Source organism: Procambarus clarkii, chromosome 56 (assembly GCF_040958095.1).
Source record: "Procambarus clarkii isolate CNS0578487 chromosome 56, FALCON_Pclarkii_2.0, whole genome shotgun sequence".
Lineage (NCBI taxonomy): Eukaryota > Metazoa > Arthropoda > Malacostraca > Decapoda > Cambaridae > Procambarus > Procambarus clarkii.
The window spans coordinates 7,743,904-7,888,082 of record NC_091205.1 but is presented as its reverse complement, the minus strand read 5'-3'; positions in this window follow the sequence as shown (position 1 = coordinate 7,888,082).

Below are 144,179 nucleotides of genomic sequence, written 5' to 3'. Positions count from 1 at the left end.
CTGCGAATACGTGCATAGAGCCAGAATTTGGCTCTAAAATATGGCTCAGGCCTCGAAATTGGGATATTTGGGATATTTTTAAAACTGCAGGGAGGTTTGGGATAAATGTGACCAAACGCCGCTTTCAGCACTTGGCATATGTTGGGTATAAAAAAGTCGTAATATCAAACTGCGAATACGTGCATAGAGCCAGAATTTGGCTCTAAAATATGTCTCAGGCCTCGAAATTGGGATATTTGGGATATTTTTAAAACTGCAGGGAGGTTTGGGATAAATGTGACCAAACGCCGCTTTCAGTACTTGGCATATGTTGGGTATAAAAAAGTCACAATTTCAAACTGCGAATACGTGCAGAGAGCCAGAATTTGGCTCCAAAATATGGCTCAGGCCTCGAAATTGGGATATTTGGGATATTTCGAAAACTACAGAGGAGTTTGTGCAAAATGTGACTCACCCCAGCTTTCAGGACTTGGCATATGTTGGGTATAAAAAGTCGTAATTTCAAACTGCGAATACGTGCATAGAGCTAGAATTTGGCTCCAAAATATGGCTCAGGCCTCGAAATTGGGTGTTTGGGATATTTTGAAAACTGCAGGGGGGATTGGGACAAATGTGTCCAAACGCCGCTTTCAGTACTTGGCATATGTTGGGTATAAAAAGTCGTAATTTAAAATTGCGAATACGTGCAGAGAGCCTGAATTTGGTTCCAAAATATGGCTCAGGCCTCGATATTGGGATGTTTGGGATATTTTGAAAACTGCAGGGGGGATTGGGACAAATGTGACCAAATGCCGCTTTCAGTACTTGGCATATGTTGGGTATAAAAAGTCGTAATATCAAACTACGAATACGTGCAGAGAGCCAGAATTTGCCTCCAAAATATGGCTCAGGCCTCGATATTGGGATGTTTGGGATATTTTGAAATTTGCAGGGGAGTTTGTGCAAAGTGTGACCAAACGCCACTTTCAGTATTTCGCATATGTTGGGTAAAAAAAAGTCGTAATTTCAAACTGCGAATACGTGCAGAGAGCAAGAATTTGGCTCCAAAATATGGCTCAGGGCCTCGAAATTAGGATATTTGGGATATTTTTAAAACTGCAGGGGAGTTTGTGCAAAATGTGACTCACCGCCGCTTAAAGGACTTGGCATATGTTGGGTATAAAAAGTCGTAATATCAAACTGCGAATACGTGTATAGAGCCAGAATTTGGCTCCAAAATATGGCTAAGGCCTCGATATTGGGATGCTTGGGATATTTTGAAAACTGCAGGTTTGATTGGGACAAATGTGACCAAACGCAGCTTTAAGTACTTTGCATATGTTGGGTATAAAAAAGTCGCAATTTCAAACTGTGAATACGTGCAGAGAGCGAGAATTTGGCTCCAAGTAAGTAAGTAAGTAATTATCAAAAGAAGGCACCAAACCGGGAAGGCTATGTAGCACCATCAAATACGCAAAATAATCAGAGGGCGCTAAATATCACCAAGGATGCCAATACGAGAACAAAAACGCATAAGGCGAACGATATCAAAAGTATCCGAGTCACCAAGAATTCTATCGAGGGACAGGTGACCGCGAGGGGCGGTCGGAAAGCAAGACATTCGCTCGTCCTGGAAGTCAGGACATTCAAGAAGGACATGCACGACCGTAAGAGGGACAATGCAACTAGGACAATAAGGAGCAGGGCGGTGCTCCATCAAGTGACCATGGGTTAAGCGAGTATGGCCAATACGCAACCTCGCCAGAGCTGTTTCCCACCGCCGGTTACGGTGGAAGGAGGACTGCCACGAGGAAACACAACATTTAAGAGTACGTAGCTTGTTACCAGTAACAGACAACCAAGAAGCCTGCCAACGGGTAAGGACTGAGGAATGGATAACCGGGTAAAAGTCGGAATACGGAATGCCCTTACGAGAGATGGGACAAGAGCGAACAGCTTCCTTGGCGGCAGCATCCGCACGCTCATTTAAAGACACACCAATATGGCTGGGAACCCAACAAAACTCAACCGACTTAAATTTACTATGAACGAGAAACAGCCAATGCTGGATCTCGACAACCACTGGATGAACTGGATTAAAGGACCCGAGAGCCATGAGGGCACTACGAGAGTCAACAACAACTACAAAGGAAGACTGACAACGAGAAAGTAGGAGACGAAGAGCATAGAGAATAGCATAAAGTTTCGCTGTAAAGATGCTAGTCTCCGGAGGCAAGCGACACATATAAGTGCGATCAGGAAAAACAACAGAGTAGCCAACACCGTCCGCTGACTTAGACCCATCGGTGAAGACAGAAACGGAGCGGGAGTGAGAAGAAAAGTGCTCGAGGAAAAGGCGTTTTAGAACCGTAGGAGGGGTAAAAGCTTTAGTGATACGGGTCAAGGAAGTACAAAACCGCGGAAGAGGGACCCTCCACGGGGGCAAAGAAGGAACAACACGAGGAGAAACATCAGAAATACGAACGGAAAGAGAATCCTGCAGGCGAGATAACCGGACAGAAAGAGGGAGGTGGTGAAGAGGAACAGGAACCGCAGGAGGGGGAAAAGTTAAAGCACGACAGAGGCGAGAGGAAGGATGTTGCAAGGACCGCGCAAGATAGCGAAGACAGTAGCGATCACGGCGGTCCTGGAGAGACAGGAAGCCAGTGTCAACATACAAGCTAAGGACGGGAGTCGAACGAAAGGCACCAGAACTGAGGCGCAACCCAGTATGGTGCAAAGCATCAAGACGGCGAAGAGTAGAAGGAGAAGCAGACGAGTAAGCAGGGCAACCATAATCGAGCTTAGACAGGACGAGAGAAGAATGTAAAGCAAGGAGAGTGCGCCTATCTGCCCCCCAAGAAGTATGGGACAAGACCCGAAGGAGGGTAAGGGCCTTAGAGCACTCAACACGGAGGTAAGAGATATGGGGAGACCAAGACAAACGAGTGTCAAGGAATAACCCCAAAAGCTTCGCGGAATCTTTGTATTCAAGGGGATGACCATAAAGTGACAAAGAGGGACGAAGAACAACCCGTTTCCGCGTAAATGTCATGGCACAAGTCTTAGAAGTAGAGAACTTGAAGCCATGATCAGTGGCCCAAGACGACACGGCATCAATTGCAAGTTGAAGCCGGCGTTGAAGGAGAGGCGAATCATCACCCTGACAACAAAGGGTAAGATCATCGACATAGAGAGCGGAGAAGACACCAGAAGGAAGAGAGGAAAGAAGACCATTGAGGGCAACCAGAAAAAGAGTAGTGCTCAGAACACTACCCTGGGGCACACCTTCATATTGCTGAAAAGAGGGAGAGAGAGCGGTACCAAGGCGCACCCGAAAGGAACGACGAGAAAGGAAGCTGCGGAGAAAGAGAGGGAGATGACCACGAAGGCCAAAAGAATGAAGTTGAGATAGGATATGATAACGCCAAGTGGTGTCGTAAGCCTTTTCCAGGTCAAAAAGGACGGCAACAACGGAGGTCTTCGCAGCAAAAGCAGTACGAATATAGACCTCCAAGTTCACCAGGACATCTGTCGTGCTGCGGCACTTGCGGAAACCAAATTGAGAAGGGGAGAGGAGGTGATGGTGTTCCAGGAACCACATCAGACGAACGTTAACCATACGTTCAAAAAGTTTGCAGACACAACTTGTGAGAGCAATAGGGCGAAAGTCCTTAGGGGAAGTACCCAGAGACCCCGGTTTGCGAACAGGGAGGACAACGGCATCGAGCCAGTCCTCAGGGACTGACGACGACTCCCAGATCCGATTATACAGACTCAGTAAATACTGAGACGTGCTCGGAGGGAGATGGCGAAGCATCTCATAATGAATACCATCGGAGCCCGCCGCCGTAGAACCGCAGAGGGCCAGAGCAGAACGAAGTTCAGAGAGGGAGAAGGGATCATTATAGGGAAGCTGAAGATGAGTGCAGAAATCTAAAGGACGAGACTCAAGGATAGGTTTACGAAGAAGGAAAGATTGGGGAAGATGAAGACCAGAGCTAACAGAAGAAAAGTGGGAACCCAGTTCGGAAGCGACCTGCAACGGGTCCGCCACAAGAGTATCATGGAGGTGAAGGACCGGTGAAACATCGGGAACGAACTTACCCGCTATCTTGCGGATACGCTTCCAGATCTGGGCCAGAGGGGTTTCGGACGTAATTGTTGAGACATAAGATGCCCAACATTCACGTTTAGCCGTACGGATGGCCCTACGGGCCACCGCACTCGCTTTCCGAAAGAAAAGAAAAGAATCGGTCGTCTGCCTACGGCGGTGCCTCTTCCAGGCTGCACGCTTACAGCGGACAGCCCGAGCACAGTCCGCATTCCACCAGGGAACGCACTTCCGTGGACCCCGAGAGGAAGAGCGAGGAATAGAGCGGAGGGCAGCGTTGAAGACAGTGTCATGAAAAAGGAGGAGAGCGCGAGAGAGAGGCAGAAGGGAGAGGTCAGAGAGAGCAGCACTGAGGGTAAATAGGGTCCAGTCTGCCTTAGCAAACTGCCACCTAGGGAAAGAGAGGGAAGGGCGAAAAGAGAAAAAGGAAACAAGGATGGGGAAATGATCACTTCCATGGAGGTCATCAAGAACCTGCCACGTGAAATCCAAGTAAAGAGAAGAAGAGCAGAGAGAAAGATCAAGACAAGAAAGGGCGCGAGTCCGAGAGTCCAAATGAGTGGGCTCACCAGAATTCAGAAGAGACAGGGAAGAAGATAGGAGAAACGGCTCAAGGAGGCGACCCCGGGTATTCGTCAGAACGTCACCCCAAAGAGAATGACGACAATTGAAGTCACCCAGCAGGAGCACAGGCTCCGGCAAGGAGTCTAGGAGGTGTTTCAAATCAGGAAGAGAGAGCGGGACACTCGGGGGGAGATAAATGGAACAAACTGTGTACCATTTCCCCACAAAGATACGAGCAGCAGAACAATGGAGAGGCGAAGGAAAAAGTAAAGGAACAAAGGGAACATCTGCACGAATCAAGAGAGCAGAAGAATTAGAAGCCCCAGCAATGGCTGGGGGGGGGGAGAGAAAGGAATAGCCACGAAAACGACCAGGACGAGCACCAAGCATTGGCTCCTGGAGACAGACACAAAGGGGCGAAAACCGCGAAATCAGAAGTTGGAGTTCGAGGAAATTGGCGTAATAACCTCGAACGTTCCATTGAAGAATGGACAACGACGGGAAGAGAAAGGACAAAAACAGAGAACAAGGAAGAAACAAAGGCGAAAGAGCAACAGAGCACGTTAAAGAATATCAGGGTCGGGATCAGGGTCAGCAAAGTCAGGGTTAGGGGGCATGGGTAAACTGAGCAAAGACGGAGGGAAGGAAACGGGAGAACAGATCAGAGGTGGGCGGGCGGGGTCCGGAGGAGGAGGAGGAAGAGGAGGAGACAACGGAGAGGAGCAGTCAAGGACAGCAGAAGGAAGAGGGGGAGTAGGAAGAGGGGGAGTAGAAAGAGGGGAGCGCACCCCAGCAAGAGCAGCAACCGAAAGGGAAGCAGGGGCCAAAGAAACCTCCATAGCAGGAACAGGGGGCGCAACCACTGAAACGGGAGGGGAAGGAGCAACAGAGCCAGAAGTAGGAGCTAAGGAAGAAAGCGAAGCCTTCTTACCCGCCGGGGAAGAGGAAGGAGAGGAGCCAGGCTTACGCTTCTGACTTAAAGAGACAGGTGTCCCAGCAACTACGTACCGGGCAACGGATTCCAGTGTCTCAACAGGAGAAGCCGAACGAGAGCACACACGACGGCCGTTAGGAGAGCGATGGACATCCGCCTGCACCGACAGGCGGCGGGGAGAGCCGATAGATGGAGGAAGAGGATGGGAAGGAGGATCGGAGGGGGACGAGGAAGAAGACACAGGAGACATGACAGACCGGGTCGAAAGAAGGGGAACCCCAGACAGAGGACCAGGAGGGGGACCCCTCGGGAAAGAACTCAAAGGAACAGAGGAGGGGGCAGTGGGCGTATCAGGGTCCAAGGCCCGGAAACGGTTGAGAGTCTGAGGAAGGGGGGAAGGACGAGGAGAGGAAGAGCGCAACACGCGAGCATAAGAGATGTTAGCATAAGGCGGGAGCCGGCGAACCTGGCGCCTCGCCTCAGGAAAAGACAAACGCTCCCGGTGCTTCAGGTTAAGGACGGCCGCCTCAAGCTTGTAATGGACACAGGCACGGGAGAACGTAGGATGGGCCTCACCGCAGTTGAGGCAGCGAGCTTGGGAAGAAGTGCACTCCGACTTAGAGTGACCTTCACTCCCACACAAAGGACAGAGAGAGACAGTCCCAGAGCAGCGGAGGGCACCATGCCCAAACCTCCAGCACTTATTACAAAGTCGAGGAGAAGGAATATACTCCTGGACAGAGCACCTAGCACCAGCAAGAATGACAGAGGATGGAAGGGTCCTACCATCAAAGGTGATCTTCACAACGCGAAGGGGTTGACGGCGACGACCACGAGGGGGACGAGTAAACGAGTCAACCTGGAGGACAGAATGGCCTTGGGCATCAAGGATATGCCGAATATCATCGTGGCAATCCTGCAGATTCCGAACACCGGTTGCAACATGGGGTGGGAGGAGAATAGTGCCAACACTGGAATTCATCTGAACGTTCTTGGAGACCCGAACAGGGATCTCGCCAAGGCAAGATAAGGCAGCCAAGCGGGAAGCCGCATCCTGAGAAGGAGCAGCAACGACACGTGTACCGAGACGAGTGGGGTTGAAAGTAACACACGCATCCACGGAATCTACAAGATGCCGATGGAGGGAGAAATCGTCAGGAGGCGCAGAATCAAGAGGGAGGAGATCAAAATATTTGGCCCATGAAGCAGGACCAAACAAGGCCTGATACGCATCAGCACGGGAAGGAATCGAGCGAGCGCGGTTGGGGCGCGAACGGCGTTGAGAACCCCTAGAGAGAGAGGGGTTAAAAGGCGCAGTAGTCACAACGAAAGACTTAGCCACACCAGGGGACGAAGTGGTCACCACCGGGGGCTGGAGGCTCGACCCAACCTCAGAGGAGGGAGGGGAGCTGGGGGAAGAAGTCAGGACGGTCAAAGGAGGAGCAAGGTCGGGGCCCAACGCAGCGGGAGCTACAGAGCCTGGTCTTCCAATACAGGCCGACTCGGGGGCTTGGTCGCCCACCCCACGAGCCTGAGAGGGTACAACGGAAACATTCAACGACATAGAGACGAAAAGTGACAAATTCATCCACGAATGTGCCCCCATACCCACCATGGAGCCACAATTAGAGGCAGGACACCCAACTTGAAGCTATCGCTGATCATGCCGGGGCCCCCTAGGGGTGCGTCGTGAGTATACGCCCCACAAACGCCACCTTAAGAACCGTCAGTCCGTCGAGATCGGGTTCAGCGACGAAAGGGGGATTGACAATAAAAGGTTCCCCTCGCTCGAGACGTCGGGTACTACAGTTCTACGGGTGCAAGAGTATGCCTCCTCAAGCACCCGGGCGTCAAAATAGAAGAAGTCCAAAGAAAGAATCCAAAACAAGCAAAAGGCCGGCAGGAAACGACAAGCAGATAGGAGAAGAGGGGGGAGAAAAACGAAACATAAGGAAAAGGAAAAGCGATCCGGCACAATTGGAGAAGACAGCAGCTGGAGTGCAAGGCCAGAAAAGGACAGAGGACTGCCCAACGGAGCATCACACTCCGGCAGCCGTCCACCAAGCCCCCTCACGACGCCAACGGGCCGGAAGGGGAGGGGGATTTGGCTCCAAAATATTGCTCAGGCCTCGAAATTGGGATATTTGTGATATTTTGAAAACTGCAGGGTTGTTTGTTCAAAATGTGACTCACTGCCACTTTCAGGACTTGGCATTAGTTGGGTATAAAAAGTCGTAATTTCACACTGCGAATACGTGCAGAGAGCCTGAATTTGGCTCCAAAATATGGCTCAGGACTCGAAATTGGGATGTTTGGGATATTTTGAAAACTGCAAAGGGGATTGGGACAAATGTGACAAAACGCCGCTTTCAGTTCTTGGCATATGTTGGGTATAAAAAGTCATAATATTAACCTGCGAATACGTGGAGAGAGCCAGAATTTGGCTCCAAAATATGGCTCAGGCCTCGATATTTGATTGTTTGGGATATTTTGAAAACTGTAGGGGGGATTGGGACAAATGTGACCAAACGCCGCTTTCAGTACTTGGTATATGTTGGGTATAAAAAGTCATAATATCAAACTGCGAAAACGTGCAGAGAGCCAGAATTTGGCTCCAAAATATATCTCAGGGCCTCGAAATTGGGATATTTGGGATATTTTGTAAACTGCAGGGGAGTTTGTGCAAAATGTGACTCTCTGCCGCTTTCAGGACTTGGCATATGTTGGGTATAAAAAGTCGTAATTTAAAACTGCGAAAACGTGCAGAGAGCCAAAATTTGGCTCCAAAATATGGCTCAGGCCTCGATATTGGGATGTTTCGGATATTTTGAAAACTGCAGGGGAGTTTGTTCAAAATGTGACCCAACGCCGCTTTCAGTACTTGGCATATGTTGGGTATAAAAAGTCGTAATTTAAAACTGCGAAAACGTGCAGAGAGCCAGAATTTGGCTCCAAAATATGGCTCAGGGCCTCGAAATTGGAATATTTTGAAAACTGCAGGGGAATTTGTGCAAAATGTGACTCACTGCCGCTTTCAAGATTTGGCATATGTTGGGTATAAAAAGTCGTAATATCAAACTGTGAATACGTGCAGAGAGCCAAAATTTGGATTCAGAATATGGCTCAGGCCTCGATATTGGTATATTTGGAATATTTTGAAAACTGCAGGGGAGTTTGTGCAAAATGTGACTCACTGCTGCATTCAGTACTTGGCATATGTTGGGTATAATGAGTCATAATTTCAAATTGCGAATACGTGCAGAGAGCCAGAATTTGTGCTCCAAAATATGGCTCAGGCCTCGAAATTGGGATGTTTCGGATATTTTGTAAACTGTAGGGAGGTTTCGGACAAATATGACCAAACGCCGCTTTCAGTACTTGGCATATGTTGGGTATAAAAAGACGTAATTTCAAACTGCGAATACGTGCAAAAAGCCTGAATTTGGCTCCAAAATATGGCTCCGGCCTCGAAATTGGGATGTTTGGGATATTTTGAAAACTGCAGGGGAGTTTGAGCAAAATGTGACTCACTGCCGCTTTCAGTTCTTGGCATATGTTGGGTATAATAAGTCATAATTTCAAACTGCGAATACGTGCAGAGAGCCAGAATTTGTGCTCCAAAATATGGCTCAGGCCTCGATATTGGGATGTTTGGGATTTTTTGAAAACTGCAGGAGGGGATTGGGACAAATGTGAGTCACTGCCGCTTTCAGTTCTTGGCATATGTTGGGTATAAAAAGTCGTAATATCAAACTGTGAATACGTGCAGAGAGCCAAAATTTGGCTCCAAAATATGGCTCAGGCCTCGATATTGGGATGTTTCGGATATTTTGAAAACTGCAGGGGAGTTTGCGCAAAATGTGACCCAACGCTGCTTTCAGTACTTCGCATATGTTGGGTAAAAAAAAGTCGTAATTTTAAACTGCGAAAACGTGCAGAGAGCCAGAATTTAGCTCCAAAATATGGCTCAGGCCTCGAAATTGGGATGTTTAGGATATTTTGAAAACTGCAAGGGGGATTGGGACAAATGTGACCAAACGCCACTTTCAGTACATGGCATATGTTGGGTATTAAAAGTCGTAATATCAAACTGCGAATACGTGGAGAGAGCCAGAATTTGGCTCCAAAATATGGCTCAGGCCTCGATATTTTGATGTTTGGGATATTTTGAAAACTGCAGGGGAGTTTGTACAAAATGTGCCCAAACACTGCTTTCAGTACTTCGCATTCGTTGGGTATAAAAAAGTCGTAATTTCAAACTGCGAATAAGTGCAGAGAGCCAGGATTTGGCTCCATAATATGGCTCAGGCCTCGAAATTGGGATGTTTGGGATATTTTTAAAACTGCAGGAGGGATTGGGACAAATTTGACCAAACGCCGCTTTCAGTACTTGGCATATGTTGGCTATAAAAAGTCGTAATATCAAACTGCGAATACGTTCAGAGAGCCAGAATTTGGTTCCAAAATATGGCTCAGGCCTCGATATTGGGATGTTTGGGATATTTTGAAAATTGCAGGGGGGATTGGGACAAATGTGACCAAACGCCGCTTTCAGTACTTGGCATATGTTGCGTATAAAAAGTCGTAATATCAAACTGCGAATACGTGCAGAGAGCCAGAATTTGGCTCCAAAATATATCTCAGGGCCTCGAAATTGAGATATTTGGGATATTTTGTAAACTGCAGGGGAGTTTGTGCCAAATTTGACAAACTACCGCTTTCAGGACTTGGCATATGTTGGGTATAAAAAGTCATAATTTAAAACTGCGAATACGGGCAGAGAGCCAGAATTTTGCTTCAAAACATGGCTCAGGCCTTGAAATTGGGATGTTTGGGATATTTTGAAAACTGCAAGGGGGATTTGGACAAATGTGACAAAACGCCGCTCTCAGTACTTGGCATATGTTGGGTATAAAAAGTCGTAATATCAAACTGCGAATACGTGGAGAGAGCCAGAATTTGTCTCCAAAATATGGCTCAGGCCTTGATATTGGGATGTTTGGGATATTTTGAAAACTGCAGGGAGGTTTGGGACAAATGTGACCAAATGCCGTTTAAGTACTTCGCATATGTTGGGTATAAAAATGTCGTAATTTCAAACTGCGAATACGGGCAGAGAGCCAGAATTTGGCTTCAAAATATTGCTCAGGCCTCGAAATTGGGGTGTTTATGATATTTTGAAAACTGCAGGGGAGTTTGTGCAAAATGTGAACAAACGCCGCTTTCAGTATTTCGCATATGTTGGGTAAAAAAAAGTCGTAATTTCAAACTGCGAATACGTGAAGAGAGCCAGAATTTGGCTCCAAAATATGGCTCAGGGCCTCGAAATTGGAATTTTTTGAAAACTGCAGGGGAATTTGTGCAAAATGTGACTCACTGCCGCTTTCAAAACTTGGCATATGTTGGGTATAAAAAGTCGTAATTTCAATCTGCAAATACGTGCAGAAAGCCACAATTTTGATTCAAAATATGGCTCAGGCCTCGATATTGGGATATTTGGAATATTTTGAAAACTGCAGGGGAGTTTGTGCAAAACGTGACTCACTGCCGCTTTCAAAACTTGGCATATGTTGGGTAAAAAAAAGTCGTAATTTCAAGCTGCGAATACGTGGAGAGAGCCAGAATTTGGCTCCAAAATATGGCTCAGGCCTTGATATTGGGATGTTTCGGATATTTTGTAAAATGTAGGGAGGTTTCCGACAAATATGACCAAACGCCTCTTCAGTACTTGGCATATGTTGAGTATAAAAAGTCGTATTTCAAACTGCGAATACGTGCAGAGAGCCTGAGATTGGCTCTAAAATATGTCTCCGGCCTCGAAATTGGGTTGTTTGGGATATTTTGAAAACTGCAGGGGAGTTTGAGCAAAATGTGACTCACTGCCGCTTTCAGTACTTGGCATATGTTGGGTATAATAAGTCAGAATTTCAAACTGCGAATACGTGCAGAGAGCCAGAATTTGTGCTACAAAATATGGGTCAGGCCTCGATATTGGGATGTTTGGGATATTTTGAAAACTGAAGGGGGGGATTGGGACAAATGTGACCCAACGCCGCTTTCAGTACTTGGCATATGTTGGGTATAAAAAGTCGTAATATCAAACTGCGAATACGAGCAGAGAGCCAAAATTTGGCTCCAAAATATTGCTCTGGCCTCGATATTGGGATGTTTCGGATATTTTGAAAACTGCAGGGCAATTTGTGCAAAATGTGACCCAACGCCGCTTTCAGTACTTCGCATATGTTGGGTAAAAAAAACTTGTAATTTTAAACTGCGAATACGTGCAGAGAGCCAGAATTTGGCTCCAAAATATGGCTCAGGCCTCGAAATTGGGATGTTTGATATATTTTGAAAACTGCAAGGGGGATTGGGACCAATGTGACAAAACGCCGCTTTCAGTACTTGGCATATGTTGGGTATAAAAAGTCATAATATCAAACTGCGAATACGTGGAGAGAGCCAGAATTTGGCTCCAAAATATGGCTCAGGCCTCGATATTGGGATATTTGGGATATTTTGAAAACTGCAGGGGAGTTTGTACAAAATGTGACCAAACGCCGCTTTCAGTACTTCACATATGTTGGGTATAAAAAAGTCGTAATTTTAAACTGCGAATACGTGCAGAGAGCCAGAATTTGGCTCCAAAATATGGCTCAGGCCTCGATATTGGGATGTTTGGGATATTTTGAAAACTGCAGGGGGGATTGGGTTAAATGTGACCAAACGCCGCTTTCAGTACTTAGCATATGTTGGGTATAAAAAATTCGTTATTTCAAACTGCGAATACGTGCAGAGAGCCAGAATTTGGCTCCAAAATATATCTCAGGGCCTCGAAATTAGGATATTGGGGATATTTTGTAAACTGCAGGGGAGTTTGTGCAAGGTGTGAATCACTGCCGCTTTCAGGACTTGGCATATGTTGGGTATAAAAAGTCGTAATTTAAAACTGCGAAAACGTTCAGAGAGCCAGAATTTTTCTCCAAAATATTGCTCAGGTCTCGAAATTGGGAAGTTTGGGATATTTTGAAAACTGCAGGGGAGTTTGTGCAAAATGTGACTCACTGCCGCTTTCAGTACTTGGCTATAAAAAGTCGTAATTGGGTATAAAAAGTCGTAATATCAAACTGCGAATACATGCAATGAGCCAGAATTTGGCTCCAAAATATGGCTCAGGCCTTGTTATTGGGATGTTTGGGATATTTTGAAAACTGCAGGGAGGTTTGGGACAAATGTGACCAAACGCCGCTTTCAGTACTTGGCTATAAAAAGTCGTAATTGGGTATAAAAAGACGTAATTTCAAACTGCGAATACGTGCAGAAAGCCAGAATTTGGCTCCAAAATATGGCTCATTCCTCGAAATTGGGATATTTTGAGTATTTTGAAAACTGGAGGGGAGTTTGTGCAAAATGCCGCTTTCAGTACTCAGCATATGTTGGGTATAAAAAGTCGTAATTTCAAAATGCGAATACGTGCATAGAGCCAGAATTTGGCTCAGGCCTCGAAATTGGGATGTTTGGGATATTTTGAAAACTGCACGAGGGTTTAAGACAAATATGACCAAACTCCGCTCTCAGTACTTGGCATATGTTCCTTATAAAAAGTCGTAATTTCAAACTGCGAATACGTGCAGAAAGCCTGAATTTGGCTCCAAAATATGGCTCAGGCCTCGAAATTGGGATATTTGGGATATTTTGAAAACTGCAGGGAGGTTTGGGATAAATATGACCAAACGCCGCTTTCAGTACTTGGCATATGTTGGGTATAAAAAAAGTCGCAATTTCAATCTGCGAATACGTGCAGAGAACCAGAATTTGGCTCCAAAATATGGCTCAGGCCCTGAAATTGGGATATATTTGGGATATTTCGAAAACTGCAGGGGAGTTTGTGCAAAATGTGACTCACTGCCGCTTTCAGTACTTAGCATATGTTGGGTATAAAAAAGTCGTTATTTAAAACTGCGAATACGTGCAGAGAGCCAGAATTTGGCTCCAAAATATGGCTCAGGCCCCGAAAATGGGATATATTTGGGATATTTTGAAAACTGCAGGGGAGTTTGTGCAAAATGTGACCAAACGCCGCTTTCAGTTTTTCGCATATGTTGGGTAAAAAAAAAGTCGTAATTTCAAACTGCGAATACGTGCAGAGAGCAAGAATTTGGCTCCAAAATATGGCTCAGGGCCTCGAAATTGGGATATTTGGGATATTTTTAAAACTGCAGGGGAGTTTGTGCAAAATGTGACTCGCCGCCGCTTACAGGACTTGGCATATGTTGGGTATAGTATGTCGTAATATCAAACTGCGAATACGTGTAGAGAGCCAGAATTTGGCTCCAAGATATGGCTAGGGCCTCGATATTGGGATGTTTGGGATATTTTGAAAACTGCAGGGGGGATTGGGACAAATGTGACCAAACGCAGCTTTAAGTACTTTGCATATGTTGGGTATAAAAAATTCGCAATTTCAAACTGTGAATACCTGCAGAGAGCCAGAATTTGGCTCCAAAATATGGCTCAGGCCTCGAAATTGGGATATTTGTGATATTTTGAAAACTGCAGGGGAGTTTGTTCAAAACGTGACTCACTGCCACTTTCAGGACTTGGCATTAGTTGGGTATAAAAAGTCATAATTTCAAACTGCGAATACGTGCAGAGAGCCTGAATTTGGCTCCAAAATATGGCTCAGGCCTCGAAATTGGGATGTTTGGGATATTTTGAAAACTGCAAGGGGGATTGGGACAAATGTGACAAAACGCCGCTTTCAGTACTTGGCATATGTTGGGTATAAAAAGTCGTGATATTAACCTGCGAATACGTGGAGAGAGCCAGAATTTGGCTCCAAAATATGGCTCAGGCCTTGATATTTGATTGTTTGGGATATTTTGAAAACTGCAAGGGAGTTTGTACAAAATGTGACCAAACGAACCTTTCAGTACTTCGCATATGTTGGGTATAAAAAAGTCGCAATTTCAAACTGCGAATACGTGCAGAGAGCCAGAATTTGGCTCCAAAATATGGCTCATACCTGGAAATTGAGATATTTAGGATATTTCGAAAACTACAGGGGAATTTGTGCAAAATGTGACTCACCTCCGCTTTCAGGACTTGGCATATGTTAGGTATAAAAAGTCGCAATTTCAAACGGCGAATACGTGCATAGAGTTAGAATTTGGCTCCAAAATATGGCTCAGGCCTCGATATTGGGATGTTTGGGATATTTTGAAAACTGCAGGGGGGATTGGGACAAATGTGACCAAACGCCGCTTTCAGTACTTGGTATATGTTGGGTATAAAAAGTCGTAATTTCAAACTGCGAATACGTGCAGAGAGCCTGAATTTGGCTCCAAAATATGGCTCAGGCCTCGATATTGGGATGTTTGGGATATTTTGAAAACTGCAGGGGGGATTGGGACAAATGTGACCAAACGCCGCTTTCAGTACTTGGCATATGTTGGGTATAAAAAAAGTCGCAATTTCAATCTGCGAATACGTGCAGAGAGCCAGAATTTGGCTCCAAAATATGGCTCAGGCCCCGAAATTGGGATATATTTGGGATATTTCGAAAACTGCAGGGGAGTTTGTGCAAAATGTGACTCACTGCCGCTTTCAGTACTTGGCATATGTTGGGTATAAAAAAGTCGTTATTTAAAACTGCGAATACGTGCAGAGAGCCAGAATTTGGCTCCAAAATTTGGCTCAGGCCCCGAAATTGGGATATATTTGGGATATTTTGAAAACTGCAGGGGAGTTTGTGCAAAATGTGACCAAACGCCGCTTTCAGTTTTTCGCATATGTTGGGTAAAAAAAAAGTCGTAATTTCAAACTGCGAATACGTGCAGAGAGCAAGAATTTGGCTCCAAAATATGGCTCAGGGCCTCGAAATTGGGATATTTGGGATATTTTTAAAACTGCAGGGGAGTTTGTGCAAAATGTGACTCACCGGCGCTTACAGGACTTGGCATATGTTGGGTATAGTATGTCGTAATATCAAACTGCGAATACGTGTAGAGAGCCAGAATTTGGCTCCAAGATATGGCTAGGGCCTCGATATTGGGATGTTTGGGATATTTTGAAAACTGCAGGGGGGATTGGGACAAATGTGACCAAACGCAGCTTTCAGTACTTGGTATATGTTGGGTATAAAAATTCGTAATATCAAATTGCGAATACGTGCAGAGAGCAAGAATTTGGCTACAAAATATGGCTATGGCCTCGATATTGGGATGTTTGGGATATTTTGAAAACTGCAGGAGGGATTGGGACAAATGTGACCAAACACTGCTTTCAGTAATTAGCATGTTGGGTATAAAAACGTCGTTATTTCAAACAGGGAAAACGTGCAGAGAGCAAGAATTTGGCTCCAAAATATATCTCAGGGCCTCAAAATTGGGATATTTGGGATATTTTGTAAACTGTAGGGAGGTTTGGGACAAATTTGACCAAACGCCGCTTTCAGTACTTGGCATATGTTGGGTATAAAAAGTCGTAATATCAAACTGCGAATACGTGCAGAGAGCCAAAATTTGGCTCCAAAATATTGCTCAGGCCTCAATATTGGGATGTTTTGGATATTTTGAAAACTGCAGGGGAATTTGTGCAAAATGTGACCCAACGCCGCTTTCAGTACTTGGCATAGGTTGGGTATAATAAGTCATAATTTCAAACTGTGAATACGTGCAGAGAGCCAGAATTTGTGCTCCAAAATATGGCTCAGGCCTCGATATTGGGATGTTTGGGATATTTTGAAAAATGCAGGGGGGGGATTGGGACAAATGTGACCAAACACTGCTTTCAGTACTTGGCATATGTTGGGTATAAAAAGTCGTAATATCAAACTGCGAATACGTGCAGAGAGCCAAAATTTGGCTCCAAAATATTGCTCAGGCCTCGATATTGGGATGTTTTGGATATTTTGAAAACTGCACGGGAATTTGTGCAAAATGTGACCCAACGCCGCTTTCAGTAATTCGCATATGTTGTTTAAAAAGAAGTCGTAATTTTAAACTGCGAATACGTGCAGAGAGCCAGGATTTGGCTCCAAAATATTGCTCAGGCCGCGAAATTGGGATGTTGGGATATTTTGAAAACTGCAGGGGGGATTGGGACAAATGTAACTAAACGCCGCTTTCAGTACTTGGCATATGTTGGGTATAAAAAGTCGTGTTATCAATCTGCGAATACGTGCAGAGAGCCAAAATTTGGCTCCAAAATATGGCTCCGGGATCGATATTGGGATGTTTGTGATATTCTAAAAACTGAAGGGGAGTTTGTGCAAAATGTGACAAAACGCCGCTTTCAGTACTTCGCATATGTTGGGTATAAAAAGTCGTAATATCAAACTGCGAATACGTGCAGAGAGCCAGAATTTGGCTCCAAAATATATCTCAGGGCCTCGAAATTGAGATATTTGGGATATTTTGTAAACTGCAGGGGAGTTTGTGCCAAATTTGACAAACTACCGCTTTCAGGACTTGGCATATGTTGGGTATAAAAATTCATAATTTAAAACTGCGAATACGTGCAGAGAGCCAGAATTTTGCTCCAAAACATGGCTCAGGCCTTGAAATTGGGATGTTTTGGATATTTTGAAAACTGCAAGGGGGATTTGGACAAATGTGACAAAACGCCGCTCTCAGTACTTGGCATATGTTGGGTATAAAAAGTCGTAATATCAAACTGCGAATACGTGGAGAGAGCCAGAATTTGGCTCCAAAATATGGCTCAGGCCTTGATATTGGGATGTTTGGGATATTTTGAAAACTGCAGGTGAGTTTGTGCAAAATGTGACTCAATGCAGTTTTCAGTACTTGGCATATGTTGGGTATAAAAAGTCGAAATTTCAAACTGCGAATACATGCAGAGAGCCAGAATTTGGCTCCAAAATATGGCTCAGGCCTCGAAATTGGGATATTTGGGATATTTTGAAAACTGCAGGGAGGTTTGGGACAAATGTGACCAGACGCCGCTTTCAGTACTTGGCATATGTTGGGTATAAAAAGTCGTAATTTAAAACTGCGAATACGTGCAGAGAGCCAGAATTTGGCTCCAAAATATGTCTCATGGCCTCGAAGTTGGGATATTTGGGATATTTTGTAAACTGCAGGGGAGTTTGTGCAAAATGTGACTCACTGCCGCTTTCAGGACTTGGCAAATGTTGGGTATAAAAAGTCGTAATTTAAAACTGCGAAAACGTGCAGAGAGCCCGAATTTGGCTCCAAAATATGGCTCAGGTCTCGAAATTGGGAAGTTTGGGATATTTTGAAAACTGCAGGGGAGTTTGTGCAAAATGTGACTCACTGACGCTTTCAGTACTTGGCATATGTTGGGTAAAAAAAGTCGTAATATCAAACTGCGAATACGTGCAGAGAGCCAGAATTTGGCTCCAACATATGGCTCAGGCCTCGATATTGGGATGTTTGGGATATTTTGAAAACTGCAGGGAGGTTTGGGACAAATGTGACCAAATGCCGCTTTAAGTACTTCGCATATGTTGGGTATAAAAATGTCGTATTTTCAAACTGCGAATACGAGCAGGGAGCCAGAATTTGGCTCCAAAATATTGCTCAGGCCTCGAAATTGGGGTGTTTATGATATTTTGAAAACTGCAGGGGAGTTTGTGCAAAATGTGAACAAACGCCGCTTTCAGTATTTCGCATATGTTGGGTAAAAAAAAGTCGTAATTTCAAACTGCGAATACGTGAAGAGAGCCAAAATTTGGCTCCAAAATATGGCTCAGGGCCTCGAAATTGGAATATTTTGAAAACTGCAGGGGAATTTGTGCAAAATGTGACTCACTGCCGCTTTCAAGACTTGGCATATGTTGGGTATAAAAGGTCGTAATTTCAATATGCAAATACGTGCAGAAAGCCAGAATTTGGATTCCAAATATGGCTCAGGCCTCGATATTGGGATATTTAGAATATTTTGAAAACTGCAGGGGAGTTTGTGCAAAATGTGACTCACTGCCGCTTTCAGTACTTGGCATATGTTGGGTATAAAAAGTCGTAATATCAAACTGCGAATACGTGCATAAAGCCAGAATTTGGCTCCAAAATATGGCTCTGGCCTCGAAATTGGGATGTTTCGGATATTTTGTAAACTGTAGGGAGGTTTCGGACAAATATGACCAAACGCCGCTTTCAGTACATGGCATATGTTGGGTATAAAAAGACGTAATTTCGAACTGCGAATACGTGCAAAAAGCCTGAATTTGGCTCCAAAATATGGCTCCGGCCTCGAAATTGGGATGTTTGGGATATTTTGAAAACTGCAGGGGGGGATTGGGACAAATGTGATGAAACGCCGCTTTCAGTACTTGGCATATGTTGGGTATATATAGTATATATAGTCGTAATAGTATAGTATAATATAATAGTCTATAGTATAATATAATAGTCTATAATAGTATAATATAATAGTATAGTATAATATATAGTATAGTATAATAGTCGTAATAGTATAGGGTATATATAGTCGTAATATCAAACTGCGAATACGTGCAGAGAGCCAAAATTTGGCTCCAAAATATGGCTCAGGCCTCGATATTGGGATGTTTCGGATATTTTGAAAACTGCATGGGAGTTTGCGCAAAATGTGACCCAACGCTGCTTTCAGTACTTCGCATATGTTGGGTAAAAAAAGTCGTAATTTTAAACTGCGAATACGTGCAGAGAGCCAGAATTTAGCTCCAAAATATGGCTCAGGCCTCGAAATTGGGATGTTTGGGATATTTTGAAAACTGCAAGGGGGATTGGGACAAATGTGACCAAACGCCACTTTCAGTACTTGGCATATGTTGGATATAAAAAGTCGTAATATCAAACTGCGAATACGTGGAGAGAGCCAGAATTTGGCTCCAAAATATGGCTCAGGCCTCGATTTTGAGATGTTTGGGATTTTTTGAAAACTGCAGTGAGGTTTGGGACAAATGTGACCAAACGCCGCCTTCATACCTTCGCATATGTTGGGTACAAAAAAGTCGTAATTTCAAACTGCGAATACGTGCAGCGAGCAAGAATTTGGCTCCCAAATATGGCTCAGGCCTCGAAATTGGAATGTTTTTGATATTTTGAACCCTGCTGGGGGTTTGGGACAAATATGACCCAACGCCGCTTTCAGTACTTGGCATATGTTGGGTATAAAAATTCGTAATTTCAAACTGCGAATACGTGCAGAGAGCCAGAATTTGGCTCCAAAATATATCTCACGCCTCGAAATTGGGATATTTGAGATATTTTTTAAACTACAGGGGAGTTTGTTGAAAATGTGACTAACTGCCGCTTTCAGTACTTGGCATATGTTGGGTATAAAAAGTCGTAATTTCAAACTGCGAATACGTGCAGAGAGCCAGAATTTGGCTCCAAATTATGGCTCAGGCCTCGAAATTGGGTTGTTTGGGATATTTTGAAAACTGCGGGGGGGGGTTTGGGACATATATGATATAACGCCGCTTTCATTACTTTGCATATGTTTCGTATAAAAAGTCGTAATTTCGAACTGCAAATACGTGCAGAGAGCCAGAATTTGGCTCCAAAATATGGTTCAGGCCTCGAAATTGAGATATTTGTAATATTTTGAAAACTGCAGGGAGGTTTGGGACAAATGTATCCAAACGCCGTTTTCAGTACTTGGAATATGTTGGGTATAAAAAAGTCGCAATTTCAAAATGCAAATACGTGCAAAAAGCCAGAATTTGGCTCCAAAATATGGCTCAGGCCTCGAAATTGGGATATTTGGAATATTTCGAAAATTGCAGGGGAGTTTGTGTAAAATGTAACTCACTGCCGCTTTCAGGACTTGGCATATGTTGGGTATAAAAATCGTAATATCAAACTGCAAATATGTGCATAGACCCAGAATTTGGCTTCAAAATATGGCTCAAGCCTCGAAATTGGGATGTTTGGGACATTTTTGAAAACTGCAGGGTAGTTTGTGCAAAATGTGACTCATTGCCGCTTTCAGTACTTGCCATTTGTTGGGTATAATAAGTCGTAATATCAAACTGCGAATACGTGCCGGGTGCCAGAATTTGGCTTTAAAATATGGCTCAGGCCTCGATATTGGAATGTTTGGGATATCTTGAAAACTGCAGGGGGGATTGGGTCAAATGTGACCAAACGCTGCTTTCAGTACTTGGCATATGTTGGGTATAAAAAAGTCGCAATTTCAAACTGCCAATACGTGCAGAGAGCCTAAATTTAGCTCCCAAATATGGCTCAGGCACCGAAATTGGGATGTTTGGGATTTTTTGAAAACTGCAGAGGGGATTGGGAGAAATGTGACCAAACGACGCGTACGCACTTGGCATATGTTGGGTATAAAAAATTCGCAATTTCAGACTGCGAATACGTGCAGTGAACCAGAATTTGGCTCCAAAATATGGCTCAGGCCTCGAAATTGGGATGTTTTGGATATTTTTAAAACTGCCGTGGAGTTTGGGACAAATATGACCTAACGCCGCTTTCATTACTTTGCATATGTTCCGTATAAAAAGTCGTAATTTCAAACTGCGAATACGTGCAAAGAGCCAGAACTTGGCTCCAAAATATGGCTCAGGCCTCGAAATTGGGATGTTTGGGATAATTTGAAAACTGTGGTGGGGTTTGGGACAAATCCCAGCAAACAATTTTAGGTTGCCACAACATATCTGGAAAGTATTTGAAAGTATTGGAAACGTTTGTTTTATCGTATCAGATACGATATTGTGTGTGGACTTAAATAGGTTTCCAAAACTTATAACCAAGACATATGTATCTAACACTAATTTGAGATGTTGTGGCAACTTTACACTCCTAACATGAGACATTCATAATCCATTCATATACCAATATGAATCTTTTATGAAAGGTTTGAGCCAATAATCTGAACCCTTTTCACATCTTTGTGTTTAAAGTTAATTTTCTTGAAATTAAATTATATTTTATATTATATTATTATTTTCAATTTAAATATTAAAACCAATTTAAGGGTAAAAAAAATGTAATAATTTATATTTCTTTTATTATTTACTAACAATTATAATTATTTACTAACGGAGAGAGGGGAGGCTGTACGGCGGAGAGTGGCGGCTGTGGCGGACAGTGGCGGCGGTGGCGGATAGTGGCGGCGGGCGGACAGTGGCGGCGGCGGTGGCGGATAGTGGCGGCGGGCGGACAGTGGCGGCGGCGGGTGGACAGTGGCGGCGGTGGCGGATAGTGGCGGCGGGCGGACAGTGGCGGCGGGCGGACAGTGGCGGCGGGCGGACAGTGGCGGCTGTGGCGGATAGTGGCGGCGGGCGGACCGTGGCGGCTTTGGCGGCGGTGGTGGACAGTGGCGGCGGGCGGACAGTGGCGGCGGCGGGCGGACAGTGGCGGCGGCGGGCGGACAGTGGCGGCGGCGGGCGGACAGTGGCGGCGGCGGGCGGACAGTGGCGGCGGCGGGCGGACAGTGGCGGCGGCGGGCGGACAGTGGCGGCGGCGGGCGGACAGTGGTGGCGGCGGGCGGACAGTGGTGGCGGTGGCAGACAGTGGTGGCGGTGGCAGACAGTGGTGGCGGTGGCGGACAGTGGCAGCGGGCGGACAGTGGCGGCGGGCGGACAGTGGCGGCGGTGGCGGATAGTGGCGGCGGGCGGACAGTGGCGGCGGGCGGACAGTGGCGGCGGTGGCGGATGGCGGCGGTGGCGGACAGTGGCGGCGGGCGGACAGTGGCGGCGGTGGCGGATAGTGGCGGCGGGCGGACAGGGCGGCGGCGGGCGGACAGGGCGGCGGCGGGCGGACGGCGGCGGCGGGCGGACAGTGGCGTTGGGCGGACAGTGGCGGCGGGAGGACAGTGGCGGCGGTGGCGGATAGTGGCGGCGGGCGGACAGTGGCGGCGGGCGGACAGTGGCGGCGGGCGGACAGTGGCGGCGGGCGGACAGTGGCGGCTGTGGCGGATAGTGGCGGCTGTGGCGGATAGTGGCGGCGGGCGGACCGTGGCGGCTTTGGCGGCGGGCGGACAGTGGCGGCGGCGGGCGGACAGTGGCGGCGGCGGCGGGCGGACAGTGGCGGCGGCGGGCGGACAGTGGCGGCGGCGGGCGGACAGTGGCGGCGGCGGGCGGACAGTGGTGGCGGTGGCAGACAGTGGTGGCGGTGGCAGACAGTGGTGGCGGTGGCGGACAGTGGCGGCGGGCGGACAGTGGCGGCGGGCGGACAGTGGCGGCGGTGGCGGCGGGCGGACAGTGGCGGCGGGCGGACAGTGGCGGCTGTGGCGGATAGTGGCGGCGGGCGGACCGTGGCGGCTTTGGCGGCGGTGGTGGACAATGGCGGCGGGCGGACAGTGGCGGCGGCGGGCGGACAGTGGAGGCGGCGGGCGGACAGTGGAGGCGGCGGGCGGACAGTGGAGGCGGCGGGCGGACAGTGGAGGCGGCGGGCGGACAGTGGAGGCGGCGGGCGGACAGTGGTGGCGGCGGGTGGACAGTGGTGGCGGCGGGCGGACAGTGGTGGCGGCGGGCGGACAGTGGTGGCGGCGGGCGGACAGTGGTGGCGGCGGGCGGACAGTGGTGGCGGCGGGCGGACAGTGGTGGCGGCGGGCGGACAGTGGTGGCGGCGGGCGGACAGTGGTGGCGGCGGGCGGACAGTGGTGGCGGCGGGCGGACAGTGGTGGCGGCGGGCGGACAGTGGTGGCGGCGGGCGGACAGTGGTGGCGGCGGGCGGACAGTGGTGGCGGCGGGCGGACAGTGGTGGCGGTGGCGGACAGTGACGGCGGTGGCGGCGGTGGCGGACAGTGGCGGCGGTGGCGGACAGTAGCGGCGGTGGCGGCTGTGTCTGGCGGTGGTGGCGGGCGGTGGCGGGTGGCGGCGTCTGTGATGTGTGGTGGCGGCTGGCGGTGGTGGGTGGTGGCGGTGGTGGTGGGTGGTGGTGGCGGCTGGTGGTGGTGTGTGGTGGCGGCGGTGGTGGTGGTGGGTGGTGGTGGCGGCGGTGGTGGTGGGTGGTGGTGGCGGCGGCGGCGGCGGTGGTGGTGGGTGGTGGTGGCTGTGGTGGGTGGTGGCGGCGGCGGCTGTGGTGGGTGGTGGCGGCGGTGATGGGTGGTGGTGGCGGCGGCGGCGGTGGTGGGTGGTGGTGGCGGCGGCGGTGATGGGTGGTGGCGGCGGTGGTGGTGGGTGGTGGTGGCGGCGGCGGCTGGTGTTGGTGGGTGGTGGGTGGTGGGTGGTGGCGGCGGGTGGCGGTGGTGGGTGGCGGTGGCTGGTGGCGGGTGGCGGCTGGTGGTGGGTGGTGGCGGGTGGCGGCTGGTGGTGGGTGGCGGCTGGTGGTGGGTGGCGGGTGGCGGCGGGTGGCGGCTGGTGGTGGGTGGCGGGTGGCGGCTGGTGGTGCGTGGCGGGTGGCGGCTGGTGGTGGGTGGCGGCTGGTGGTGGGTGGTGGCGGCGGGTGGTAAGTGGCGGCGGGTGGTAAGTGGCGGTGGTGGGTGGCGGTGGCTGGTGGCGGGTGGCGGGTGGTGGCGGGTGGTGGCGGGTGGTGGCGGGTGGCGGGTGGTGGCGGGTGGCGGTGGTGGGTGGCGGTGGCTGGTGGCGGGTGGTGGCTGGTGGTGGGTGGTGGCGGGTGGCGGCTGGTGGTGGGTGGCGGCTGGTGGTGGGTGGCGGGTGGCGGCGGCTGGTGGTGGGTGGTGGCAGGTGGCGGCTGGTGGTGGGTGGTGGCGGCGGCGGGTGGTGGCGGCGGGTGGAGAGTGGCGGTGGTGGGTGGCGGTGGCTGGTGGCGGGTGGCGGTGGCTGGTGGCTGGTGGCGGGTGGCGGTGGCTGGTGGCGGGTGGCGGTGGCTGGTGGCGGGTGGCGGCTGGTGGCGGGTGGTGGCGGGTTTCGGCTGGTGGTGGGTGGTGGCGGGTGGCGGTGGTGGGTGGCGGTGGCTGGTGGTGGGTGGTGGCGGGTGGCGGTGGTGGGTGGCGGTGGCGGGTGGTGGTGGGTGGTGGCGGGTGGCGGTGGGTGGCGGGTGGCGGCGGGTGGCGGCTGGTGGTGGGTGGCTGGTGGCGGCTGGTGGTGGGTGGCGGGTGGCGGCGGCTGGTGGTGGGTGGTGGCAGGTGGCGGCTGGTGGTGGGTGGTGGCGGCGGGTGGTGAGTAGCGGTGGTGGGTGGCGGTGGCTGGTGGCGGGTGGCGGCTGGTGGCGGGTGGTGGCGGGTTTCGGCTGGTGGTGGGTGGTGGCGGGTGGCGGTGGTGGGTGGCGGTGGCTGGTGGCGGGTGGCGGCTGGTGGTGGCGGGTGGCGGCTGGTGGTGGGTGGCGGGTGGCGGCGGGTGGCGGCTGGTGGTGGGTGGCGGGTGGCGGCAGGTGGCGGCTGGTGGTGGGTGGTGGCGGCGGGTGGTGAGTGGCGGTGGCTGGTGGCGGGTGGCGGGTGGTGGCGGGTGGTGGCGGGTGGCGGCTGGTGGTGGGTGGTGGCGGTGGTGGGTGGCGGTGGCGGGTGGCGGCTGGTGGTGGGTGGCGGCTGGTGGTGGGTGGCGGGTGGCGGCGGGTGGCGGGTGGCGGGTGGCGGCTGGTGGTGGGTGGCGGGTGGCGGCTGGTGGTGGGTGGTGGGTGGCGGGTGGCGGCTGGTGGTGGGTGGTGGCAGGTGGCGGCTGGTGGTGGGTGGTGGCGGCGGGTGGTGAGTGGCGGTGGTGGGTGGCGGCGGGTGGTGAGTGGCGGTGGTGGGTGGCGGTGGCGGGTGGCGGCTGGTGGCGGCTGGTGGCGGGTTTCGGCTGGTGGTGGGTGGTGGCGGGTGGCGGTGGTGGGTGGCGGTGGCTGGTGGCGGGTGGCGGTGGCTGGTGGCGGGTGGCGGTGGCTGGTGGCGGCTGGTGGTGGGTGGTGGCGGGTGGCGGCTGGTGGGTGGTGGGCTCTTACTCTCTGTCACTCTTACTCTCTGTCACTCTTACTCTGTCACTCTTACTCTCTGTCACTCTTACTCTGTCACTCTTACTCTCTGTCACTCTTACTCTCTGTCACTCTTACTCTCTGTCACTCTTACTCTCTGTCACTCTTACTCTCTGTCACTCTTACTCTCTGTCACTCTTACTCTCTGTCACTCTTACTCTCTGTCACTCTTACTCTCTGTCACTCTTACTCTCTGTCACTCTTACTCTCTGTCACTCTTACTCTCTGTCACTCTTACTCACTCTCAGTCACCCTTACCCATTCATACTCACTCTCTCACTCTTACTCTCATACTCTTACTCTCAATTACTCTTACTCTCAATTACTCTTACTCCCAATCACTCCTACTCCCAATCACTCCTACTCCCAATCACTCCTACTCTCATTCTTACTCTTACTCTCACTCTTACTCTTACTCCCAATCACTCTTACTCCCAATCACTCTTACTCCCAATCACTCTTACTCTCAATCACTCTTACTCTCATTCTTACTTGTACTCACTCTTACTCTCAATCACTCTTATTCTCATTCTTACTCCTACTCTCACTCTAACTCCTACTCCCAATCACTCTTACTCCCAATCACTCTTACTCTCAATCACTCTTACTCCTAATCACTCTTACTCTCAATCACTCTTACTCTCAATCACTCTTACTCTCACTAACTCTCAATCACTCTTACTCTCACTCTAACTCTCAATCACTCTTACTCTCATACTCACCCTTACTCTCAATCACTTTACTCTCACTCTTACTCATTCTGTCACCCTTACTGTCACTCTTACTCTGTCACTCTTACTCACTCTCAGTCACTCTTACTTATACTCACTCTTACTCACACTTACACACTCTCTGGCACTCTCTCTCACCTTCAGTCACTCTTACTCACTCTTACCCACTCTCACTCACTCTTACTCACTCTAGTTAATAAGAACACGCTAATATAAGACAACAAAACGTTTTCAGATTCTTTCTCACCACTTTCCAGCAACTTTTATAATTTATATAAATTATCTTAGGGAATAATACATAAATTATATATTTAAACATGATATTAGTGTTTAGTGGAATGCATAAGGAGTCAAATTGTGTTAAAAAGAGCGATTTTTAGAAAATTTGGAAAACTACTTTTTTCTGTTCATATTATAACTAAATGGATTTTAAAGGTTTCACTCAGCCAATATATATCATTCACAATTTATTAATGAATTTTACAAAAAAACACCATAAATTTTATATTTAAACGTGTAAAAACTATTTGTTTTACATTTGGAAGAAAATAATTGTAGAAAAACAATTTATAATTAAACCTTTGTGTTTGGATTTTTTGAGTAAAAGTTTCTCAAAGGCTCTCCTGCACCATTCTCAATGCAAATCATTCCCACACCTATGGGAAGAGATAGGCGAACGTTGTGTAGATGATTTGTGTTTGCTGGGATATGACCTAACGCCGCATTCATTACTTTGCATATGTTCCGTATAAAAAGTCGTAATTTCAAACTGCGAATACGTGCAGAGAGCCAGAACTTGGCTCCAAAATATGGCTCAGGCCTCGATATTGGGATGTTTGGAATATTTTGAAAACTGCAGGGGAGTTTGTGCAAAATGTGACTAACTGCCGCTTTCAGGACTTGGCATATGTTGGGTATAAAAAAAGGCGTAATTTCAAACTGTGAATATAAACAGAGAGCCAGAATTTGGCTCCAAAATATGGCTCAGGTCTCGAAATTGGGATGTTTGGGATATTTTCAAAACTGCAGGAGAGTTTGTGCAATATGTGACTCACTGCCGCTTTCAGTACGTGGCATATGTTGGGTATAAAAAATCGTAATATCAAACTGTGAATACGTGCATAGACCCAGAATTCTGCTCCAAAATATGGCTCAGGCCTCGAAATTGGGATATTTGGGATATTTTGAAAACTGCAGGGAGGTTAGGGACAAATGTAACCAAACGCCGCTTTCAGTACTTGGCATATGTTGGGTATAAAAAATTCGGAATTTCGAAATGCGAATACGTGCAGAAAGCCAAAATTTGGCTCCAAAATATGGATCAGGAATCGAATTTGGGATATTTGGGATATTTTGAAAATTGCAGGGGGGTTTGGGACAAGTATGACCAAACGCCGCTTTCAGTACCTGGCATATGTTGGGTATAAAAAGTCATAATTTAAAACTGCGAATACGTGCAGAGAGCAAGAATTAGGCTCCAAAATATAGCTCAGGCCTCGAAATTGGGATATTTGGGATATTTTTTAAACTACAGGGGAGCTTGTTGAAAATGTGACTAACTGCCACTATCAGTACTTGGCATATGTTGGGTATAAAAAATTCGCATTTTATTTACTGCGAATACGTACAGAGAGCTAGAATTTGGCACTAAAATATGGCTCAGGCCTCGAAATTGGGATATTTGGGATATTTTGAAAACTGCAGGGGAGTTGATGCAAAATGTGACTCACTGCCGCTTTCAGGACTTGGCATATGTTGGGTATAAAAAATCGTAATATCAAACTGTGAATACGTGCATAGACCCAGAATTCTGCTCCAAAATATGGCTCAGGCCTCGAAATTGGGATATTTGGGATATTTTGAAAACTGCAGGGAGGTTTGGGACAAATGTAACCAAACGCCGCTTTCAGTACTTGACATATGTTGAGTATAAAAAAGTCGTAATTACAAACTGCGAATACGTGCAATGAGCCAAAATTTGGCTCCAAAATATTGCTCAGGCCTCGAAATTGGGATGTTTGGGATATTTTTTAAACTACCGGGGAGTTTGTTGAAAATGTGACTAACTGCCACTACCAGTACTTGACATATGTTGGGTATAAAAAGACGTAATTTCAAACTGTGAATACGTGCAGAGACCCAGAATTTGGCTCCAAAAAAAGGCTCAGGCCTCGAAATTGGGATATTTAGGATATTTCGAAAACTGCAGGGAGGTTTGGGACAAATGTGACCAAACGCCGCTTTCATTACTTTATATATGTTTCATATAAAATTCATAACTTCAAACTACGAATACGTGCAGAGTGCCAGAATTTGGCTCCAAAATATGGCTCAGGCCTCGATATTGGGATGTTTGGGATATTTTGAAATCTGCAGGGAGGTTTGGGACAAATGTGACCAAATGCCGCTTTCAGTACTTGGCATATGTTAGGTATAAAAAGTCGTAATTTCAAACGGCGAAAAGGTGCAGAGAGCCTAAATTTGGCTCCAAAATATGGCTTAGGACTCGAAATTGGGATGTTTGGGATATTTTGAAAACTGCAGGGGAGATTGGGACAAATGTGTCCAAACGCCGCTCTCAGTACTTGGCATATGTTTCGTATAAAAAGTCGTAATTTCAAACTGCGAATACGTGCAGAGAGCCAGAATTTGGCTCCAAAATATGGCTTAGGCCTCGATATTGAGATGTTTGGGATATTTTGAAAACTGCAGGGGAGTTGATGCAAAATGTGACTCACTGCCGCTTTCAGGACTTGGCATATGTTGGGTATAAAAAGTCTTAATATCAAAATGCGAATACGTGCATAGAGCCAGAATTTGGCTCCAAAATATGGTTCAGGCCTCGAAATTGGGATATTTGAGATATTTTGAAAACTGCAGGGAGGTTTGGGACAAATGTAACCAAACGCCGTTTTCAGTACTTGGAATATGTTTGGTATAAAAAAAGTCGTAATATCAAACTGCGAATACGTGCATAGACCCAGAATTTGGCTTCAAAATATGGCTCAAGCCTCGAAATTGGGATGTTTGGGACAATTTGAAAACTGCAGGGTAGTGTGTGCAAAATGTGACTCATTGCCGCTTTCAGTACTTGGCATTTGTTGGGTATAATAAGTCGTAATATCAAACTGCGAATACGTGCCGGGTGCCAGAATTTGGCTTTAAAATATGGCTCAGGCCTCGATATTGGAATGTTTGGGATATCTTGAAAACTGCATGGGGGATTGGGTCAAATGTGACCAAACGCTGCTTTCAGTACTTGGCATATGTTGGGTATAAAAAAGTCGCAATTTCAAACTGCGAATACGTGCAGAGAGCCTAAATTTAGCTCCCAAATATGGCTCAGGCACCGAAATTGGGATGTTTGGGATTTTTTGAAAACTGCAGAGGGGATTGGGAGAAATGTGACCAAACGACGCTTATGCACTTGGCATATGCTGGGTATAAAAAATTCGCAATTTCAGACTGCGAATACGTGCAGTGAACCAGAATTTGGCTCCAAAATATGGCTCAGGCCTCGAAATTGGGATGTTTTGGATATTTTTAAAACTGCGGTGGAGTTTGGGACAAATATGACCTAACGCCGCTTTCATTACTTTGCATATGTTCCGTATAAAAAGTCGTAATTTCAAACTGCGAATACGTGCAAAGAGCCAGAACTTGGCTCCAAAATATGGCTCAGGCCTCGAAATTGGGATGTTTGGGATAATTTGAAAACTGTGGTGGGGTTTGGGACAAATATGACCTAACGCCGCATTCATTACTTTGCATATGTTCCGTATAAAAAGTCGTAATTTCAAACTGCGAATACATGCAGAGAGCCAGAATTTGGCTCCAAAATATGGCTCAGGTCTCGAAATTGGGATGTTTGGGATATTTTCAAAACTGCAGGAGAGTTTGTGCAAAATGTGACTCACTGCCGCTTTCAGTACTTGGCATATGTTGGGTATAAAAAATCGTAATATCAAACTGTGAATACGTGCATAGACCCAGAATTCTGCTCCAAAATATGGCTCAGGCCTCGAATTTGGGATATTTGGGATATTTTCAAAACTGCAGGAGAGTTTGTGCAAAATGTGACTCGCTGCCGCTTTCAGTACTTGGCATATGTTGGGTATAAAAAATCGTAATATCAAACTGTGAATACGTGCATAGACCCAGAATTCTGCTCCAAAATATGGCTCAGGCCTCGAATTTGGGATATTTGGGATATTTTGAAAACTGCAGGGAGGTTTGGGACAAATGTAACCAAACGCCGCTTTCAGTACTTGGCATATGTTAGGTATAAAAGGTCGAATTTTCAAACGGCGAAAAGGTGCAGAGAGCCTAAATTTGGCTCCAAAATATGGCTTAGGACTCGAAATTGGGATGTTTGGGATATTTTGAAAACTGCAGGGGAGATTGGGACAAATGTGTCCAAACGCCGCTTTCAGTACTTGGCATATGTTTCGTATAAAAAGTCGTAATTTCAAATTGTGAATACGTGCAGAGAGCCAAAATATGGCTCAGGCCTCGATATTGAGATGTTTGGGATATTTTGAAAACTGCAGGGGAGTTGATGCAAAATGTGACTCACTGCCGCTTTCAGGACTTGGCATATGTTGGGTATAAAAAAGTCGTAATTACAAACTGCGAATACGTGCAGAGAGCCAGAATTTGGCTCCAAAATATTGCTCAGGCCTCGAAATTGGGATGTTTGGGATATTTTTTAAACTACAGGGGAGTTTTTTTGAAAATGTGAATAAATGCCGCTTTCAGTACTTGGCATATGTTGGGTATAAAAAGTCGTAATATAAAACTGCGAATACGTGCAGAGAGCCAGAATTTGGCTCCAAAATATGGCTCAGGCCTCGATATTGAGATGTTTGGGATATTTTGAAAACTGCAGTGAGGTTTGGAACAAATGTGACCAAAAGCCACATTCAGTACTTCGCATATGTTGGGTATAAAAAAGTCGTAATTTCAAACTGCGAATACGTGCAGCGAGCAAGAATTTGGCTCCCAAATATGGCTCAGGCCTCGAAATTGGAATGTTTGGGATATTTTGAACACTGCGAGGGGTTTGGGACAAATATGACCAAACGCCGCTTTCAGTACTTGGCATATGTTGGGTATAAAAATTCGTAATTTAAAACTGCGAATACGTGCAGAGAGCCAGAATTTGGCTCCAAAATATGGCTCAGGCCTCGAAATTGGGATATTTGGCATATTTCGAAAACTGCAGGGGAGTTTGTGTAAAATGTGACTAACTGCCGCTTTCAGTATTTTGCATATGTTGGGTATAAAAAGTCGTAATTGCAAACTGAGAATACATGTAGAGAGCCTGAATTTGGCTCCAAAATATGACTCAGGCCTCGAAATTGGGATGTTTTGGATATTTTTAAAACTACGGTGGAGTTTGGGACAAATATGACCTAACGCCGCTTTCATTACTTTGCATATGTTCCGTATAAAAAATCGTAATTTCAAAAAGCGAATACGTGCAAAGAGCCAGAATTTGGCTCCAAAGTATGGCTCAGGCCTCGATATTGAGATGTTTAGGATATTTTGAAAACTGCAGTGAGGTTTGGGACAAATGTGACCAAACGCCGCCTTCAGTACTTGGCATATGTTGGGTATAAAAATTCGTAATTTCAAACTGCGAATACGTGCAGAGAGCCAGAATTTGGCTCCAAAATATAGCTCAGGCCTCGAAATTGGGATATTTGGGATATTTTTTAAACTATAGGGGAGTTTGTTGAAAATGTGACTAACTGCCACTTTCAGTACTAGGCATATGTTGGGTATAAAAATTCGTAATTTCAAATTGTGAATACGTGCAGAGAGCCAGAATTTGGCTCCAAAATATGGCTCAGGCCTCGATATTGAGATGTTTGGGATATTTTGAAAACTGCAGGGGAGTTGATGCAAAATGTGACTCACTGCCGCTTTCAGGACTTGGCATATGTTGGGTATAAAAAAGTCGTAATTACAAACTGCGAATACGTGCAGAGAGCCAGAATTTGGCTCCAAAATATTGCTCAGGCCTCGAAATTGGGATGTTTGGGATATTTTTTAAACTACAGGGGAGTTTGTTGAAAATGTGACTAAATGCCGCTTTCAGTACTTGGCATATGTTGGGTATAAAAAGTCGTAATTTAAAACTGCGAATACGTGCAGAGAGCCAGAATTTGGCTCCAAAATATGGCTCAGGCCTCGGTATTGAGATGTTTGGGATATTTTAAAAACTGCAGTGAGGTTTGGAACAAATGTGACCAAAAGCCGCATTCAGTACTTCGCATATGTTGGGTATAAAAAAGTCGTAATTTCAAACTGCGAATACGTGCAGCGAGCAAGAATTTGGCTCCCAAATATGGCTCAGGCCTCGAAATTGGAATGTTTGGGATATTTTGAACACTGCGAGGGGTTTGGGACAAATATGACCAAACGCCGCTTTCAGTACTTGGCATATGTTGGGTATAAAAATTCGTAATTTAAAACTGCGAATACGTGCAGAGAGCCAGAATTTGGCTCCAAAATATGGCTCAGTCCTCGAAATTGGGATATTTGGGATATTTTGAAAACTGCAGGGAGGTTTGGGACAAATGTAACCAAACGCCGCTTTCAGTACTTGATATATGTTGGGTATAAAAAAGTCGTAATTACAAACTGCGAATACGTGCAATGAGCCAAAATTTGGCTCCAAAATATTGCTCAGGCCTCGAAATTGGGATGTTTGGGATATTTTTTAAACTACCGGGGAGTTTGTTGAAAATGTGACTAACTGCCACTATCAGTACTTGGCATATGTTGGGTATAAAAAGACGTAATTTCAAACTGTGAATACGTGCAGAGACCCAGAATTTGGCTCCAAAAAAAGGCTCAGGCCTCGAAATTGGGATATTTAGGATATTTCGAAAACTGCTGGGAGGTTTGGGACAAATGTGACCAAACGCCGCTTTCATTACTTTATATATGTTTCGTATAAAATTCGTAACTTCAAACTACGAATACGTGCAGAGTGCCAGAATTTGGCTCCAAAATATGGCTCAGGCCTCGATATTGGAATGTTTGGGATATTTTGAAAACTGCAGGGAGGTTTGGGACAAATGTGACCAAATGCCGCTTTCAGTACTTGGCATATGTTTCGTATAAAATTCGTAATTTCAAACTGCGAATACGTGCAGAGAGCCAGAATTTGGCTCCAAAATATGGCTTAGGACTCGAAATTGGGATGTTTGGGATATTTTGAAAACTGCAGGGGAGATTGGGACAAATGTGTCCAAACGCCGCTTTCAGTACTTGGCATATGTTTCGTATAAAATTCGTAATTTCAAACTGCGAATACGTGCAGAGAGCCAGAATTTGGCTCCAAAATATGGCTCAGGCCTCGATATTGAGATGTTTGGGATATTTTGAAAACTGCAGGGGAGTTGATGCAAAATGTGACTCACTGCCGCTTTCAGGACTTGGCATATGTTGGGTATAAAAAGTCTTAATATCAAAATGCGAAAACGTGCATAGAGCCAGAATTTGGCTCCAAAATATGGTTCAGGCCTCGAAATTGGGATATTTGGGATATTTTGAAAACTGCAGGGAGGTTTGGGACAAATGTAACCAAACGCCATTTTCAGTACTTGGAATATGTTGGGTATAAAAAAGTCGTAATATCAAACTGCGAATACGTGCATAGACCCAGAATTTGGCTTCAAAATATGGCTCAAGCCTCGAAATTGGGATGTTTGGGACAATTTGATAACTGCAGGGTAGTGTGTGCAAAATGTGACTCATTGCCGCTTTCAGTACTTGGCATATGTTGGGTATAAAAATTCGTAATTTCAAACTGCGAATACGTGCAGAGAGCCAGAATTTGGCTCCAAAATATAGCTCAGGCCTCGAAATTGGGATATTTGAGATATTTTTTAAACTATAGGGTAGTTTGTGCAAAATGTGACTCATTGCCGTTTTAAGTACTTGGCATTTGTTGGGTATAATAAGTCGTAATATCAAACTGCGAATACGTGCCGGGTGCCAGAATTTGGCTCTAAAATATGGCTCAGGCCTCGATATTGGAATGTTTGGGATATCTAGAAAACTGCAGAGGGGATTGGGTCAAATGTGACCAAATGCTGCTTTCAGTACTTGGCATATGTTGGGTATAAAAAAGTCGCAATTTCAAACTGCGAATACGTGCAGAGAGCCTAAATTTAGCTCCAAAATATGGCTCAGGCACCGAAATTGGGATGTTTGGGATTTTTTGAAAACTGCAAAGGGGATTGGGAGAAATGTGACCAAACGACGCTTACGCACTTGGCATATGTTGGGTATAAAAAATTCGCAATTTCAGACTGCGAATACGTGCAGTGACCCAGAATTTGGCTCCAAAATATGGCTCAGGCCTCGAAAATGGGATGATTTGGATATTTTTAAAGCTGCGGTGGAGTTTGGGACAAATATGACCTAACGCCGCTTTCATTACTTTGCATATGTTCCGTATAAAAAGTCGTAATTTCAAACTGCGAATACGTGCAAAGAGCCAGAACTTGGCTCCAAAATATGGCTCAGGCCTCGAAATTGGGATGTTTGGGATAATTTGAAAACTGTGGTGGGGTTTGGGACAAATATGACCTAACGCCGCATTCATTACTTTGCATATGTTCCGTATAAAAAGTCGTAATTTCAAACTACGAATACGTGCAGAGAGCCAGAACTTGGCTCCAAAATATGGCTCAGGCCTCGATATTGGGATGTTTGGAATATTTTGAAAACTGCAGGGGAGTTTGTGCAAAATGTGACTAACTGCCGCTTTCAGGACTTGGCATATGTTGGGTATAAAAAAAGGCGTATTTTCAAACTGCGAATATGTGCAGAGAGCCAGAATTTGGCTCCAAAATATGGTTCAGATCTCGAAATTGGGATGTTTGGGATATTTTCAAAACTGCAGGGGAGTTTGTTCAAAATGTGACTCACTGCCGCTTTCAGTACTTGGCATATGTTGGGTATAAGAAGTTGTAATTTCAAACTGCGAATACATGCAGAGAGCCTGAATTTGGCTCCCAAATATGGCTCAGGACTCGAAATTGGGATGTTTGGGATATTTTCAAAACTGCAGGGGAGTTTGTTCAAAATGTGACTAAATGCCGCTTTCAGTACTTGGCATATGTTGGGTATAAAAAGTCGTAATTTCAAACTGCGAATACGTGCAGAGAGCCACAATTTGTCTCCAAAATATGGCTCAGGCCTCGAAATTGGGATGTTTGGGATATTTTGAAAACTGCGGGGGGGTTTGGGACAAACATGACCTAACGCCGCTTTCATTACTTTGCATATGTTTCGTATAAAAAGTCGTAATTTCAAACTGCGAATACGTGCAGAGAGCCAGAATTTGGCTCCAAAATATAACTCAGGACTCGAAATTAGGATGTTTGGGATATTTTGAAAACTGAAGGGGGATTGTGACAAATGTGTCCAAACGCCGCTTTCAGTACTTGGCATATGTTGGGTATAAAAAATTCGCATTTTATAACAGCGAATACGTACAGAGAGCTAGAATTTGGCACTAAAATATGGCTCAGGCCTCGAAATTGGGATATTTGGGATATTTCGAAAACTGCAGGGGAGTTGATGCAAAATGTGACTCACTGCCGCTTTCAGGACTTGGCATATGTTGGGTATAAAAAATCGTAATATCAAACTGTGAATACGTGCATAGACCCAGAATTCTGCTCCAAAATATGGCTGAGGCCTCGAAATTGGGATATTTGGGATATTTTGAAAACTGCTGGGAGGTTTGGGACCAATGTAACCAAACGCCTCTTTCAGTACTTGGCATATGTTGGGTATAAAAAATTCGGAATTTCGAAATGCGAATACGTGCAGACGGCCAGAATTTGCCTCCAAAATATGGATCAGGAATCGAATTTGGGATATTTGGGATATTTTGAAAATTGCAGGGGGGTTTGGGACAAATATGACCAAACGCCGCTTTCAGTACCTGGCATATGTTGGGTATAAAAAGTCGTAATTTCAAACTGTGAATACGTGCAGAGACCCAGAATTTGGCTCCAAAAAAAGGCTCAGGCCTCGAAATTGGGATATTTAGGATATTTTGAAAACTGCAGGGAGGTTTGAGACAAATGTGACCAAACGCCGCTTTCATTACTTTATATATGTTTCGTATAAAAAGTCGTAACTTCAAACTGCGAATACGTGCAGAGTGCCAGAATTTGGCTCCAAAATATGGCTCAGGCCTCGATATTGGGATGTTTGGGATATGTTGAAAACTGCAGGGAGGTTTGGGACATGTGACCAAACGCCGCTTTCAGTACATGGCATATGTTAGGTATAAAAAGTCGTAATTTCAAACGGCGAATACGTGCAGAGAGCCTGAATTTAGCTCCAAGATATGGCTCAGGACTCGAAATTGGGATGTTTGGGATATTTTGAAAACTGCAGGGGAGATTGGGACAAATGTGTCCAAACGCCGCTGTCAGTACTTGGCATATGTTGGGTATAAAAAAGTCGCAATTTCAAACTGCTAATACGTACAGAGAGTTAGAATTTGGCACCAAAATATGGCTCAGGCCTCGAAATTGGGTTATTTGGGATATTTCGAAAACTGCAGGGGAGTTGATGCAAAATGTGACTCACTGCCGCTTTCAGGACTTGGCATATGTTGCGTATAAAAAGTCTTAATATCAAACTGCGAATACGTGCATAGACCCAGAATTTGGCTTCAAAATATGGCTCAAGCCTCGAAATTGGGATGTTTGGGACAATTTAAAAACTGCAGGGTAGTGTGTGCAAAATGTGACTCATTACCGCTTTTAGTACTTGGCATATGTTGGGTATAATAAGTCGTAATATCAAACTGCGCATACGTGCCGGGTGCCAGAATTTGGCTCTAAAATATGGCTCAGGCCTCGATATTGGAATGTTTGGAATATTTTGAAAACTGCAGTGAGGTTTGGGACAAATGTGACCAAACGCCGCCTTCAGTACTTCGGATATGTTGGGTATAAAAATTCGTAATTTCAAACTGCGAATACGTGCAGAGAGCCAGAATTTGGCTCCAAAATATGGTTCAGGCCTCGAAATTGGGATATTTGGGATATTTTGAAAACTGCAGGGAGGTTTGGGACAAATGTAACCAAACGGCGTTTTCAGTACTTGGAATATGTTGGGTATAAAAAAGTCGCAATTTCAAAATGCAAATACGTGCAGAAAGCCAGAATTTGGCTCCAAAATATGGCTCAGGCCTCGAAATTGGGATGTTTGGGACATTTTGAAAACTGCAGGGTAGTTTGTGCAAAATGTGACTCATTGCTGATTTCAGTACTTGGCATTTGTTGGGTATAATAAGTCGTAATATCAAACTGCGAATACGTGCCGGGTGCCAGAATTTGGCTCTAAAATATGGCTCAGGCCTCGATATTGGAATGTTTGGGATATTTTGAAAACTGCAGGGGGGATTGGGTCAAATGTGACCAAACGCTGTTTCAGTACTTGGCATATGTTGGGTATAAAAAGTCGTAATTGCAAACTGAGAATACGTGCAAAGAGCCAGAACTTGGCTCTAAAATATGGCTCAGGCCTCGAAATTGGGATGTTTGGGATAATTTGAAAACTGTGGTGGGGTTTGGGACAAATATGACCTAACGCAGCATTCATTACTTTGCATATGTTCCGTATAAAAATTCGAAATTTCAAACTGCGAATACGTGCAGAGAGCCAGAATTTGGCTCCAAAATATGGCTCAGGTGTCGAAATTGAGATGTTTGGGATATTTTCAAAACTGCAGGGGAGTTTGTGCAAAATGTGACTCACTGCTGCTTTCAGTACTTGGCATATGTTGGGTATAAGAAGTCGTAATTTCAAACTGCGAATACGTGCAGAGAGCCTGAATTTGGCTCCAAAATATGGCTTAGGACTCGAAATTGGGATGTTTGGGATATTTTGAAAACTGCAGGGGAGATTGGGACAAATGTGTACAAACGCCGCTTTCAGTACTTGGCATATGTTTCGTATAAAAAGTCGTAATTTCAAACTGTGAATACGTGCAGAGAGCCAGAATTTGGCTCCAAAATATGGCTCAGGCCTTGATATTGAGATGTTTGGGATATTTTGAAAACTGCAGGGGAGTTGATACAAAATGTGACTCACTGCCGCTTTCAGGACTTGGCATATGTTGGGTATAAAAAGTCTTAATATCAAAATGCGAATACGTGCATAGAGCCAGAATTTGGCTCCAAAATATGGTTCAGGACTCGAAATTGGGATATTTGGGATATTTTGAAAACTGCAGGGAGGTTTGGGACAAATGTAACCAAACGCCATTTTCAGTACTTGGAATATGTTGGGTATAAAAAAGTCGTAATATCAAACTGCGAATACGTGCATAGACCCAGAATTTTTCTTCAAAATATGGCTCAAGCCTCGAAATTGGGATGTTTGGGACAATTTGATAACTGCAGGGTAGTGTGTGCAAAATGTGACTCATTGCCGCTTTCAGTACTTGGCATATGTTGGGTATAATAAGTCGTAATATCAAACTGCGAATACGTGCCGGGTGCCAGAATTTGGCTCTAAAATATGGCTCAGGCCTCGATATTGGAATGTTTGGGATATTTTGAAAACTACAGTGAGGTTTGGGACAAATGTGACCAAACGCCACCTTCAGTACTTCGCATATGTTGGGTATAAAAAAGTCGTAATTACAAACTGTGAATACGTGCAGAGAGCCAGAATTTGGCTCCAAAATATTGCTCAGGCCTCGAAATTGGGATGTTTGGGATATTTTTTAAACTACAGGGGAGTTTGTTGAAAATGTGACTAAATGCCGCTTTCAGTACTTGGCATATGTTGGGTATAAAAAAGTCGTAATATCAAACTGCGAATACGTGCATAGACCCAGAATTTGGCTTCAAAATATGGCTCAAGCCTCGAAATTGGGATGTTTGGGACATTTTGAAACTGCAGGGTAGTTTGTGCAAAATGTGACTCATTGCCGCTTTCAGTACTTGGCATATGTTGGGTATAATAAGTCGAAATATCAAACTGCGAATACGTGCCGGGTGCCAGAATTTGGCACTAAAATATGGCTCAGGCCTCGATATTGGAATGTTTGGGATATCTTGAAAACTGCAGAGGGGATTGGGTCAAATGTGACCAAACGCTGCTTTCAGTACTTGGCATATGTTGGGTATAAAAAAGTCGCAATTTCAAACTGCGAATACGTGCAGAGAGCCTAAATTTAGCTCCAAAATATGGCTCAGGCACCGAAATTGGGATGTTTGGGATTTTTTGAAAACTGCAGAGGGGACTGGGAGAAATGTGACCAAACGACGCTTACGCACTTGGCATATGTTGGGTATAAAAAATTCGCAATTTCAGACTGCGAATACGTGCAGTGAGCCAGAATTTGGCTCCAAAATATGGCTCAGGCCTCGAAAATGGGATGTTTTGGATATTTTTAAAACTGCGGTGGAGTTTGGGACAAATATGACCTAACGCCGCTCTCATTACTTTGCATATGTTCCGTATAAAAAGTCGTAATTTCAAACTGCGAATACGTGCAAAGAGCCAGAACTTGGCTCCAAAATATGGCTCAGGCTTCGAAATTGGGATGTTTGGGATAATTTGAAAACTGTGGTGGGGTTTGGGACAAATATGACCTAACGCCGCATTCATTACTCTGCATATATTCCGTATAAAAAGTCGTAAATTCAAACTGCGAATACGTGCAGAGAGCCAGAACTTGGCTCCAAAATATGGCTCAGGCCTCGATATTGGGATGTTTGGAATATTTTGAAAACTGCAGGGGAGTTTGTGCAAAATGTGACTAACTGCCGCTTTCAGTACTTGGCATATGTTGGGTATAAGACGTTGTAATATCAAACTGCGAATACGTGCAGAGAGCCTGAATTTGGCTCCCAAATATGGCTCAGGACTCGAAATTGGGATGTTTGGAATATTTTGAAAACTGCGGGGGGGGGTTTGGGACAAATATGACCTAACGCCGCTTTCATTACTTTGCATATGTTTCGTATAAAAAGTAGTAATTTCAAACTGCGAATACGTGCAGAGAGCCAGAATTTGGCTCCAAAATATAACTCAGGACTCGAAATTAGGATGTTTGGGATATTTTGAAAACTGAAGGGGGATTGTGACAAATGTGTCCAAACGCCGCTTTCAGTACTTGGCATATGTTGGGTATAAAAAATTCGCATTTTATAACAGCGAATACGTACAGAGAGCTAGAATTTGGCACTAAAATATGGCTCAGGCCTCGAAATTGGGTTATTTGGGATATTTCGAAAACTGCAGGGGAGTTGATGCAAAATGTGACTCACTGCCGCTTTCAGGACTTCTCATATGTTGGGTATAAAAAATAGTAATATCAAACTGTGAATACGTGCATAGACCCAGAATTCTGCTCCAAAATATGGCTGAGGCCTCGAAATTGGGATATTTGGGATATTTTGAAAATTGCAGGGAGGTTTGGGACAAATGTAACCAAACGCCGCTTTCAGTACTTGGCATATGTTGGTTATAAAAAATTCGGAATTTCGAAATGCGAATACGTGCAGACGGCCAGAATTTGCCTCCAAAATATGGATCAGGAATCGAATTTGGGATATTTGGGATATTTTGAAAATTGCAGGGGGGTTTGGGACAAATATGACCAAACGCCGCTTTCAGTACCTGGCATATGTTAGGTATAAAAAGTCGTAATTTAAAACTGCGAATACGTGCAGAGAGCAAGAATTAGGCTCCAAAATATAGCTCAGTCCTCGAAACTGGGATATTTGGGATATTTTTTAAACTACAGGGGAGTTTGTTGAAAATGTGACTAACTGCCGCTATCAGTACTTGGCATATGTTGGGTATAAAAATTCGTAATTTCAAACTGTGAATACGTGCAGAGACCCAGAATTTGGCTCCAAAAAAAGGCTCAGGCCTCGAAATTGGGATATTTAGGATATTTTGAAAACTGCAGGGAGGTTTGAGACAAATGTGACCAAACGCCGCTTTCATTACTTTATATATGTTTCGTATAAAAAGTCGTAACTTCAAACTGCGAATACGTGCAGAGTGCCAGAATTTGGCTCCAAAATATGGCTCAGGCCTCGATATTGGGATGTTTGGGATATGTTGAAAACTGCAGGGAGGTTTGGGACATGTGACCAAACGCCGCTTTTAGTACATGGCATATGTTAGGTATAAAAAGTCGTAATTTCAAACGGCGAATACGTGCAGAGAGCCTGAATTTAGCTCCAAGATATGGCTCAGGACTCGAAATTGGGATGTTTGGGATATTTTGAAAACTGCAGGGGAGATTGGGACAAATGTGTCCAAACGCCGCTGTCAGTACTTGGCATATGTTGGGTATAAAAAAGTCGCAATTTCAAACTGCGAATACGTACAGAGAGTTAGAATTTGGCACCAAAATATGGCTCAGGCCTCGAAATTGGGTTATTTGGGATATTTCGAAAACTGCAGGGGAGTTGATGCAAAATGTGACTCACTGCCGCTTTCAGGACTTGGCATATGTTGGGTATAAAAAGTCTTAATATCAAAATGCGAATACGTGCATAGAGCCAGAATTTGGCTCCAAAATATGGTTCAGGCCTCGAAATTGGGATATTTGGGATATTTTGAAAACTGCAGGGAGGTTTGGGACAAATGTAACCAAACGCCGTTTTCATTACTTGGAATATGTTGGGTATAAAAAAGTCGTAATATCAAACTGCGAATACGTGCATAGACCCAGAATTTGGCTTCAAAATATGGCTCAAGCCTCGAAATTGGGATGTTTGGGACAATTTGAAAACTGCAGGGTAGTGTGTGCAAAATGTGACTCATTGCCGCTTTCAGTACTTGGCATATGTTGGGTATAATAAGTCGTAATATCAAACTGCGAATACGTGCTGGGTGCCAGAATTTGGCTCTAAAATATGGCTCAGGCCTCGATATTGGAATGTTTGGAATATTTTGAAAACTGCAGTGAGGTTTGGGACAAATGTGACCAAACGCCGCCTTCAGTACTTCGGATATGTTGGGTATAAAAAAGTCGTAATTTCAAACTGCGAATACGTGCAGAGAGCCAGAATTTGGCTCCAAAATATGGTTCAGGCCTCGAAATTGGGATATTTGGGATATTTTGAAAACTGCAGGGAGGTTTGGGACAAATGTAACCAAACGGCGTTTTCAGTACTTGGAATATGTTGGGTATAAAAAAGTCGCAATTTCAAAATGCAAATACGTGCAGAAAGCCAGAAATTGGCTCCAAAATATGGCTCAGGCCTCGAAATTAGGATATTTGGAATATTTTGAAAACTGCAGGGGAGTTTGTGCAAAATGTAACTCACTGCCGCTTTCAGGACTTGGCATATGTTGGGTATAAAAATTCGTAATATCAAACTTCAAATACGTGCATAGACCCAGAATTTGGCTTCAAAATATGGCTCAAGCCTCGAAATTGGGATGTATGGGACATTTTGAAAACTGCAGGGTAGTTTGTGCAAAATGTGACTCATTGCTGCTTTCAGTACTTGGCATTTGTTGGGTATAATAAGTCGTAATATCAAACTGCGAATACGTGCCGGGTGCCAGAATTTGGCTCTAAAATATGGCTCAGGCCTCGATATTGGAATGTTTGGGATATTTTGAAAACTGCAGGGGGGATTGGTTCAAATGTGACCAAACGCTGTTTCAGTACTTGGCATATGTTGGGTATAAAAAGTCGTAATTGCAAACTGAGAATACGTGCAAAGAGCCAGAACTTGGCTCTAAAATATGGCTCAGGCCTCGAAATTGGGATGTTTGGGATAATTTGAAAACTGTGGTGGGGTTTGGGACAAATATGACCTAACGCCGCATTCATTACTCTGCATATGTTCCGTATAAAAAGTCGTAAATTCAAACTGCGAATACGTGCAGAGAGCCAGAACTTGGCTCCAAAATATGGCTCAGACCTCGAAATTGGGATGTTTGGGATATACTGAAAACTGCAGGGAGGTTTGGGACAAATGTGACCAAACGCCGCTTTCAGTACTTCGCATATGTTGGGTATAAAAAAGGCGTAATTTCAAACTACGAATACGTGCAGAGAGCAAGAGTTTGGCTCCAGAATATGACTCGGGCCTCGAAATTGGGATATTTTGAAAACTGCAGGGGAATTTGTGCAAAATGTGACTCACTGCCACTTTCAGTACCTGGCATATGTTGGGTATAAAAAGTCGTAATTGCAAACTGCGAAAACGTGCATAGAGCCAGAATTTGGCTCCAAATAATGGCTCAGGCCTCGAAATTGGGATGTTTGGGATATTTTGAAAACTGCAGGGAGGTTTGGGACAAATGTGACCAAACGCCGCTTTCAGTACTTGGCATATGTTGGGAATAAAAAAGTCGCAATTTCAAACTGCGAATACGTGCAGAAAGCCAGAATTTGGCTCCAAAATATGGCTCAGGCCTCGAAATTGGGATATTTGGGATATTTTGAAAACTGAAGGGGAGTTTGTTTAAAATGTGATTCACTGCCGCTTTCAGTACTTGGCATAAGTTGGGTATAAAAAGTCGTAATATAAAACTGCGAATACGTGCAGAGAGCCAGAATTTGGCTCCAAAATATTGCTCATGGCCTCGAAATTGGGATATTTCGAAAATTGCAGGGGAGTTTGTGCAAAATGTGACTCACTGCCACTTTCAGGACATGGCATATGTTGGGTATAAAAAGTCGTAATTTAAAACTGCGAATACGTGCAGAGAGCCAGAATTTGGCTCCAAAATATAGCTCAGGCCTAGAAATTGGGATATTTGGGAATTTTTTTAAACTACAGGGGAGTTTGTGCAAAATGTGACTAACTGCCGCTTTCAGTACTTGGCATATGTTGGATATAAAAAGTCGTAATTTCAAACTGCGAATACGTGCAGACACCCAGAATTTGGCTCCAAAATATGGTTCAGGCCTCGATATTGGGATGTTTGGGATATTTTGAAAACTGCAGGGAGGTTTGGGACAAATGTGACCAAACGCTGCTTTCAGTACTTCGCATATGTTGGGTATAAAAAAGGCGTAATTTCAAACTACGAATACATGCAGAGAGCCAGAATTCTGCTCGAAAATATGGCTCAGGCCTCTTAATTGGGATGTTTTGGATATTTTGAAAACTGCAGGGGAGTTTGTGCAAAATGTGACTCACTGCCGTTTTTACGACTTGGCATATGTTGGGTATAAAAAGTCGTAATATAAAACTGCGAATACGTGCAGAGAGCCAGAATTTGGCTCCAAACGATGGCTCAGGCCTCGAAATTGGGATATTTGGGATATTTGGCGTATATCAAACTCTGAATATGTGCAGAGCCAGAATTTGGCTCCAAAATATTGCTAAGCCCTCGAAATTGGGATATTTCGAAAACTGCAGGGGAGTTTGTGCAAAATGTGACTCACTGCCACTTTCAGGACTTGGCATATGTTGGGTATAAAAAAGTCGCAATTTCAAACTGCAAATACGTACAGAGAGCCAGAATTTGGCACCAAAATATGGCTCAGGCCTCAAAATTAGGATATTTTGGATATTTCGAAAACTGCAGGGGAGTTTGTGCAAAATGTGACTCACTGCCGTTTTTAGGACTTGGCATATGTTGGGTATAAAAAGTCGTAATATAAAACTACGAATACGTGCAGAGCCAGAATTTGGCTCCAAAATATGGCTAGGGCCTCGATATTGGGATGTTTGGGATATTTTATAAACTGCAGGGGGGATTGGGACAAATGTGACCAAACGCTGCTTTCAGTACTTGGCATATGTTGGGTATAAACAAGTCGCAATTTCAAACTGCTAATACGTGCAGAGAGCCAGAATTTGGCTCCAAAATATGGCTCAGGCCTCGAAATTGGGATATTTGGAATATTTTGAAAACTGCAGGGGAGTTTGTGCAAAATGTGACTCACTGCCGCTTTCAGTACTTGGCATATTTTGGGTATAAAAAGTCGTAATTTCAAACTGCGAATACGTGCAGAGAGCATGAATTTGGCTCCAAAATATGGCTCAGGCCACGAAATTGGGATGTTTGGGATTTTTTGAAAACTGCAGGGGAGTTTGTGCAAAATGTGACTCATTGCCGCTTTCAGTACTTCGCATATGTTGGGTATAATAAGTCGTAATTTCAAACTGCGAATACGTGCCGGGTGCCAGAATTTGGCTCCAAAATATGGCTCAGGCCTCGAAATTAGTTTGTTTGGGATATTTTGAATACTGCGGGGGGGGGGGGGGGGTTGGGACAAATATGACCTAACACCGCTTTCATTACTTTGCATATGTTTCGTATAAAAAGTCGTAATTTCAAACTGAGAATACGTGCAGAGAGCCAGAATTTGGCTCCAAAATATGGCTCAGGCCTCGATATTGGGATGTTTGGGATATTTTGAAAACTGCGGGGGGTTTGGGACAAATATGACCAAACGCTGCTTTCTGTACTTGGCATATGTTGGGTATAAAAAGTCGTAATTTCAAACTGCAAATACGTTCAGAGAGCCAGAATTTGGCTCCAAAATATGGCTCGGGCCTCGATATTGAGATGTTTGGGATATTTTGAAAACTGCAGTGAGGTTTGGGACAAATGTGACCAAACGTCACTTTCATTACTTGGCATATGTTCCGTATAAAAAGTCGTAACTTCAAACTGCGAATACGTGCACAGAGTCAGAATTTGGCTCCAAAATATGGCTCAGGCCTCGATATTGAGATGTTTGGGATAATTTGAAAACTGCAGTGAGGTTTGGGGCAAATGTGAGCAAACGCCACCTTCATTACTTCGCATATGTTGGGTATAAAAAGTCGTAATTTCAAACTGCGAATACGTGCAGAGAGCAAGAATTTCGCTCCAAAATATGGCTCAGGCCTCGAAATTGGGTTGTTTGGGATATTTTGAAAACTGCAGGGGGGTTTGGGATATTTTGAAAACTGCAGGGGGGTTTGGGACAAATATGACCTAACGCCGCTTTCATTACTTTGCATATGTTTCGTATAAAAAGTCGTAATTTCAAACTGCGAATACGTGCAGAGAGTCAGAATTTGGCTCCAAAATATGGCTCAGGCCTTGATATTGGGATGTTTGGGATATTTTGAAAACTGCAGGGAGGTCTGGGACAAATGTGACCAAACGCCGCTTTCAGTACTTCGCATATGTTGGGTATAAAAAATTCGCATTTTGTAACTGCGAATATGTACAGAGAGCAAGAATTTGGCACAAAAATATGGCTCAGGCCTCGAAATTGGGTTATTTGGGATATTTCGAAAACTGCATTGGAGTTGATGCAAAATGTGACTCATTGCCGCTTTCAGGACTTGGCATATATTGGGTATAAAATATCGTAATATCAAACTGCGAATACGTGCATAGAGCCAGAATTCGGCTCCAAAATATGGCGCAGGCCAGGAAATTGGGATATTTGGGATATTTTGAAAACTGCAGGTAGGTTTGGGACAAACGTAACCAAACGCCGCTTTCAGTACTTGGCATATAGTTGGTATAAAAAATTCGGAATTTCGAAATGCGAATACGTGCAGAGAGCCAGAATTTGACTCCAAAATATGGATCAGGACTCGAATTTGGGATATTACGTACAGAGAGCCAGAATTTGGCACCAAAATATGGCTCAGGCCTCAAAATTAGGATATTTTGGATATTTCGAAAACTGCAGGGGAGGTTGTGCAAATTGTAACTCACTGCCGCTTTCAGGACTTGGCATATGTTGGGTATAAAAAGTCGTAATATCAAACTGCGAATACGTGCATAGAGCCAGAATTTGGCTCCAAAATATAGCTCAGGCCTCGAAATTGGGATGTTTGGGATATTTTGAAAACTGAAGGGGAGTTTGTGCAAAATGTGACTCATTGCCGTTTTCAGTACTTGGCATATGTTGGGTATAATATGTCAAAATTTCCAACTGCGAATACGTGCAGAGAGCCAGAATTTGGCTCCAAAATATGGCTAGGGCCTCGATATTGGGATGTTTGGGATATTTTATAAACTGCAGGGGGGATTGGGACAAATGTGACCAAACGCTGCTTTTAGTACTTGGCATATGTTGGGTATAAAAAAGTCGCAATTTCAAACTGCTAATACGTGCAGAGAGCCAGAATTTGGCTCCAAAATATGGCTCAGGACTCGAAATTGGGATATTTGAAATATTTTTAAAGCTGCAGGGGAGTTTGAGCAAAATGTGACTCACTGCCGCTTTCAGTACTAGGCATATGTTGGGTATAAAAAGTCTTAATTTCAAACTGCGAATACGTGCAGAGAGCATGAATTTGGCTCCAAAATATGGCTCAGGCCTCGATATTGGGTTGTTTGGGATATTTTGAAAACTGCACGGGGGATTGGGACAAATGTGACCAAACGCTGCTTTCAGTAATTGGCATATGTTGGGTATAAAAAAGTCTCAATTTCAAACTGCGAATACGTGCAGAGAGCCAGAATTTGGCTCCAAAATACGGTTCTGGCCTCGAAATTGGGATGTTTGGGATATTTTGAAAACTGCAGGGGAGTTTGTGCAAAATGTGACTCAATGCCGCTTTCAGCACTAGGCATATGTTGGGTATTAAAATTCGGAATTTCAAACTGCGAATACGTGCATATAGCCAGAATTTGGCTCCAAAATATGGCTCACTCCTCGAAATTGGTATGTTTGGGATATTTTGAAAACTGCAGGGGAGTTTGTGCAAAATGTGACTCGCTTCCGCTATCAGTACTTTGCATATGTTGGGTATAAAAAGTCTTAATATCAAACTGCGAATACGTGCATAGAGCCAGAATTTGGCTCCAAAATATGGTTCAGGCCTCGAAATTGGTATCGTTGGGATATTTTGAAAAATGCAGGGAGGTTTCGGACAAATGTAACCAAACGCCGCTTTCAGCACTTGGCATATTTTGGGTATAAAAAAGTCGCAATTTCAAACTGCGAATACGTGCATATAGACAGAATTTGGCTCCAAAATATGGCTCATGCCTCGAAATTGGGATGTTTGGGATATTTTGAAAACTGCAGGGGGGTTTGGGACAAAAATGACCAAACGCCGCTTTCATTACTTGGAATATGTTCCGTATAAAAAGTCGTAAGTTCAAACTGCGAATACGTGCAGAGAGCCAGAATTTGGCTCCAAAATATGGCTCTTGGCTCGAAATTGGTATGTTTGGGATATTTTAAAAACTGCAGGGGAGTTTGTGCAAAATGTGACTCACTGCCGCTTTCAGTACTTGGCATATGTTGGGTATAAAAAAGTCGCAATTTCAAACTGCGAATACGTGCAAAGAGCCAGAATTTAGCTCCAAAATATGGCTCAGGCCTCGAAATTGGGATATTTGGCATATTTCGAAAACTGCAGGGGAGTTTGTGTAAAATGTGACTCACTGCCGCTTTCAAGAATTGACATATGTTGGGTATAAAAAGTTGTAATTTCAAACTGCGAATACGTGCATATAGCCAGAATTTGGCTCCAAAATATGGCTAAGGCCTCGAAACTGAGATGTTTGGGATACTTTGAAAACTGCAGGGGAGTTTGTGCAAAATGTGACTCATTGCCACTTTCAGTACTTGGAATATGTTGGGTAAAAAATTTCGTAATTTCAAAGTGCGAATACTTGCAGAGAGCCAGAATTTGGCTCCAAAATATGGCTCAGGCCTCGAAATTATGATGTTTGGGATATTTTGAAAACTGCAGGGGAGTTTGTGCAAAATGTGACTCACTGCCGCTTTCAGTACTTGGCATATGTTGGGTATAAAAAACCGTAGTTTCAAACTGAGATTACGTGCATAGAGCCAGAATTTTGCTCAGGACTCGAAATTGTTATGTTTGGGATATTTTGAAAACTGCAGTGGGGTTTGGGACAAATATGACCAAACGCTGCTTTCAGTACTTGGCATATGTTCCGTATAAAAATTCGTAATTTCAAACTGCGAATTCGTGCAGAGAGCTAGAATTTGGCTCCAAAATATGGCTCAGGCCTTGATATAGGGATGTTTGGGATATTTTGAAAACTGCAAGGAGGTTTGGGACAAATGTGACCAAACGCCGCTTTCAGTACTTGGCATATGTTGGGTATAAAAAGTCGTAAATCAAACTGCGAATACGTGCAGAGAGCCAGAATTTGGCTCCAAAATATGGCTCAGGCCTCGAAATTGGGATATTTGGGATATTTCAAAAACTGCAGAGGAGTTTGTGCAAAATGTGACTCACTGCTGCTTTCAGTACTTGGCATATGTTGGCTATAAAAAAGTCGTAATTTCAAACTGTGAATACGTTCAGAGAGCCAGAATTTGGCTCCAAAATATGGCTCAGGCCTCAAAATTGGGATGTTTGATATATTTTGAAAACTGCAGGGAGATTTGGGACAAATGTGACCAAACGCCGCTTTCAGTACTTGGCATATGTTGGGTATAAATAAAGTCGCAATTTCAAACTGCGAATACGTGCAGAGAGCCAGAATTTGGCTCCAAAATATAGCTCAGGCCTCGAAATTGGGATGTTTGGGATATTTTGAAAACTGCAGGGGAGTTTAGGACAAATATGACCAAACGCCGCTTTCAGTACTTGGCATATGTTGGGTATAAAAAGTCGCAATTTCGAACTGCGAATACGTGCAGAGAGCCTGAATTTGGCTCCAAAATATTGCTCAGGCCTCGAAATTGGTTTTTTTGGGATTATTTAAAAACTGCAGGGAGGTTTGAGACAATTGTGACCAAACGCCGCTTTCAGTACTTGGCATATGTTGGGTATAAAAAAGTCGTAATATCAAACTGCGAATACGTGCAGTGAGCCTGAATTTGGCTCCAAAATATGGCTCAGGCCTCGAAATTGGGATGTTTGGGATATTTTGAAAACTGCAGGGGAGTTTGTGCAAAATGTCACTCAATGCCACTGTCAGTACTTGGCATATGTTGGGTATAAAAAGTCGTAATATCAAACTGCGAATACGTGCAGAGAGCCTGAATTTGGCTCCAAAATATGGCTCAGGCCTCGAAATTGGGATGTTTGGGATAATTTGAAAACTGCAGGGAGGTTTGGGAGAAATGTGACCAAACGCCGCTTTCAGTACTTCGCATATGTTGGGTAAAAAAAAGTCGTAATTTCAAACAGCGAATACGTGCAAAGAGCCAGAATTTGGCTCCAAAATATAGCTCAGGCCTCGAAATTGGGATATTTGATATATTTTGAAAACTACAGGGGGGATTGGGACAAATGTGACCAAACGCCGCTTTCAGTACTTGGCATATGTTGGGTATGAAAAGTCGCAATTTCGAACTGCGAATACGTTTAGAGAGCCAGAATTTGGCTCCAAAACATGGCTCAGGCCTCAAAATTAGGATATTTGGGATATTTCGAGAACTGCAGGGGAGTTTGTGCAAAATGTGACTTACTGCCGCTTTCAGTACATGGCATATGTTGGGTATAAAAAGTCGTAATTTCAAACTGCGAATACGTGCAGAGAGCCTGAATTTGGCTCCAAAATATTGATCAGACCTCGAAATTGGGATGTTTGGGATATTTTAAAAACTGCAGGGGGGATTGGGACAAATGTGACCAAACGCCGCTTTCAGTACTTGGCATATGTTGGGTATGAAAAGTCGTAATTTCAAACTGCGAATACGTGCAGGGAGCCTAAATTTGGCTCCAAAATATGGCTCAGGCCTCTATATTGGGATGTTTGGGATATTTTGAAACCTGCAGGGATGTTTGGGACAAATGTGACCAAACGCCGCTTTCAGTACTTCGCATATGTTGGGTATAAAAAAGTTGCAATTTCAAACTGCGAATACTTGCAGAGAGCCAGAATTTGGCTCCAAAATATGACTCAGACCTCGAAATTGGGAAGTTTGGGATATTTTGAAAACTGAAGGGGGGTTCGGGACAAATATGACCAAACGCCGTTTTCAGTACTTGGCATATGTTGGGTATAAAAAAGTCGCAATTTCAAACTGCGAATACGTGCAGAGAGCCAGAATTTGGCTCCAAAATATAGCTCAGGCCTCGAAATTGGGATGTTTGGGATATTTTCAAAACTGCAGGGGAGTTTGGGACAAATATGACCAAACGCCGCTTGCAGTACTTTGCATATGTTGGGTATAAAATGTCGCAATTTCAAACTGCAAATACGTGCGGAGAGCCAGAATTTGGCCACAAAATATGGCCAGGCCTCGAAATTGGTATATTTGGGATATTTTGAAAATTGCAGGGGAGTTTGTACAAAATGTCACTCAATGCAGCTTTCAGTACTTGGCATTTGTTGGGTATAAAAAGTCGTAATTTCAAACTGCGAATACGTGTAGAGAGCCAAAATTTGGATCCAAAATATAGTTCAGGCCTCGAAATTGGGATATTCGGGATATTTTAAAAACTGCAGGGGAGTTAGTGCAAAATGTGACTCACTGCCGCTTTCAGTACTTGGCATATGTTGGGTATAAAAAGTCGTAATTTCAAACTGCGAATACTTGCAGAGAGCCAGAATTTGGCTCCAAAATATGGCTCAGGCCACGAAATTGGCATGTTTGATATATTTTGAAAACTGCAGGGAGGTTTGGGACAAATGTGACCAAACGCCGCTTTCAGTACTTGGCATATGTTGGGTATAAAATTCGTAATTTCAAATTGCGAATACGTGCAGAAAGCCAGAATTTGGCTCCAAAATATTGCTCAGGCCTCGAAATTGGGATATTTGGGATATTTTGAAAACTGCAGGGGAGTTTGTGCAAAATGTTACTCACTGTCGCTTTCAGTACTTTGCATATGTTGGGTATAAAAATTCGTAATATCAAACTGCGAATACGTGCAACGAGCCAGAATTTGGCTCCAAAATATGGCTCAGGTCTCGAAATTGGGATGTTATGGATATTTTGAAAATTGCAGGGAGGTTTGGGACAAATGTGACCAAACGCCGCTTTCAGTACTTGGCATATGCTGAGTATGAAAAGTCATAATTTCAAACTGCGAATACCTACAGAGAGCATGAATTTGGCTACAAAATATGGCGCAGGCCTCGAAATTCGGATGTTTGGGATATTTTAAAAACTGCAGGGAGGTTTGGGACAAATGTGACCAAACGCCACTTTCAGTACTTGGCATATGTTGGGTATAAAAAGTCGTAAATCAAACTGCGAATACGTGCAGAGAGCCAGAATTTGGCTCCACAATATGGCTCAGGCCTCGAAATTGGGATATTTGGGATATTTCAAAAACTGCAGAGGAGTTTGTGCAAAATGTGACTCACTGCCGCTTTCAGTACTTGGCATATGTTGGCTATAAAAAAGTCGCAATTTCAAACTGCGAATACGTGCAGAGAGCCAGAATTTGGCTCCAAAATATAGCTCAGGCCTCGAAATTGGGATGTTTGGTATATTTTGAAAACTGCAGGGGAGTTTAGGACAAATATGACCAAACGCCGCTGTCAGTACTTGGCATATGTTGGGTATAAAAAGTCGTAATTTCAAACTGCGAATACGTGCAGAGAGCCTGAATTTGGCTCCAAAATATGGCTCAGGCCTCGAAATTGGGATGTTTGGGATATTTTGAAAACTGCAGGGAGCTTTGGGAGAAATGTGACCAAACGCCGCTTTCAGTACTTCGCATATGTTGGGTAAAAAAAAGTCGTAATTTCAAACAGCGAATACGTGCAAAGAGCCAGAATTTGGCTCCAAAATATGTTTCAGGCCTCGAAATGGAGATATTTGGGATATTTAAAAAACTGCAGGGGAGTTTGTGCAAAATGTGACTCACTGCCACTTTCAGTACTTTGCATATGTTGGGTAAAAAAAAAGTCGTAATTTCAAACTGCGAATATGTGCAGAGAGCCAGAATTTGGCTCCAAAATATGGCTCAGGCCTCGAAATTGGGATATTTTGAAAACTGCAGGGTAGTTTGGGACAAATGTGACCAAACGCCGCTTTCAGTACTTGGCATATGTTGGGTTTAAAAAAGTCGCAATTTCAAACTGCGAATACGTGCAGAGAGCCAGAATTTGGCTCCAAAATATGGCTCAGGCCTCGAAATTAGGATATTTGGGATATTTTGAAAACTGCAGGAGAGTTTGTGCAAAATGTGACTCACTGCCGCTTTCAGGACTTGGCATATGTAGGGTATAAAAAGTCGTAATTTCTAACTGCGAATACGTGCAGAAAGCAAGAATTTGTCTCCAAAATATGGCTCAGTCCTCGAAATTGGGAAGTTTGGGATATTTTGAAAACCGCAGGAGGGTTTGGGACAAATATGACCAAACGCCGCTTTCAGTACTTGGAATATGTTGGGTATAAAAAAGTCGCAATTTCAAACTGCGAATACGTGCAGAGAGCCTGAATTTGGCTTCAAAATATGGCTCAGGCCTCGAAATTGGGATGTTTGGGATATTTTGAAAACTGCAGGGAGGTTTGGGAGAAATGTGACCAAACGCCGCTTTCAGTACTTGGCATATGTTGGGTATAAAAAAGTCGTAATATCAAACTGCGAATACGTGCAGTGAGCCAGAATTTGGCTACAATATCTAAATCTAAATCTAAACTTATCTTCATTTAAAGCCTTATCAATAGCTTCCTTGTTATGCCCATTCATCCACTTGTACACTTCAATCATGTCACGTTAAGGTTTTTCCAACATCTCTTCATACGGAAGCTTTCTAATTTGCGGGATTAACTTTGTCATCCTATCTGACGTGTTCTAGTGAATTATGTCCATTCTTTAGCATGGCGACCAAAACTGAACTGTATAATCTAAATGGGGCCTAAAATCAATACGTTAATAAACCCAGCCGACTTTTACTAACTCTTCTATAAATAAATCTATGGGAAAGAAAAGCTCTCAGCCTGCTAACAAATGTACAAATCCACAAGGGCCGGGACGAGGATTCGAACCTGCATCCGAGAGCATCCCAGACGCTGCCGTAATCGACTGAGCTACGACATGATCAAAAGGAGTTGAAACCGAAGTTCTTTTGAACTTACTGGATCCTGCAGCCTCTCCGAGGCACAAACCAGTGTTAGTGTAACAAGAGTGTGAAGTTGTCTACGTTCATCTAGTTCCACCCGCTCCTCCCCAGAACTAGTTGTTAAATAAGCACTTTACCTCGACTCCTCTGATCCAACACTTGTCCACACGTGCCACACTCCTGAAAAAATATTTTTTACATATATTAAGGGCAAGTATAAGTAAGTAATTATCAAAAGAATGCACCAAACCAGTTAGGCTATGTAGCACCAGGGTAAGTATAAATAGTTTATTTCAAATACAATCGAGTAGCAAAATACAATTATGAATTTCAAGAATACTGGCACCAATCACTGGAAAAGGTGAAATTGCAATGGAGATTAATTACAGATTGTATCAACAATAGCGAGTAGGCAAGACTGATAAGACTGCAAAAGCCTAACGGAATACATTTTTGTCTTGGACTCATGAGGCTATGGTAAAGCATCAATGTTCTTTTAAAGTTACATAGAAACACATTACCTTATTAGGGTCTTCCACTAAAACAAACCTTTAGATAACCTTAGTTAAAAGTACTGTGTATTATTAATTTATATAGCTGTCTATTGGCCTAAATTATATAAATAACATGTTTAAAACCTGTTAAGTACAGTATATGGTCTCTGAGCACTAAACCAACGTTAGAAGCCTAGTGATTACATTGTCAAAAATGACCATTTACCGGTGAATTCATTTTACATCGCCTAGGAGTTATGATGTACCAGCCATTAAACATCTGGGACTCACAGTTAATATGAAAACAATCCTTAAGAATAGTTAAACGAATCATTGACTTAAACGAACAACATTGAATATTGAACTGTACGAGTCTCTGTTGTGGTCCCATCTGGCCTACTGTGTCCTAATATGGAAACCTCACTTCAAAAACACATCAATGATTTTCCGCTTTGGAGAAAGTTCAAGATAGCAACAACAATCATGCCAGAACTTGTTCAACTGTCACTACCTCGAATCTTTGAAAGACTAACACTATAAATGTTTAAATTGTTGTAGATTTTGATAGATTAGCCTATAAATTTTCCTAGAAATTACCTACTTAATATTATCTGTTAGATTAAGGACCTGCCCGAAGTGCTATGCGTACTAGTGGCTTTACAAGAATGTAAACACATAGTGCTATGTACTCCTTGTCACCTGTCCTCTTAAAAATAGCGTCGCTTTTGGCCGTTTACCCGTATGGCCGAATATGGACGTAATTTGAAAATGAAAACAAAATGAAAATAAATTTGGGATTTTTTTTTTCAACAACAGTAAGTTAAGGGTCCTCTGGTAGGTTAGGTGGGCAGGAAATTCTCATAAAGTTTCAAAACGTTATGAAAAATGTTAATGGAAAGAATCCTCTTCTAAGCTGGCCGAGTAAGCCGGACGACTCAAACGGAAAACGGAACAGTGCGTCACTTTTGTGAGTCGAATTAATTTCAAATTACGTCCGAATTTGGCCATAGCGCCACGCATACCAGCCAAAAGTAACGTTAGTTTTAAGAGGACGGGTTGATCAGAAACCCAATATAACTTGTAGTTATATAAATAAGTAAATAACAGCCGAGGCCTTTGTAATACTGACCAAGTTGGAGGTCATTAATACAGACCACTTCTCTAAAATGTCATATTTGACACAGACAGGCTGAACAACAGCTTCAAGCTCAACAAGCCACAATGTAACACAGACAATAGGTGTGTTGTTTCCCCCATAGGATTATTAACCCATGAACCCGCTTAACCACTCAAGTCGTAAATGCCGAGTCATTCCTCTTGTTTACAATATACACAAGACAAATCCTCAATAAAATAAGGGGGGGGGGAGTATGAAGCCTGACCTTTGACAAGGTGCCGCCGTCTTGTCCCCGTCGAGGCCACTGTAGATGGTGGCCCTTAGGTCAATTCATCATAGGAGCCCTTCTCCCTCCATCATTCTGAATCATGCTCATCATATTAACCTGCACCCCCTCAATCCCCCCCCCCCCACCATCTTCACACAATCTGTGGCCAACATTTCTCGTTTCATTCAGATTTTCATCAAAATATGTCGAAGATTTCTCTTTGGGTTGTTCTAAGGGGCCTGACAGCCGAGTGGACAGCGCTTCGGATTCGTAATCCTGAGGTTCCGGGTTCGATCTCCGGTGGAGGCTGAAACAAATGGGCACTTTCTTTCACCCTGATGACCCTGTTTACCTATCAGTAAATAAGTACCTGGGAGTTAGAAAGCTGCTATGGGCTGCTTCCTGGGGATGTGTAAGAAAAAGAAGACCTGGTCGAGGACCGGGCCGCGGGAACGCTAAGCCCCGAAATCATCTCAAGATAACCTTAAGATTGCTGGCTAACTACTGGCATGGCTATTAAGGCCACCACAAGCGCCCTAATGACTTAACTAGCGGGTACACCTATGGCTGCTACCTGACAGTCACCTCTATATTTTGTCTAAATACATAAAATATACAAAATAATAAGGAATAACAACATAAAACACACCTCGAACAATCCTTTCTATATAAAGATATCTGCAACACAAATTTATTTGCTCACTGGTAATCAACATGACCCTTGCCTGGCGGCGGTTGGTCGACAAATGAGCCACACGTTAAGAAGCGGGACTCCCAGACGCGCCACTCACCCTTACTTCACCATAATATCTAAACTGTCAACCTCTAATACAGTTAAGCATCTGACCACCAGAGGCGCTAATGCTCCCCTGTTATTACGCCATCCATATAATAATTGTTCTCATTATTCATTGTTGCAAAGTGTAAATACATTCATGTTCTGTAGTGACAGTGTCAGATGCAGGCGATGAGTCACAATAACGTGGCTGAAATATGTTGACCAGACCACACACTAGAAGTTGAAGGGACGACGACGTTTCGGTCCGTCCTGGACCATTCTTAAGTCGATTGTGAAGAGGAGGTAGAGACAGGCAATAAATAGGCAAGAGAGAACTGAGGAGGAAAGTAAGGTGTAGGGGATAGTAGTAATAATTAGAACTGCAGAAGGCCTATTGGCCCATACGAGGCAGCTCCTATTATAACCACCGAAAGAGGAGATAGTAAGAATAAGAAGAGGATAGCAAGGGAGCGTAGGAGAAGACAATGGACAGAAAAAGGTGAGAAGACAGAAAGAAAAGGAAAGAGAAAGAAAGATAAATGGAAGGGGTAAGCTTATGTTAAGTCACGTTTGTTAGAAAGTTTAGAGCATTTGAGTATATACTGTGAAAGGGAAGAGTCCACAGCAACAAAGTCAGGACTCAAGTTCATGTTGGGTACATTGTGTATTAGAGCCGATTCTACAAGACGGCGTCTGTGTAGAGGCAGGAAAGATTATTTTGGAGGAAGACCAATCAATGGGATGATTAGAATCCCTCACATGGCAGAAGAGAGCATTGTTAGTGTCTGCAGACTTAACGCTTCTCTTGTGGTCTTTAAGTCTGTCATTCAGTGTGCGGCCAGTTTGCGCAAATGAAATTTTTTTCACCATCATTGTTTGCCGTGATCGCCAACATGGTATTTAGAAAAAGTTGATCTTCTGCTGACCTCTTGCTAAATCTCTCCACTAAGTGACATTAGACGCTGGATGAATCATAGATCAGCAGTGTTGTTGATCTAAATATAGCAGGTGCATCTGAGTGGGTCTGGATTAGTAGGAAAGCATCACGCACTAGCCCCTATCAGTCACCATTCTGCAATATAAACAAAAATCCCCCATGCTTTCCACATCACTTGTAATACAGGAAATATGGAGTGGATTAACAGGAATGAGAGAGGACCAAGTCAGAGGGAGAGCTGAGGGTCAAGGAAGTCTATGTTCCCTCTCTATTACAGGCCAAAACAAAAATTCATACCTTGGATTAATTTCCAACTGTGGCTGCAAAGATTTGTGTAAATTGAGTGCGTACGAAGTGTCTTGCTGCACCCATCTCTTCCACAGTGATGACACATGGATGCGACTCCAGACGAGAAATAGCCTTCACTCCCCAACGTCGTCCAGCCAACACAGTTTTTAGCCAGTCCATCAATTCATTTGCTTGGGAACGACGAAGACTACTCTCAGCTGATAGTGTAAAAAAAATGGACACAATTTATATGTAATAAAAACCCAGAGTTGAATGTAATGAAACGCCATTTTCTAGGTGAGACCTGGAGGCTCCCCGGAGCTTACTAGGCTGATATGCTAATGTCAGCCTTTGCCATCAGTCGTGTGTATGGAGTTCTGTGGGCCTACCGGGGACCACGAGGCAGAACCTGGCCCCCTCAGAGAGACATGGGGAGCAATGGCCTATAGAAACCCTCGTGTGGTTGGAAGCATTCTATGTCTGCCATCGACTAGGTCAGGCACCCAGAAAGGTAAGCATCCCAAAACAAACCCCTATTCTGGTGAAATTTTTGCTACCACAAGCCGAACAAGTGGATAGAACTCCCCCTACAAGAAACGAGCATGACGTCACACGTCGCCGTGCCGCTTTCTGCACAGCTGGTGGGAGCCCCGGACCCCCGACGCCGGCTATCCACCCTTCAGTTCTGAGGCTGGATGTCAAAACATGCAAAAAACTGCCGACCAGAGGGAGGGAGAGAGGGATGCCGGGGAGCCTCCGGGTCTCGCCCAGAAAATGGCATTTTATTACATTCAACACTGGCTTTCTGGGGGGCGGGGGATCCCCTCCGTCTCCCCAAAGCTCTCCAGAGCTACTTACCAAACGACAAAAACATGAGGGACTTACCCCAGAGGCAGTTGGCACTCACCCCTCAAAGCGAAGTCGAGACAACTGGCTGCAACCACCGACCCAAAGCAACACAGGCCTCGGATCATTGACCAAGTAGCGCGCTGCCAGGACCCTGTCCGACCGCCAAAAACTCCGCACCCGAATCTCGGCCCAAGACATGTTACCGAAGACGGCAGCAATGAGCAGCAAACTTACGAATGACGTGGCCACGGGGATAGACCGTAGGCTGGCTAGACCGAATAACCCTACAGTCGACCTGGGAGACCCGAACCCTGGAAAATGATAGGAGGGAGACCGGATCAACCCAAAGCGAGTAACCCGACACAGAAGCCGTGGCGCGCAAATGACGGTGGAGAGCCGCAACCAGACAACACATGATGCACCCACAGCCTGACCAACCAAGCATCAACAACCCAAGGACCCCTCCGGAAAGCAGCCATCTCATTCTTTGCCAGAAAAGAAGTGGGACAAACTGCAAACGTGCCGGTGCAAATCCTGAGGCATTACGAGCAGAGCAAGTACGGCGTCGACCCATTGCAGATGAGGCCACCCCAGGTGGCACATGCAACCCGGCCTCAGACTCCACCTATGGCCTACCTCGACCAACTCATGGGCATAGCTCTCTTCCTGGCCAGAGCAGAGCACCCGGACATTCTCTGAGAGCCAATCTGGAAGGAGCTCAAGGAGGCTCAGCAAGCCTACGACAGAACCCAAGTGCCGACAGGCCCGAAGGTAATCCACCACAAACAATGCCAACAGCGAGGGAAATAACAAGAAACTGCAGCTCACTAATTTTTGTGAGAAAGGGCGGAGCCAAAGATAGGCATCAAGGGGCTCAAAGTCGAGACCCTTTAAAACCTAGAACACTTTCCCAAGTCCACGCCACTCCAGCATGCAGGGATCGGCAAAGCCGCGCCAAGAAAAGTGAGAAAAACAATGGGGTGTCAGCTAGCCAGAGCGACCGAAAAACCTTGGAATGTACCAAATAGGATAAGAAGGACCTGAACTCAAAACAGGCCAGGGCCAAAGCCAAGGAAAAAACTGGGCCACACAACAGAACCTCATGCTCCTCCACAGGGGAAGACATGAGGACAGAAACCTCCAGAAAGATGCCTACCCCCAGGGAAACCCAAAGGAACCCCGAAAGCAAAATTGAGAGGGAGTCGAACCCAAGTCTAAAAACGTACAGGTATGAAATATCCCACTCCTGCATGAAAATACCATGCATGAGTATGAAAATACTCCCCCCCCCACCCCACCCCAGCAGGAGTATGAGTAGCCTGGGAGAAGCTTCGGCACAGCTTGTTTTAACAAAATAACTGGTCACACAGACCACAATGCACCCCACCAACCAAAACACTCCCAAACCAAGGAAAAACAAAGTCACAAATTTACTTATTAAAGGCTTTAATATATTTAATTTATTTAATAACACAGATTAAAGGTTTACCTTAAGGGCGAGGACCACCACAAGTCAGGAAACCCCCCTGAAAGGAGTGTTGACTGAATGCCCCCTGGGAAAGATAACCTTCACCATGCAAGGCTAGTACATACAGAGCGCACAGGGAAGGAAACCCTGAGCACATGCAGTTCCAGTACACTAAACTCCTGGCTCACGCACACATCCCTATAGGAACACACCGCCTCAAAAGCAAAAACACCAAAGAAAACGGGATACCAGAGCCAGAGCAAAGTGACTACCAGGCCCGGACATCAGTATAGAACTAGACTCTGCACGACCTGGCTGACCCAGGCAGGTGGGTGGGGGCAGACTAGTGAAGAAGGGGGGGGGGGCAGACTAGTGAAGGGGGGGGCTAGTTTCACAAAATTTTGTTTTCATTGTGGGGGAGTTCGTTTGGGAAATTTTAGGCTCTGGTTTCGTTTTAACCATGCAGTAGTCTGTTTTGATTTGCTTATCTTGCTTGGAGCCTTCCCTTGGATGGTGGAAAAGGTGATAAACTTTACTATTTAAAGTGTTCACAGGCCATTGCTCCCTGCTCCTCTCTGAGGGGGGGGGCAGGATCTGGCTCATAGTCCACAGAAGGCCAACAGAACTCTGCAACTGATGACACCTAGTAGTATGGCACTTATTCAGTGTGATAGCTTCAGAGAGCTGACAATTTCCCTCACAGAAAATACAATAACAAAAGCAGTATTAAAAATCAAATTAATGATTTGAATGCACTTGTGTGCAAAGATTCAATGGGCATTATGGAATTTTAATTAATCCAGATTGTAGATGAATGTAGACAATTGGAAACTTACGAGAACAGAAAATTATGGGACACCAGTTATTTCACATTAATATACAAATTAAAAGAGGAAGGGAATTAGCAGTAATATCAGAATTTTTTTTAAATTTTCACCAAAGAATGAATAAAAACTCATGAACATAATGTTTTTCTGTCTTCTTAGCAGCCAGTTAGAAAAGTTATACAAAAGTTGTTAAATTTCTTACTTCCTTCGTAATCAATTGCTTCTTTATCCTGACGCTTTTCTTTCTCTACAGTAACAATTTTCCTGTTAGTGAATTCCCGTAGCTGCATGAGAACTGTTACATCATAGGGCTCGTAGCAGAATAACACTTCCACATTGCGTTCCTGCATAGGAGAAAAAAGAAACACATTAACTGTTATATCCTCAGTATTATAATTCTAAGAACTGTCCAGCATTGCAAACATCACTAAATTATTGTATTGAGTGGAACACCTTAAACCTAAATGGTTCAGAGATTAAGGTGTGGATGAACAAGTAAGTCTGTTTTAGACCTGGAACAGTTCCACACTGGCTAGTCTTAGATGATATAACTACTATTTGAGTCTTATTATTTCCACAACGCATCATCCATGTTTTGTGGCAATGTTCAGTTTGTCTGCCTCCACTGCTACCTGTTGGGTCTGTGACACCTGTGGCCCTGAGTCATGAAGGGGATACTCCCTTCAAGTTGCTCTACTCTGCCAATTTTGGAAGGGCTTCTGGCAGCAACTGCTGGTGTCTTTAGTTCCTGGATTGCAGCAGTCAAGGTTGTGTCCCCGGTTTGAGGTCCGGGGCTAGCAAATGATACTTGTCTCATGGAATAAGCGGTGATTTTGTCCATACCTCCTTTTCCTTCTTTCTCCTTTGGGCAGGGAGTGTGCCCATCTCTTTTTCCCCCTGCCCCTGGCCCAGTAGCAGGTTTAGGGTTGGGGTTTTTCTTTGGGATATTCCTTCCTTCAGCTACGAGGGTTGTCCCTTTCAATTCGAGTGTAGATACAGTTGAGCCTTCTCATCTTGCCAAGGTTTCTGGGAACTCCTTTTTAGTTCCATCACACAAAACAATAAAAAACCAGCTTTGAATGTAATGAAACGTCATTTTCTAGGTGAGAGCCCGGAGGCTCCCTAGAGCTATCCAGGCAGATATGTATACAGTATTATTAGACTTTGGCATCAGTGTGAATGAAGTTTTAGGCCTACCAGGGACCACGAGCCAGAACCTGGCTCCCTCAGAGAGGCACGAGGAGCAATGGCCTATAGAACTGCACATGTGATCTGGAGCATTCTATGTCTGCCATTGACCAGGCCAGGCACCCAGAAAGGCAAGCGCCTCAAAACAAGCCCCTCTTCTGGTTAAAACCACTACTGAAACTAACGACTGGACGGAACTCCCCCAAATGAAAACGAGCATGATGTCACATGTGCCGTGTCACTTGTCTGCTCAGCTCCCCCCCCCCCCCACACCCCCGGGAGGGGGAAGGGGGAGCCCCAAACCCCTCATGCCAGCGATCCACACCCCAGTTCTCGGCTGATGTGATAAGGCTCAGTCGTGTGGCTCCAGCTCCAGATTCTCTCTGTTGTGCTATGCCTTGTGTTCAGTACTGCTCTTACAGTGGCGTGAGAGCTGGGAGTAATAATCTATTATTCACAGGTACTCGGGCTGCATGTGCTTAGGGTTCCCTTCCCTGAGTGCCTTGTACCGAGTGCTGAGTGCCCCAGCCCTTGGGGACTGGGGTTATCTTCCACAAGGCACTTGGGAACTACCTCTGTTGATCTTTTGCTGCTCGGTAATTGACCGCCCTTTGAGTGCTGGGGGGTTTCCTCCTTGCTTTTTACCTTGGAGTAACTGGTAGTTTTTGCACTGGTAGGAGCACAGGGTACTGCGCAGCTAGTTTTCACATATTACAGTGACCGGCTCTGTTCCTTCTGGGTACCGTTGTCCTCTTGCGGGGTTTTTCATTTTTTTTGTACCTAGTGGGGGGGGGGGGCCTGATTTTGTACCTAGTGGGAGGCCCTGCTTTTGTACCTAGTGGGGGGGCCTGCTTTTGTACCTAGTGGGGGGGGCCTGCTTTTGTACCTAGTGGGGGGGGCCTGCTTTTGTACCTAGTGGGGGGGTGCCTGCTTTTGTACCTAGTGAGGGGGGGGGGCTGCTTTTGTTCTCCTGCCCCCTGTTATATTAGGATCTTGACCTCCCGGGCTCGGTGGTTCCCCCTGCTTGGCCCCCGTGAGTGGACACGTCCCGGGGGTTCAGTTTTAGAAATTTGTTTGGTAGACTTGGGTGCCGGTTAGCAGTACCCTGGCTGGGCTTACCCTTAACAAAACCAGTCTTAGGGCCCTGGGAAGCCCTGTAGGGGTGAAAGGGGTCCAATGGATGCGACCCCTAGGTCCCCACTCACTTTTTGAGAGTTTGAAGGTTGCTCTGTCCCCTTGTCTCAGGGTAACGCTCAATGTTTTTGCCTCTGTTATGCTGCCTGTAGAGTAAGTGACACCTTCGACCCAGAGTCCTGCTGTTACGAATCTTACTAGGATTCTAACATTACTCTTGATGCTTATATTACTATTGCCTTGTTCTATAATTATTATAGTATCCAGTTGGATGATATTAGATTCTTGTATGTTATATATTGTAGCATGCTGTTGTGTGCCTGAGTTGCATTATATTGTATGAGGTTTTTGCAAGTATTTTCATGTTGGTTTCCCCGTGTGGGGGGTTGACCATATTTGGATGTGGCCAGTGTGGGAACTTGATGTCAAGCGAGTGAGTATAGTTCAACCCTGACTAATTCTTATTATTGTTTGCCAGTAAATTATATTGAGTAATGTAACATTATTATATACTCTTATGATTAATAATGATATGAATATTAGTACTACATTTTGTTAGTAGAATTTCTACAATAGTTTATGTGGATGTTTAGTTGATATTGTGGTAGACGATTGCCCTGGGATCCAACGCTTGGGCAGAGGCTGGCAGCTTTGGTCGAGAGGAGACATGTTTTAAGTTAAGTCCTTGGTAATGTTTAATTTAGCTAATACTCGGTTAATTCTCTGGTTAGATGATTGTGTATTTTTCCAAATTAGAATTCATGTGCTGGTGTGATTGCTCATTGCTCAATAAGGATTTTATTTATATTATTGCATGCTAAAGAATATTTCTGACAATTATATGTATTATTTAATTGTTATGTTTGTCAACCTTAGCGTAGATACATTGTTTCCCCAAGTTATGCAGTGTTTTATTCCCTTTACCCCTAGACACCTGTTGGCAAGGGGTATGCCAATTACTGAAAGCGGCGGTGGGTCACATTTTGCCCAAACACCCCTGCAGTTTTCAAAATATTCCAAACATCCCAAATTCGATACCTGAGCCATATTTTGGACCCAAATTCTTGCTCTCTGGACCTATTCACAGTTTGAAATTCGAACTTTTTATACCAAAAAATATGCCAATTACTGAAAGCGGCGGTAAGTATCATTTTGCCCAAACCCCCCCCCCCCCTCCTGCAGTTTTCAAAATATCCCAAACATCCCAAATTGGATACCTGAGCCATATTTTGTACCTGAATTCTGGCTCTCTGCCCCTATTCGCTGTTTGAAGTTCCGACTTTTTATACCAAAAATTAGCCAATTACTGAAAGCGGCTGTGGGTCACATTTTGCCCAAACCCCCCTGCAGTTTTAAAAATATCCCAAACATCCCAAATTCGATACCTGAACCATATTTTGGACCTAAATTCTGGCTCTCTGCACCTATTCACAGTTTGAAAATCCGACTTTTTATACCAAAAATTAAACAATTACTGAAAGCGGCGGTGGGTCACATTTTGCCCAAACCCCCCTGCAGTTTCCAAAATATCCCAAACATCCCAAATTCGATACGTGAGCCATATTTTGGACCCAAATTCTGGCTCTCTGCACCTATTCGCAGTTTGAAATTCCGAATATTTATACCAAAAATATGCCAATCATTGAAAGCAGCTGTGGGTCACATTTTGCCCAAACCCCCTTGCAGTTTTCAAAATATCCCAAACATTCCAAATTCGATACATGAGCCATATTTTGGACCCAAATTCTGGCTCTCTGCACCTATTCACAATTTGAAATTCCGAATTTTTATACCAAAAGTCTGTTAATTACTGAAAGCGGCGGTAGGTCATATATTGCCGAAACCCCCCTGCAGTTTTCAAAATATCCCAAACATTCCAAACTCGATACCTGAGCCATATATTGGATCCAAATTCTGGCTCTCTGCACCTATTCGCAGTATGAAATTCCGACTTTTTATACCAAAAATATGCCAATTACTGAAATCGGCGGTGGGTCACATTTTGCCCAAACCCCCCTGCTGTTTTCAAAATATCCTAAAAATCCCAAATTCGATACCTGAGCCATATTTTGGACCCAAATTCTGGCTCTCTGCACCTATTCGCAGTATGAAATTCCGACTATTTATACCAAAAATATGCCAATTACTGAAAGAGCTGTGGGTCACATTTTGCCCAAACCCCCCTGCAGTTTTCAAAATATCCCAAACATCCCAAATTCGATACTTGAGCCATATATTGGATCCAAATTCCGGCTCTCTGCATTTATTCGCAGTTTGAAATTCCGACTTTTTATGCCAAAAATCTGACAATTACTGAAAGCGACGGTGGGTCACATTTTGCCCAAACCCCCTTGCTGTTTTCAAAATATCCCAAATTCGATACCTGAGCCATATTTTGAACCCAAATTCTGGCGCTCTGCACCTATTCGCAGTATGAAATTCCGACTATTTATACCAAAAATATGCCAATTACTGAAAGCGGCGCTGGGTCACATTTTGCCCAAACTCCCCTGCAGTTTTCAAAATATCCAAAGTATCCCAAATTCGATAAATGAGCCATATTTTGGACCCAAATTCTACCTTTCTGCACCTATTCACAGTTTGCAACTTCGACTTTTTATACCAAAAAGATGCCAATTACTGCAAGCGGCAGTGGGTCACATTTTGCCCAAACCCCTCTGCAGTTTTCAAAATATCCAAAGTATCCCAAATTCGATACCTGAGCCATATTTTGGGCCCAAATTCTGGCTCTCTGCACCTATTCACAGTTTTAAATTCCGGCTCTTTATACCAAAAATATGCCAATTACTGAAAGCAGCGGTGGGTCACATTTTGCCCAAACCCCCCCTGCAGTTTTCAAAATATCCCAAACATCCCAAATTCGATACCTGAGCCATATTTTGGACCCAAATTCTGGCTCTCTGCACCTATTCGCAGTTTGAAAATCCGAATTTTCATACCAAAAATTAGCCAATTACTGAAAGCGGTGGTGGGTCAAATTTTGCCCAAACCCACCTGAAGTTTTCAAAATATCCCAAACATCACAAATTCGATACCTGAGCCATATTTTGGACCCAAATTCTGGCTCTCTGCACCTATTCGCAGTTTGAAATTCCGACTATTTATACCAAAAATATGCCAATTACTGAAAGCAGCTGTGGGTCACATTTTGAACAAACCCCCCTGCAGTTTTCAAAATATCCCAAACATCCCAAATTCGATACCTGACCCATATTTTTGAACCAAATTCTGGCTCTCTGCACCTATTCACAGTTTGAAATTCCGAATTTTTTAACCAAAAATCTGCCAATTACTGAAGGCGGCGGTGGGTCATATTTTGCCCCCCCCCCCCCCCAGCAGTTTTCAATATATCCCAAACATCCCAAATTGGATACCTGAGCCATATTTTGTACCTGAATTCTTGCTCTCTGCCCCTATTCGCAGTTCGAAGTTCCGACTTTTTATACCAAAAATTATCCAATTACTGAAAGCGGCTGAGGGTCACATTTTGCCCAAACCCCCCTGCAGTTTTCAAAATATCCCAAACATCCCAAATTCGATACGTGAGCCATATTTTGGACCCAAATTCTGGCTCTCTGCACCTATTCGCAGTTTGAAATTCCGACTATTTATACCAAAAATATGCCAATCACTGAAAGCGGCTGTGGGTCACATTTTGCCCAAACCCCCCCTGCAGTTTTCAAAATATCCCAAACATTCCAAATTCGATACCTGAGCCATATTTTGGACCCAAATTCTGGCTCTCTGCACTTATTCGCAGTTTGAAAATCCGAATTTTTATACCAAAAATTAGTCAATTACTGAAAGCGGAGGTGGGTCACATTTTGCCAAACCCCCCTGCAGTTTTCAAAATATCCCAAACATCCCAAATTCGATACCTGACCCATATTTTGGACCTAAATTCTGACTCTCTGCACCTATTCGCAGTTTGAAAATTCGACTTTTTATACCAAAAATTAGCCAATTACTGAAAGCGGCGGTGGGTCACATTTTGCCCAAACCCCCCTGCAGTTTTAAAAATATCCCAAACACTCCAAATTCGATACCCAAGCCATATTTTGAACCCAAATTCTGGCTCTCTGCACCTATTCGCAGTTTGAAGTTCCGACTTTTTATACCGATAATATGCCAATTACTGATACCATCGGTGAGTCACATTTTGGACAAATCCCCCTGCAGTTTTCAAAATATCCCAAACATCCCAAGTTCGATACCTGAGCCATATTTTGGACCCAAATTCTGGCTCTCTGCACCTATTCACAGTTTGAAAATCCTACTTTTTATACCAAAAATTAAACAATTACTGAAAGCGGCGGTGGGTCACATTTTGCCCAAACCCCCCTGCAGTTTTCAAAATATCCCAAACATCCCAAATTCGATACGTGAGCCATATTTTGGACCCAAATTCTGGCTCTCTGCACCTATTCGCAGTTTGAAATTCCGACTATTTATACCAAAAATATGCCAATCACTGAAAGCGGCTGTGGGTCACATTTTGCCCAAACCCCCCTACAGTTTTCAAAATATCCCAAACATTCCAAATTCGATACCTGAGCCTTATTTTGGACCCAAATTCTGGCTCTCTGCACTTATTCACAATTTGAAATTACGACTTTTTATACAAAAAAAAAACAATTACTGAAAGCGGCGGTGCGTCACATTTTGCCCAAACCCTGCTGCAGTTTTCAAAATATCCCTAACATCCCAAATTCGATACCTGAGCCATATTTTGGACCCAATTTCTGGCTCTCTGCACCTATTCGCAGTTTGAAAATCCGAATTTTTATACCAAAAATTAGTCAATTACTGAAAGCGGCGGTGGGTCACATTTTGCCCAAACCCCCTTGCAGTTTTCAAAATATCCCAAACATCCCAAATTGGATACCTGACCCATATTTTGGACCCAAATTCTGGCTCTCTGCACCTATTCGCAGTTTGAAATTCCGAATATTTATACCAAAAATATGATCATCACTGAAAGCGGCTGTGGGTCACATTTTGCCCAAACCCCCCTGTAGTTTTCAAAATATCCCAAACATTCCAAATTCGATACCTGAGCCATATTTTGGACCCAAATTCTGGCTCTCTGCACCTATTCGCACTTTGAAGTTCCGACTTTTTATACCGAAAATATGCCAATTACTGATACCAGCGGTGTGTCACATTTTGCCCAAATTCCCCTGCAGTTTTCAAAATATCCCAAACATCCCAAATTCGATACCTGAGCCATATTTTGGACCCAAATTCTGGCTCTCTGCACCTATTCGCAGTTTGAAATTCCGACTTTTTATACAAAAAATATGCCAATTACTGAAATCGGCGGTTTGTCACATTTTGCCCAAACCCCCCTGCTGTTTTCAAAATATCCCAAACATCCCAAACTCGATACCTGAGCCATATTTTGGACCCAAATTCTGGCTCTCTGCACTTATTCGCAGTTTGAAATTCCTACTTTATATACCAAAAATATGCCAATTACTGAAAGCGGCTGTGGGTCACATTTTCCCCAAACCCCCCTGCAGTTTTCAAAATATCCCAAACATCCCAAAATTCGATACTTGAGCCATATATTGGATCCAAATTCTGGCTCTCTTCATTTATTCGCAGTTTGAAAATCCGAATTTTTATACCAAAAATCTGCCAATTACTGAAAGCGGCGGTGGGTCACATTTTGCCCAAACCCCACTGCAGTTTTCAAAATATCCCAAACATCCCAAATTGGATACCTGAGCCATATTTTGTACCTGAATTCTTGCTCTCTGCCCCTATTCGCAGTTCGAAGTTCCGACTTTTTATACCAAAAATTATCCAATTACTGAAAGCGGCTGTGGGTCACATTTTGCCCAAACCCCCCTGCAGTTTTCAAAATATCCCAAACATCCCAAATTCGATACGTGAGCCATATTTTGGACCCAAATTCTGGCTCTCTGCACCTATTCGCAGTTTGAAATTCCGACTATTTATACCAAAAATATGCCAATCACTGAAAGCGGCTGTGGGTCACATTTTGCCCAAACCCCCCCTGCAGTTTTCAAAATATCCCAAACATTCCAAATTCGATACCTGAGCCATATTTTGGACCCAAATTCTGGCTCTCTGCACCTATTCGCAGTTTGAAAATTCGACTTTTTATACCAAAAATTAGCCAATTACTGAAAGCGGCGGTGGGTCACATTTTGCCCAAACCCCCCTGCAGTTTTAAAAATATCCCAAACACTCCAAATTCGATACCCAAGCCATATTTTGAACCCAAATTCTGGCTCTCTGCACCTATTCGCAGTTTGAAGTTCCGACTTTTTATGCCGATAATATGCCAATTACTGATACCATCGGTGAGTCACATTTTGGACAAATCCCCCTGCAGTTTTCAAAATATCCCAAACATCCCAAGTTCGATACCTGAGCCATATTTTGGACCAACATTCTGGCTCTCTGCACCTATTCACAGTTTGAAAATCCGACTTTTTATACCAAAAATTAAACAATTACTGAAAGCGGCGGTGGGTCACATTTTGCCCAAACCCCCCTGCAGTTTTCAAAATATCCCAAACATCCCAAATTCGATACTTGAGCCATATATTGGATCCAAATTCCGGCTCTCTGCATTTATTCGCAGTTTGAAATTCCGACTTTTTATGCCAAAAATCTGCCAATTACTGAAAGCGACGGTGGGTCTGTCTTAGATGATATAACTACTATTTGAGTCTTATTATTTCCACAACGCATCATCCATGTTTTGTGGCAATGTTCAGTTTGTCTGCCTCCACTGCTACCTGTTGGGTCTGTGACACCTGTGGCCCTGAGTCATGAAGGGGATACTCCCTTCAAGTTGCTCTACTCTGCCAATTTTGGAAGGGCTTCTGGCAGCAACTGCTGGTGTCTTTAGTTCCTGGATTGCAGCAGTCAAGGTTGTGTCCCCGGTTTGAGGTCCGGGGCTAGCAAATGATACTTGTCTCATGGAATAAGCGGTGATTTTGTCCATACCTCCTTTTCCTTCTTTCTCCTTTGGGCAGGGAGTTTGCCCTTCTCTTTTTCCCCCTGCCCCTGGCCCAGTAGAAGGTTTAGGGTTGGGGTTTTTCTTTGGGATATTCCTTCCTTCAGCTACGAGGGTTGTCCCTTTCAATTCGAGTGTAGATACAGTTGAGCCTTCTCATCTTGCCAAGGTTTCTGGGAACTCCTTTTTAGTTCCATCACACAAAACAATAAAAAAACCAGCTTTGAATGTAATGAAACGTCCTTTTCTAGGTGAGAGCCCGGAGGCTCCCTAGAGCTATCCAGGCAGATATGTATACAGTATTATTAGACTTTGGCATCAGTGTGAATGAAGTTTTAGGCCTACCAGGGACCACGAGCCAGAACCTGGCTCCCTCAGAGAGGCACGAGGAGCAATGGCCTATAGAACTGCACATGTGATCTGGAGCATTCTATGTCTGCCATTGACCAGGCCAGGCACCCAGAAAGGCAAGCGCCTCAAAACAAGCCCCTCTTCTGGTTAAAACCACTACTGAAACTAACGACTGGACGGAACTCCCCCAAATGAAAACGAGTATGATGTCACATGTGCCGTGTCACTTGTCTGCTCAGCTCCCCCCCCCCACACCCCCGGGAGGGGGAAGGGGGAGCCCCAAACCCCTCATGCCAGCGATCCACACCCCAGTTCTCGGCTGATGTGATAAGGCTCAGTCGTGTGGCTCCAGCTCCAGATTCTCTCTGTTGTGCTATGCCTTGTGTTCAGTACTGCTCTTACAGTGGCGTGAGAGCTGGGAGTAATAATCTATTATTCACAGGTACTCGGGCTGCATGTGCTTAGGGTTCCCTTCCCTGAGTGCCTTGTACCGAGTGCTGAGTGCCCCAGCCCTTGGGGACTGGGGTTATCTTCCACAAGGCACTTGGGAACTACCTCTGTTGGTCTTTTGCTGCTCGGTAATTGACCGCCCTTTGAGTGCTGGGGGGTTTCCTCCTTGCTTTTTACCTTGGAGTAACTGGTAGTTTTTGCACTGGTAGGAGCACAGGGTACTGCGCAGCTAGTTTTCACATATTACAGTGACCGGCTCTGTTCCTTCTGGGTACCGTTGTCCTCTTGCGGGGTTTTTCATTTTTTTTGTACCTAGTGGGGGGGGGGCCTGATTTTGTACCTAGTGGGAGGCCCTGCTTTTGTACCTAGTGGGGGGGCCTGCTTTTGTACCTAGTGGGGGGGGGGGCCTGCTTTTGTACCTAGTGGGGGGGGCCTGCTTTTGTACCTAGTGGGGGGGGTGCCTGCTTTTGTACCTAGTGAGGGGGGGGGGCCTGCTTTTGTTCTCCTGCCCCCTGTTATATTAGGATCTTGACCTCCCGGGCTCGGTGGTTCCCCCTGCTTGGCCCCCGTGAGTGGACACGTCCCGGGGGTTCAGTTTTAGAAATTTGTTTGGTAGACTTGGGTGCCGGTTAGCAGTACCCTGGCTGGGCTTACCCTTAACAAAACCAGTCTTAGGGCCCTGGGAAGCCCTGTAGGGGTGAAAGGGGTCCAATGGATGCGACCCCTGGGTCCCCACTCACTTTTTGAGAGTTTGAAGGTTGCTCTGTCCCCTTGTCTCAGGGTAACGCTCAATGTTTTTGCCTCTGTTATGCTGCCTGTAGAGTAAGTGACACCTTCGACCCAGAGTCCTGCTGTTACGAATCTTACTAGGATTCTAACATTACTCTTGATGCTTATATTACTATTGCCTTGTTCTATAATTATTATAGTATCCAGTTGGATGATATTAGATTCTTGTATGTTATATATTGTAGCATGCTGTTGTGTGCCTGAGTTGCATTATATTGTATGAGGTTTTTGCAAGTATTTTCATGTTGGTTTCCCCGTGTGGGGGGTTGACCATATTTGGATGTGGCCAGTGTGGGAACTTGATGTCAAGCGAGTGAGTATAGTTCAACCTTGACTAATTCTTATTATTGTTTGCCAGTAAATTATATTGAGTAACGTAACATTATTATATACTCTTATGATTAATAATGATATGAATATTAGTACTACATTTTGTTAGTAGAATTTCTACAATAGTTTATGTGGATGTTTAGTTGATATTGTGGTAGACGATTGCCCTGGGATCCAACGCTTGGGCAGAGGCTGGCAGCTTTGGTCGAGAGGAGACATGTTTTAAGTTAAGTCCTTGGTAATGTTTAATTTAGCTAATACTCGGTTAATTCTCTGGTTAGATGATTGTGTATTTTTCCAAATTAGAATTCATGTGCTGGTGTGATTGCTCATTGCTCAATAAGGATTTTATTTATATTATTGCATGCTAAAGAATATTTCTGACAATTATATGTATTATTTAATTGTTATGTTTGTCATCCTTAGCGTAGATACATTGTTTCCCCAAGTTAGGCAGTGTTTTATTCCCTTTACCCCTAGACACCTGTTGGCAAGGGGTATGCCAATTACTGAAAGCGGCGGTGGGTCACATTTTGCCCAAACACCCCTGCAGTTTTCAAAATATCCCAAACATCCCAAATTCGATACCTGAGCCATATTTTGGACCCAAATTCTTGCTCTCTGGACCTATTCACAGTTTGAAATTCGAACTTTTTATACCAAAAAATATGCCAATTACTGAAAGCGGCGGTAACTATCATTTTGCCCAAACCCCCCCCCCCCTCCTGCAGTTTTCAAAATATCCCAAACATCCCAAATTGGATACCTGAGCCATATTTTGTACCTGAATTCTGGCTCTCTGCCCCTATTCGCTGTTTGAAGTTCCGACTTTTTATACCAAAAATTAGCCAATTACTGAAAGCGGCTGTGGGTCACATTTTGCCCAAACCCCCCTGCAGTTTTAAAAATATCCCAAACATCCCAAATTCGATACCTGAACCATATTTTGGACCTAAATTCTGGCTCTCTGCACCTATTCACAGTTTGAAAATCCGACTTTTTATACCAAAAATTAAACAATTACTGAAAGCGGCGGTGGGTCACATTTTGCCCAAACCCCCCTGCAGTTTCCAAAATATCCCAAACATCCCAAATTCGATACGTGAGCCATATTTTGGACCCAAATTCTGGCTCTCTGCACCTATTCGCAGTTTGAAATTCCGAATATTTATACCAAAAATATGCCAATCATTGAAAGCAGCTGTGGGTCACATTTTGCCCAAACCCCCCTGCAGTTTTCAAAATATCCCAAACATTCCAAATTCGATACCTGAGCCATATTTTGGACCCAAATTCTGGCTCTCTGCACCTATTCACAATTTGAAATTCCGAATTTTTATACCAAAAGTCTGTTAATTACTGAAAGCGGCGGTAGGTCATATATTGCCGAAACCCCCCTGCAGTTTTCAAAATATCCCAAACATTCCAAACTCGATACCTGAGCCATATATTGGATCCAAATTCTGGCTCTCTGCACCTATTCGCAGTATGAAATTCCGACTTTTTATACCAAAAATATGCCAATTACTGAAAGCGGCGCTGGGTCACATTTTGCCCAAACTCCCCTGCAGTTTTCAAAATATCCAAAGTATCCCAAATTCGATAAATGAGCCATATTTTGGACCCAAATTCTACCTTTCTGCACCTATTCACAGTTTGCAACTTCGACTTTTTATACCAAAAATATGCCAATTACTGCAAGCGGCGGTGGGTCACATTTTGCCCAAACCCCTCTGCAGTTTTCAAAATATCCAAAGTATCCCAAATTCGATACCTGAGCCATATTTTCGGCCCAAATTCTGGCTCTCTGCACCTATTCACAGTTTTAAAATCCGGCTCTTTATACCAAAAATATGCCAATTACTGAAAGCAGCGGTGGGTCACATTTTGCCCAAACCCCCCCTGCAGTTTTCAAAATATCCCAAACATCCCAAATTCGATACCTGAGCCATATTTTGGACCCAAATTCTGGCTCTCTGCACCTATTCGCAGTTTGAAATTGCGAATTTTTATACCAAAAATTAGCCAATTACTGAAAGCGGTGGTGGGTCAAATTTTGCCCAAACCCACCTGAAGTTTTCAAAATATCCCAAACATCACAAATTCGATACCTGAGCCATATTTTGGACCCAAATTCTGGCTCTCTGCACCTATTCGCAGTTTGATATTCCGACTATTTATACCAAAAATATGCCAATTACTGAAAGCAGCTGTGGGTCACATTTTGACCAAACCCCCCTGCAGTTTTCAAAATATCCCAAAGATCCCAAATTGGATACCTGACCCATATTTTGGACCAAAATTCTGGCTCTCTGCACCTATTCGCAGTTTGAAAATTCGACTTTTTATACCAAAAATTAGCCAATTACTGAAAGTGGTGGTGGGTCACATTTTGCCCAAACCCCTCTGAAGTTTTCAAAATATCCCAAACATCCCAAATTCGATACTTGAGCCATATTTTGGACCCAAATTCTGGCTCTCTGCACCTATTCGCAGTTTGAAATTCCGACTATTTATACCAAAAATATACCAATTACTGAAAGCAGCTGTGGGTCACATTTTCCCCAAACCCCCCTGCAGTTTTCAAAATATCCCAAACATCCCAAATTCGATACCTGACCCATATTTTTGAACCAAATTCTGGCTCTCTGCACCTATTCACAGTTTGAAATTCCGAATTTTTTAACCAAAAATCTGCCAATTACTGAAGGCGGCGGTGGGTCATATTTTGCCCAACCCCCCCCCCCCCCAGCAGTTTTCAATATATCCCAAACATCCCAAATTGGATACCTGAGCCATACTTTGTACCTGAATTCTTGCTCTCTGCCCCTATTCGCAGTTCGAAGTTCCGACTTTTTATACCAAAAATTATCCAATTACTGAAAGCGGCTGAGGGTCACATTTTGCCCAAACCCCCCTGCAGTTTTCAAAATATCCCAAACATCCCAAATTCGATACGTGAGCCATATTTTGGACCCAAATTCTGGCTCTCTGCACCTATTCGCAGTTTGAAATTCCGACTATTTATACCAAAAATATGCCAATCACTGAAAGCGGCTGTGGGTCACATTTTGCCCAAACCCCCCCTGCAGTTTTCAAAATATCCCAAACATTCCAAATTCGATACCTGAGCCATATTTTGGACCCAAATTCTGGCTCTCTGCACCTATTCGCAGTTTGAAAATCCGAATTTTTATACCAAAAATTAGTCAATTACTGAAAGCGGAGGTGGGTCACATTTTGCCAAACCCCCCTGCAGTTTTCAAAATATCCCAAACATCCCAAATTCGATACCTGACCCATATTTTGGACCTAAATTCTGACTCTCTGCACCTATTCGCAGTTTGAAAATTCGACTTTTTATACCAAAAATTAGCCAATTACTGAAAGCGGCGGTGGGTCACATTTTGCCCAAACCCCCCTGCAGTTTTAAAAATATCCCAAACACTCCAAATTCGATACCCAAGCCATATTTTGAACCCAAATTCTGGCTCTCTGCACCTATTCGCAGTTTGAAGTTCCGACTTTTTATACCGATAATATGCCAATTACTGATACCATCGGTGAGTCACATTTTGGACAAATCCCCCTGCAGTTTTCAAAATATCCCAAACATCCCAAGTTCGATACCTGAGCCATATTTTGGACCCAAATTCTGGCTCTCTGCACCTATTCACAGTTTGAAAATCCTACTTTTTATACCAAAAATTAAACAATTACTGAAAGCGGCGGTGGGTCACATTTTGCCCAAACCCCCCTGCAGTTTTCAAAATATCCCAATCATCCCAAATTCGATACTTGAGCCATATATTGGATCCAAATTCCGGCTCTCTGCATTTATTCGCAGTTTGAAATTCCGACTTTTTATGCCAAAAATCTGCCAATTACTGAAAGCGACGGTGGGTCACATTTTGCCCAAACCCCCTTGCTGTTTTCAAAATATCCCAAATTCGATACCTGACCCATATTTTGGACCAAAATTCTGGCTCTCTGCACCTATTCGCAGTTTGAAAATTCGACTTTTTATACCAAAAATTAGCCAATTACTGAAAGCGGTGGTGGGTCACATTTTGCCCAAACCCCCCTGAAGTTTTCAAAATATCCCAAACATCCCAAATTCGATACTTGAGCCATATTTTGGACCCAAATTCTGGCTCTCTGCACCTATTCGCAGTTTGAAATTCCGACTATTTATACCAAAAATATACCAATTACTGAAAGCAGCTGTGAGTCACATTTTGGACAAATCCCCCTGCAGTTTTCAAAATATCCCAAACATCCCAAGTTCGATACCTGAGCCATATTTTGGACCCAAATTCTGGCTCTCTGCACCTATTCACAGTTTGAAATTCCGAATTTTTATACCAAAAATCTGCCAATTACTGAAGGCGGCGGTGGGTCATATTTTGCCCAACCCCCCCCCCCAGCAGTTTTCAATATATCCCAAACATCCCAAATTGGATACCTGAGCCATATTTTGTACCTGAATTCTTGCTCTCTGCCCCTATTCGCAGTTCGAAGTTCCGACTTTTTATACCAAAAATTATCCAATTACTGAAAGCGGCTGTGGGTCACATTTTGCCCAAACCCCCCTGCAGTTTTCAAAATATCCCAAACATTCCAAATTCGATACCTGAGCCATATTTTGGACCCAAATTCTGGCTCTCTGCACCTATTCGCAGTTTGAAATTCCGACTATTTATACCAAAAATATGCCAATCACTGAAAGCGGCTGTGGGTCACATTTTGCCCAAACCCCCCCTGCAGTTTTCAAAATATCCCAAACATTCCAAATTCGATACCTGAGCCATATTTTGGACCCAAATTCTGGCTCTCTGCACCTATTCGCAGTTTGAAAATCCGAATTTTTATACCAAAAATTAGTCAATTACTGAAAGCAGAGGTGGGTCACATTTTGCCAAACCCCCCTGCAGTTTTCAAAATATCCCAAACATCCCAAATTCGATACCTGACCCATATTTTGGACCTAAATTCTGACTCTCTGCACCAATTCGCAGTTTGAAAATTCGACTTTTTATACCAAAAATTAGCCAATTACTGCAAGCGGCGGTGGGTCACATTTTGCCCAAACCCCCCTGCAGTTTTAAAAATATCCCAAACACTCCAAATTCGATACCCAAGCCATATTTTGAACCCAAATTCTGGCTCTCTGCACCTATTCGCAGTTTGAAGTTCCGACTTTTTATACCGATAATATGCCAATTACTGATACCATCGGTGAGTCACATTTTGGACAAATCCCCCTGCAGTTTTCAAAATATCCCAAACATCCCAAGTTCGATACCTGAGCCATATTTTGGACCCAAATTCTGGCTCTCTGCACCTATTCACAGTTTGAAAATCCTACTTTTTATACCAAAAATTAAACAATTACTGAAAGCGGCGGTGGGTCACATTTTGCCCAAACCCCCCTGCAGTTTTCAAAATATCCCAAACATCCCAAATTCGATACGTGAGCCATATTTTGGACCCAAATTCTGGCTCTCTGCACCTATTCGCAGTTTGAAATTCCGACTATTTATACCAAAAATATGCCAATCACTGAAAGCGGCTGTGGGTCACATTTTGCCCAAACCCCCCTGAAGTTTTCAAAATATCCCAAACATTCCAAATTCGATACCTGAGCCTTATTTTGGACCCAAATTCTGGCTCTCTGCACTTATTCACAATTTGAACTTACGACTTTTTATACAAAAAAAAAAAAAATTACTGAAAGCGGCGGTGCGTCACATTTTGCCCAAACCCTGCTGCAGTTTTCAAAATATCCCTAACATCCCAAATTCGATACCTGAGCCATATTTTGGACCCAATTTCTGGCTCTCTGCACCTATTCGCAGTTTGAAAATCCGAATTTTTATACCAAAAATTAGTCAAATACTGAAAGCGGCGGTGGGTCACATTTTGCCCAAACCCCCTTGCAGTTTTCTAAATATCCCAAACATCCCAAATTGGATACCTGAGCCATATTTTGGACCCAAATTCTGGCTCTCTGCACCTATTCGCACTTTGAAGTTCCGACTTTTTATACCGAAAATATGCCAATTACTGATACCAGCGGTGTGTCACATTTTGCCCAAATTCCCCTGCAGTTTTCAAAATATCCCAAACATCCCTAATTCGATACCTGAGCCATATTTTGGACCCAAATTCTGGCTCTCTGCACCTATTCGCAGTTTGAAATTCCGACTTTTTATACAAAAAATATGCCAATTACTGAAATCGGCGGTTTGTCACATTTTGCCCAAACCCCCCTGCTGTTTTCAAAATATCCCAAACATCCCAAACTCGATACCTGAGCCATATTTTGGACCCAAATTCTGGCTCTCTGCACTTATTCGCAGTTTGAAATTCCTACTTTATATACCAAAAATATGCCAATTACTGAAAGCGGCTGTGGGTCACATTTTCCCCAAACCCCCCTGCAGTTTTCAAAATATCCCAAACATCCCAAAATTCGACACTTGAGCCATATATTGGATCCAAATTCTGGCTCTCTTCATTTATTCGCAGTTTGAAAATCCGAATTTTTATACCAAAAATCTGCCAATTACTGAAAGCGGCGGTGGGTCACATTTTGCCCAAACCCCACTGCAGTTTTCAAAATATCCCAAACATCCCAAATTGGATACCTGAGCCATATTTTGTACCTGAATTCTTGCTCTCTGCCCCTATTCGCAGTTCGAAGTTCCGACTTTTTATACCAAAAATTATCCAATTACTGAAAGCGGCTGTGGGTCACATTTTGCCCAAACCCCCCTGCAGTTTTCAAAATATCCCAAACATCCCAAATTCGATACGTGAGCCATATTTTGGACCCAAATTCTGGCTCTCTGCACCTATTCGCAGTTTGAAATTCCGACTATTTATACCAAAAATATGCCAATCACTGAAAGCGGCTGTGGGTCACATTTTGCCCAAACCCCCCCCTGCAGTTTTCAAAATATCCCAAACATTCCAAATTCGATACCTGAGCCATATTTTGGACCCAAATTCTGGCTCTCTGCACCTATTCGCAGTTTGAAAATCCGAATTTTTATACCAAAAATTAGTCAATTACTGCAAGCGGAGGTGGGTCACATTTTGCCAAACACCCCTGCAGTTTTCAAAATATCCCAAACATCCCAAATTCGATACCTGACTCATATTTTGGACCTAAATTCTGACTCTCTGCACCTATTCGCAGTTTGAAAATTCGACTTTTTATACCAAAAATTAGCCAATTACTGAAAGCGGCGGTGGGTCACATTTTGCCCAAACCCCCCTGCAGTTTTAAAAATATCCCAAACACTCCAAATTCGATACCCAAGCCATATTTTGAACCCAAATTCTGGCTCTCTGCACCTATTCGCAGTTTGAAGTTCCGACTTTTTATGCCGATAATATGCCAATTACTGATACCATCGGTGAGTCACATTTTGGACAAATCCCCCTGCAGTTTTCAAAATATCCCAAACATCCCAAATTCGATACGTGAGCCATATTTTGGACCCAAATTCTGGCTCTCTGCACCTATTCGCAGTTTGAAATTCCGACTATTTATACCAAAAATGTGCCAATCACTGAAAGCGGCTGTGGGTCACATTTTGCCCAAACCCCCCTGCAGTTTTCAAAATATCCCAAACATTCCAATTTCGATACCTGAGCCATATTTTGGACCCAAATTCTGGCTCTCTGCACTTATTCACAATTTGAAATTACGACTTTTTATACAAAAAATATGCCAATTACTGAAAGCGGCGGTGCGTCACATTTTGCTCAAACCCTGCTGCAGTTTTCAAAATATCCCTAACATCCCAAATTCGATACCTGAGCCATATTTTGGATCCAATTTCTGGCTCTCTGCACCTATTCGCAGTTTGAAAATCCGAATTTTTATACCAAAAATTAGTCAATTACTGAAAGCGGAGGTGGGTCACATTTTGCCCAAACCCCCTTGCAGTATTCAAAATATCCCAAACTTTCCAAATTGGATACCTGACCCATATTTTGGACCCAAATTCTGGCTCTCTGCACCTATTCGCAGTTTGAAATTCCGACTATTTATACCAAAAATATGCCAATCACTGAAAGCGGCGGTGGGTCACATTTTGCCCAAATTCCCCTGCAGTTTTCAAAATATCCCAAACATCCCGAATTCGATACCTGAGCCATATTTTGGACCCAAATTCTGGCTCTCTGCACCTATTCACAGTTTGAAATTCCGAATTTTTATAATAAAAATCTGTTAATTACTGAAAGCGGCGGTCGGTCACATTTTGCAGAAACCCCCCTGCAGTTTTCAAAATATCCCAAACATCCCAAACTCGATACCTGAGCCATATATTGGACCCAAATTCTGGCTCTCTGCACCTATTCGCAGTTTGAAATTCCGACTTTTTATACAAAAAATATGCCAATTACTGAAATCGGCGGTTTGTCACATTTTGCCCAAACCCCCCTGCTGTTTTCAAAATATCCCAAACATCCCAAACTCGATACCTGAGCCATATTTTGGACCCAAATTCTGGCTCTGCACTTATTCGCAGTTTGAAATTCCTACTTTATATACCAAAAATATGCCAATTACTGAAAGCGGCTGTGGGTCACATTTTGCCCAAACCCCCCTGCAGTTTTCAAAATATCCCAAACATCCCAAATTCGATACGTGAGCCATATTTTGTACTTGAATTCTTGCTCTCTGCCCCTATTCGCAGTTCGAAGTTCCGACTTTTTATACCAAAAATTATCCAATTACTGAAAGCGGCTGTGGGTCACATTTTGCCTAAACCCCCCTGCAGTTTTCAAAATATCCCAAACATCCCAAATTCGATACGTGAGCCATATTTTGGACCCAAATTCTGGCTCTCTGCACCTATTCGCAGTTTGAAATTCCGACTATTTATACCAAAAATATGCCAATCACTGAAAGCGGCTGTGGGTCACATTTTGCCCAAACCCCCCCTGCAGTTTTCAAAATATCCCAAACATTCCAAATTCGATACCTGAGCCATATTTTGGACCCAAATTCTGGCTCTCTGCACCTATTCGCAGTTTGAAAATCCGAATTTTTATACCAAAAATTAGTCAATTACTGAAAGCGGAGGTGGGTCACATTTTGCCAAACACCCCTGCAGTTTTCAAAATATCCCAAACATCCCAAATTCGATACCTGACTCATATTTTGGACCTAAATTCTGACTCTCTGCACCTATTCGCAGTTTGAAAATTCGACTTTTTATACCAAAAATTAGCCAATTACTGGAAGCGGCGGTGGGTCACATTTTGCCCAAACCCCCCTGCAGTTTTCAAAATATCCCAAACACTCCAAATTCGATACCCAAGCCATATTTTGAACCCAAATTCTGGCTCTCTGCACCTATTCGCAGTTTGAAGTTACGAATTTTTATGCCGATAATATGCCAATTACTGATACCATCGGTGAGTCACATTTTGGACAAATCCCCCTGCAGTTTTCAAAATATCCCAAACATCCCAAGTTCGATACCTGAGCCATATTTTGGACCAAAATTCTGGCTCTCTGCACCTATTCACAGTTTGAAAATCCGACTTTTTATACCAAAAATTAAACAATTACTGAAAGCGGCGGTGGGTCACATTTTGCCCAAACCCCCCTGCAGTTTTCAAAATATCCCAAACATCCCAAATTCGTTACGTGAGCCATATTTTGGACCCAAATTCTGGCTCTCTGCACCTATTCGCAGTTTGAAATTCCGACTATTTATACCAAAAATGTGCCAATCACTGAAAGCGGCTGTGGGTCACATTTTGCCCAAACCCCCCTGCAGTTTTCAAAATATCCCAAACATTCCAAATTCGATACCTGAGCCATATTTTGGACCCAAATTCTGGCTCTCTGCACCTATTCGCAGTTTGAAAATCCGAATTTTTATACCAAAAATTAGTCAATTACTGAAAGCGGCGGTGGGTCACATTTTGCCCAAACCCTGCTGCAGTATTCAAAATATCCCAAACATCCCAAATTGGATACCTGACCCATATTTTGGACCCAAATTCTGGCTCTCTGCACCTATTCGCAGTTTGAAATTCCGAATATTTATACCAAAAATATGCCAATCACTGAAAGCGGCGGTGGGTCACATTTTGCCCAAATTCCCCTGCAATTTTCAAAATATCCCAAACATCCCAAATTCGATACCTGAGCCATATTTTGGACCCAAATTCTGGCTCTCTGCACCTATTCGCAGTTTGAAATTCCTACTTTATATACCAAAAATATGCCAATTACTGAAAGCGGCTGTGGGTCACATTTTCCCCAAACCCCCCTGCAGTTTTCAAAATATCCCAAACATCCCAAATTCGATACCTGAGCCATATTTTGGACCCAAATTCTGGCTCTCTGCACCTATTCACAGTTTTAAAATCCGATTTTTTATACCAAAAATCTGCAAATTACTGAAAGCAGCGGTGGGTCACATTTTGCCAAAACCCCCCTGCAGTTTTCAAAATATCCCAAACATCCCAAATTCGATACCTGAGCCATATTTTGGACTCAAATTCTGGCTCTCTGCGCCTATTCGCAGTTTGAAAATCCGAATTTTATACCAAAAATTAGCCAATTACTGAAAGCGGCGGTGGGTCACATTTTGCCCAAACCAACCTGAAGTTTTCAAAATATCCCAAACATCCCAAATTCTATACCTGACCCATATTTTGGACCTAAATTCTGACTCTGCAACTATTTGCAGTTTGAAAATTCGAATTTTATTCCAAAAATTAGCCAATTACTGAAAGCAGCGGTGGGTCACATTTTGCCCAAACCCCCCTGCAGTTTTAAAAATATCCCAAACATTCCAAATTCGATACCCAACCCATATTTTGAACCCAAATTCTGGCTCTCTGCACCTATTCGCCGTTTGAAGTTCCGACTTTTTATACCGATAATATGCCAATTACTGATACCAGCGGTGAGTCACATTATGGACAAATCCCCCTGCAGTTTTCAAAATATCCCAAACATCCCAAATTCGATACCTGAGCCATATTTTGGACCCAAATTCTGGCTCTCTGCACCTATTCACAGTTTGAAAATCCGACTTTTTATACCAAAAATTAAACAATTACTGAAAGCGGCGGTGGGTCACATTTTGCCCAAACCCCCTTGCAGTTTTCAAAATATCCCAAACATCCCAAATTGGATACCTGACCCATATTTTGGACCCAAATTCTGGCTCTCTGCACCTATTCGCATTTTGAAATTCCGACTATTTATACCAAAAATATGCCAATCACTGAAAGCGGCTGTGGGTCACATTTTGCCCAAACCCCCCTGCAGTTTTCAAAATATCCCAAACATTCCAAATTCGATACCCGAGTCATATTTTGGACCCAAATTCTGGCTCTCTGCGCCTATTCGCACTTTGAAGTTCCGACTTTTTATACCGAAAATATGCCAATTACTGATACCAGCGGTGTGTCACATTTTGCCCAAATCCCCCTGCAGTTTTCAAAATATCCCAAACATTCCAAAGTCGATACCTGAGCCATATTTTGGACCCAAATTCTGGCTATCTGCACCTATTCGCAGTTTGAAATTCCGAATATGTATACCAAAAATATGCCAATTACTGAAAGCGGCGGTTGGTCACATTTTGCCCAAACCCCCCTGCAGTTTTCAAAATATCCCAAACATCCCAAATTCGATACCTGAGCCATATTTTGGACCCAAATTCTGGCTCTCTGCACCTATTCGCAGTTTGAAATTCCGACTTTTAATACAAAAAATCTGCCTATTACTGAAAGCGGCAGTGGGTCACATTTTGCCCAAACCCCCCTGCAGTTTTCAAAATATCCCAAACATCCCAAATTCGATTCCTGAGCCATATTTTGGACCCAAATTCTGGCTCTCTGCACCTATTCACAGTTCGAAATTCCAAATTTTTATACCAAAAATCTGCCAATTACTGAAAGCGGCGGTGGGTCACATTTTCCCAAAACCCCCCCTGCAGTTTTCAAAATATCCCAAACATCCCAAATTGGATACCTGAGCCATATTTTGGACCCAAATTCTGGCTCTCTGCACCTATTCGCAGTTTGAAAATCCAAATTTTTATACCAAAAATTAGTCAATTACTGAAAGAGGCGGTGGGTCACATTTTGCCCAAACCCCCCTGCAGTTTTCAAAATATCCCAAACATCCCAAATTCGATACCTGACCCATATTTTGGACCTAAATTCTGGCTCTCTGCACCTATTCGCAGTTTGAAAATCCAACTTTTTATACCAAAAATTAGCCAATTACTGAAAGCAGCGGTGGGTCACATTTTGCCCAAACCACCCTGCAGTTTTCAAAATATCCCAAACATCCCAAATTCGATACGGGAGCCATATTTTTGACCCAAATTCTGGCTTTCTGCACATATTCGCAGTGTGAAATTTCGACTTTTTATACCAAAAATTAGCCAATTACTGAAAGCAGCTGTGGGTCACATTTTGCCCAAACCCCCCTGCAGTTTTCAAAATATCATAAACATTCCAAATTCGATACCCAAGCCATATTTTGGACCCAAATTCTGGCTCTCTGCACTTATTCACAATTTGAAATTACGACTTTTTATACAAAAAATATGCCAATTACTGAAAGCGGCGGTGTGTCACATTTTGCCCAAACCCTGCTGCAGTTTTCAAAATATCCCTAACATCCCAAATTCGATACCTGAGCCATATTTTGGACCCAAATTCTGGCTCTCTGCACCTATTCGCAGTACGAAATTCCGACTTTTAATACCAAAAATCTGCCTATTACTGAAAGCAGCAGTGGGTCACATTTTGCCCAAACCCCCCTGCAGTTTTCAAAATATCCCAAACATCCCAAATTCGATTCCTGAGCCATATTTTGGACCCAATTTCTGGCTCTATGCACCTATTCACAGTTTGAAATTCCAAATTTTTATGCCATAAATCTGCCAATTACTGAAAGCGGCGGTGGGTCACATTTTGCCAAAACCCCCCCTGCAGTTTTCAAAATATCCCAAACATCCCAAATTGGATACCTGAGCCATATTTTGGACCCAAATTCTGGCTTTCTGCACCTATTCGCAGTTTGAAAATCCGAATTTTTATACCAAAAATTAGTCAATTACTGAAAGCGGCGGTGGGTCACATTTTGCCCAAACCCCCCCTGCAGTTTTCAAAATATCCCAAACATTCCAAATTCGATACCTGAGCCATATTTTGGACCCAAATTCTGGCTCTCTGCACTTATTCACAATTTGAAATTACGACTTTTTATACAAAAAATATGCCAATTACTGAAAGCGGCGGTGCGTCACATTTTGCCCAAACCCTGCTGCAGTTTTCAAAATATCCCTAACATCCCAAATTCGATACCTGAGCCATATTTTGGACCCAATTTCAGGCTCTCTGCACCTATTCGCAGTTTGAAAATCCGAATTTTTATACCAAAAATTAGTCAATTACTGAAAGCGGCGGAGGTCACATTTTGCCCTAACCCCCTTGCAGTTTTCAAAATATCCCAAACATCCCAAATTGGATACCTGACCCATATTTTGGACCCAAATTCTGGCTCTCTGCACCTATTCGCAGTTTGAAATTCCGACTATTTATACCAAAAATATGCCAATCACTGAAAGCGGCTGTGGGTCACATTTTGCCCAAACCCCCCTGCAGTTTTCAAAATATCCCAAACATTCCAAATTCGATACCTGAGCCATATTTTGGACCCAAATTCTGGCTCTCTGCACCTGTTAGCACTTTGAAGTTCCGACTTTTTATACCGAAAATATGCCAATTACTGATACCAGCGGTGTGTCACATTTTGCCCAAATCCCCCTGGAGTTTTCAAAATATCCCAAACATCCCAAATTCGATACCTGAGCCATATTTTGGACCCAAATTCTGGCCCTCTGCACCTATTCACAGTTTGAAATTCCGAATTTTTATACCAAAAGTCTGTTAATTACTGAAAGCGGCGGTCGTTCACATTTTGCCGAAACCCCCCTGCAGTTTTCAAAATATCCCAAACATCCCAAACTCGATACCTGAGCCATATATTGGACCCAAATTCTGGCCCTCTGCACCTATTCGCAGTTTGAAATTCCGACTTTTTGTACAAAAAATATGCCAATTACTGAAATCGGCGGTTTGTCACATTTTGCCCAAACCCCCCTGCTGTTTTCAAAATATCCCAAACATCCCAAACTCGATACCTGAGCCATATTTTGGACCCAAGTTCTGGCTCTCTGCACTTATTCGCAGTTTGAAATTCCTACTTTATATACCAAAAATATGCCAATTACTGAAAGCGGCTGTGGGTCACATTTTCCCCAAACCCCCCTGCAGTTTTCAAAATATCCCAAACATCCCAAATTCGATACTTGAGCCATATATTGGATCCAAATTCTGGCTCTCTGCACCTATTCGCAGTTTGAAAATCCAAATTTTTATACCAAAAATTAGTCAATTACTGAAAGAGGCGGTGGGACACATTTTGCCCAAACCCCCCTGCAGTTTTCAAAATATCCCAAACATCCCAAATTCGATACCTGACCCATATTTTGGACCTAAATTCTGGCTCTCTGCACCTATTCGCAGTTTGAAAATCCAACTTTTTATACCAAAAATTAGCCAATTACTGAAAGCAGCGGTAGGTCACATTTTGCCCAAACCACCCTGCAGTTTTCAAAATATCCCAAACATCCCAAATTCGATACGGGAGCCATATTTTAGACCCAAATTCTGGCTTTCTGCACATATTCGCAGTGTGAAATTCCGACTTTTTATACCAAAAATTAGTCAATTACTGAAAGCGGCGGTGGGTCACATTTTGCCCAAACCCCCCCTGCAGTTTTCAAAATATCCCAAACATTCCAAATTCGATACCTGAGCCATATTTTGGACCCAAATTCTGGCTCTCTGCACTTATTCACAATTTGAAATTACGACTTTTTATACAAAAAATATGCCAATTACTGAAAGCGGCGGTGCGTCACATTTTGCCCAAACCCTGCTGCAGTTTTCAAAATATCCCTAACATCCCAAATTCGATACCTGAGCCATATTTTGGACCCAATTTCTGGCTCTCTGCACCTATTCGCAGTTTGAAAATCCGAATTTTTATACCAAAAATTAGTCAATTACTGAAAGCGGCGGTGGGTCACATTTTGCCCTAACCCCCTTGCAGTTTTCAAAATATCCCAAACATCCCAAATTGGATACCTGACCCATATTTTGGACCCAAATTCTGGCTCTCTGCACCTATTCGCAGTTTGAAATTCCGACTATTTATACCAAAAATATGCCAATCACTGAAAGCGGCTGTGGGTCACATTTTGCCCAAACCCCCCTGCAGTTTTCAAAATATCCCAAACATTCCAAATTCGATACCTGAGCCATATTTTGGACCCAAATTCTGGCTCTCTGCACCTGTTAGCACTTTGAAGTTCCGACTTTTTATACCGAAAATATGCCAATTACTGATACCAGCGGTGTGTCACATTTTGCCCAAATCCCCCTGCAGTTTTCAAAATATCCCAAACATCCCAAATTCGATACCTGAGCCATATTTTGGACCCAAATTCTGGCCCTCTGCACCTATTCACAGTTTGAAATTCCGAATTTTTATACCAAAAGTCTGTTAATTACTGAAAGCGGCGGTCGTTCACATTTTGCCGAAACCCCCCTGCAGTTTTCAAAATATCCCAAACATCCCAAACTCGATACCTGAGCCATATATTGGACCCAAATTCTGGCCCTCTGCACCTATTCGCAGTTTGAAATTCCGACTTTTTATACAAAAAATATGCCAATTACTGAAATCGGCGGTTTGTCACATTTTGCCCAAACCCCCCTGCTGTTTTCAAAATATCCCAAACATCCCAAACTCGATACCTGAGCCATATTTTGGACCCAAGTTCTGGCTCTCTGCACTTATTCGCAGTTTGAAATTCCTACTTTATATACCAAAAATATGCCAATTACTGAAAGCGGCTGTGGGTCACATTTTCCCCAAACCCCCCTGCAGTTTTCAAAATATCCCAAACATTCCAAATTCGATACCTGAGCCATATTTTGGACCCAAATTCTGGCTCTCTGCACTTATTCACAATTTGAAATTACGACTTTTTATACAAAAAATATGCCAATTACTGAAAGCGGCGGTGCGTCACATTTTGCCCAAACCCTGCTGCAGTTTTCAAAATATCCCTAACATCCCAAATTCGATACCTGAGCCATATTTTGGACCCAATTTCTGGCTCTCTGCACCTAATCGAGAGTTTGAAAATCCGAATTTTTATACCAAAAATTAGTCAATTACTGAAAGCGGCGGTGGGTCACATTTTGCCCAAACCCCCTTGCAGTTTTCAAAATATCCCAAACATCCCAAATTGGATACCTGACCCATATTTTGGACCCAAATTCTGGCTCTCTGCACCTATTCGCAGTTTGAAATTCCGACTATTTATAACAAAAATATGCCAATCACTGAAAGCGGCTGTGGGTCACATTTTGCCCAAACCCCCCTGCAGTTTTTAAAATATCCCAAACATTCCAAATTCGATACCTGAGCCATATTTTGGACCCAAATTCTGGCTCTCTGCACCTATTAGCACTTTGAAGTTCCGACTTTTTATACCGAAAATATGCCAATTACTGATACCAGCGGTGTGTCACATTTTGCCCAAATCCCCCTGCAGTTTTCAAAATATCCCAAACATCCCAAATTCGATACCTGAGCCATATTTTGGACCCAAATTCTGGCCCTCTGCACCTATTCACAGTTTGAAATTCCGAATTTTTATACCAAAAGTCTGTTAATTACTGAAAGCGGCGGTCGGTCACATTTTGCCGAAACCCCCCTGCAGTTTTCAAAATATCCCAAACATCCCAAACTCGATACCTGAGCCATATATTGGACCCAAATTCTGGCTCTCTGCACCTATTCGCAGTTTGAAATTCCGACTTTTTATACAAAAAATATGCCAATTACTGAAATCGGCGGTTTGTCACATTTTGCCCAAACCCCCCTGCTGTTTTCAAAATATCCCAAACATCCCAAACTCGATACCTGAGCCATATTTTGGACCCAAATTCTGGCTCTCTGCACTTATTCGCAGTTTGAAATTCCTACTTTATATACCAAAAATATGCCAATTACTGAAAGCGGCTGTGGGTAACATTTTCCCCATACCCCCCTGCAGTTTTCAAAATATCCCAAACATCCCAAATTCGATACCTGAGCCATGTTTTGGACTCAAATTCTGGCTCTCTGCATCTATTCGCAATTTGAAAAACCGAATTTTTATACCAAAAAATAGCCAATTACTGAAAGTGGCGGTGGGTCACATTTTGCCCAAACCCCCCCTGCAGTTTTCAAAATATCCCAAACATCCCAAATTCGATACCTGAGCCGTATTTTGGACCCAAATTCTGGCTCTCTGCACCTATTCGCAGTTTGAAATTCCGATTATTCATACCAAAAATATGCCAATTACTGAAAGCAGCTGTGGGGCACATTTTGCCCAAACCCCCCTGCAGTTCTCAAAATATCCCAAACATCCCAAATTCGATACCTGAGCCAAATTTTGGACCCAAATTATGGCTCTCTGCACTTATTCACAGTTTGAAATTACAACTTTTTATACCAAAAATATGCCAATTACTGAAAGCGGCGTTTGGTCACATTTTGCCCAAACCCCCCTGCAGTTTTCAAAATATCCCAAACATCCCAAATTCGATACCTGACCCATATTTTGGACCTAAATTCCGACTCTCTGCACCTATTCGCAGTTTGAAAATTCGACTTTTTATACCAAAAATTAGCCAATTACTGAAAGCGGAGGTGGGTCACATTTTGCCAAACCCCCCTGCAGTTTTCAAAATATCCCAAACATCCCAAATTCGATACCTGACCCATATTTTGGACCTAAATTCCGACTCTCTGCACCTATTCGCAGTTTGAAAATTCGACTTTTTATACCAAAAATTAGCCAATTACTGAAAGCGGCGGTGGGTCACATTTTGCCCAAACCCCCCTGCAGTTTTAAAAATATCCAAAACATTAAAATTCTATACCCAAGCCATATTTTGAACCCAAATTCTAGCTCTCTGCACCTATTCGCAGTTTGAAGTTCCGATTTTTATACCGATAATATGCCAATTACTGATACCAGCGGTGAGTCATATTTTGGACAAATCCCCCTGCAGTTTTCAAAATATCCCAATCATCCCAAATTCGGTACCTGACCCATATTTTGGACCCAAATTCTGGCTCTCTGCACCTATTCACAGTTTGAAAATCCGACTTTTTATACCAAAAATAAAACAATTACTGAAAGCGGCTGTGGGTCACATTTTGCCCAAATCCCCCTGCAGTTTTCAAAATATCCCAAACATTCCAAATTCGATACCTGAGCCATATTTTGGACCCAAATTCTGGCTCTCTGCACTTATTCACAATTTGAAATTACGACTTTTTATACAAAAAATATGCCAATTACTGAAAGCTGCGGTGCGTCACATTTTGCCCAAACCCTGCTGCAGTTTTCAAAATATCCCTAACATCCCAAATTCGATACCTGAGCCATATTTTGGACCCAATTTCTGGCTCGCTGCACCTATTCGCAGTTTGAAAATCCGAATTTTTATACCAAAAATTAGGCAATTACTGAAAGCGGCGGTGGGTCACATTTTGCCCAAACCCCCTTGCAGTTTTCAAAATATCCCAAACATCCCAAATTGGATACCTGACCCATATTTTGGACCCAAATTCTGGCTCTCTGCACCTATTCGCAGTTTGAAATTCCGATTATTTATACCAAAAATATGCCAATTACTGAAAGCGGCGGTTGGTCACATTTTGCCCAAACCCCCCCTGCAGTTTTCAAAATATCCCAAACATCCCAAATTCGATACCTGAGCCATATTTTGGACCCAAATTCTGGTTCTCTGCACCTATTCGCAGTTTGAAATTCCGAATTTTATTACCAAAAATCTGCCTATTACTGAAAGCGGCAGTGGGTCACATTTTGCCCAAACCCCCCTGCAGTTTTCAAAATATCCCAAACATCCCAAATTCGATTCCTGAGCCATATTTTGGACCCAAATTCTGTCTCTCTGCACCTATTCACAGTTTGAAATTCCAAATTTTTATACCAAAAATCTGCCAATTACTGAAAGCGGCGGTGGGTCACATTATGCCAAAACCCCCCCTGCAGTTTTCAAAATATCCCAAACATCTCATATTCAATACCTGAGCCATATTTTGGACCCAAATTATGGCTCTCTACACTTATTCACAGTTTGAAATTACTACTTTTTATACCAAAAATGTGCCAATTACTGAGAGCGGCGGTGGGTCACATTTTGCCCAAACCCCCCTGCTGTTTTCAAAATATCTCAAACATCCCAAATTCGATACCTGAGCCATATTTTGGACCCAAATTCTGGCTCTCTGCACCTATTCGCAGTTTGAAATTCCGAATTTTTATACCAAAAATATGCCAATTACTGAAAGCGGCTGTGGGTAACATTTTCCCCATACCCCCCCTGCAGTTTTCAAAATATCCCAAACATTCCAAATTCGATACCTGAGCCATATTTTGGACCCAAATTCTGGCTCTCTGCACCTAATCGAGAGTTTGAAAATCCGAATTTTTATACCAAAAATTAGTCAATTACTGAAAGCGGCGGTGGGTCACATTTTGCCCAAACCCCCTTGCAGTTTTCAAAATATCCCAAACATCCCAAATTGGATACCTGACCCATATTTTGGACCCAAATTCTGGCTCTCTGCACCTATTCGCAGTTTGAAATTCCGACTATTTATACCAAAAATATGCCAATCACTGAAAGCGGCTGTGGGTCACATTTTGCCCAAACCCCCCTGCAGTTTTCAAAATATCCCAAACATTCCAAATTCGATACCTGAGCCATATTTTGGACCCAAATTCTGGCTCTCTGCACCTATTAGCACTTTGAAGTTCCGACTTTTTATACCGAAAATATGCCAATTACTGATACCAGCGGTGTGTCACATTTTGCCCAAATCCCCCTGCAGTTTTCAAAATATCCCAAACATCCCAAATTCGATACCTGAGCCATATTTTGGACCCAAATTCTGGCCCTCTGCACCTATTCACAGTTTGAAATTCCGAATTTTTATACCAAAAGTCTGTTAATTACTGAAAGCGGTGGTCGGTCACATTTTGCCGAAACCCCCCTGCAGTTTTCAAAATATCCCAAACATCCCAAACTCGATACCTGAGCCATATATTGGACCCAAATTCTGGCTCTCTGCACCTATTCGCAGTTTGAAATTCCGACTTTTTATACAAAAAATATGCCAATTACTGAAATCGGCGGTTTGTCACATTTTGCCCAAACCCCCCTGCTGTTTTCAAAATATCCCAAACATCCCAAACTCGATACCTGAGCCATATTTTGGACCCAAATTCTGGCTCTCTGCACTTATTCGCAGTTTGAAATTCCTACTTTATATACCAAAAATATGCCAATTACTGAAAGCGGCTGTGGGTAACATTTTCCCCATACCCCCCTGCAGTTTTCAAAATATCCCAAACATCCCAAATTCGATACCTGAGCCATGTTTTGGACTCAAATTCTGGCTCTCTGCATCTATTCGCAATTTGAAAAACCGAATTTTTATACCAAAAAATAGCCAATTACTGAAAGTGGCGGTGGGTCACATTTTGCCCAAACCCCCCCTGCAGTTTTCAAAATATCCCAAACATCCCAAATTCGATACCTGAGCCGTATTTTGGACCCAAATTCTGGCTCTCTGCACCTATTCGCAGTTTGAAATTCCGATTATTCATACCAAAAATATGCCAATTACTGAAAGCAGCTGTGGGGCACATTTTGCCCAAACCCCCCTGCAGTTCTCAAAATATCCCAAACATCCCAAATTCGATACCTGAGCCAAATTTTGGACCCAAATTATGGCTCTCTGCACTTATTCACAGTTTGAAATTACAACTTTTTATACCAAAAATATGCCAATTACTGAAAGCGGCGTTTGGTCACATTTTGCCCAAACCCCCCTGCAGTTTTCAAAATATCCCAAACATCCCAAATTCGATACCTGACCCATATTTTGGACCTAAATTCCGACTCTCTGCACCTATTCGCAGTTTGAAAATTCGACTTTTTATACCAAAAATTAGCCAATTACTGAAAGCGGAGGTGGGTCACATTTTGCCAAACCCCCCTGCAGTTTTCAAAATATCCCAAACATCCCAAATTCGATACCTGACCCATATTTTGGACCTAAATTCCGACTCTCTGCACCTATTCGCAGTTTGAAAATTCGACTTTTTATACCAAAAATTAGCCAATTACTGAAAGCGGCGGTGGGTCACATTTTGCCCAAACCCCCCTGCAGTTTTAAAAATATCCAAAACATTAAAATTCTATACCCAAGCCATATTTTGAACCCAAATTCTAGCTCTCTGCACCTATTCGCAGTTTGAAGTTCCGACTTTTTATACCGATAATATGCCAATTTCTGATACCAGCGGTGAGTCATATTTTGGACAAATCCCCCTGCAGTTTTCAAAATATCCCAATCATCCCAAATTCGGTACCTGACCCATATTTTGGACCCAAATTCTGGCTCTCTGCACCTATTCACAGTTTGAAAATCCGACTTTTTATACCAAAAATAAAACAATTACTGAAAGCGGCTGTGGGTCACATTTTGCCCAAACCCCCCTGCAGTTTTCAAAATATCCCAAACATTCCAAATTCGATACCTGAGCCATATTTTGGACCCAAATTCTGGCTCTCTGCACTTATTCACAATTTGAAATTACGACTTTTTATACAAAAAATATGCCAATTACTGAAAGCTGCGGTGCGTCACATTTTGCCCAAACCCTGCTGCAGTTTTCAAAATATCCCTAACATCCCAAATTCGATACCTGAGCCATATTTTGGACCCAATTTCTGGCTCGCTGCACCTATTCGCAGTTTGAAAATCCGAATTTTTATACCAAAAATTAGGCAATTACTGAAAGCGGCGGTGGGTCACATTTTGCCCAAACCCCCTTGCAGTTTTCAAAATATCCCAAACATCCCAAATTGGATACCTGACCCATATTTTGGACCCAAATTCTGGCTCTCTGCACCTATTCGCAGTTTGAAATTCCGATTATTTATACCAAAAATATGCCAATTACTGAAAGCGGCGGTTTGTCACATTTTGCCCAAACCCCCCCTGCAGTTTTCAAAATATCCCAAACATCCCAAATTCGATACCTGAGCCATATTTTGGACCCAAATTCTGGTTCTCTGCACCTATTCGCAGTTTGAAATTCCGAATTTTATTACCAAAAATCTGCCTATTACTGAAAGCGGCAGTGGGTCACATTTTGCCCAAACCCCCCTGCAGTTTTCAAAATATCCCAAACATCCCAAATTCGATTCCTGAGCCATATTTTGGACCCAAATTCTGTCTCTCTGCACCTATTCACAGTTTGAAATTCCAAATTTTTATACCAAAAATCTGCCAATTACTGAAAGCGGCGGTGGGTCACATTATGCCAAAACCCCCCCTGCAGTTTTCAAAATATCCCAAACATCTCATATTCAATACCTGAGCCATATTTTGGACCCAAATTATGGCTCTCTACACTTATTCACAGTTTGAAATTACTACTTTTTATACCAAAAATGTGCCAATTACTGAGAGCGGCGGTGGGTCACATTTTGCCCAAACCCCCCTGCTGTTTTCAAAATATCTCAAACATCCCAAATTCGATACCTGAGCCATATTTTGGACCCAAATTCTGGCTCTCTGCACCTATTCGCAGTTTGAAATTCCGAATTTTTATACCAAAAATATGCCAATTACTGAAAGCGGCTGTGGGTAACATTTTCCCCATACCCCCCCTGCAGTTTTCAAAATATCCCAAACATTCCAAATTCGATACCTGAGCCATATTTTGGACCCAAATTCTGGCTCTCTGCACTTATTCACAATTTGAAATTACGACTTTTTATACAAAAAATATGCCAATTACTGAAAGCGGCGGTGCGTCACATTTTGCCCAAACCCTGCTGCAGTTTTCAAAATATCCCTAACATCCCAAATTCGATACCTGAGCCATATTTTGGACCCAATTTCTGGCTCTCTGCACCTAATCGAGAGTTTGAAAATCCGAATTTTTATACCAAAAATTAGTCAATTACTGAAAGCGGCGGTGGGTCACATTTTGCCCAAACCCCCTTGCAGTTTTCAAAATATCCCAAACATCCCAAATTGGATACCTGACCCATATTTTGGACCCAAATTCTGGCTCTCTGCACCTATTCGCAGTTTGAAATTCCGACTATTTATACCAAAAATATGCCAATCACTGAAAGCGGCTGTGGGTCACATTTTGCCCAAACCCCCCTGCAGTTTTCAAAATATCCCAAACATTCCAAATTCGATACCTGAGCCATATTTTGGACCCAAATTCTGGCTCTCTGCACCTATTAGCACTTTGAAGTTCCGACTTTTTATACCGAAAATATGCCAATTACTGATACCAGCGGTGTGTCACATTTTGCCCAAATCCCCCTGCAGTTTTCAAAATATCCCAAACATCCCAAATTCGATACCTGAGCCATATTTTGGACCCAAATTCTGGCCCTCTGCACCTATTCACAGTTTGAAATTCCGAATTTTTATACCAAAAGTCTGTTAATTACTGAAAGCGGCGGTCGGTCACATTTTGCCGAAACCCCCCTGCAGTTTTCAAAATATCCCAAACATCCCAAACTCGATACCTGAGCCATATATTGGACCCAAATTCTGGCTCTCTGCACCTATTCGCAGTTTGAAATTCCGACTTTTTATACAAAAAATATGCCAATTACTGAAATCGGCGGTTTGTCACATTTTGCCCAAACCCCCCTGCTGTTTTCAAAATATCCCAAACATCCCAAACTCGATACCTGAGCCATATTTTGGACCCAAATTCTGGCTCTCTGCACTTATTCGCAGTTTGAAATTCCTACTTTATATACCAAAAATATGCCAATTACTGAAAGCGGCTGTGGGTAACATTTTCCCCATACCCCCCTGCAGTTTTCAAAATATCCCAAACATCCCAAATTCGATACCTGAGCCATGTTTTGGACTCAAATTCTGGCTCTCTGCATCTATTCGCAATTTGAAAAACCGAATTTTTATACCAAAAAATAGCCAATTACTGAAAGTGGCGGTGGGTCACATTTTGCCCAAACCCCCCCTGCAGTTTTCAAAATATCCCAAACATCCCAAATTCGATACCTGAGCCGTATTTTGGACCCAAATTCTGGCTCTCTGCACCTATTCGCAGTTTGAAATTCCGATTATTCATACCAAAAATATGCCAATTACTGAAAGCAGCTGTGGGGCACATTTTGCCCAAACCCCCCTGCAGTTCTCAAAATATCCCAAACATCCCAAATTCGATACCTGAGCCAAATTTTGGACCCAAATTATGGCTCTCTGCACTTATTCACAGTTTGAAATTACAACTTTTTATACCAAAAATATGCCAATTACTGAAAGCGGCGTTTGGTCACATTTTGCCCAAACCCCCCTGCAGTTTTCAAAATATCCCAAACATCCCAAATTCGATACCTGACCCATATTTTGGACCTAAATTCCGACTCTCTGCACCTATTCGCAGTTTGAAAATTCGACTTTTTATACCAAAAATTAGCCAATTACTGAAAGCGGAGGTGGGTCACATTTTGCCAAACCCCCCTGCAGTTTTCAAAATATCCCAAACATCCCAAATTCGATACCTGACCCATATTTTGGACCTAAATTCCGACTCTCTGCACCTATTCGCAGTTTGAAAATTCGACTTTTTATACCAAAAATTAGCCAATTACTGAAAGCGGCGGTGGGTCACATTTTGCCCAAACCCCCCTGCAGTTTTAAAAATATCCAAAACATTAAAATTCTATACCCAAGCCATATTTTGAACCCAAATTCTAGCTCTCTGCACCTATTCGCAGTTTGAAGTTCCGACTTTTTATACCGATAATATGCCAATTACTGATACCAGCGGTGAGTCATATTTTGGACAAATCCCCCTGCAGTTTTCAAAATATCCCAATCATCCCAAATTCGGTACCTGACCCATATTTTGGACCCAAATTCTGGCTCTCTGCACCTATTCACAGTTTGAAAATCCGACTTTTTATACCAAAAATAAAACAATTACTGAAAGCGGCTGTGGGTCACATTTTGCCCAAACCCCCCTGCAGTTTTCAAAATATCCCAAACATTCCAAATTCGATACCTGAGCCATATTTTGGACCCAAATTCTGGCTCTCTGCACTTATTCACAATTTGAAATTACGACTTTTTATACAAAAAATATGCCAATTACTGAAAGCTGCGGTGCGTCACATTTTGCCCAAACCCTGCTGCAGTTTTCAAAATATCCCTAACATCCCAAATTCGATACCTGAGCCATATTTTGGACCCAATTTCTGGCTCGCTGCACCTATTCGCAGTTTGAAAATCCGAATTTTTATACCAAAAATTAGGCAATTACTGAAAGCGGCGGTGGGTCACATTTTGCCCAAACCCCCTTGCAGTTTTCAAAATATCCCAAACATCCCAAATTGGATACCTGACCCATATTTTGGACCCAAATTCTGGCTCTCTGCACCTATTCGCAGTTTGAAATTCCGATTATTTATACCAAAAATATGCCAATTACTGAAAGCGGCGGTTGGTCACATTTTGCCCAAACCCCCCCTGCAGTTTTCAAAATATCCCAAACATCCCAAATTCGATACCTGAGCCATATTTTGGACCCAAATTCTGGTTCTCTGCACCTATTCGCAGTTTGAAATTCCGAATTTTATTACCAAAAATCTGCCTATTACTGAAAGCGGCAGTGGGTCACATTTTGCCCAAACCCCCCTGCAGTTTTCAAAATATCCCAAACATCCCAAATTCGATTCCTGAGCCATATTTTGGACCCAAATTCTGTCTCTCTGCACCTATTCACAGTTTGAAATTCCAAATTTTTATACCAAAAATCTGCCAATTACTGAAAGCGGCGGTGGGTCACATTATGCCAAAACCCCCCCTGCAGTTTTCAAAATATCCCAAACATCTCATATTCAATACCTGAGCCATATTTTGGACCCAAATTATGGCTCTCTACACTTATTCACAGTTTGAAATTACTACTTTTTATACCAAAAATGTGCCAATTACTGAGAGCGGCGGTGGGTCACATTTTGCCCAAACCCCCCTGCTGTTTTCAAAATATCTCAAACATCCCAAATTCGATACCTGAGCCATATTTTGGACCCAAATTCTGGCTCTCTGCACCTATTCGCAGTTTGAAATTCCGATTATTTATACCAAAATTATGCCAATTACTGAAAGAGGCGGTGGGTCACATTTTGCCCAAACCCCCCTGAAGTTTTAGAAATATCCCAAACACCCCAAATTCGATACCTGAGCCATATTTTGTTCCCAAATTCTGGCTCTCTGCACCTATTCGCAGTTTGAAATTCCGACTATTTATACCAAAAATCTGCCAATTACTGAAAGCGGCGGTGGGTCACATTTTGCCCAAACCCCCCTGAAATTTTAGAAATATCCCAAACATCCCAAATTCGATACCTGAGCCATATTTTGGACCCAAATACTTGCTCTCTGCACCTATTCGCAGTTTGAAATTCAGACTTTTTATACAAAAAATTAGAGAATTATTGAAAGCGGCGGTGGGTCACATTTTGCCCCCCCCCCCTGCAGTTTTCAAAATATCAAAAACATCCCAAATTCGATACTTGAGCCATATTTTTTAACCAAATTCAGTCTCACTGCACCTATTCGCAGTATGAAATTCCGACTATTTATACGAAAAATATGCCAATTACTCAAAGCGGCAGTGGTTCACATTTTGCCCAAACCCCCCTGCAGTTTTCAAAATATCCAAAGTATCCCATATTCGATACCTGAGCCATATTTTGGACCCAAACTCTGGCTCTCTACACCTATTCACAGTTTTTAAATCCGACTTTTTATACCAAAAACATGCCAATTACTGAAATCGGCAGTGGGTCACATTTTGCCCAAACCCCCGTGCAGTTTTCAAAATATCCCAAACATCATAAATTCGATACCCAGGCCATATTTTGGACCCAAATTCTGGCTCTCTGCACCTGTTCGCAGTTTTAAATTCCGAATTTTATACAGAAAATATGCCAATTACTGAAAGCGGCAGTGGGTCACATTTTGCCCAAACCCCCCTGAAGTTTTAGAAATATCCCAAACATCCCAAATTCGATACCTGAGCCATATTTTGGACCTAAATTCTGGTTCTCTGCCCCCTATTCGCAGTTTGAAAATCCGACATTTTATCATAAAAATATGACAATTACTGAAAGCGGCTGTGGGTCTCATTATGCCCAAACCCCCCCTGCAGTTTTAAAAATATCCCAAACATCCCAAATTCGATACCTGAGCCATATTTTGGACCTAAATTCTGGCTCTCTGCACCTATTCGCAGTTTGAAATTCCGACTTTTTATACCAAAAATATGCCAATTACTGAAAGCGGCTGTGGATCACATTTTGATCAAACCTCCCTGCTGTTTTCAAAATATCCCAAACATCCCAAATTCAATACCCGAGCCATATTTTGGACCCAAATTCTGGCTCTCTGCAACTATTCGCAGTTTGAAATTCCGAATTTTATACAAAAAATTTGCGAATTACTGAAAGCGGCGGTGGGTCACATTTTGCCCAAACCCCCCTGCAGTTTTCAAAATATCCCAAACATCCCAAATTCGATACCTGAGCCATATTTTGGACCCAAATTCTGGCTTTCTGCACCTGTTCGCAGTTTTAAATTCCGACTTTTTATACATAAAATATGCCAATTACTGAAAGCGGCGGTGGGTCACATTTTGCCCAAACCTCCCTGCAGTTTTCAAAATATCCCAAACATCCCAAATTCGATACGTGAGCCATATTTTGGAACCAAATTCTCGCTCTCTGTACCTATTCGCATTTTGAAATTCCGACTTTTAATACCAAAAATCAGCCAATTACTGAAAGCGGCGGTGGGTCACATTTTGCCCAAACCCTCCTGCAGTTTTCAAAATATCCCAAACATCCCAAATTCGATACCTGAGCCATATTTTGGACTCAAATTCTGTCTCTCTGCACCTATTCGCAGTATGAAAATCCGACTTTTTATACCAAAAATTAGCCAATTACTGAAAGCGGCGGTGGGTCACATTTTGCCCAAACCACCCTGCAGTTTTCAAAATATCCCAAACTTCCCAAATTCGATACGGGAGCCATATTTTGGACCCAAATTCTGGCTCTCTGCACATATTCGCAGTGTGAAATTCCGAATTTTTATACCAAAAATTAGCCAATTACTGAAAGCAGCTGTGGGTCACATTTTGCCCAAACCCCCTGCAGTTTTCAAAATATCCCAAACATTCCAAATTCGATACCCAAGCCATATTTTGAACCCAAATTCTGGCTCTCTGTACCTATTCGCAGTTTGAAGTTCCGACTTTTTATACCGAAAATATGCCAATTACTGATACCAGCTGTGTGTCACATTTTGCCCAAACTCCCCTGCAGTTTTCAAAATATGTCAAACATCCCAAATTCGATACCTGAGCCATATTTTGGACCCAAATTCTGGCTCTCTGCACCTATTCGCAGTTTGAAATTCCGACTTTTAATACCAAAAATCTGCCTATTACTGAAAGCGGCAGTGGGTCACATTTTGCCCAAACCCCCCTGCAGTTTTCAAAATATCCCAAACATCCCAGATTCGATTCCTGAGCCATATTTTGGACCCAAATTCTGGCTCTCTGCACCTATTCACAGTTTGAAATTCCAAATTTTTATACCAAAAATCTGCCAATTACTGAAAGCGTCGGTGGGTCACATTTTGCCAAAACCCCCCCTGCAGTTTTCAAAATATCCCAAACATCTAAAATTCAATACCTGAGCCATATTTTGGACCCAAATTATGGCTCTCTACACTTATTCACAGTTTGAAATTACTACTTTTTATACCAAAAATGTGCCAATTACTGAAAGCGGCGGTGGGTCACATTTTGCCCAAACCCCCCGTGCTGTTTTCAAAATATCTCAAACATCCCAAATTCGATACCTGAGCCATATTTTGGACCCAAATTCTGGCTCTCTGCACCTATTCGCAGTTTGAAATTCCGATTATTTATACCAAAAATATGCCAATTACTGAAAGAGGCGGTGGGTCACATTTTGCCCAAACCCCTTGAAGTTTTAGAAATATCCCAAACACCCCAAATTCGATACCTGAGCCATATTTTGGACCCAAATTCTGGCTCTCTGCACCTATTCGCAGTTTGAAATTCCGACTTTTTATATAAAAAATCTGCCAATTACTGAAATCGGCGGTGGGTCACATTTTGCCCAAACCCCCGTGCAGTTTTCAAAATATCCCAAACATCATAAATTCGATACCCAGGCCATATTTTGGACCCAAATTCTGGCTCTCTGCACCTGTTCGCAGTTTTAAATTCCGAATTTTATACAGAAAATATGCCAATTACTGAAAGAGGCGGTGGGTCACATTTTGCCCAAACCCCTTGAAGTTTTAGAAATATCCCAAACACCCCAAATTCGATACCTGAGCCATATTTTGGACCCAAATTCTGGCTCTCTGCACCTATTCGCAGTTTGAAATTCCGACTTTTTATATAAAAAATCTGCCAATTACTGAAATCGGCGGTGGGTCACATTTTGCCCAAACCCCCGTGCAGTTTTCAAAATATCCCAAACATCATAAATTCGATACCCAGGCCATATTTTGGACCCAAATTCTGGCTCTCTGCACCTATTCGCATTTTGAAATTCCGACTTTTAATACCAAAAATCTGCCAATTACTGAAAACGACAGTAGGTCACATTTTGCCCGAACCCCCCTGCAGTTTTCAAAATATCCCAAACATCCCAAATTCGATACGGGAGCCATATTTTGGACCCAAATTCTGGCTCTCTGCACATATTCGTAGTGTGAAATTCCGACTTTTTATACCAAAAATTAGCCAATTACTGAAAGCGGCTGTAGGTCACATTTTGCCCAAACCCCCCTGCAGTTTTCAAAATATCCCAAACATTCCAAATTCGATACCCAAGCCATATTTTGAACCCAAATTCTGGCTCTCTGTACCTATTCGCAGTTTGAAGTTCCGACTTTTTATACCGAAAATATGAAAATTACTGATACCAGCGGTGTGTCACATTTAGAACAAACCCCCCTGCAGTTTTCAAAATATCTCAAACATCCCAAATTCGATACCCGAGCCATATTTTGGACCCAAATTCTGGCTCTCTGCCCCTATTCGCAGTTTGAAATTCCGACTTTTTATACCAAAAATCTGCCAATTACTGAAAGCTGCGGTGGGTCACATTTTGCCCAAACCCCCCCTGCAGTTTTCAAAATATCCCAAACATCCCAAATTGGATACCTGAGCCATATTTTGGACCTAAATTCTGGTTCTCTGCCCCTATTCGCAGTTTGAAAATCCGACATTTTATCATAAAAATATGACAATTACTGAAAGCGGCTGTGGGTCACATTTTGCCCAAACCCCCCCTGCAGTTTTAAAAATGTCCCAAACATCCCAAATTCGATACCTGAGCCATATTTTGGACCTAAATTCTGGATCTCTGCACCTATTCGCAGTTTGAAATTCCGACTTTTTATACCAAAAATATGCGAATTACTGAAAGCGGCTGTGGATCACATTTTGACCAAACCTCCCTGCTGTTTTCAAAATATCCCAAACATCCCAAATTCAATACCCGAGCCATATTTTGGACCCAAATTCTGGCTCTTTGCAACTATTCGCAGTTTGAAATTCCGAATTTTATACAAAAAATTTGCGAATTACTGAAAGCGGCGGTGGGTCACATTTTGCCCAAACCCCCCTGCAGTTTTCAAAATATCCCAAACATCCCAAATTCGATACCTGAGCCATATTTTGGACCCAAATTCTGGCTCTCTGCACCTATTCGCAGTATGAAATTCCGACTATTTATACCAAAAATATATCAATTACTGAAAGCGGCGGTGGGTCACATTTTGCCCAAACCCCCCTGCAATTTTCAAAATATCCCAAACATCCCAAATTCGATACCCGAGCCATATTTTGGACCCAAATTCTGGCTCTCTGCACCTATTCACAGTTTGCAACTCCGAATTTTTATACCAAAAATATGCCAATTACTGAAAGCGGCGGTTGGTCACATTTTGCCCAAACCCCCTGCAGTTTTCAAAATATCCAAAGTATCCCAAATTCGATACCTGACCCATATTTTGGACCCAAATTCTGGCACTCTGCACCTATTCACAGTTTTAAAATCCGACTCTTTATACCAAAAATATGCCAATTACTGAAAGCGGCTGTGGGTCACATTTTGCCCAAACCCCCCTGCAGTTTTCAAAATATCCCAAACATCCCAAATTCGATACCTGAGCGATATTTTGGACCCAAATTCTGGCTTTCTGCACCTGTTCGCAGTTTTAAATTCCGACTTTTTATACATAAAATATGCCAATTACTGAAAGTGGCGGTGGGTCACATTTTGCCCAAACCTCCCTGCAGTTTTCAAAATATCCCAAACATCCCAAATTCGATACGTGAGCCATATTTTGGAATCAAATTCTCGCTCTCTGTACCTATTCGCAGTTTGAAATTCCGACTTTTAATACCAAAAATCAGCCAATTACTGAAAGCGGCGGTGGGTCACATTTTGCCCAAACCCCCCTGCAGTTTTCAAAATATCCCAAACATCCCAAATTCGATACCTGAGCCATATTTTGGACTCAAATTCTGTCTCTCTGCACCTATTCGCAGTTTGAAAATCCGACTTTTTATACCAAAAATTAGCCAATTACTGAAAGCGGCGGTGGGTCACATTTTGCCCAAACCCCCTGCAGTTTTCAAAATATCCCAAACATTCCAAATTCGATACCCAAGCCATATTTTGAACCCAAATTCTGGCTCTCTGCACCTATTCGCAGTTTGAAGTTCCGACTTTTTATACCGAAAATATGCCAATTACTGATACCAGCTGTGTGTCACATTTTGCCCAAACCCCCCTGCAGTTTTCAAAATATGTCAAACATCCCAAATTCAATACCTGAGCCATATTTTGGACCCAAATTCTGGCTCTCTTCACTTATTCACAGTTTGAAATTACGACTTTTTATACCAAATATATGCCAATTACTGAAACCGGCGGTGGGTCACATTTTGCCCAAACCCCTCTGCTGTTTTCAAAATATCGTAAACATCCCAAATTCGATACCTGAGCCATATTTTGGACCCAAATTCTGGCTCTCTGCACCTATTCGCAGCTTGAAATTCCTACTTTTTATACCAAAAATATGCCAATTACTGAAAGCGGCTGTGGGTCACATTTTGCCCAAACCCCCCTGCAGTTTTCAAAATATCCCAAACATCCCAAATTCGATACTTGAGCCATATTTTGGACCCAAATTCTGGCTCTCTGCACCTATTCGCAGTTTGAAATTACGACTTTTTATACCAAAAATATGCCAATTACTGAAAGCTGCGGTGGGTCACATTTTGCCCAAATCCCCCTGCTGTTTTCAAAATATCCCAAATTCGATACCTGAGCCATATTTTGGACCCAAATTCTGGCTCTCTGCACCTATTCGCAGTTTGAAATTCCGACTTTTTATACCGAAAATATGCCAATTACTGATACCAGCGGTGTGTCACATTTTGCCCAAATCCCCCTGCAGTTTTCAAAATATCCTAAACATCCCAAATTCGATACCTGAGCCATATTTTGGACCCAAATTCTGGCTCTCTGCACCTATTCGCAGTTTGAAATTCCGATTATTTATACCAAAAATATGCCAATTACTGAAAGTGGCGGTGGGTCACATTTTGCCCAAACCCCCTGAAGCTTTAGAAATATCCCAAACACCCCAAATTCGATACCTGAGCCATATTTTGGACCCAAATTCTGGCTCTCTGCACCTATTCGCAGTTTGAAATTCCGACTTTTTATACAAAAAATATGCCAATTACTCAAAGCGGCAGTGGGTCACATTTTGCCCAAACCCCCCTGCAGTTTTCAAAATATCCAAAGTATCCCATATTCGATACCTGAGCCATATTTTGGACCCAAACTCTGGCTCTCTACACCTATTCACAGTTTTAAAATCCGACTTTTTATACCAAAAATATGCCAATTACTGAAAACGGCTGTGGGTCACATTTTGCCCAAACCCCCCTGCAGTTTTCAAAATATCCAAAGTATCGCAAATTCGATACCTGAGCCATATTTTGGACCCAAATTCTGGTTCTCTGCACCTATTCGCACTTTGAAATTCCGAATTTTTATACCAAAAATATGCCTATTACTGAAAGCGGCGGTGGGTCACATTTTGCCCAAACACCCGTGCAGTTTTTAAAATATCCCAAACATCATAAATTCGATACCCAAGCCATATTTTGGACCCAAATTCTGGCTTTCTGCACCTGTTCGCTGTTTTAAATTCCGACTTTTTTTACAGAAAATTTGCCAATTACTGAAAGCGGCGGTAGGTCACATTTTGCCCAAACCCCCCTGCACTTTTCAAAATATCCCAAACATCCCAAATTCAATACCTGAGACGTATTTTGGACACAAATTCTGGCTCTCTGCACCTATTCGCAGTTTGAAAATCCGACTTTTTATACCAAAAAATAGCCAATTACTGAAAGTGGCGGTGGGTCACATTTTGCCCAAACCCCCCCTGCAGTTTTCAAAATATCCCAAACATCCCAATATCGATACCTGAGCCATAATTTGAACCCAAATTCTGGCTCTCTGCACCTATTCGCAGTTTGAAAATCCGAATTTTTATACCAAAAAATAGCCTATTACTGAAAGCGGCGGTGGGTCACATTTTGCCCAAACCCCCCTGCAGTTTTTAAAATATCCCAAACATCCCAAATTCGATACGTGAACCATATTTTGGACCCAAATTCTGGCTTTCTGCACCTATTTGCACTTTGAAATTCCGACTATTTATACCAAAAATATGCCAATTACTGAAAGCTGCAGTGGGTCACATTTTGCCCAAACCCCCCTGCAGTTTTCAAAATATCCAAAGTATCGCAAATTCGATACCTGAGCCATATTTTGGACCCAAATTCTGGTTCTCTGCACCTATTCGCACTTTGAAATTCTGACTATTTATACCAAAAATATGCCAATTACTGAAAGCGGCAGTGGGTCACATTTTGCACAAACCCCTCTGCAGTTTTCAAAATATCCAAAGTATCCCATATTCGATACCTGAGGCATATTTTGGACCCAAACTCTGGCTCTCTACACCTATTCACAGTTTTAAAATCCGACTTTTTATACCAAAAATATGCCAATTACTGAAATCGGCTGTGGGTCACATTTTGCCCAAACCCCCCTGCAGTTTTCAAAATATCCAAAGTATCGCAAATTCGATACCTGAGCCATATTTTGGACCCAAATTCTGGTTCTCTGCACCTATTCGCACTTTGAAATTCCGAATTTTCATACCAAAAATATGCCTATTACTGAAAGCGGCGGTGGGTCACATTTTGCCCAAACACCCGTGCAGTTTTCAAAATATCCCAAACATCATAAATTCTATACCCAAGCCATATTTTGGACCCAAATTCTGGCTTTCTGCACCTGTTCGCTGTTTTAAATTCCGACTTTTTTTTACAGAAAATTTGCCAATTACTGAAAGCGGCGGTAGGTCACATTTTGCCCAAACGCCCCTGCACTTTTCAAAATATCCCAAACATCAAAAATTCGATACCTGAGCCATATTTTGGACCCAAATTCTGGTTCTCTGCACCTATTCGCACTTTGAAATTCTGACTATTTATACCAAAAATATGCCAATTACTGAAAGCAGCAGTGGGTCACATTTTGCACAAACCCCTCTGCAGTTTTCAAAATATCCCAAACATCAAAAATTCGATACCTGAGCCATATTTTGGACCCAAATTCTGGCTCTCTGCACCTATTCGCACTTTGAAATTCCGACTATTTATACCAAAAATCTGCCAATTACTGAAAGCGGTGGTGGGTCACACTTTGCCCAAACTACCCTGCAGTTTTAGAAATATCCCAAACATCCCAAATTCGTTACCTGAGCCATATTTTGGACCCAAATTCTGGCTCTCTGCACCTATTCGCAGTTTGAAATTCTGATTATTTATACCAAAAATATGCCAATTACTGAAAGAGGCGGTGGGTCACATTTTGCCCAAACCCCCCTGAAGTTTTAGAAATATCCCAAACATCCCAAATTCGATACCTGAGCCATCTTTTGGACCCAAATTCTGGCTCTCTGCACCTATTCGCAGTTTGAAATTCCGAATTTTTATACCGAAAATATGCCAATTACTGATACCAGCTGTTTGTCACATTTTGCGCAGATCCCCCTGCAGTTTTCAAAATATCCCAAACATCCCAAATTCGATACCTGAGCCATATTTTGGACCCAAATTCTGGCTCTCTGCACCTATTCGCAGTTTGAAATTCAGAATTTTTATACCAAAAATTAGAGAATTACTGAAAGCGGCGGTGGGTCACATTTTGCCCAAACCCCCCTGCAGTTTTCAAAATATTAAAAACATCCCAAATTCGATACATGAGCCATATTTTGGAACCAAATTCTTGCTCTCTGCACCTATTCGCAGTATGAAATTCCGAATATTTATACCAAAAATATGTCAATTACGGAAAGCGGCGGTGGGTCACATTTTGCCCAAACCCCCCTGCAGTTTTAAAAACATCCCAAATTCGATACCTGAGCCATATTTTGGACCCAAATTCTGGCTCTCTGCACCTATTCGCAGTTTGAAATTCCGATTATTTATACCAAAAATATGCCAATTACTGAAAGTGGCGGTGGGTCACATTTTGCCCAAACCCCCTGAAGTTTTAGAAATATCCCAAACACCCCAAATTCGATACCTGAGCCATATTTTGGACCCAAATTCTGGCTCTCTGCACCTATTCGCAGTTTGAAATTCCGACTTTTTATACAAAAAATATGCCAATTACTCAAAGCGGCAGTTGGTCACATTTTGCCCAAACCCCCCTGCAGTTTTCAAAATATCCAAAGTATCCCATATTCGATACCTGAGCCATATTTTGGACCCAAACTCTGGCTCTCTACACCTATTCACAGTTTTAAAATCCGACTTTTAATACCAAAAATATGCCAATTACTGAAATCGGCTGTGGGTCACATTTTGCCCAAACCCCCCTGCAGTTTTCAAAATATCCAAAGTATCGCAAATTCGATACCTGAGACATATTTTGGACCCAAATTCTGGTTCTCTGCACCTATTCGCACTTTGAAATTCCGACTTTTTATACCAAAAATATGCCTATTACTGAAAGCGGCGGTGGGTCACATTTTGCCCAAACACCCGTGCAGTTTTCAAAATATCCCAAACATCATAAATTCGATACCCAAGCCATATTTTGGACCCAAATTCTGGCTTTCTGCACCTGTTCGCTGTTTTAAATTCCGACTTTTTTTACAGAAAATTTGCCAATTACTGAAAGCGGCGGTAGGTCACATTTTGCCCAAACCCCCCTGCACTTTTCAAAATATCCCAAACATCCCAAATTCAATACCTGAGACGTATTTTGGACACAAATTCTGGCTCTCTGCACCTATTCGCAGTTTGAAAATCCGAATTTTATACCAAAAAATAGCCAATTACTGAGAGTGGCGGTGGGTCACATTTTGCCCAAACCCCCCCTGCAGTTTTCAAAATATCCCAAACATCCCAATATCGATACCTGAGCCATAATTTGGACCCAAATTCTGGCTCTCTGCACCTATTCGCAGTTTGAAAATCCGAATTTTTATACCAAAAAATAGCCAATTACTGAAAGCGGCGGTGGGTCACATTTTGCCCAAACCCCCCTGCAGTTTTTAAAATATCCCAAACATCCCAAATTCGATACGTGAACCATATTTTGGACCCAAATTCTGGCTCTCTGCACCTATTTGCATTTTGAAATTCCGACTATTTATACCAAAAATATGCCAATTACTGAAAGCTGCAGTGGGTCACATTTTGCCCAAACCCCCCTGCAGTTTTCAAAATATCCAAAGTATCGCAAATTCGATACCTGATCCATATTTTGGACCCAAATTCTGGTTCTCTGCACCTATTCGCACTTTGAAATTCTGACTATTTATACCAAAAATATGCCAATTACTGAAAGCAGCAGTGGGTCACATTTTGCACAAACCCCTCTGCAGTTTTCAAAATATCCCAAACATCAAAAATTCGATACCTGAGCCATATTTTGGACCCAAATTCTGGCTCTCTGCACCTATTCGCACTTTGAAAGTCCGACTATTTATACCAAAAATCTGCCAATTACTGAAAGCGGTGGTGGGTCACACTATGCCCAAACTACCCTGCAGTTTTAGAAATATCCCAAACATCCCAAATTCGTTACCTGAGCCATATTTTGGACCCAAATTCTGGCTCTCTGCACCTATTCGCAGTTTGAAATTCCGATTATTTATACCAAAAATATGCCAATTACTGAAAGTGGCGGTGGGTCACATTTTGCCCAAACCCCCTGAAGTTTTAGAAATATCCCAAACATCCCAAATTCGATACCTGAGCCATATTTTGGACCCAAATTCTGGCTCTCTGCACCTATTCGCAGTTTGAAATTCCGAATTTTTATACCGAAAATATGCCAATTACTGATACCAGCTGTTTGTCACATTTTGCGCAGATCCCCCTGCAGTTTTCAAAATATCCCAAACATCCCAAATTCGATACCTGAGCCATATTTTGGACCCAAATTCTGGCTCTCTGCACCTATTCGCAGTTTGAAATTCAGAATTTTTATACAAAAAATTAGAGAATTACTGAAAGCGGCGGTGGGTCACATTTTGCCCAAACACCCCTGCAGTTTTCAAAATATTAAAAACATCCCAAATTCGATACATGAGCCATATTTTGCAACCAAATTCTTGCTCTCTGCACCTATTCGCAGTATGAAATTCCGAATATTTATACCAAAAATATGTCAATTACGGAAAGCGGCGGTGGGTCACATTTTGCCCAAACCCCCCCTGCAGTTTTAAAAACATCCCAAATTCGATACCTGAGCCATATTTTGGACCCAAATTCTGGCTCTCTGCACCTATTCGCAGTTTGAAATTCCGATTATTTATACCAAAAATATGCCAATTACTGAAAGTGGCGGTGGGTCACATTTTGCCCAAACCCCCTGAAGTTTTAGAAATATCCCAAACACCCCAAATTCGATACCTGAGCCATATTTTGGACCCAAATTCTGGCTCTCTGCACCTATTCGCAGTTTGAAATTCCGACTTTTTATACAAAAAATATGCCAATTACTCAAAGCGGCAGTGGGTCACATTTTGCCCAAACCCCCCTGCAGTTTTCAAAATATCCAAAGTATCCCATATTCGATACCTGAGCCATATTTTGGACCCAAACTCTGGCTCTCTACACCTATTCACAGTTTTAAAATCCGACTTTTTATACCAAAAATATGCCAATTACTGAAATCGGCTGTGGGTCACATTTTGCCCAAAACCCCCTGCAGTTTTCAAAATATCCAAAGTATCGCAAATTCGATACCTGAGCCATATTTTGGACCCAAATTCTGGTTCTCTGCACCTATTCGCACTTTGAAATTCCGACTTTTTATACCAAAAATATGCCTATTACTGAAAGCGGCGGTGGGTCACATTTTGCCCAAACACCCGTGCAGTTTTCAAAATATCCCAAACATCATAAATTCGATACCCAAGCCATATTTTGGACCCAAATTCTGGCTCTCTACACCTATTCACAGTTTTAAAATCCGACTTTTTTTACCAAAAATATGCCAATTACTGAAATCGCCTGTGGGTCACGTTTTGCCCAAACCCCCCTACAGTTTTCAAAATATCCCAAACATCATAAATTGCGATACCCAAGCCATATTTTGGACCTAAATTCTGGCTCTCTGCACCTATTCACAGTTTTAAAATCCGACTTTTTATACCAAAAATATGCCAATTACTGAAAGCAGCGGTGGGTCACATTTTGCCCAAACCCCCCAGCAGTTTTCAAAACATCCCAAATTCGATACCTGAGCCATATTTTGGACTCACATTCTGGCTCTCTGCACTTATTCATAGTTTGAAAATCCGACTTTTTATACCAAAAAATAGCCAATTACTAAAAGTGTTGGTGGGTCACATTTTGCCCAAACCCCCCCCTGCAGTTTTCAAAATATCCCAAACATCCCAAATTCGATACCTGAGCCATATTTTGGACCCAAATTCTGGCTCTCTGCACCTATTCGCAGTTTGAAATTCCAATTATTTATACCAAAAATGTGCCAATTACTGAAAGCAGCTGTGGGGCACATTTTGCCCAAACCCCCTGCAGTTCTCAAAATATCCCAAACATCCCAAATGCGATACCTGAGCCAAATTTTGGACCCAAATTATGGCTCTCTGCACTTATTCACAGTTTGAATTTACTACTTTTTATACCAAAAATATGCCAATTACTGAAAGCGGTGTTGGGTCACATTTTGCCCAAACCCCCCTGCAGTTTTCAAAATATCCCAAACATCCCAAATTCGATACCTGAGCCATATTTTGGACATAAAAATTCTGGCTCTCTGCACCTATTCGCACTTGGAAAACCGACTTTTTATTCAAAAAATTAGCCAATTACTGAAAGCGGCGGTGGGTCACCTATTCCCCAAACCCCCCTGCAGTTTTCAAAATATCCCAAACATCCCAAATTCGATACCTGAGCCATATTTTGGACCCAAATTCTGGTTCTCTACACCTATTCGCAGTTTGAAATTCCGACTTTTTATACCAAAAATCTGCCAATTACTAAAAGCGGCGGTGGGTCACATTTTGCCCAGAACCCCCCTGAAGTTATAGAAATATCCCAAACATTGCAAATACGATACATGAGCCATATTTTGGACCCAAATTCAGGCTCTCTGAACCTATTCGCAATTTGAAATTCCAACTTTTTATACCAAAAATATGCCAATTACTGAAAGCGGCGGTGGGTCACATTTTGCCCAAACCCCCGTGCAGTTTTCAAAATATCCCAAACATCCAAATTCTATACCTGAGCCATATTTTGGACCCAAATTGTGGCTCTCTGCACCTATTCGCAGTTTGAAATTCAGACTTTTTATACAAAAAAATTGAGAATTACTGAAAGCGGCGGTGGGTCACATTTTGCCCAAACCCCCCTGCAGTTTTCAAAATATCAAAAACATCCCAAAATCGATACCTGAGCCATATTTTGGAATCAAATTCTGGCTCTCTGCACCTATTCGCAGTTTGAAATTCAGACTTTTTATAAAAAAAAATTGAGAATTATTGAAAGCGGCGGTGGGTCACAATTTGCCCAAACCCCCCTGCAGTTTTCAAAATATCCCAAACATCCCAAATTCAATACCTGAGCCATATTTTGGACCCAAATTATGGCTCTCTACACTTATTCACAGTTTGAAATTACTACTTTTTATACCAAAAATGTGCCAATTACTGAAAGCGGCGGTGGGTCACATTTTGCCCAAACCCCCCTGCCGTTTTCAAAATATCTCAAACATCCCAAATTCGATACCTGAGCCATATTTTGGACCCAAATTCTGGCGCTCTGCACCAATTCGCAGTTTGCAATTCCGATTATTTATACCAAAAATATGCCAATTACTGAAAGAGGCGGTGGGTCACATTTTGCCCAAACCCCCCTGAAGTTTTAGAAATATCCCAAACATCCCAAATTCGATACCTGAGCCATATTTTGGACCCAAATTCTGGCTCTCTGCACCTATTCGCAGTTTGAAATTCAGACTTTTTATAAAAAAAAATTGAGAATTATTGAAAGCGGCGGTGGGTCACATTTTGCGCCCCCCCCCCCCTGCAGTTTTCAAAATATCAAAAACATCCCAAATTCGATACTTGAGCCATATTTTGGACCCAAATTCTGGCTCTCTGCACCTATTCGCACTTTGAAATTCCGACTATTTATACCAAAAATATGCCAATTACTGAAAGCGGCAGTGGGTCACATTTTGCCCAAACCCCTCTGCAGTTTTCAAAATATCCAAAGTATCCCAAATTCGATACCAGAGCCATATTTTGCACCCAAATTCTGGCTCTCTGCACCTATTCGCATTTTGAAATTCCGACTATTTATACCAAAAATATGCCAATTACTGAAAGCAGCTGTGGGTCACATTTTGCCCAAACCCCCCTGCAGTTTTCAAAATGTCCAAAGTATCCCAAATTCGATACCTGAGCCATATTTTGGACCCAAATTCTGGCTCTCTGCACCTATTCGCACTTTGAAATTCCGACTATTTATACAAAAAATCTGCCAATTACTGAAAGCGGTGGTGGGTCACATTTTGCCCAAACCCCCCTGCTGTTTTCAAAATATGTCAAACATCCCAAATTCGATACCTGAGCCATATTTTGGACCCAAATTCTGGCTCTCTGCACCTATTCGCAGTTTGAAATTTCGACTTTTAATACCAAAAATCTGCCAATTTCTGAAAGAAGCTGTGGGTCACAATTTGCCCAAACCCCCCTGCAGTTTTCAAAATATCCCAAACATCCCAAATTCAATACCTGAGCCATATTTTGGACCCAAATTATGGCTCTCTACACTTATTCACAGTTTGAAATTACTACTTTTTATACCAAAAATGTGCCAATTACTGAAAGCAGCGGTGAGTCACATTTTGCCCAAACCCCCCTGCTGTTTTCAAAATATGTCAAACATCCCAAATTCGATACCTGAGCCATATTTTGGACCCAAATTCTGGCTCTCTGCACCTATTCGCAGTTTGAAATTCCGACTTTTTATACCAAAAATCTGCCAATTACTGAATGCGGCGGTGGGTCACATTTTGCCCAAACCCCCCTGAAGTTTTACAAATATCCCAAACATCCAAAATTCGATACCTGAGCCATATTTTGGACCCAAATTCTGGCTCTCTGCACCTATTCGCAGTTCGAAATTCAGACTTTTTATACAAAAAATTAGAGAATTATTGAAAGCGGCGGTGGGTCACATTTTACCCCCCCCCCCCTGCAGTTTTCAAAATATCAAAAACATCCCAAATTCGATACTTGAGCCATATTTTGGACCCAAATTCTGGCTCTCTGCACCTATTCGCACTTTGAAATTCCGACTATTTATACCAAAAATATGTCAATTACTGAAAGCAGCTGTGGGTCACATTTTGCCCAAACCCCCCTGCAGTTTTCAAAATATCCAAAGTATCCCAAATTCGATACCTGAGCCATATTTTGGACCCAAATTCTGGCTCTCTGCACCTATTCGCACTTTGAAATTCCGACTATTTATACCAAAAATCTGCCAATTACTGAAAGCGGTGGTGGGTCACACTTTGCCCAAAATCCCTGCAGTTTTAGAAATATCCCAAACATCCCAAATTCGTTACCTGAGCCATATTTTGGACCCAAATTCTGGCTCTCTGCACCTATTCGCAGTTTGAAATTCCGAATTTTTATACCGAAAATATGCCAATTACTGAAAGCGGCGGTGGGTCACATTTTGCCCAAACCCCCATGCAGTTTTCAAAATATCAAAAACATCTAAAATTCGATACCCAAGCCATATTTTGTACCCAAATTCTGGCTCTCTGCACCTGTTCGCAGTTTTAAATTCGGACTTTTTATACAAAAAATGTGCCAATTACTGAAAGCGGCGGTGGGTCACATTTTGCCCAAACCCCCCTGCTGTTTTCAAAATATCTCAAACATCCCAAATTCGATACCTGAGCCATATTTTGGACCCAAATTCTGCCTCTCTGCACCTATTCGCAGTTTGAAATTTCGACTTTTAATACCAAAAATCTGCCAATTACTGAAAGAAGCTGTGGGTCACAATTTGCCCAAACCCCCTGCAGTTTTCAAAATATCCCAAACATCCCAAATTCAATACCTGAACCATATTTTGGACCCAAATTATGGCTTTCTACACTTATTCACAGTTTGAAATTACTACTTTTATACCAAAAATGTGCCAATTACTGAAAGCGGCGGTGGGTCACATTTTGCCCAAACCCCCCTGCTGTTTTCAAAATATCTCAAACATCCCAAATTCGATACCAGAGCCATATTTTGCGCCCAAATTCTGGCTCTTTGCACCTATTCGCAGTTTGAAATTCCGACTTTTTATACCAAAAATCTGCCAATTACTGAATGCGGCGGTGGGTCACATTTTGCCCAAACCCCCCTGAAGTTTTACAAATATCCCAAACATCCAAAATTCGATACCTAGCCATATTTTGGGCCCAAATTCTGGCTCTCTGCACCTATTCGCAGTTTGAAATTCAGACATTTTATACAAAAAATTAGAGAATTATTGAAAGCGGCGGTGGGTCACATTTTACCCCCCCCCCCCTCTGCAGTTTTCAAAATATCAAAAACATCCCAAATTCGATACTTGAGCCATATTTTGGACCCAAATTCTGGCTCTCTGCACCTATTCGCACTTTGAAATTCCGACTATTTATACCAAAAATATGCCAATTACTGAAAGCGGCAGTGGGTCACATTTTGCCCAAACCCCCCTTCAGTTATCAAAATATCCAAAGTATCCCAAATTCGATACCTGAGCCATATTTTGCACCCAAATTCTGGCTCTCTGCACCTATTCGCAGTTTGAAATTCCGACTTTTTATACCAAAAATCTGCCAATTACTGAAAGCGGCGGTGGGTCACATTTTGCCCAAACCCCCCTGAAGTTTTACAAATATCCCAAACATCCAAAATTCGATACCTAGCCATATTTTGGACCCAAATTCTGGCTCTCTGCACCTATTCGCAGTTTGAAATTCAGACTTTTTATACAAAAAATTAGAGAATTATTGAAAGCGGCGGTGGGTCACATTTTACCCCCCCCCCCCTGCAGTTTTCAAAATATCAAAAACATCCCAAATTCGATACTTGAGCCATATTTTGGACCCAAATTCTGGCTCTCTGCACCTATTCGCACTTTGAAATTCCGACTATTTATACCAAAAATATGCCAATTACTGAAAGCGGCGGTGGGTCACATTTTGCCCAAACCCCCATGCAGTTTTCAAAATATCAAAAACATCCCAAATTCGATACCCAAGCCATATTTTGGACCCAAATTCTGGCTCTCTGCACCTATTCGCAGTTTTAAATTCGGACTTTTTATACAAAAAATGTGCCAATTACTGAAAGCGGCGGTGGGTCACATTTTGCCCAAACCCCCTGCTGTTTTCAAAATATCTCAAACATCCCAAATTCGATACCTGAGCCATATTTTGGAACCAAATTCTGCCTCTCTGCACCTATTCGCAGTTTGAAATTTCGACTTTTAATACCAAAAATCTGCCAATTTCTGAAAGAAGCTGTGGGTCACAATTTGCCCAAACCCCCCTGCAGTTTTCAAAATATCCCAAACATCCCAAATTCGATACCTGAGCCATATTTTGGACCCAAATTCTGGCTCTCTGCACCTATTCGCAGTTTGAAATTCCGACTTTTTATACCAAAAATCTGCCAATTATTGAAAGCGGCGGTGGGTCACATTTTGCCCAAACCCACCTGAAGTTTTACAAATATCCCAAACATCCAAAATTCGATACCTGAGCCATATTTTGGACCCAAATTCTGGCTCTCTGCACCTATTCGCAGTTCGAAATTCAGACTTTTTATACAAAAAACTAGAGAATTATTGAAAGCTGCGGTGGGTCACATTTTACCCCCCCCCCCCTGCAGTTTTCAAAATATCAAAAACATCCCAAATTCGATACTTGAGCCATATTTTGGACCCAAATTCTGGCTCTCTGCACCTATTCGCACTTTGAAATTCCGACTATTTATACCAAAAATATGCCAATTACTGAAAGCAGCTGTGGGTCACATTTTGCCCAAACCCCCCTGCAGTTTTCAAAATATCCAAAGTAACCCAAATTCGATACCTGAGCCATATTTTGGACCCAAATTCTGGCTCTCTGCACCTATTCGCACTTTGAAATTCCGACTATTTATACCAAAAATCTGCCAATTACTGAAAGCGGTGGTGGGTCACACTTTGCCCAAACTCCCCTGCAGTTTTAGAAATATCCCAAACATCCCAAATTCGTTACCTGAGCCATATTTTGGACCCAAATTCTGGCTCTCTGCACCTATTCGCAGTTTAAAATTCCGATTATTTATACCAAAAATATGCCAATTACTGAAAGAGGCGGTGGGTCACATTTTGCCCAAACCCCCCTGAAGTTTTAGAAATATCCCAAACATCCCAATTTCGATACCTGAACCATATTTTGGACCCAAATTCTGGCTCTCTGCACCTATTCGCAGTTTGAAATTCCGAATTTTTATACCGAAAATATGCCAATTACTGAGAGCGGCGGTGGGTCACATTTTGCCCAAACCCCCATGCAGTTTTCAAAATATCAAAAACATCCCAAATTCGATACCCAAGCCATATTTTGTACCCAAATTCTGGCTCTCTGCACCTGTTCGCAGTTTTAAATTCGGACTTTTTATACAAAAAATGTGCCAATTACTGAAAGCGGCGGTGGGTCACATTTTGCCCAAACCCCCCTGCTGTTTCAAAATATCTCAAACATCCCAAATTCGATACCTGAGCCATATTTTGGACCCAAATTCTGCCTCTCTGCACCTATTCGCAATTTGAAATTTCGACTTTTAATACCAAAAATCTGCCAATTACTGAAAGAAGCTGTGGGTCACAATTTGCCCAAACCCCCTGCAGTTTTCAAAATATCCCAAACATCCCAAATTCAATACCTGAACCATATTTTGGACCCAAATTATGGCTTTCTACACTTATTCACAGTTTGAAATTACTACTTTTATACCAAAAATGTGCCAATTACTGAAAGCGGCGGTGGGTCACATTTTGCCCAAACCCCCCTGCTGTTTTCAAAATATCTCAAACATCCCAAATTCGATACCAGAGCCATATTTTGGGCCCAAATTCTGGCTCTTTGCACCTATTCGCAGTTTGAAATTCCGACTTTTTATACCAAAAATCTGTCTATTACTGAATGCGGCGGTGGGTCACATTTTGCCCAAACCCCCCTGAAGTTTTACAAATATCCCAAACATCCAAAATTCGATACCTAGCCATATTTTGGGCCCAAATTCTGGCTCTCTGCACCTATTCGCAGTTTGAAATACAGACATTTTATACAAAAAATTTGAGAATTATTGAAAGCGGCGGTGGGTCACATTTTACCCCCCCCCCCCCTGCAGTTTTCAAAATATCAAAAACATCCCAAATTCGATACTTGAGCCATATTTTGGACCCAAATTCTGGCTCTCTGCACCTATTCACACTTTGAAATTCCGACTATTTATACCAAAAATATGCCAATTACTGAAAGCGGCAGTGGGTCACATTTTGCCCAAACCCCCCTTCAGTTATCAAAATATCCAAAGTGTCCCAAATTCGATACCTGAGCCATATTTTGCACCCAAATTCTGGCTCTCTGCACCTATTCGCAGTTTGAAATTCCGACTTTTTATACCAAAAATCTGCCAATTACTGAGCGGCGGTGGGTCACATTTTGCCCAAACCCCCCTGAAGTTTTACAAATATCCCAAACATCCAAAATTCGATACCTAGCCATATTTTGGACCCAAATTCTGGCTCTCTGCACCTATTCGCAGTTTGAAATTCAGACTTTTTATACAAAAAATTAGAGAATTATTGAAAGCGGCGGTGGGTCACATTTTACCCCCCCCCCCCTGCAGTTTTCAAAATATCAAAAACATGCCAAATTCGATACTTGAGCCATATTTTGGACCCAAATTCTGGCTCTCTGCACCTATTCGCACTTTGAAATTCCGACTATTTATACCAAAAATATGCCAATTACTGAAAGCGGCACTGGGTCACATTTTGCCCAAACCCCCTTTCAGTTATCAAAATATCCAAAGTATCCCAAATTCGATATCTGAGCCATATTTTGCACCCAAATTCTGGCTCTCTGCACCTATTCGCACTTTGAAATTCCGACTATTTATACCAAAAATCTGCCAATTACTGAAATCGGTGGTGGGTCACACTTTGCCCAAACTCCCCTGCAGTTTTAGAAATATCCCAAACATCCCAAATTCGTTACCTGAGCCATATTTTGGACCCAAATTCTGGCTCTCTGCACCTATTCGCAGTTTGAAATTCCGAATTTTTATACCGAAAATATGCCAATTACTGATACCAGCTGTTTGTCACATTTTGCGCAGATCCCCCTGCAGTTTTCAAAATATCCCAAACATCCCGAATTCGATACCTGAGCCATATTTTGGACCCAAATTCTGGCTCTCTGCACCTATTCGCAGTTTGAAATTCAGAATTTTTATACAAAAAATTATAGAATTACTGAAAGCGACGGTGGGTCACATTTTGCCCAAACCCCCCTGCAGTTTTCAAAATATTAAAAACATCCCAAATTCGATACTTGAGCCATATTTTGGAACCAAATTCTTGCTCACTGCACCTATTCGCAGTATGAAATTCCGAATATTTATACCAAAAATATGCCAATTACGGAAAGCGGCGGTGGGTCACATTTTGCCCAAACCCCCCTGCAGTTTTCAAAACATCCCAAATTCGATACCTGAGCCATATTTTGGACCCAAATTCTGGCTCTCTACACCTATTCACAGTTTTAAAATCCGACTTTTTATACCAAAAATATGCCAATTACTGAAATCGCCTGTGGGTCACGTTTAGCCCAAACCCCCCTACAGTTTTCAAAATATGCCAAACATCATAAATTCGATACCCAAGCCATATTTTGGACCTAAATTCTGGCTCTCTGCACCTATTCACAGTTTTAAAATCCGACTTTTTATACCAAAAATATGCCAATTACTGAAATCGCCTGTGGGTCACATTTTGCCCAAACACCCCCTGCAGTTTCCAAAATATCCCAAACATCCCAAATTCGATACCTGAGCCATATTTTGGACCCAAATTCTGGCTCTCTGCACCTATTCGCAGTTTGAAATTCCAATTATTTATACCAAAAATGTGCCAATTACTGAAAGCAGCAGTGGGGCACATTTTGCCCAAACTCCCTGCAGTTCTCAAAATATCCCAAACATCCCAAATGCGATACCTGAGCCAAATTTTGGACCCAAATTATGGCTCTCTGCACTTATTCACAGTTTGAAATTACTACTTTTTAAACCAAAAATATGCCAATTACTGAAAGCGGTGTTGGATCACATTTTGCCCAAACCCCCCTGCAGTTTTCAAAATATCCCAAACATCCCAAATTCGATACCTGAGCCATATTTTGGACCCAAATTCTGGCTCTCTGCACCTATTCGCACTTGGAAAACCGACTTTTTATTAAAAAAATTAGCCAATTACTGAAAGAGGCGGTGGGTCACCTATTGCCCAAACCCCTCTGCAGTTTTCAAAATATCCAAAACATCCCAAATTCGATACCTGACCCATATTTTGGACTTAAATTCTGGCTCTCTGAACCTATTCGCACTTGGAAAACCGACTTTTTATACCAAAAATTAGCCAATTTCTGAAAGCGGTGGTGGGTCACATTTTGCCCAAACCCAACTGCAGTTTTCAAAATATCCCAAACATCCCAAATTCGTTACCTGAGCCATATTTTGGACCCAAATTCTGGCTCTCTGCACCTATTCGCAGTTTGAAATTCCGATTATTTATACCAAAAATATGCCAATTACTGAAAGAGGCGGTGGGTCACATTTTGCCCAAACCCCCCTGAAGTTTTAGAAATATCCCAAACATCCCAAATTCGTTACCTGAGCCATATTTTGGACCCAAATTCTGGCTCTCTGCACCTATTCGCAGTTTGAAATTCCAATTATTTATACCAAAAATATGCCAATTACTGAAATCGCCTGTGGGTCACATTTTGCCCAAACACCCCCTGCAGTTTTCAAAATATCCCAAACATCCCAAATTCGATACCTGAGCCATATTTTGGACCCAAATTCTGGCTCTCTGCACGTATTCGCAGTTTGAAATTCAGAATTTTTATACAAAAAATTAGAGATTTACTGAAAGCGGCGGTGGGTCACATTTTGCCCAAACCCCCCTGCAGTTTTCAAAATATTAAAAACATCCCAAATTCGATACCTGAGCCATATTTTGGAACCAAATTCTTGCTCTCTGCACCTATTCGCAGTATGAAATTCCGAATATTTATACCAAAAATATGCCAATTACGGAAAGCGGCGGTGGGTCACATTTTGCCCAAACCCCCCTGCAGTTGTCAAAACATCCCAAATTCGATACCTGAGCCATATTTTGGACCCAAATTCTGGCTCTCTACACCTATTCACAGTTTTAAAATCCGACTTTTTATACCAAAAATATGCCAATTACTGAAATCGCCTGTGGGTCACATTTTGCCCAAACCCCCCTGCTGTATTCAAAATATCCCAAACATCATAAATTCGATACCCAAGCCATATTTTGGACCTAAATTCTGGCTCTCTGCACCTATTCACAGTTTTAAAATCCGACTTTTTATACCAAAAATATGCCAATTACTGAAATCGCCTGTGGGTCACATTTTGCCCAAACCCCCCTGCTGTTTTCAAAATATCCCAAACATCCCAAATTCGATACCTGAGCCATATTTTGGACTCACATTCTGGCTCTCTGCACTTATTCGCAGTTTGAAAATCCGACTTTTTATACCAAAAAATAGCCAATTACTGAAAGTGGCAGTGGGTCACATTTTGCTCAAACCCCCCTGCAGTTTTCAAAATATCCCAAACATCCCAAATTCGATACCTGAGCCATATTTTGGACCCAAATTCTGGCTCTCTACACCTATTTGCAGTTTGAAATTCCGACTTTTTATACCAAAAATCTGCCAATTACTAAAAGCGGCGGTGGGTCACATTTTGCCCAAACCCCCCTGAAGTTTTAGAAATATCCCAAACATTGCAAATTCGATACATGAGCTATATTTTGGACCCAAATTCAGGCTCTCTGCACCTATTCGCAATTTGAAATTCCAACTTTTTATACCAAAAATATGCCAATTACTGAAAGCGGCGGTGGGTCACATTTTGCCCAAACCCCCGTGCAGTTTTCAAAATATCCCAAACATCCCAAATTCGATACCTGAGCCATATTTTGGACCCAAATTCTGGCTCTCTGCACCTATTCGCAGTTTGAAATTCCGACTATTTATACCAAAAATATGCCAATTACTGAAAGCGGCGGTGGGTCACATTTGGCCCAAACCCCCATGCAGTTTTCAAAATATCAAAAACATCCCAAATTCGATACCCAAGCCATATTTTGGACCCAAATTCTGGCTCTCTGCACCTGTATGCAGTTTTAAATTCAGACTTTTTATACAAAAAATGTGCCAATTACTGAAAGCGGCGGTGGGTCACATTTTGCCCAAACCCCCCTGTTGTTTTCAAAATATCTCAAACATCCCAAATTCGATACCTGAGCCATATTTTGGACCCAAATTCTGCCTCTCTGCACCTATTCGCAGTTTGAAACTTCGACTTTTAATACCAAAAATCTGCCAATTACTGAAAGAAGCTGTTGGTCACAACTTGCCCAAACCCCCCTGCAGTTTTCAAAATATCCCAAACATCCCAAATTCAATACCTGAGCCATATTTTGGACCCAAATTATGGCTCTCTACACTTATTCACAGTTTGAAATTTCGACTTTTAATACCAAAAATCTGCCAATTACTGAAAGAAGCTGTGGGTCACAATTTGCCCAAACCCCCCTGCAGTTTTCAAAATATCCCAAACATCCCAAATTCGATACCTGAGCCATATTTTGGACCCAATTTCTGGCTCTCTGCACCTATTCGCAGTTTGAAATTCCGATTATTTATATCAAAAATATGCCAATTACTGAAAGAGGCGGTGGGTCACATTTTGCCCAAACCCCCCTGAAGTTTTAGAAATATCCCAAACACACCAAATTCGATACCTGAGCCATATTTTGGACCCAAATTCTGGCTCTCTGCACCTATTCGCAGTTTGAAATTCAGAATTTTTATACAAAAAATTAGAGAATTACTGAAAGCGACGGTGGGTCACATTTTGCCCAAACCCCCCTGCAGTTTTCAAAATATTAAAAACATCCCAAATTCGATACTTGAGCCATATTTTGGAACCAAATTCTTGCTCACTGCACCTATTCGCAGTATGAAATTCCGAATATTTATACCAAAAATATGCCAATTACGGAAAGCGGCGGTGGGTCACATTTTGCCCAAACCCCCCTGCAGTTTTCAAAACATCCCAAATTCGATACCTGAGCCATATTTTGGACCCAAATTCTGGCTCTCTACACCTATTCACAGTTTTAAAATCCGACTTTTTATACCAAAAATATGCCAATTACTGAAATCGCCTGTGGGTCACGTTTAGCCCAAACCCCCCTACAGTTTTCAAAATATGCCAAACATCATAAATTCGATACCCAAGCCATATTTTGGACCTAAATTCTGGCTCTCTGCACCTATTCACAGTTTTAAAATCCGACTTTTTATACCAAAAATATGCCAAATACTGAAATCGCCTGTGGGTCACATTTTGCCCAAACACCCCCTGCAGTTTCCAAAATATCCCAAACATCCCAAATTCGATACCTGAGCCATATTTTGGACCCAAATTCTGGCTCTCTGCACCTATTCGCAGTTTGAAATTCCAATTATTTATACCAAAAATGTGCCAATTACTGAAAGCAGCAGTGGGGCACATTTTGCCCAAACTCCCTGCAGTTCTCAAAATATCCCAAACATCCCAAATGCGATACCTGAGCCAAATTTTGGACCCAAATTATGGCTCTCTGCACTTATTCACAGTTTGAAATTACTACTTTTTAAACCAAAAATATGCCAATTACTGAAAGCGGTGTTGGATCACATTTTGCCCAAACCCCCCTGCAGTTTTCAAAATATCCCAAACATCCCAAATTCGATACCTGAGCCATATTTTGGACCCAAATTCTGGCTCTCTGCACCTATTCGCACTTGGAAAACCGACTTTTTATTAAAAAAAATAGCCAATTACTGAAAGAGGCGGTGGGTCACCTATTGCCCAAACCCCTCTGCAGTTTTCAAAATATCCAAAACATCCCAAATTCGATACCTGACCCATATTTTGGACTTAAATTCTGGCTCTCTGAACCTATTCGCACTTGGAAAACCGACTTTTTATACCAAAAATTAGCCAATTTCTGAAAGCGGTGGTGGGTCACATTTTGCCCAAACCCCCCTGCAGTTTTCAAAATATCCCAAACATCCCAAATTCGTTACCTGAGCCATATTTTGGACCCAAATTCTGGCTCTCTGCACCTATTCGCAGTTTGAAATTCCGATTATTTATACCAAAAATATGAAAATTACTGAAAGAGGCGGTGGGTCACATTTTGCCCAAACCCCCCTGAAGTTTTAGAAATATCCCAAACATCCCAAATTCGTTACCTGAGCCATATTTTGGACCCAAATTCTGGCTCTCTGCACCTATTCGCAGTTTGAAATTCCAATTATTTATACCAAAAATATGCCAATTACTGAAATCGCCTGTGGGTCACATTTTGCCCAAACACCCCCTGCAGTTTTCAAAATATCCCAAACATCCCAAATTCGATACCTGAGCCATATTTTGGACCCAAATTCTGGCTCTCTGCACGTATTCGCAGTTTGAAATTCAGAATTTTTATACAAAAAATTAGAGATTTACTGAAAGCGGCGGTGGGTCACATTTTGCCCAAACCCCCCTGCAGTTTTCAAAATATTAAAAACATCCCAAATTCGATACCTGAGCCATATTTTGGAACCAAATTCTTGCTCTCTGCACCTATTCGCAGTATGAAATTCCGAATATTTATACCAAAAATATGCCAATTACGGAAAGCGGCGGTGGGTCACATTTTGCCCAAACCCCCCTGCAGTTGTCAAAACATCCCAAATTCGATACCTGAGCCATATTTTGGACCCAAATTCTGGCTCTCTACACCTATTCACAGTTTTAAAATCCGACTTTTTATACCAAAAATATGCCAATTACTGAAATCGCCTGTGGGTCACATTTTGCCCAAACCCCCCTGCTGTATTCAAAATATCCCAATCATCATAAATTCGATACCCAAGCCATATTTTGGACCTAAATTCTGGCTCTCTGCACCTATTCACAGTTTTAAAATCCGACTTTTTATACCAAAAATATGCCAATTACTGAAATCGCCTGTGGGTCACATTTTGCCCAAACCCCCCTGCTGTTTTCAAAATATCCCAAACATCCCAAATTCGATACCTGAGCCATATTTTGGACTCACATTCTGGCTCTCTGCACTTATTCGCAGTTTGAAAATCCGACTTTTTATACCAAAAAATAGCCAATTACTGAAAGTGGCAGTGGGTCACATTTTGCTCAAACCCCCCTGCAGTTTTCAAAATATCCCAAACATCCCAAATTCGATACCTGAGCCATATTTTGGACCCAAATTCTGGCTCTCTACACCTATTTGCAGTTTGAAATTCGGACTTTTTATACCAAAAATCTGCCAATTACAAAAAGCGGCGGTGGGTCACATTTTGCCCAAACCCCCCTGAAGTTTTAGAAATATCCCAAACATTGCAAATTCGATACATGAGCTATATTTTGGACCCAAATTCAGGCTCTCTGCACCTATTCGCAATTTGAAATTCCAACTTTTTATACCAAAAATATGCCAATTACTGAAAGCGGCGGTGGGTCACATTTTGCCCAAACCCCCGTGCAGTTTTCAAAATATCCCAAACATCCCAAATTCGATACCTGAGCCATATTTTGGACCCAAATTCTGGCTCTCTGCACCTATTCGCAGTTTGAAATTCCGACTATTTATACCAAAAATATGCCAATTACTGAAAGCGGCGGTGGGTCACATTTGGCCCAAACCCCCATGCAGTTTTCAAAATATCAAAAACATCCCAAATTCGATACCCAAGCCATATTTTGGACCCAAATTCTGGCTCTCTGCACCTGTATGCAGTTTTAAATTCAGACTTTTTATACAAAAAATGTGCCAATTACTGAAAGCGGCGGTGGGTCACATTTTGCCCAAACCCCCCTGTTGTTTTCAAAATATCTCAAACATCCCAAATTCGATACCTGAGCCATATTTTGGACCCAAATTCTGCCTCTCTGCACCTATTCGCAGTTTGAAACTTCGACTTTTAATACCAAAAATCTGCCAATTACTGAAAGAAGCTGTGGGTCACAATTTGCCCAAACCCCCCTGCAGTTTTCAAAATATCCCAAACATCCCAAATTCGATACCTGAGCCATATTTTGGACCCAATTTCTGGCTCTCTGCACCTATTCGCAGTTTGAAATTCCGATTATTTATATCAAAAATATGCCAATTACTGAAAGAGGCGGTGGGTCACATTTTGCCCAAACCCCCCTGAAGTTTTAGAAATATCCCAAACACACCAAATTCGATACCTGAGCCATATTTTGGACCCAAATTCTGGCTCTCTGCACCTATTCGCAGTTTGAAATTCAGAATTTTTATTCAAAAAATTAGAGAATTACTGAAAGCGACGGTGGGTCACATTTTGCCCAAACCCCCCTGCAGTTTTCAAAATATTAAAAACATCCCAAATTCGATACTTGAGCCATATTTTGGAACCAAATTCTTGCTCACTGCACCTATTCGCAGTATGAAATTCCGAATATTTATACCAAAAATATGCCAATTACGGAAAGCGGCGGTGGGTCACATTTTGCCCAAACCCCCCTGCAGTTTTCAAAACATCCCAAATTCGATACCTGAGCCATATTTTGGACCCAAATTCTGGCTCTCTACGCCTATTCACAGTTTTAAAATCCGACTTTTTATACCAAAAATATGCCAATTACTGAAATCGCCTGTGGGTCACGTTTAGCCCAAACCCCCCTACAGTTTTCAAAATATGCCAAACATCATAAATTCGATACCCAAGCCATATTTTGGACCTAAATTCTGGCTCTCTGCACCTATTCACAGTTTTAAAATCCGACTTTTTATACCAAAAATATGCCAAATACTGAAATCGCCTGTGGGTCACATTTTGCCCAAACACCCCCTGCAGTTTCCAAAATATCCCAAACATCCCAAATTCGATACCTGAGCCATATTTTGGACCCAAATTCTGGCTCTCTGCACCTATTCGCAGTTTGAAATTCCAATTATTTATACCAAAAATGTGCCAATTACTGAAAGCAGCAGTGGGGCACATTTTGCCCAAACTCCCTGCAGTTCTCAAAATATCCCAAACATCCCAAATGCGATACCTGAGCCAAATTTTGGACCCAAATTATGGCTCTCTGCACTTATTCACAGTTTGAAATTACTACTTTTTAAACCAAAAATATGCCAATTACTGAAAGCGGTGTTGGATCACATTTTGCCCAAACCCCCCTGCAGTTTTCAAAATATCCCAAACATCCCAAATTCGATACCTGAGCCATATTTTGGACCCAAATTCTGGCTCTCTGCACCTATTCGCACTTGGAAAACCGACTTTTTATTAAAAAAATTAGCCAATTACTGAAAGAGGCGGTGGGTCACCTATTGCCCAAACCCCTCTGCAGTTTTCAAAATATCCAAAACATCCCAAATTCGATACCTGACCCATATTTTGGACTTAAATTCTGGCTCTCTGAACCTATTCGCACTTGGAAAACCGACTTTTTATACCAAAAATTAGCCAATTTCTGAAAGCGGTGGTGGGTCACATTTTGCCCAAACCCCCCTGCAGTTTTCAAAATATCCCAAACATCCCAAATTCGTTACCTGAGCCATATTTTGGACCCAAATTCTGGCTCTCTGCACCTATTCGCAGTTTGAAATTCCGATTATTTATACCAAAAATATGCCAATTACTGAAAGAGGCGGTGGGTCACATTTTGCCCAAACCCCCCTGAAGTTTTAGAAATATCCCAAACATCCCAAATTCGTTACCTGAGCCATATTTTGGACCCAAATTCTGGCTCTCTGCACCTATTCGCAGTTTGAAATTCCAATTATTTATACCAAAAATATGCCAATTACTGAAATCGCCTGTGGGTCACATTTTGCCCAAACACCCCCTGCAGTTTTCAAAATATCCCAAACATCCCAAATTCGATACCTGAGCCATATTTTGGACCCAAATTCTGGCTCTCTGCACGTATTCGCAGTTTGAAATTCAGAATTTTTATACAAAAAATTAGAGATTTACTGAAAGCGGCGGTGGGTCACATTTTGCCCAAACCCCCCTGCAGTTTTCAAAATATTAAAAACATCCCAAATTCGATACCTGAGCCATATTTTGGAACCAAATTCTTGCTCTCTGCACCTATTCGCAGTATGAAATTCCGAATATTTATACCAAAAATATGCCAATTACGGAAAGCGGCGGTGGGTCACATTTTGCCCAAACCCCCCTGCAGTTGTCAAAACATCCCAAATTCGATACCTGAGCCATATTTTGGACCCAAATTCTGGCTCTCTACACCTATTCACAGTTTTAAAATCCGACTTTTTATACCAAAAATATGCCAATTACTGAAATCGCCTGTGGGTCACATTTTGCCCAAACCCCCCTGCTGTATTCAAAATATCCCAAACATCATAAATTCGATACCCAAGCCATATTTTGGACCTAAATTCTGGCTCTCTGCACCTATTCACAGTTTTAAAATCCGACTTTTTATACCAAAAATATGCCAATTACTGAAATCGCCTGTGGGTCACATTTTGCCCAAACCCCCCTGCTGTTTTCAAAATATCCCAAACATCCCAAATTCGATACCTGAGCCATATTTTGGACTCACATTCTGGCTCTCTGCACTTATTCGCAGTTTGAAAATCCGACTTTTTATACCAAGAAATAGCCAATTACTGAAAGTGGCAGTGGGTCACATTTTGCTCAAACCCCCCTGCAGTTTTCAAAATATCCCAAACATCCCAAATTCGATACCTGAGCCATATTTTGGACCCAAATTCTGGCTCTCTACACCTATTTGCAGTTTGAAATTCCGACTTTTTATACCAAAAATCTGCCAATTACTAAAAGCGGCGGTGGGTCACATTTTGCCCAAACCCCGCTGAAGTTTTAGAAATATCCCAAACATTGCAAATTCGATACATGAACCATATTTTGGACCCAAATTCAGGCTCTCTGCACCTATTCGCAATTTGAAATTCCAACTTTTTATACCAAAAATATGCCAATTACTGAAAGCGGCGGTGGGTCACATTTTGCCCAAACCCCCGTGCAGTTTTCAAAATATCCCAAACATCCCAAATTCGATACCTGAGCCATATTTTGGACCCAAATTCTGGCTCTCTGCACCTATTCGCAGTTTGAAATTCCGACTATTTATACCAAAAATATGCCAATTACTGAAAGCGGCGGTGGGTCACATTTGGCCCAAACCCCCATGCAGTTTTCAAAATATCAAAAACATCCCAAATTCGATACCCAAGCCATATTTTGGACCCAAATTCTGGCTCTCTGCACCTGTATGCAGTTTTAAATTCAGACTTTTTATACAAAAAATGTGCCAATTACTGAAAGCGGCGGTGGGTCACATTTTGCCCAAACCCCCCTGTTGTTTTCAAAATATCTCAAACATCCCAAATTCGATACCTGAGCCATATTTTGGACCCAAATTCTGCCTCTCTGCACCTATTCGCAGTTTGAAACTTCGACTTTTAATACCAAAAATCTGCCAATTACTGAAAGAAGCTGTTGGTCACAACTTGCCCAAACCCCCCTGCAGTTTTCAAAATATCCCAAACATCCCAAATTCAATACCTGAGCCATATTTTGGACCCAAATTATGGCTCTCTACACTTATTCACAGTTTGAAATTTCGACTTTTAATACCAAAAATCTGCCAATTACTGAAAGAAGCTGTGGGTCACAATTTGCCCAAACCCCCCTGCAGTTTTCAAAATATCCCAAACATCCCAAATTCGATACCTGAGCCATATTTTGGACCCAATTTCTGGCTCTCTGCACCTATTCGCAGTTTGAAATTCCGATTATTTATATCAAAAATATGCCAATTACTGAAAGAGGCGGTGGGTCACATTTTGCCCAAACCCCCCTGAAGTTTTAGAAATATCCCAAACACACCAAATTCGATACCTGAGCCATATTTTGGACCCAAATTCTGGCTCTCTGCACCTATTCGCAGTTTGAAATTCCGACTTTTTATACCAAAAATCTGCCAATTACTGAAAGCGGCGGTGGGTCACATTTTGCCCAAACTCCCCTGTAGTTTTAGAAATATCCCAAACATCCCAAATTCGATACCTGAGCCATATTTGGACCCAAATTCTGGCTCTCTGCACCTATTCGCAGTTTGAAATTCAGACTTTTTTTACAAAAAATTAGAGAATTATTGAAAGCAGCGGTGGGTCACATTTTGCCCCCCTCCCCTTGCAGTTTTAAAAATATCAAAAACATCCCAAATTCGATACTTGAGCCATATTTTGGAACCAAATTCTGTCTCTCTGCACCTATTCGTAGTATGAAATTCCGACTATTTATACGAAAAATATGCCAATTACTCAAAGCGGCAGTGGGTCACATTTTGCCCAAACCCCCCTGCAGTTTTCAAAATATCCAAAGTATCCCATATTCGATACCTGAGCCATATTTTGGACCCAAACTCTGGCTCTTTACACCTATTCACAGTTTTAAAATCCGACTTTTTATACCAAAAATATGCCAATTACTGAAATCGGCTGTGGGTCACATTTTGCCAAACCCCTGTACAGTTTTCAAAATATCCCAAACATCATAAATTCGATACCCAGGCCATATTTTGGACCCAAATTCTGGCTCTCTGCACCTGTTCGCAGTTTTTAATTCCAAATTTTATACAGAAAATATGCCAATTACTGAAAGCGGCGGTGGGTCACATTTTGCCCAAACCCCCCTGAAGTTTTCAAAATATCCCAAACATCCCAAATTCCATACCTGAGCCATATTTTGGACCCAAATTTTGGCTCTCTGCACCTATTCGCAGTTTGAAAATCTGACTTTTTATACCAAAAATTAGCCAATTACTGAAATCGGCAGTGGGTCACATTTTGCCCTAACCCCCCTGCAGTTTTTAAAATATCCAAAACATCCCAAATTCTATACGTAAGCCATATTTTGGACCCAAATTCTGGCTCTCTGCACCTATTCGCACTTTGAAATTCCGACTATTTATACCAAAAATATGCCAATTACTGAAAGCGGCAGTGGGTCACATTTTGCCCAAACCCCCCTGCAGTTTTCAAAATATCCAAAGTATCCCAAATTCGATACCTGAGCCATATTTTGGACCCAAATTCTGGCTCTCTGCACCTATTCGCACTTTGAAATTCCGACTATTTATACCAAAAATATGCCAATTACTGAAAGCAGCTGTGGGTCACATTTTGCCCAAACCCCCCTGCAGTTTTCAAAATATCCAAAGTATCCCAAATTCGATACCTGAGCCATATTTTGTACCCAAATTCTGGCTCTCTGCACCTATTCGCACTTTGAAATTCCGAATATTTATACCAAAAATCTGCCAATTACTGAAAGCTGTGGTGGGTCACACTTTGAACAAACTCCCCTGCAGTTTTAGAAATATCCCAAACATCCCAAATTCGTTACCTGAGCCATATTTTGGACCCAAATTCTGGCTCTCTGCACCTATTCGCAGTTTGAAATTCCGATTATTTATACCAAAAATATGCTAATTACTGAAAGAGGCGGTGGGTCACATTTTGCCCGAACCCCCCTGAAGTTTTAGAAATATCCCAAACATCCCAAATTCGATACCTGAGCCATATTTTGGACCCAAATTCTGGCTCTCTGCACCTATTCGCAGTTTGAAATTTCGACTTTTTTTTTACCAAAAATATGCCAATTACTGAAAGCAGCTGTGGGTCACATGTTGCCCAAACCACCCTGCAGTTTTCAAAATATCCCAAACATCCCAAATTCGATACCTGAGCCATATTTTGGACCCAAATTCTGGCTCTCTGCACCTATTCGCAGTTTGAAATTCCAATTATTTATACCAAAAATGTGCCAATTACTGAAAGCAGCTGTGGGGCACATTTTGCCCAAACCCCCTGCAGTTCTCAACATATCCCAAACATCCCAAATTCGATACCTGAGCCAAATTTTGGACCCAAATTATGGCTCTCTGCACTTATTCACAGTTTGAAATTACTACTTTTTATACCAAAAATATGCCAATTACTGAAAGCGGTGTTGGGTCACATTTTGCCCAAACCCCCCTGCAGTTTTCAAAATATCCTAAACATCCCAAATTCGATACCTGAGCCATATTTTGGACCCAAATTTTGGCTCTTTGCACCTATTCGCACTTGGAAAACCGACTTTTTATTCCAAAAATTAGCCAATTACTGAAAGCGGCGGTGGGTCACCTATTGCCCAAACCCCCCTGCAGTTTTCAAAATATCCCAAACATCCCAAATTCGATACCCGAGCCATATTTTGGACCCAAATTCTGGCTCTCTGCACCTATTCACAGTTTGAAATTCCAAATTTTTATACCAAAAATATGCAAATTACTGAACCCGGCGGTGGGTCACATTTTGCCCAAACCCCCCCTGCAGTTTTCAAAATATCCCAAATATCCCAAATTCGATACCTGAGCCATATTTTGGACCCTAATTCTTGCTTTCTGCACCTATTCGCAGTTTTAAAATACGACTTTTTATACCAAAAATATGCCAATTACTGAAATCGCCTGTGGGTCACATTTTGCCCAAACCCCCCTGCTGTTTTCAAAATATCCCAAACATCCCAAATTCGATACCTGAGCCATATTTTGGACCTAAATTCTGGCTCTCTGCACCTATTCACAGTTTGAAATTCCGACTTTTTATACAAAAAATATGCCAATTACTGAAAGCGGCGGTGGGTCACATTTTGCCCAAACCCCCGTGCAGTTTTCAAAATATCCCAAACATCCCAGATTCGATACCTGAGCCATATTTTGGACCCAAATTCTGGCTCTCTGCACCTATTCGCAGTTTGAAATTCCGACTATTTATACCAAAAATATGCCAATTACTGAAAGCGGCGGTGGGTCACATTTTGCCCAAACCCCCATGCAGTTTTCAAAATATCAAAAACATCCCAAATTCGATAACCAAGCCATATTTTGGACCCAAATTCTGGCTCTCTGCACCTGTTCGCAGTTTTAAATTCGGACTTTTTATACAAAAAATGTGCCAATTACTGAAAGCGGCGGTGGGTCAAATTTTGCCCAAACCCCCCTGTTGTTTTCAAAATATCTCAAACATCCCAAATTCGACACCTGAGCCATATTTTGGACCCAAATTCTGCCTCTCTGCACCTATTCGCAGTTTGAAACTTCGACTTTTAATACCAAAAATCTGGCAATTACTGAAAGAAGCTGTTGGTCACAACTTGCCCAAACCCCCCTGCAGTTTTCAAAATATCCCAAACATCCCAAATTCAATACCTGAGCCATATTTTGGACCCAAATTATGGCTCTCTACACTTATTCACAGTTTGAAATTTCGACTTTTAATACCAAAAATCTGCCAATTACTGAAAGAAGCTGTGGGTCACAATTTGCCCAAACCCCCCCTGCAGTTTTCAAAATATCCCAAACATCCCAAATTCGATACCTGAGCCATATTTTGGACCCAAATTCTGGCTCTCTGCACCTATTCGCAGTTTGAAATTCCGATTATTTATACCAAAAATATGCCAATTACTGAAAGAGGCGGTGGGTCACATTTTGCCCAAACCCCCCTGAAGGTTTAGAAATATCCCAAACACCCCAAATTCGATACCTGAGCCATATTTTGGACCCAAATTCTGGCTCTTTACACCTATTCGCACTTGGAAAACCGACTTTTTATTCCAAAAATTAGCCAATTACTGAAAGCGGCGGTGGGTCACCTATTGCTCAAACCCCCCTGCTGTTTTCAAAATATCCCAAACATCCCAAATTCGATACCTGACCCATATTTTGGACTTAAATTCTGGCTCTCTGAACCTATTCGCACTTGGAAAACCGACTTTTTATACCAAAAATTAGCCAATTTCTGAAAGCGGTGGTGGGTCACATTTTGCCCAAACCCCCCTGCAGTTTTCATAATATCCCAAACATCCCAAATTCCATACCTGAGCCATATTTTGGACCCAAATTTTGGCTCTCTGCACCTATTCGCAGTTTGAAAATCTGACTTTTTATACCAAAAATTAGCCAATTACTGAAATCGGCAGTGGGTCACATTTTGCCCTAACCCCCCTGCAGTTTTTAAAATATCCAAAACATCCCAAATTCTATACGTAAGCCATATTTTGGACCCAAATTCTGGCTCTCTGCACCTATTCGCACTTTGAAATTCCGACTATTTATACCAAAAATATGCCAATTACTGAAAGCGGCAGTGGGTCACATTTTGCCCAAACCCCCCTGCAGTTTTCAAAATATCCAAAGTATCCCAAATTCGATACCTGAGCCATATTTTGGACCCAAATTCTGGCTCTCTGCACCTATTCGCACTTTGAAATTCCGACTATTTATACCAAAAATATGCCAATTACTGAAAGCAGCTGTGGGTCACATTTTGCCCAAACCCCCCTGCAGTTTTCAAAATATCCAAAGTATCCCAAATTCGATACCTGAGCCATATTTTGTACCCAAATTCTGGCTCTCTGCACCTATTCGCACTTTGAAATTCCGAATATTTATACCAAAAATCTGCCAATTACTGAAAGCTGTGGTGGGTCACACTTTGAACAAACTCCCCTGCAGTTTTAGAAATATCCCAAACATCCCAAATTCGTTACCTGAGCCATATTTTGGACCCAAATTCTGGCTCTCTGCACCTATTCGCAGTTTGAAATTCCGATTATTTATACCAAAAATATGCTAATTACTGAAAGAGGCGGTGGGTCACATTTTGCCCGAACCCCCCTGAAGTTTTAGAAATATCCCAAACATCCCAAATTCGATACCTGAGCCATATTTTGGACCCAAATTCTGGCTCTCTGCACCTATTCGCAGTTTGAAATTTCGACTTTTTTTTTACCAAAAATATGCCAATTACTGAAAGCAGCTGTGGGTCACATGTTGCCCAAACCACCCTGCAGTTTTCAAAATATCCCAAACATCCCAAATTCGATACCTGAGCCATATTTTGGACCCAAATTCTGGCTCTCTGCACCTATTCGCAGTTTGAAATTCCAATTATTTATACCAAAAATGTGCCAATTACTGAAAGCAGCTGTGGGGCACATTTTGCCCAAACCCCCTGCAGTTCTCAACATATCCCAAACATCCCAAATTCGATACCTGAGCCAAATTTTGGACCCAAATTATGGCTCTCTGCACTTATTCACAGTTTGAAATTACTACTTTTTATACCAAAAATATGCCAATTACTGAAAGCGGTGTTGGGTCACATTTTGCCCAAACCCCCCTGCAGTTTTCAAAATATCCTAAACATCCCAAATTCGATACCTGAGCCATATTTTGGACCCAAATTTTGGCTCTTTGCACCTATTCGCACTTGGAAAACCGACTTTTTATTCCAAAAATTAGCCAATTACTGAAAGCGGCGGTGGGTCACCTATTGCCCAAACCCCCCTGCAGTTTTCAAAATATCCCAAACATCCCAAATTCGATACCCGAGCCATATTTTGGACCCAAATTCTGGCTCTCTGCACCTATTCACAGTTTGAAATTCCAAATTTTTATACCAAAAATATGCAAATTACTGAACCCGGCGGTGGGTCACATTTTGCCCAAACCCCCCCTGCAGTTTTCAAAATATCCCAAATATCCCAAATTCGATACCTGAGCCATATTTTGGACCCTAATTCTTGCTTTCTGCACCTATTCGCAGTTTTAAAATACGACTTTTTATACCAAAAATATGCCAATTACTGAAATCGCCTGTGGGTCACATTTTGCCCAAACCCCCCTGCTGTTTTCAAAATATCCCAAACATCCCAAATTCGATACCTGAGCCATATTTTGGACCTAAATTCTGGCTCTCTGCACCTATTCACAGTTTGAAATTCCGACTTTTTATACAAAAAATATGCCAATTACTGAAAGCGGCGGTGGGTCACATTTTGCCCAAACCCCCGTGCAGTTTTCAAAATATCCCAAACATCCCAGATTCGATACCTGAGCCATATTTTGGACCCAAATTCTGGCTCTCTGCACCTATTCGCAGTTTGAAATTCCGACTATTTATACCAAAAATATGCCAATTACTGAAAGCGGCGGTGGGTCACATTTTGCCCAAACCCCCATGCAGTTTTCAAAATATCAAAAACATCCCAAATTCGATAACCAAGCCATATTTTGGACCCAAATTCTGGCTCTCTGCACCTGTTCGCAGTTTTAAATTCGGACTTTTTATACAAAAAATGTGCCAATTACTGAAAGCGGCGGTGGGTCAAATTTTGCCCAAACCCCCCTGTTGTTTTCAAAATATCTCAAACATCCCAAATTCGACACCTGAGCCATATTTTGGACCCAAATTCTGCCTCTCTGCACCTATTCGCAGTTTGAAACTTCGACTTTTAATACCAAAAATCTGGCAATTACTGAAAGAAGCTGTTGGTCACAACTTGCCCAAACCCCCCTGCAGTTTTCAAAATATCCCAAACATCCCAAATTCAATACCTGAGCCATATTTTGGACCCAAATTATGGCTCTCTACACTTATTCACAGTTTGAAATTTCGACTTTTAATACCAAAAATCTGCCAATTACTGAAAGAAGCTGTGGGTCACAATTTGCCCAAACCCCCCCTGCAGTTTTCAAAATATCCCAAACATCCCAAATTCGATACCTGAGCCATATTTTGGACCCAAATTCTGGCTCTCTGCACCTATTCGCAGTTTGAAATTCCGATTATTTATACCAAAAATATGCCAATTACTGAAAGAGGCGGTGGGTCACATTTTGCCCAAACCCCCCTGAAGGTTTAGAAATATCCCAAACACCCCAAATTCGATACCTGAGCCATATTTTGGACCCAAATTCTGGCTCTTTACACCTATTCGCACTTGGAAAACCGACTTTTTATTCCAAAAATTAGCCAATTACTGAAAGCGGCGGTGGGTCACCTATTGCTCAAACCCCCCTGCTGTTTTCAAAATATCCCAAACATCCCAAATTCGATACCTGACCCATATTTTGGACTTAAATTCTGGCTCTCTGAACCTATTCGCACTTGGAAAACCGACTTTTTATACCAAAAATTAGCCAATTTCTGAAAGCGGTGGTGGGTCACATTTTGCCCAAACCCCCCTGCAGTTTTCATAATATCCCAAACATCCCAAATTCGATACCCGAGCCATATTTTGGACCCAAATTCTAGCTCTCTGCACCTATTCACAGTTTGAAATTCCAAATTTTTATACCAAAAATATGCAAATTACTGAAACCGGCGGTGGGTCACATTTTGCCCAAACCCCCCCTGCAGTTTTCAAAATATCCCAAATATCCCAAATTCGATACCTGAGCCATATTTTGGACCTAAATTCTGGCTCTCTGCACCTATTCACAGTTTGAAATTCCGACTTTTTATACAAAAAATATGCCAATTACTGAAAGCGGCGGTGGGTCACATTTTGCCCAAACCCCCCCTGCAGTTTTCAAAATATCCCAAACACCCCAAATTGAATACATGAGCCATATTTTGGACCTAAATTCTGGCTCTCTGCACCTATTCACAGTTTGAAAATCCGACTTTTTATGCCAAAAATTAGCCAATTACTGAAAGCGGCGGTAGGTCACATTTTGCGCAAACCCCCCTGCAGTTTTCAAAATATCCCAAACATCCAAAATTCGATACCTGAGCCATATTTTGGACCTAAATTCTGGCTCTCTGCACCTATTCGCAGTTTGAAAATCCGACTTTTTATACCAAAAATATTCCAATTACTGAAAGCAGCGGTGGATCACATTTTGGCCAAACCCCCCTGCTGTTTTCAAAATATCCCAAATTCGATACCTGAGCCATATTTTGGACCCAAATTCTGGCTCTCTGCACCTATTCGCAGTTTGAAATTTCGACTTTTTATACAAAAAATTAGAGAATTACTGAATGCGGGAGTGGGTCACATTTTTCCCAAACCCCCCTGGAGTTTTAGAAATATCCCAAACATCCCAAATTCGATACCTGAGCCATATTTTGCACCCAAATTCTGGCTCTCTGCACCTATTCGCAGTTTGAAATTCTGACTTTTTATACCAAAAATCTGCCAATTACTGAAAGCGGCTGTGGGTCACATTTTGCCCAAACCCCCCCTGCAGTTTTTAAAATGTCCCAAACATCCCAAATTCGATACCTGAGCCCTATTTTGGACCTAAATTCTGGCTCTCTGCACCTATTCACAGTTTGAAAATCCGACTTTTTTTTACCAAAAATTAGCCAATTACTGAAAACGGCGGTAGGTCACATTTTGCCCAAACTCCCCTGCAGTTTTCAAAATATCACAAACATCCCAAATTCGATACCTGAGCCATATATTGGATCCAAATTCTGGCTCTCTGCACCTATTCGCAGTTTGAAAATCCGAATTTTATACCAAAAAATAGATAATTACTGAAAGTAGCGGTGGGTCACATTTTGAACAAACCCCCCCTGCAGTTTTCAAAATATCCCAAACATCCCAAATTCGATACCTGAGCCATATTTTGAACCCAAATTCTGGCTCTCTGCACCTATTCGCAGTTTGAAATTCCGATTATTTATACCAAAAATATGCCAATTACTAAAAGCAGCTGTGGGGCACATTTTTCCCAAACCCCCCTGCAGTTTTCAAAATATCCCAAACATCCCAAATTCGATACCTGACCATATTTTGTACCTAAATTCTGGCTCTCTGCACCTATTCGCAGTTTGAAAATTCAAATTTTTATACCAAAAATTAGCCAATTACTGAAGGCGGCGGTGGGTCACATTTTGCCCAAACCCCCTTGCATTTTTCAAAATATCACCAACATCCCAAATTCGATACCTGAGCCATATTTTGGACCCAAATTCTGGCTCTCTGCACCTATTCGCAGTTTGAAATTCCGACTTTTTATACCAAAAATCTGCCAATTACTGAAAGCTGCGGTGGGTCACATTTTGCCCAAACCCTCCCTGCAGTTCTCAAAATATCCCAAACATCCCAAATTGGATACCTGAGCCATATTTTGGACCTAAATTCTGGCTCTCTGCCCCTATTCGCAGTTTGAAAATCCGACTTTTTATACCAAAAATATGACAATTACTGAAAGTAGCTGTGGGTCACATTTTGCCCAATCCCCCCCTGCAGTTTTAAAAGTGTCCCAAACATCCCAAATTCGATACCTGAGCCATATTTTGGACCTAAATTCTGGCTCTCTGCACCTATTCACAGTTTGAAAATCCGACTTTTTATACCAAAAATTAGCCAAATACTGAAAGCGGCGCTGTATGTCACATTTTCCTCAAACCCCCCTGCAGTTTTCAAAATATCCCAAACATCCCAAATTCGATACCTGAGCCATATTTTGGACCTAAATTCTGGCTCTCTGCACCTATTCGCAGTTTGAAATTCCGATTATTTATACCAAAAATATGCCAATTACTGTAAGAGGCGGTGGGTCACATTTTGCCCAAACCCCCCTGAAGTTTTAGAAGTATCCCAAACACCCAAAATTCGATACCTGAGCCATATTTTGGACCCAAAATCTGGCTCTCTGCACCTATTCGCAGTTTGAAATTCCGACTTTTTATACCAAAAATCTGCCAATTACTGAAAGCAGCGGTGGGTCACATTTTGCCCAAACCCCCCTGAAGTTTTAGAAATATCCCAAACATCCCAAATTCGATACTTGAGCCATATTTAGAACCCAAATTCTGGCTCTCTGCACCTATTCGCAGTTTGAAATTCAGATATTTTATACCAAAAATATGCCAATTACTGAAAGCAGCGGTGGGTCACATTTTGCCCAAACCCCCCTGCTGTTTTCAAAATATCCCAAACTCGATACGTGAGCCATATTTTGGACCCAAATTCTGGCTCTCTGCACCTATTCGCAGTTTGAAATTCCTACTTTTTATACCGAAAATATGCCAATTACTGATACCAGCGGTGTGTCACATTTTGCCCAAACCCCCCTGCAGTTTTCAAAATATCCCAAACATCCCAAATTCGATACCTGAGCCATATTTTGGACCCAAATTCTGGCTCTCTGCACCTATTCGCAGTTTGAAATTCAGACTTTTTAAACCAAAAATTAGAGAATTACTGAGAGCGGCGGTGGGTCACATTTCGCCCAAACCCCCCCTGCAGTTTTCAAAATATCGCAAACATCCCAAATTCGATACCTGAGCCATATTTTAGACCCAAATTCTAGCTCTCTGCACCTATTCGCAGTTTGAAATTCCGAATTTTTATACCAAAAATCTACCAATTACTGAAAGCGGCGGTGGGTCACATTTTGCCCAAACCCCCCTGCTGTTTTCAAAATAACCCAAACATCCCATCTAAATTATTGGGATCGTCTCAAAGCCCTCCAAATGTACTCACTAGAAAGAAGACGAGAGAGATATCAAATAATATACACCTGGAAGATACTGGAGGACCAGGTACCAAATCTACACAGTAAAATAACAACGTACTGGAGTAAACGATATGGAAGAAAATGTAGAATAGAACCAGTGAAGAGCAGAGGTGCCATAGGCACAATCAGAGAACACTGTATAAACATCAGAGGTCCGCGGTTGTTCAACGTCCTCCCAGCAAGCATAAGAAATATTGCCAGAACAACCGTGGACATTTTCAAGAGGAAACTAGATTTATTCCTCCAAGGAGTGCCGGACCAACCGGGCTGTGGTGGGTATGTGGGCCTGCTGGCCGCTCCAAGCAACAGCCTGGTGGATCAAACTCTCACAAGTCAAGCCTGGCCTCGGGCCGGGCTTGGGGAGTAGAAGAACTCCCAGAACCCCATCAACCAGGTATCAACCAGGTATCCCAAATTCGATACCTGAGCCATATTTTGGACCCAAATTCTGGCTCTCTGCACCTATTCGCAGTTTGAAATTCCTACTTTTTTTATTAAAAATCTGCCAGTTACTGAAAGCGGCGGTGGGTCACATTTTGCCCAAACCCCCCCTGCAGTTTTCAAAATATCCCAAACATCCCAAATTGGATACCTGAGCTATATTTTGTCCCTAAATTCTGGCTCTCTGCCCCTATTCGCAATTTGAAAATCCGACTTTTTATACCAAAAATATGCCAATTACTGAAAGCGGCTGTGGGTAACATTTTGCCCAAACCCCCCTGCAGTTTTAAAAATATCCCAAACATCCCAAATTCGATACTTGAGCCATAATTTGGACCCAAATTCTGGCCTTCTGCACTTATTCGCAGTTTGAAATTAAGACTTTTTATACCAAAAATATGCCAATTACTGAAACCGGCGATGGGTCACATTTTGCCCAAACCCCCCTGCAGTTTTCAAAATGTCCCAAACATCCCAAATTCGATACCTGAGCCCTATTTTGGACCCAAATTCTGGCTCTCTGCACCTAGTCACAGTTTGAAAATCCGACTTTTTATACCAAAAATTAGCCAATTACTGAAAGTGGCGGTAAGTCACATTTTGCACAAACCCCCCCTGCAGTTTTCAAAATATCCCAAACATCCCAAATTCGATACCTGAGCCATGTTTTGGACCCAAATTCTGGCTCTCTTGCCCTATTTGCAGTTTGAAATTCCGATTATTCATACCAAAAATATACCAATTACTGTAAGGGGCGGTGTGTCACATTTTGCCCAAACCCCCCTGAAGTTTTCAAAACATTCCAAACATCCCAAATTCGATACCTGAGCCATATTTTGGACCCAAATTCTGGCTCTCTGCACCTATTCGCAGTTTGAAATTCCGACTTTTTAAAAAAAAAAAATTGCCAATTACTGAAAGCAGCGGTGGGTCACATTTTGCCTAAACCCCCCTGCTGTTTTAAAAATATCACAAACATCCCAAATTCGATACCTGAGCCATATTTTGGACCCAAATTCTGGATCTCTGCACATATTCGCAGTTTGAAATTCAGACTTTTTATACCAAAAATATGCCAATTACTGAAAGCTGCGGTGGGTCACATTTTGCCCAAACCCCCCCTTCAGTTCTCAAAATATCCCAAACATCCCAAATTGGATACCTGAGCCATATTTTGGATCTAAATTCTGGCTCTCTGCCCCTATTCGCAGTTTGAAAGTCCGACTTTTTATACCAAAAATATGACAATTACTGAAAGCGGCTGTGGGTCACATTTTGCCCAATCCCCCCCTGCAGTTTTAAAAGTGTCCCAAACATCCCAAATTCGATACCTGAGCCATATTTTGGACCTAAATTCTGGCTCTCTGCACCTATTCACAGTTTGAAAATCCGACTTTTTATACCAAAAATTAGCCAATTACTGAAAGCGGCGCTGTAGGTCACATTTTGCTCAAACCCCCCTGCAGTTTTCAAAATATCCCAAACATCCCAAATTCGATACCTGAGCAACATTTTGGACCTAAATTCTGGCTCTCTGCACCTATTCGCATTTTGAAATTCCGATTATTTATACCAAAAATATGCCAATTACTGTAAGAGGCGGTGGGTCACATTTTGCCCAAACCCGTCTGAAGTTTTAGAAATATCCCAAACATCCCAAATTCGATACCTGAGCCATATTTTGGACCCAAAATCTGGCTCTCTGCACCTATTCGCAGTTTGAAATTCCGACTTTTTATACCAAAAATCTGCCAATTACTGAAAGCAGCGGTGGGTCACATTTTGCCCAAACCCCCCTGAAGTTTTAGAAATATCCCAAACATCCCAAAATCGATACTTGAGCCATATTTTGAACCCAAATTCTGGCTCTCTGCACCTATTCGCAGTTTGAAATTCAGACTTTTTATACCAAAAATATGCCAATTACTGAAAGCAGCGGTGGGTCACATTTTGCCCAAACCCCCCTGCTGTTTTCAAAATATCCCAAACTCGATACCTGAGCCATATTTTGGACCCAAATTCTGGATCTCTGCACCTATTCGCAGTTTGAAATTCCGACTTTTTATACCAAAAATCTGCCAATTACTGAAAGCAGCGGTGGGTCACATTTTGCCCAAACCCCCCTGAAGTTTTAGAAATATCCCAAACATCCCAAATTCGATACTTGGGCCATATTTTGATCCCAAATTCTCTCTGCACCTATTCGCAATTTGAAATTCCTACTTTTTATACCGAAAATATGCCAATTACTGATACCAGCGGTGTGTCACATTTTGCCCAAACCCCCCCTGCAGTTTTCAAAATATCCCAAACATCCCAAATTCGATACCTGAGCCATATTTTGGACCCAAATTCTGGCTCTCTGCACCTATTCGCAGTTTGAAATTCAGACTTTTTATACCAAAAATTAGAGAATTACTGAGAGCGGCAGTGGGTCACATTTTGCACAAACCCCCCTGCAGTTTTCAAAATATCCCAAACATCCCAAATTCGATACCTGTGCCATATTTTAGACCCAAATTCTAGCTCTCTCCACCTATTCGCAGTTTGAAATTCCGAATTTTTATA